The sequence below is a fragment of the Neospora caninum genome, chromosome X, assembly GCF_000208865.1.
Source record: "Neospora caninum Liverpool complete genome, chromosome X".
Lineage (NCBI taxonomy): Eukaryota > Apicomplexa > Conoidasida > Eucoccidiorida > Sarcocystidae > Neospora > Neospora caninum.
Genome location: NC_018396.1, coordinates 1,616,219 through 1,753,307, shown reverse-complemented (window position 1 = coordinate 1,753,307; position 137,089 = coordinate 1,616,219). Strand labels below are relative to the sequence as shown.

Below are 137,089 nucleotides of genomic sequence, written 5' to 3'. Positions count from 1 at the left end.
TTTCTAGCATATAGTACAAGGGAACCGGACTTGCGCATACCATCGTAAACATAAAAATAATTCTATGGTGACACCGCGTGCGCAAATAGGCACTGGCAGAGTTTTGTTTCGAATAGAACAGGAATGGTCATAATGGTTTCCTGCCAACATGAAAGAAGGCTTTTCTGTTTATTGGCGATGGGAAAAAAGATGAACGACGCCATGTTGTGGCTCAAGATTCGGTTTTGTCATACATGTGCGCATACTTTGCCTACTCGCATTTCACCTCGGCTGCTTGCTCTGAGTTCCTGTGTATTCTACCGTGAAGGGACGAGATAAGCTGCAGTGCACAGAGACTACAACAAATTTCCTAGGTTCGGCCCGTTTCTCGTGGAGCTCGTGTCCCGGCTGTCTTGCCTCAGTTCTCCGCTTCCGAAATGCTTCTGAACACATCGACCGGTAGGGTACCAACGGCTTCGGCCTGCCGTTGTTTCAGCGAATAGACCTTTTTTGCGGACGCGGCAAGGCACCTGTTGATCATTGAAGCGCTCCGTTTTCCCCCGTATGACTACGGCTTTTTTCCCGACACAACCCCCTTCTTTATCTGAAAGCTCTCTACTGCGTAGTTCATCTTCATGGTTCATCTCGAGAAAGGCGTCAGGTGTACAGAAAGAGCGCTGAGGTGCTGTCTGGCGTCGGATCGCATAACTGGGCACCTCCGGGGGATACGAGTTCGCTCTCTGGCGAAGGGGGTTGCTTGTTGGGGCAGAGTAGGACAAATACCCCCATGCATCTCGGTCTTGCGAATGCACACTCTTAAGCGTCTCCCTGCTCAACTTGACTGGCAGTGAAGCACGTTTCCGGCCACGGCGGGGGGCTGCCGAAAAAAGCGATGTCGCCGCGATCTCTCCTGACCCCGAGGCAGTCAAAGATGAAGGCGACTGCGGCAACACCGCCGACGCAGGCTCTTCGACGGAAACCGGTGGACTGTGATCGGTTGCCTGTTCAGTTCCCCGGAATTTCTTCTGGATCGCTACAACCGCTGCACTGACAGCCAGAACCGTAGTGAGCATCGTCTAGACTGGGAATCAAGAGCTACGTGGCGATCGCCGTCGCATTGAAGGTAGCAATGCGGCTACAACGGGAAAACGGTGAAGGACTGAAAATGAACGAGGAACAGCGACCGCCCTTCCAAGCGGAGGCGCCGCGGTCGTTCCCTGGCTTTCTAGCAAGAAAAGAACGGCTCATGCTACAGTGCATTCATTCCCCCCTCTTTTTGCGAGAAACGGAACAGCTTGTACTTTCGCCAGGAGTCACGCACGAACACCAACCTGCTGCATTCCCTCATCTCCACGTTCGGCCGAATGTGCGGAAAGAACCGAATGGACCGTCGCACGGCTGAGGAAAGTCAGACGCATGTGCACAGGAATACCGCCGTGACATGCACAATGGAGACAAAGGAGTAGAAGTTTGACAGGCTAACAAAAACAAAAGTATCCACTCATCTCAAGGCATAAGCTGCGATCTGAACATCAGAGCACCGTGCCATCCACAGAGTACTCTGCGCGTGGTGAGTTTTGCAGCAGATACGGCGCAAGGAAACATGGACACTTTCCTGAAAGTGCTCAAAACCACACAAAGAAGGCACGCGTCTTTGGTCACACAGACACAGCCTCTCGAAGCACAAGGACAAGACGGGGAAAGAACAAAAGCCGCCTAATTCGCACATCCTCGCCGCTCACGACGAGGGAGAGACGTGGGGACGCCGGCGACACACGGCTCAGGACTGCAAACAGCAACAAAAAGAGCGTCGGTAGTTCCCCAGAAAAGGTGACCTAGAAGGAGCCGTTTCGGAAAGCCACGACGCACGGGAAAAGAGACATTTTCCTTCTATCCGAGCCGTGGATTTCCCCGTCGCCGCGTCCGGTTCCTCACCATCTCGAGAATGGCCTAAACCCGCGTGCCAAAAAGCAAGGGGCTAGCGCGTGTGTAGGATATCTCCTAAAACCTCGCGTCTCGCGTGTCACATTCTTCCGACCAAAAGCGAGATGATTCTCACAAAAGTGACTGTGGATATCTTGCGTCAGCAGGCATCCGCTGGCGACCGCGAAACTGCAAATCGCGTGTCCTCTGTGTCAACGACGGAAGGCGCGACGGTCGATTTGCCGCGGCGAGGCCATTTCAGTTGGGCCGCCGTCCTGCGCTTGGTGTTCTTGCGCCGTGTCAGGGTGTGAACAGAGATGCACTGCAACACAACGAGAAAAGGGGACGAGACACGCCAGTCCGTTTCCGGTCGTGGGAAAAGTGTTGGCGGCAATTTGTTCCGTCTCTGAGAAAAGGAGCCGGCCTTTAGCAGACATGAGAGGTGGTTTACTGTCTCGTGGTGCATTTGTACCGCCTGGCAACGACTCGCTAGACTTGCTCGAGACATCGGCACACTTTCTGAGACGCATTTTTGGACAAGACGCAAGAGAGGAAAGCATCTTTTCCCCGACTGCAACTTGCTAAAGAACTGGACCCTTGACTCGCGTTTTCTCGCCGTTTCGCGTCTCGAGCGTTCGTTAGCCTGTCTCTACCCCTCCACGAGCGGGGGAGCGGGAGGGTGTATAGCGGGAAGAATCGCGCGAAATCGGTGGCAACGCGGGAAAAAGCCGCTGCACGGTGCAGAGAAAACCGTGCCGAACCAGCACTTGACTGCACAGGACAGAAAGGTGTATGTGACGGAGAACCACTCATCCCTTTTTCGGCCCTCCTCCTTGAACGAAGAACGTCAACGCCCCAAGGACGATTCAAAAACCGTTGGTAAGCACAAGTTTCTCGCACACATTGCGAGGCTGTTTGCCCAGTTGTTTGTGCTCTAAAACCGTGCACGTCTGCAGCCCTGCCTCCGTTTGAAATCAAATCGGATCTGGTTGGCCCCTAGCCCGCCACCCTCCCTGGTTCCCGGTCGAGTTCCCAGTCATCGCTTCAGACTCCTTCTCTGTGTTTCGCGATACACAGCTCTTCCCCGAAGATTCCCCGCCTTTCTGCCTGCTCTCGCGTGCGCGACTTGGGCCACTCGGCTCAATTTCGGCGCGCCTCTCTGAGACCTCTTGCGTGCTGCCTCCTTTACCGTGACTCTCGCGATTTCGCCGCACAACGCGCCTCACGCGGTGGGCAGAGCTGTGTACGCGGCTGCCTTGCTTCTTTATATCTATTTATGTAGTAACGCATATATATGTGCATATCTTCATATGCATGCACTGTGTACAGAGCACTGCACAGCCGTCGTTCCTCCGTGTAGCCCCCCCCCTCCTCGGGTTCTTCGTCTAAGTTGCCCTCATGCGGCAGCAACGTGCGGACCGCCCTCCCCTGCGTCTTCGCCTTCCTAGGCTCCGCTGATGGATTCTGCCGCCTCGCCGGCCGCGCGTTTGCAACCCCCAACAGGCGCCGCTGCGTTCGGCGCTCGAGTCAAGCAGGAAGACCGTCAGCGAACGCTCGCAGGTTCTCTCGGCGCCGTAAGGCATTCCAGGGATCGGCTGTGCGAGAGTCCCGGCGCTGCAGCGTCAGCTGAGGGCCGCATCCGAGCCGCGAGGAATTCCGCAGGTAACGAAACAGGAATTGGCGATGAAGGTGACGACAGCCAGCGAGGTGACGAGACAGCCGGAAAGGCGCGAAAGGGCTCGGTTGCCGACCTCCCGCGGGGCCAGGATGGTAAAGGAGAACGAACAGAATGGGCGGACGACGCGGGAGCCCTGAGCAGGTGCCAGGATGGGAAGGAAAGCAAAGAGACAGAATCCACCAAAGAGCAAGGTGGACGAGCGGACGAAGACGCGGAACGCGAGAGCGCGCCTCACGGGGACTGTCTGAAAGGCCGTTCACGTACAGGCTTCGACAGCCTCGGCTGTGTGCTCGGCTTTTCAGGATCATCCGGAGCCTCGGAGGCGCAGACGATGGACGAGGTTTCCTTGGAGGGCCGTGGAGCTGGACACGAAACGCGTGGTGTTGACCGAAGCAGTGCAACACAGACGGGCGACATCCACAGAGAGAGGAAGAAGCAAAGTTCAACCGTTCGGAGCCAGCTGACTGACGGGTTCCGCCCCGCCGGTATCTTTCCTGCGTCGCGGGAGCGGTTTGCGTCGTTCAGGACGAAACTCGCGCGAGGAGAGAGGGACGAAGGGAGAGTGGAAGTGCGAGGCAGAGAGAAGAGGAAAGAAGGCGGTGTAACAGGTCGGGAGGCAGGCGCGCCCCTCCCTGGAGCCGCGGATGAGGACGCGAAGGAGGCCGAGGGGAGACAGTCAAGCGCGGACGTCACGCGGGCAGCGACAAACCCGACGGCGGAACGGCTGGCGGCCGAGACTGAGCAGAGAGAGGCGGCAGATGAAGGAGAACTCGAGAAAGAGGAGCGAGGCACCGCGCGCAGTGAGGAGGCGACCAGATGCTGCAGCCGAAGCAGGAGCAACGGCAGAGAGAGCGCTTCTGGCGACGCGTGTGGCGGCGCGGAGGACGCGCGACAGGAAAGGAAACCCGAAAGGCCAGAAGAAAAGGGAAGGAGAGGGGAGACAAAGCGAGGGACGAACCGTGCCTCTCGTCTGCGTAGCTCGAGCTCTCCGTCGCCTCGGAACAGCGGAACTGTGGAGAGGCACGACGTAGGCAGGGCTGTTGACTCCCGCGGTGAGAACGGCGGACTGTGCGCGGGGCGAAGGCCGAGTTTAGGAGAGAACGCGAAAGCTGCGCCGCGATCGCAGCGTTCGAATCCTCGGCGCGCGTGCAGAGAAGGCCGAGGCCTGACGCCCTGTGGGGTCGAATGGACCCGCGAGCTCATCGCCGTCGCGAAGGAGCAGGCGGCTGTATGTCCACCCGAAACACCCCACTTTCGCTCGTGTCGCCAGCTCGCCGCGCTGAAGACAATGCCAACCGCCAGACGTCTTTCTCTTGTCGCTCTGTTCCTCTTTTTGCGCGCATAGGTAGATCTGGGCCGCATGCTACAAGCAAACGTGTGTGTCGTTTTCTTTCCTTCCGTGAACGCGTTTTTCTTCCTCGAATCCTCGTTTCTCGAACTCTCGTTTCTCGCCCCGCTCTTCCTTGCACTCAATCACGCCTTCTGCGCGCTCTTGCGTTTTCTTTTCCTCCCTGTCTTCTCCACTGCTCCCGTGCTCTGTCTTTTTCTCAGCGCCCCTCCGTTTCCCTCGAGCTGCAGTGTGCCGTCCGTCCCTCGCGTTTCCTTCGGGACTTCCTGGCCCTGCTCGTGTCGCTCTCCCGCTCCATGGGCTCCGCTCTCCCTGTATGCTTTCTCTCTGGTCAGCAAATCGCGTGGAGCACTGACGACTCGCCTTCGCTCCGCCGCCTCCTGACCGTGGTCCCCGAAGCTAAACCCGGCGTCGGCCGGGGTCTGTTCCTCCAGGGCGATTTGCCGGGCTGTCTCTGCAGCCTGTGGCTCGAGACACTGCGCGAGTACGCCGCCCGACGCCGGCGAAAGCGGAAGAAGGGCGCGGGGAGCGACGGAGAGGCCGAAGGCGGGCGGCGGAGACGGCCACGCGCTGTAGAAACAGCGGAACGGCTCGGCGCGGAAGCGGAGACGCGCCGGAGCGAAGGAGGCCGGGACGAGCGAGGGACAGAGGAGAGCGTGCGCAGGAAAGGACTTCAGGTTGAACGACGCAGACAAGGGGGAACAGGCGGGAGAGAAGGGCCGTTGGTAAGAAGTGGAGGAGGCGACAGAAGGCCGCCGACACATGGCGAGAGGCTGCAGCGCAGAAAGCGGAGGGGAACGAGGGGTAGAGAGCTCGGTGAGCGGCCGGAGGAAGAACGTGATGCGGCAGAGCAAGTCGAAGCAAGAGGAGAGAACAAGGCAACAGAAAGGCGGGATGACGCAGGGGACCGACACGAGAGCGAGGCGTGCCAGGCCGGCTGGAACGTCGATTTGAGAGGCCTCGTGGAGAACGAAGGAAGCGCGAAGCACGGACCTACGCCGCATCTCTCTGCGGCGACCGGTGGCATCCGCGCGGAGAAAGACGGTGAGCGAGGCGAGGCGGGAAAAGTGAAGAAGGGGGAAATCGAAGGCGACACATGTGGTTCCTCAGAGGCAGAGAGGCCGAAGCGGTCAACGGATCCTCCTGTGCAAGACAAGGACGGCGTGGGGGCCCACCGGGGACCGGAAAGGAGTGTAGCCAGGAGAGGAAAAGGATCCAAAGCAGAGATTTGGGAGAGGAAAGAGGCAGAACCGACTCGGAAAGAGACAAGATCGAAAGGCAGCGTCGTGCTACCCTGCGGATGCGGCGAAGATGGAGAGCGAGGCGGTTTCCGTCTCCTGTGTTTTCGGGGAGACGTCGTCCTCTCGGCTTACAACGACTGCCGGAAAAAAGCTTTTTCGGCTCTTGCGCCGCTGTGTGCGGCCGAGGCGGACTTCATCTACTCTCCAGAGGAGAACCCCGGTACGCGTGTGCAGAGATATAGTTCTCGTTCACACTTTTCTTTCTGCGTGCACGTGTGACCTACGGAAGAACCTCCGTTGAAGGATGTCTGTCTGTGTCGTCTGACTAGCATGTGAGCAGTAGTTTTCTTTCCTCGTTTTCCGGTTCCCACAATTCTGCCTTGAGGTGGGAACTCACTCCGGTTTCACAGCGCGTCTATCGTCCCGTCGTTTTGCGTCTCTTCCTAGCCGACGCGACCCTTTGGTAGAAACGGAGCAGCACGGTAGCGGCACACTTCCTAGTTGCGCCGAGCTCTGCTCCCCCTCAGCTCTGGTGTCTCGAGCCTGGTTCTGGCATCTCCTGACGCGTGGGCATTTATCTCTTCACAGACATCGTCCGTCTTGCAGCGTCTGTGGTTGCGATGCATCTGCGGTTTTTGAAATCAGCGGAAAGAAGCAAGCCGGGAGGCTGCTCCAGCAGAGAGGAGGCTCGGACACGCCGATTCAAGCTTGTGCGTGTGCACTCGTCTGTGCTTTTTCTCGCGTGAAACGCCTTTTTCGTCTATCCTGGCCGCGCCCTTTCGCGACGCGTGTAAACCTGAACGTTTAGGCAAATGTTCTTCAGCCGGGAGTGTGATACTGCCGCCTTTGAAGGCACATGTGTTTGCCCGTCCTGGCTGCTTTTTCTTCTTTCGTTCCTCTCAGGGATCGAGCCGGCGAGTCACCTGAGCCCGGCATTTACGCTAGCGTCTCTAGACATCCCCTTCAGTTTTCAGCTCCAGGCGAACAACTACTTGAATAGCGAACTCGTCGAGGAAGTCAAGGCCATTTTTGGAAACCATTACTGTGCTCGACACTGTCATGGGTTCTTCGATATCAACCAAGACAACATTCCTTGCATCGTGGTGAGCGCGACAGCGGACGTGGAACCGGTTCTTCTCGAGCTCTTGCTCGTCCTTACCCGGGAGGAAGGCCAGCTGGGAGGCAGCGCGGCCCACGCTCCTTTGGCCGGTCGCGTTCCCTTCTTCCTTCATCTTCTTTGCCCCGGGCTCTCCGCTACACAGTCAGAGATAGAAAGTTCTCTGCTGCGCGGATAGCGCAAGCAGCCAGAGGTGGTTTACCCTTTGTTTCCGTGTCGCACGTGTAACTGTTCCGGGCTCTTCGGGTCTCTAGAGAGAAGAAACCGGAGTTGCCAAACGCCGCTTGTTTCTCGTTCCTTTCACTGCTGTCTGTGTGTCGATTAGACCCGACCGGGAAGGAGGCTGTCGCGGGGCCCCTTTGGAGTTTTTTACGGATGGCGCGGCATGCGGAGCTTTCCGTGCGCACACGTCGGCTGTACCCACGTCTGTTCCCGCACCTGCAGCTGCTATGAAGAAGAGGCTCTGTGGCGGACCTGCTGGCGGAAACACCAGCGCTTGCCCGTGCCAGAGACACCGCAAGATGCGGAACGGCAGCAGCGAGGAGAGCGCGAAAGGGGGAGGAAATGCGAGAGAACCGAAGGGAAGAACAAGCGCTTGTGAGTGAACGCCTCCAGACGGAAGGAGAAATAATGTCGCTTTCCGTTTTCAGAGTACGCACAGGGCTTCAAGTATTTGTAGCGCTTCTCGGCACTTTTCAAGTCCTGACGTTGCTCGTGTACACGGCAGAAGCTGTTGCCGTGTTCCGATTCGCCTTTTTCCTCATCTATTTGGAAACGATCTTGTGTGATACAGTGTTCTCTGAGAGCCTCTCTGGGCATGCCTGCATGACGCACGGTGCTCACTTTTTTGTAAATGCCCCTTTGTCTACGGATGGCTTCTATTTCTCCGCAAACTTCCTCTTGGCCGCTGAGGCGATGTGGACACACCACATTATCTTGTCCCCACCTGTGGATTCGAGTGGCGACATTTGTTTATAGCCTTTTTCCTTGTCGACCGATTTGCGAGTCAACCGATTCAAACAGCCGAATACGTGTTTGCCCGAGAAGAAAGGCGTAGACTTCCGAGTGGTATGCGGCTTAGGGACAAAGTGTATATTTTCGTGCATGTGCATTCGAAAAATATCAGTTGTTTCCGCGCTTGTTCACAATATCGTTTCATTTGAACAGAAGACTGAACTGCAACCTCTTTGTGTTGGATGCAACAAATCAGTCATACCGCTCTTTTATGTCGCACCTCTCGACTCTGCGAGCCGTCAGGCAGTTTTTTCTCAAAAAGTTGTTTTCCTGGCACCTATCCGTGCACGACACACTGTGCTGCGACGGCTCCATCTCCTTCGTTCCGCCCCTCTTGTAGCGTGCCCTCTGGTGTAGCTTTTTGTCCCTATCCACATGCGCTGGAGGTTATCGCGGAAAATCCCAGAGGCTACGTTTGGTGTCACGGGATCCTATACGTGTTGAGTCCTTTTCCGTCCTCACCTCCTCTGGTCTACACATCCAGTGTGCCGTTCGTATTAACCGAAAAAGGCAAGGCCCTCTCGCTGTGGCTATTTGCTACAGAGATCCAAGGCACTTCACGGAAAGAGAGCGGATGGATCGGAGAGTGAGAGCGGTTAACCTTTCTTTTTCTTTACGTACTCGGGGCATGCAATACCAATCAGATAACAACTGAAGCTAGACTCCCTACGAGCTGGACTACTGTTTTAGATCTTGAATGTCTCTGTTTACCGGATCCAAGTTCCACTGTGCTTTTCAGACCATCATGTTTTTTAAGTGCATTAAGTATAGTGGTGTCCCCCCCAGCCCAAAACCATGACTTCGTAATTTCAATGGCGTGCGCTAGAACCATAACACAATCATATTTACACAGTTCAACCCCCGCCTACGCCTGGGAGTGAATTGTTCGGAGGATGTGTCCTTCCGGTAGGCTTATGTGGAGAAGTCTCTTGCGTAGCGGCACTGCGAGCCAAGCACAGGACGACCGCAGCTGTATGACAACGGGCGGCAGACCTGAAGGGAATGAATAGAAGAAACCCAATATTCATCCAATTTTTCCTTCGGAACGGGGAAAAAGAGGAAACAGTTAATATGCACGCCACAGACAAACACTGGAGACACAAGTATCCGCCTATTTGTGAGCGAAGCGCCAGAAGAAAGCCGAGACTGAAAGCGCTCGCTGCAAAATGATCATCGCTTCGACCGCTCCAAAAGCGCCTCATCGTCGGCGCTCAAAACAGAGTAGATCAGAGAAAAAACGAGGTTCCCCAAAGTTAAAAAATTGTGGCTTCTGTAATGCAGCATGCTGAGCTGTCTGGCGAAGAACGGCCGACGTTTGGTCGCCTGTCTGCTCTATATCAGAAAAATTGTCAGCCGGTTCCCTGCGGGTTAGTCCTTCTTCTTGCCGCAACGTAGCTTCGCGAGAAACGTTTTTCCCGATTTCTTGGAAACCGGACTGCCGCCTGGACTCTCAGGTGCAGGCATCTCGCTCTCAGCGCCCACGAGTCCTCTGTTAAAGCACAGTCAAAATCGCCACATTTCACCGTGCGGATACATCTGTTGGTGCGTTCCTGTGGCCAAGCAAACAGCGCTCAACATGTAGACCCGTTTCGGCCTCGCCGAACCCTTTCCGCGTCTCGGACGGCTTTTGTCAAGCGAACTCGACAACTTTCTTGTGCAGTTACGGGTTATGTTCTTGAAACAACTCCACTACCTGACGAGAGCTCTTTCTGGTACATTGACTTGAAAATGGGTCAGCAGTGTCGTCATTAGTTGCCCCGTCTCTACTTTATGTCAGTTTTCGGATCAACCGATTATTAGGACAGACTGCGTGTCAAGAAAAGTTCATAGCAAGAAATGCGCTTCTGTTCGTACGAAGACTTATGTTTTGCGCTGCTTTCGAGATATTTCACTCTGAGGAAGGAGCATGGAGCAGGTTATGCCCCATCTATGTCGTAGGGAGAATGTCGAGTGTCGCCGTCTATGCACAGCAACCGAACAGCAGGGACTTGTGCTGTGTCTCATGCGTCACTGTCTACTGACACTCCGGATACTAAAAAACACAATTTGAAGGGGGTGTGGAGTTAATTAGACGCAGCGCCTTGCGAGATCCGAGGGCATGAAAAAACGTGAACTTGTCACGTGGCCTTGAGCGCCAATTCGAAGCAGTGGAAGCAACGCCCCTTTGGACATGTGCCAGAAAAAACAAATTGTGTTCCTTTCCTTCATTTTCCGCTCTAGGGAGAAAGCATGTGGGTAAAAAGTGAGAGAGGAGTTGAAAACAAACATAACGCTCTCCGGAAAGTCTCTCTTCAAGAGATGACACGCTCTGGATGGTACGCTGCACACAGGAGAGTGTGATCTGCTCGCGGGTTCTCTGGAATCAACCCAAGGTGGCCTTCGCGCACCGGCGATTCCCTGCCTAAGACTTTCCAGGTGCAACGTGCCTGGAGAAGGCAATTTGTCTTGCCAGTCTTCCCATCTGGTACGCGTCAGGGAAAGAAATTGTGGGAGATTTACTCGTTCTTCTTCAAGCCAGAAGCAATAATCTCGAGGAAGTCCTTCTTCAGGGAGGCTCCACCAACAAGGAAACCGTCCAGATCGGGCTGAAGGATAAGCTCCGTGCTGTTTGCCGCGTTCACGCTTCCGCCGTACACAATACGCACTTTGTTGGCAACATCCTCGTTCACCTTAGCCTTCAAGAACGCGCGGATGTGCTGCACAGAACGGAGAATCACCACAGGGAAGAGGAGTGCTTGAGGATGCACAATGACGGAAGCCCTGTCAAATCCTGCCATATCGGGTCCATCCCACAGGTCAATACAAACAAGTCCAGAAGTCCTTTTCTTCAGAGTGTGCTCTTTCAAACAAACGACAGGGAATACGGGGAATAATAGACCCTTTAATAAGCTTGTCCACAGGAACAACACGGGTATGGCCGGTGTAAGCGTTACCTCTCGCTTATCGCCACACAAATGCTGCGATCGTAGGTAATACACTTCTGCGGTAAGCCTGCATGCTCCGAGTAAAAGCCAAAGATTTCCGTGGGAGAGAGAGTGGCTTACCTCATGAACTTCCTGAGCCTGGGCCGGAGTCGCCACTTTGCCGGTACCGATGGCCCACACAGGCTCGTAGGCAATGACGACGCGGTCCCAGTCGGAGATCTTTGGAAGGCATGCCTCGAGCTGAGCGTCGACGACATCGTTGGTCTTGTTTGCCTCCCGGTCTTTCAAATGCTCACCTACGCAGAGCTGCAGGAGTGTCACAGGGGAAAGACATCCAAATGGGACGAACAGCAGGGGAGGGACCGCAATGAACACCAACGGACGAAGCAATATGGACCAAGCCATGAATCGAGGACTCGCAAGGAGGACGCGAGCCACCTTGCCCGGAATCTTTCTGAAAGACTTCTTCGTACTCGCGGATCACTTGTGGACCACGTCTACAGTCACCTCCATCTCCACCCGCGCAGGCGAGCCGAGTCACCCACCGTAGTTCCAGTGGGCACCCTTCTGATCATTGCGCGACACTGAAAACGCTGCTTTGCCCAGCAAGCAGCAGGCGTGAGAACTCTAAATCGAAACGGTGCACTCGGCCTATTCGATGCTCCGTTTGTGTCAACGGTTGTTTACCGCGCCTTGCGCGGGTTCAACACCGTACGTGGAAACGCTTTGGGTCTACGGAGGAGCCGAGGCCAGCAGGTTCGACGACGCAGCACGCTGCAAAAAATGAGCACCACCGAGACTTACCACAACACTGAGGTCTTTCTCCTGGAGAATAATGTCCACCTTCTCCGCCACAACTTCGTCGGTTTCCCCATAGTATTGCCTTCGCTCGCTGTGACCCGCCAGGACCCAACGCAGGCCGAAGTCCTTGATCATTTCGACGCTGCAGGAACGAGAAAGCAGGAACCCGCAAACCGTGCGGCTACCGACGCCTCTATCGAGAGAAACGGAGATGACCCCCCGCAGCTGCCTCCGGAAAAGCACGAGTGAACTGTGAAATATGTTCCCTAGTCATGATTCTCCACTGCCGAAAGGGAGAGACTGCCGGCCCTTTTTCGTGTATGAAAACGGCCGCCGACGTGTAAGCGGAACGACGTGCAGCGGCACGCAGACTTAGCTAGGTAACACCAACGCTTCACTGTGCCCACGAATACATTTGTGCAGAGAGCCTCAACTTCAGCAAAAGTGAAACGCGAATACTTTCCGGCTGGCGTAGGTATTGACACACCTGATCTCCCCAGTGAAGGCTCCATTGTGTGTCTTGGAGCAGTTCTGCAGACCGACGTGGAACTTGCTAGGGAGTTTTTCCCGAGCCAACGAGGCATGCAGGGCCGGTGGGAAGATGACAACATCTGCACACGCACACACACGCACAGATATGAGGGAACTTACACGAAATGATGCAAAGCAGTTCAATTACAAGACGCTGCGAAGCAAGTATGCACACAAGGTGTGGCGGACAGATCACACGCAGTGCCGCCCGGGGAGATCTACTGCAGACAAATGTAACTCTTCTCTATTGAGCACAAGGGGCGCCACCTTGTGCAATCTCTCTACCGTCCCTTGATGAACAAGACATTCGCTGTGAGCTACGCGAGGTAAGGCTGAAACGAACAGCAACGCGGAGAAAATCGGGGAGAGGGGGAGGGGTTAACCGCGTGTGGGTCCAGACATCCTCGCGGAAGCTATGGGGATGTCAGTTGCGCTTTCATAGCTGACATGCCTGTACACTCCGTTCCGACAAGGTTCTGTGCCACAAATTCGTCCCATTGAGTCTGAAAAGGCATTCGTTTCGACAGGTTTACCGATAGATTTTGGGTCGAACCCTGTTTTCCCAAATTCGCCGCAAAGGTCCGTGATGGATCCAACAGTGCCATTGCACTTCCAGTTGCCGCCGACCCACGGAGTGCGCACCATTTTGAGAGTATCGAAAAAAACGCGAAAAGATTCGGGGCTTCGGGTGTCAAAAATCTGCAGAAAAAAAGGAATTTGAGGGATTTGAGAGAGCGAGGATGACAGGGATCCTGTCGCAAAGTTTCCACGGATGCGCTGTACGCCGTGCGTGCAACTAGTCAGACACCGTGCGGTGGGCATTCACCCAGAAGCAGAACAGCGTAGACGGGACGTGAAAAACAGCGCGCCTGGAACTGTGGCAGAGAGGCCAAAGATCAAGCAGACTTCTCTATAGATCGTCGAAATGCACACACCGCTTAACAGAGACATGTTTCACGGTGCTGCTTTTGGGGCAGAGTTCATATTTCCCGTTCATGGGGTGTGAACCCCTGGTCCGTCCTCTGACGCGCACACATTCTGCCGGAAATGCGTGGCCACAGAGGACCGCACACCCGGCAATCAACTGGCAGCACACGCGTGGGCCAGTCTCACTACTGCGTGCACACAGAACGGCAAGCACCGTTACCGTAAACGATCAAACTCTACTGAAAGCTACACTTAGCGACGCTGTATGCTCCCTCACTCTCTAATGGCAACAGCCCCACCCGCATGTAGGGCATAAGGAAACTTGCGTGCTCCTCAGGTTGAACAACACCATCAGGTGATGCGTGACTCTGGTGTGCGGAGTTCCAAGTACCCTAGAGTTGCGACTGAGGCTGTTGTTACCTCGGTTTTCCTCACCACACGACTGCAGTGGACCAGTTAACTCAGTTGGCCAAACGCCGCCAGCCGTGGGTGGGCTCCTGAGGATCTCAATTCACTGGTGAGGTGATTGGCTCACAGAGAATAAATGGGTTATTCCTTCCAACACCCGTATGATTGTCAAGTGTGTGCGGATACAATTGAACAAGGCCTCTCTGTCTCTCCCACGGCCAGTGCAGTGGAGAAACATAAACATTCCTGTTTCCTTGTGAGATATAGCATTTTTGCTGGCTCTTGGAAGTTCGCACGGTGTTCTATTTGCGCCCTTGTGACGGGAAGATTCGGTTCAACTATTAAAACGTGTGATACGGAACTGTACCACTCTAGGTTTTAAACAGTCAAAGTAGAGTTAGACGGAATCAATGAGCTTCTGTTCCAGGGTTTCCGTTTCCTCCGAAACGGGAACGAGCAGATGTATGGCTATCCTTGTCCTTAGGGCTGCGCTCTCCGTTGTTTATCCACGCGTTGGTTACATCCTAAGGATGCTACCATTTTATGAGATTACGAAAGCATCGATTGGGTGAGCATGCTAGATGAGTACTTGCGAATTCTGCGGAATGTGGATAGTGCGAAAACGATTGTTCATGGTGCGGGTCTTCGTGAACCTGACTACGGATTCCTGTCTGTCACAAACTTGACAGCGCGACAATGGTGAATTCAAAATTAATGTAGCAGTTTCCACTTAAGCAAACTAAAATCTGACGAGACAGCCGCTCACAGGAGGATCACTGGTCTCTGCACCGCACTACCACAGGTACCCTTTTTCTGCCGTGGCCTTTCGCTGGATAAACAAAGACTGATTGAACGCGTGGCCCTCTGCTAACGATGAAGGAACAGGCACACATCGTCTGTCCAGGAGTGAGTTCCAAATATGGACAGTGTCCACCGCACGTATCGTACGCACGACAGAGTCAAGTAAGCTGGAGAATCTTGCGGGTAATTTCCGGTGAGCCGACGACGGCTTCGGCCATTCAGGCTCAACAATCGTCTGGCAGCAGCCATAACAGCCCACACTCGAAGATCACAGCAGCTAACATGAGCTTTGAAAGAATATGGCAGCTGAATACCATATAGGAAGAATACAGCTTCTACAGCTCACGAGGGAAGACGATGCAACCACCCGCACTGCAAGAATGCAGCCGCTACAACCTATTTGTGTTCGTCCCGACAAGCAGAGCTGTTGACGCCGCTGGCAGTTTCGCTGCAAAGACAGAGGAAAAGCAGGTGATGAAGTGCTACTCGGAAAAATGCTGGACTTTTGGGTAAGAGGAACCAGGGACGTTTCTCGGAGATGACGACGGCGACAGCCTCTCTCCGACAGTCTCTCTGTCGGGCATTGCTGCCGCCGTCAGATCTCGAAGGGCTACGTAGTTTCAAGGGACTGAAGACCCAAGGTTGATAAGGTCATCATCTTTCAAACTAAGGCCGAGGAATTGTGGCAGTCAGCAATTTGTTGAACTGGTTTCTTTAAAAATAAACGGCTCGCGGCTCCCAACACTACCTACGTTGTCCGGAAGCGTTCACCCGCCCTCCATACTCGTGGCCACATACCGCCAAGTTCAGCAACTCACCTGTGTACGAAAAAGCCTATCCTACCAAAGTTCTTTTTTACGTGAGAACAGCAAAATACAGAAACTCTACCTGAGGCTCGACAGCAAGGGTGACAAGGATTGCTGCCACCCTTGCTGTGAGACTACCGCGTGTCGCCAGTGGCCGTGCCTCCGGGCTACCCGAAGAAAACACCGCGAAATTTGGCAAAAACAGTGAACTGGCCGCCTCACGAAGCAGGTGTGTTTTCAAAGCCGGAGACCAGCCCGGCAGTGCTAGTATAAGTTGGAGCACGCTAACGCGTCAGTTTGAAGACATGTGGTGTGCTCGCAAACCCATGCTAGTGGTGTGGGGCGTCGCAGCCTATGAATTCGCGACGAGCGGACCAGAGTTAAGTTCGGCACACGCTGCAGCTTGGCACTTGCACAGACCCACTAGCGGGTGACTGCACAGCCCGACAGGCCGAGAGCTACGCTGGCGCAGCATTGCGACATGTTGGAGCTCCCTTCCGGTGCAACGTTGACACCACAGGAAATATTGGACGGACATAATTTTATTTGTGTGTTTAATTGCCCGCTTTTTCCTGCATGGAATTACCTCCATCGCTTTTTATAGAGCTTCTCGAAGAGTCGACGAATGTGAGTGTGACAGGTGCGGAAACGCTGGTACGGCTAGTGCAGCGATTTGACCTCCTGCAGCTCGAGTACTCGTGAATCGGTTTCGCCTCTTCGACCTCGGTACCATTTTCAGTTGAGAAGTGACTGTTTTTCTTTTGTACTCAACCCTTTTCTCTCACTCCCTGTGGGCAATGGATCAGGGCGAGAAGCCTTGCAACGACCGGTCACCGGGATACCGCCCTGCCCCAGCAGGGACAACGCTGTTTCTTTTCCCCTTTTTAGGGGATGTGTGCAGTTGCTGCTCAAGTTGCTACGACTGCTGTGGAAAGTGCGGCTGCTGCCCGCAGTGCTGCACGTGTGGTCCCCCTTGCCCGGGATGCTACTACAACATGCCCTGTCTATGCTGCTGCTGCCGGCCTGTGCTTCCGGGGAAGCACATCGACGAGGACGAGCTAGTACCGGAGTCTACAGCTGCGGATGAAGTTCTCAAAGATATCGAAGAAGAACACTTTGGTGAAGAAGCTGGAGAGGAGGAGGAGGAAGGCGAAACGGCGCCACCTTCAGAGGCAACAGAGGTGACGGGGGCAGCAGACGTGTTGCCGGTCCGTACCAGGGTTGCGGCTAAGAAGAGGGCAAAGGCCCAGCCCAAGAAGCATGCAGCCAAAAGCCAGCCGAAAATGTTCACCGGGTCTGCTGCTGGGGCACCCCCACCACCTGCAGAGGCTTGTACTGGTCCTCTGCCTGAGCCTGAAGAGCCAGCAACTCCACTCGGTATGGGGGTCTACCTTGTGTATAGCACTGAAAATGGCGGCACCATGTACATGAAGTGGAGCAAGACACCGTTATCCGGTCCAGGTGTGTTGGCATATATCGAGCCGACGAAGGAGGTTGGCGCGTTCAAGTTCGAAAAGAAGGATGGTGTTGAACACATTGGCAGTGGCTTTGAGGTACGTCCTGTCTGGGTACTCTGTACTCTGCAACAGCGCTTGAGGCATACCGTCGAGACCGGTTTCCTCGGGCGGTTCAGGATCGGGCGGATGACTAGCATTGGGCTTTCTTTTCCGTAGGCGGCCGTTTTCCTGAAGCATGAATCTGTTGATGATGCAGAATCAAGACGGTGGAGCGGTTGTTGCTGCTCAGACGCTGGCGTGACCGAGCTTGATGCCAGAGCCTGTGCCCCTTTCGACTGTTTCCCTCCACAGCAAGACTTACAGAGCAGCTTCGTCGCCGATCGAAAAAAGTACTACGACGGGTGGGCTACGTTCTTGAAGCAGATGGACGCCGCGGATGGCACGCTTGTTCTTCTTCCGGCGGCGACGCTTCAGCCGCCTCCGAAAGTCAAAGTGGTTGTGCTTTCGCATAAAAAAGTGAGACACAAAACTATAAAGTGCCTGCTTGTTGTGCAAAGGGATCCTGGATCCCGCAGCAGGTATTTCCCGCGACGATGCACTGTTGTTACTGTGGTCAAATCACGTGTGCAGACATGAGACGAGCTTTTATCCACGAATATGTCGCAACAGCGTTCTTGAGGACCAGGAATCGGTTAGGCAAAGCACACGTCAAAGGTAGAGAGTGCTACGTAACTGTTGGTCAGTTGATGCGTTTTACTACAACGCGTGTGGAAAGCCACTAATCGAGTCTGTACAAGATAGCAAGGGTGAGCCCATCAATAACGCGTACTTCCTAGTTAGATTTTGTGTTTGGGGTGCTTTTTGCAGATGCGTGTCCTGGAAGCCGACACCCGTCTACCAAAGGAAGATGTGGAACTGATGGCCGTCGTTCCGGCCACCGTCGTGAAATTTGACGTTCCGACGATGGAAGTAGGAGAGTTTGCTGCGTTTGCGAATAACTATGGGTCCCTCATCAGCTTTGTCCCGGCCAAGAAATGAAGTGTTCATACGAAAGAGGCCAAATCTTATCAGGATGTTTCAGATCTATCTACGTCGTAAGCACCCTGCCACCCATGCAGTTTTCGTGCTGCTTCCCATCGGGTGCGATCTGTCCGGCCCCCACGAGGTTTCGAGTGGTAGCCCAGTTCTCGGGCCGTGAAGGGTTCGGTTCGTTTTTGCCAACGATGCCACGCAGCGGTCTGTATTTCCAGCAGCAGTTTTAGGAAAGGTTAGTTCTATATAAAAATGTTGTCTTCCTCGAACCGTCCGTGCTGTAGTAGACAAGGCGGGAACCCAAGTAGTGGTTGTATGGTACGCTGACAGGGTATCGAATGAGCATCACAAACGCCGGTTCACGCGTTTGTGTCATTTGTGCTGTTCCCACCGCGTTCAAGCAACTTCTACCGAAGGTGCCACTGGTTTCTCCTTGAGGGACCACTGCCGGTGGACAGCTCACATGGCTCCGTTCGTACTTCTCAGTAGGTATACGCTCTGCAGCTTCGCAGAGTCGCAGCAATCGTGGTGTCGTTGTATAGAACTCAACTAGATAACTAGGAACAAACTAACCAAGCGCCATATCACTGGTGTATTAGCCAATGAACCAGCCGGCAACGGGCCTGCGGCGCTCGAGTTAGCATGATGGGCGACTCGTGCTCAGTCTCACTCCATGTCGGCAGAGATAAGCAATTATCCGTTAGATCGCAGTGAAAGCAGTTGTGAGCAGAAAACAGGAACTACGGCATCGAGCAAGCATTTGAATGATTGTTGGCTAATTGGCGTCTCCAAGGTTAACAACGTTGCCACGGCTACCTGTGGGAGGGGATTTCGATATTCTCCCCGATATTTTTGTCGGGATTCCTGCTATCTGCATCTGCAGAGAAGCACTATGGACCTCTGAAATTGAGCAGGCCTCTTGTTCAATACTGCTCCAGGAAGTCTGATATCATCAGCTACAGGAAGCTGCACTATGGATGTTCAATTGTGCTAGCATGCGAAAAGGCGACACACCAAAGCTCTTTCAAACCTAAATGGCAAGTTATACAACCGCGTGAACAGTCGATCTGTGGGCTGCCCTCTGTTTTATTCCCATGGTTACTTAGGATGTAAACCAGGATTAGTGTGAGCATAGGGATGGATGTTGCGCTACACGGACATTCTATACTGTTGCACATTTCCGTTTAACATTGTCTGTTGGAGACCTGAGTGAAGTCCTGAACAGTCTCACAGCTCCTCTGGATCGATGCGTTGTACGGTAGAATGAGTTTCGTGCTATCGCAGCCACGACGGTCCCATCGAGAAAAAAAAATGTTGCCATGACTACGAGTTCGTACAGACAGAGCCGTCCACTGGTCACCGCTTTGAAGGTTCACACTTTTTTGCATGCGAACAACATAACAGCAGGACGGAAGGAAGAGCAAATATTGCTTACTGTCTGTTGGATAAGGGAGGCTGCTCGAGGCAAGCCAGTGTGGTGAGGACAATGAGGGTTTCTTGACAAATGTTGAGGCGCGCCATAAGGAAAACGACAATACAGACTTCAAGTCACAGTGCAGCACGCACGAAAATGCATTGTGTAAGACCAGGTACTGGCCTAATCATACGCCTGCCGTTGCTGGAACCCTTGCCTGCTTTACTGATTTGTATGGATTACCACAAGTGGAGGGGGACTACGCAACTTCGGTGTCTGCCAGACCCGTCGAACAATTTCATGGGAGCAGCAGAGACTGAGGAACCACCCTGAAAACATCAACCAGATTCTCTGCCGTACTTTCGCATTGCATAGCCGCAACAGTGATTTTTGACAAAGTGGCAAGACGACGAAAACATGGCACAGTCGACTTCATGTCCTGCAGCCATAACGCTGTTTACGCGCTACGGATCAATACGAACAGAGGAAAACATGCGCAGCGTAACAGAAGGAAGAAAGCGGTAAATGAGGTTTGTAAGTGCGACGCCACTACGTCAAACAACTCACACGAGGACTTTCTCAAGGAGTATGCCAACCCTAATCGTGATCTAGAGATGGCTGATAAAAGCCTGTTTGCTTCCCGTTTGGGTTTCTACGGCCACGAAAGATCTGTTGCTGCAGCACTATCCGGTACTCCGGACGACGGGAGAGTTGTACCACACTCAGTGGGGACCACATCTGCGGCAGCTGCAGATTCAGAAGCAGTATTATGATGATCGACACGGAACTCTTTGGTTTGTTGATGATCGACTCGATTCTTCTGGTGCATGCCTCGTAAGACATGCTTTACACTATCCAAGGCAGCAGTAGCCGAAAACGATGGAGGAGGAGCGGGGGTGCACTCAGCAGTGCGGGACTGAGGAGAGCAGACCTGACCGGCGAATGGACTAGGTGAGCATGTGGTGGTCTGGGGTGAAAATATATCGTCTCCTGGCCTCGATCCAAAATCAACAGAGCGTTTCTGCACGCTTGCCGCGGGAGCTGGGAGGGAAACCACCTGGCCAGTGCCTCCAGAACTGCGAACGCCACCGCAGAGCGACCCCAACCCAGGGGAGTTAGTCAAACCACAAGAGGTTTGGGCCTCTGGCGGCAACTGGCAACCTGCCTCGGCAAGTGCTCCCATCAAGCCGATCCGAACACGTTCGGCGAGATCGTGGTCGTCCACGCATGCTTTTTGTTCGGAACACAACGCGTCCTCGATTATCACTGCTGCTTGCTGTGCTGTCGCTGTTGTTAAGGACCGGGCGGTACCCGATGACAGTGGTTCCTCGTGCCCGAGATGGTCAGAATTCTTGACTACATGGAGTAAGGACGACCGAGAAGATTCGCCAATGATCGGCGATGTGCATGCGCTCCACATGGCTCCACCACCTCGCATACTGCTGAGCCTTGAGCCTTCAGCCTCATCAAATTGTTCTTCCGCTGCCGATGACGACCCGGTATGATCGCCGCAAGGATCAGAAAGTGCGAGCTTCTTTAGCTGGGCAATTAGCGCCTGTGTTGCCGAGGGGTAGGAGTCCTCGATAAAAGCCTGTCTACATGATGTACCAGAGCCAGACGATGAGGTGGCATCTCCGAAAAGATCGTCCGATATAGTTTGGCCGCCATACGCGCTAGAAGCCACGTTGGGAGGGGTCGAATCTATCATTGAAACAGCCGCTGTGGTGGGTTGTTCGTGAAGTTCAGTCTGACTTCCAGTGGGTTGGAGGCTGACAGCAAGCTTGACCGCCAGGTCCAAAATGATGATTATTTGATCAACCGAAAGCTGATTCACCTGGGGGCCGATGAGCTGTTGCGCTAGCGCCATAATAAGAGCTTGACGCAGAACGTCACTATCCAGAAGCTCGTGCAGTTCAGCACCCTGTGGCTGCTCAGCAATAGCGTCTTCCTTCACTTTGATGCGCCGATCCCTTTGTGTTCGAGCACTTTTCGATAGTGGAGAAGGGTGTCCCATGAGCGAATGACTACTGCTCATATCGTAGCTCTTAGGATTTCTTTTCAACTGATGCTTTGGAGTGAACGGCTGCCTCCTGTTAGGCATATCCTGAGCACGCAATTGCTGAGGTGTTACATCTGCTGAAGATGCAGAACGGACCCCATAGAAGTGGTGCTCGGCACTGTACAGTGCTGCTGCAGCTGCCGGGTGTTGGTGTAATGCTATGTCTTGAAGTTGCTTGGCGGAAAGAGGAGACACAGGTGAAGACAACCATCTCTGCATGCCAGATGAAAAGCTATTATCTCCATTGCCCCAAATTGACTGAATAAGGGGATTCGAATACGGATGTCGTATCTCGTCAACAGAGTGGGCGAAGGGGCAGTAGTGGCGGTCGCAGTTCGGAAACACACTACAGATCTTAGTCTTGTACATGAGAGGGTGATAGAGTTCCTCTTCCTTGGAGTGTGCATATGTACAGCTGCGGCCACGCGTACAGTGGCGGATGAGGCTCATTTTACTGTTCGATCGTCTGAACTCGATGCCGGGGCAAAGATGAGGACTGAACAACACAAGACACAACGACTCTCGACGCCCATGAAACCATACTTTCCGACCCTACTTCGAAGCCACTCCGCTAATCGGTGCTGAGGCCGCTTGTGGCAGAACCTTGCAGGCCAGAAGAGAAGACAGCTTACTCGTAAATGATCTCATATGGATTCCTGCGTTGCCAAGTGAGGCAGTGAGAATGCGGGCAAGCGTCTGGCTGAGCACAATGTGCCTTCTGATGATTCTCACATAGTTGCGTGCGGAAGGTCGCCAGCTCAACTTCGGACAGCGTGTAATGCCTCAAACCGGGGGGGGACGCAGGCGGTGGCGGAGGCGGGCGCTGCTTGGGAGCCTGAGCAGCGCCGGCTCTAGGAATTGCATTGAGAAGACTGTACTGGTACTGCATTTTGTCGAAATGGCTGTCCGAAATATGTGATGAAAAACGGCTCGGAAAGGCCTCTCCTAAATCGATCTGTTAGGCCGCTGAAGTAAGTAAGGAATGAGGAGCCTTTCAGCTACCAGAGTGACGTCAGGCGAGCAGAGAGGGCTGCGTGTATTTAAATAAGCTGTTCAGGCGTTCCGTCTGGAAACTCGTGTTAGCATTCGTTCGGCACCGGCGGCGAAGGATGTTGAATGATGCCCAGAAGAGTCATAATGCCGTCAGTTCTGCAATCACACAACCAGGCGTGCACACACAGGACTGTATTCTCTCTACACAGTCAGCTGCTGAATGCATATAGACTCCCCGTTGTACGGAGGTGCCTCATACCTTGGCGAGTCGGAATCATGAAACAGTATTGGTTTGACATCGGAAAGAGAAGCCTATTCTCCAGCTTTCTGCGCTCGAGAAAGTCTCCCAGATATGACTGTTCACCTGGTGAGGATAGCTGCGATCTCGAAAGACGAAGCACGACGTTCAGCGTGCCGCTGATCTAATGCACATCCGACGTTTTAGCCCGAAAACGGGAACATCCTTACAGGCTGACTCGAGGAGCCAGTGAATATCACCAGTTGTCTGAAGATTGATTTATTTGCAAGACGGAGGCAAAATAACGAAGACGTGAAACACTTTGGAAGCAAAAAGCAAGAAAAAAAGCATAGGGTGTCTTCTTGGAAAAATCTTTGTTTTGGAAAGCGATAGAAAGGGAATGCCAAGTGGACGATGAAACACCTGCTGCTGGGAAACGAGTGACAAGTTATTCTTCAAGTTTGAGTGATTTTCGACAAAACGAACAGCCAAATTTGTTTATAACCTCAAGTGATACAGAGCAGGCATTGGCCCGTCTCAAACGGGAGCTGTTCGAATAAGAGCCGACGTCCAAGATGAAGATTACTGAAGCAAGTCAGTATCCTATGCAACATGACCAACACAAATTGACCGGAAATTGACAGACCAAAGCCGTCGCTTAAGGATGGGGCAACAGAGCCATTGGTACCTTAAATGTAATTGGCCGATGCGACCGTATGTCACAGATACTGGAGTTTGGGACTCGCTTGACAAATGAACTATGAATATAAACGGCAGCGCGGTCCACTGACACGATCTAGATAAATCTTGCCTTCGGATGCTTTGAAATAATGATTATTAACTGTGCGAAGCCCAAGCGGGATACTCCAAAAGGAAACGCCTTGCCGGCGCACAGCCGAAGATGCGAGTCGGCCTCTGCCAGGGGAGGGGCCTGCTGGCAGTGTCGCAAATCGCAGTCTAGCGCAGCAGTGTTACAGTGTATGAATGCGTGCATGATACCTGATGGCAGCATTGACGACGCATATTCTTTTGAATATGGGGACTGCGAAGTCACTATCCGTGCTGTAGGCTGCGTTAACAACCACCATCAGTGCCACACGAGCAGAAATAGTCTTGTCGTTCCTCTAACTGCCATAACTGTAACTAGAGTGTGGAGGACTCTCAAACTTCCAATACTATTTCTAAAGGACGCTTGTGTCACTTTCTACAACATGCACTGCAGTCGTAAGGTACGCTCCGCCATCGTAGACTCCCTTGGCGAGAAGGATCGCCAAACGGGTCTGACAGCTGTCCCCCACACACCACAAATAGATCTCTCCCAGAAGGTCACGCCTACGGTCATGCCTTTTGAGAATCGTTGTGCTTTGAGCCGGAAGTGACCACTTTCGGCTCTAGTGACCTTTCTGTTTCTTGCAATGAAAAGCTTGAGCTCAAGAATTGTGCGCTTTTAGTTCGTCTTCCAGTCAAACTGGAGATCCAGTACTTTGTATTATCCTGTCTTCGTGGTCAATCCGCGACTCACCGGAGAATCGCAAGAAGTGAAATAAAGCACGATCACGATATTAGTTAGTCGATGCGAGGCGAAAGAGACTACCACGGAAGTGACACTATAGGATCTAAACGAAGGGTCAGGACAATATGCATACAGCTCTGAACAGATGGGAAACCATGCAGAGCGTAGCGGCGTAGCATGAGAGAAGCAAAGGTGCTTTGCGCTGACAGGTTTTCCCTCCGTTTCATTTTCCGCCACCCTCAAACACAGTTGCCCATCGTGTGGCCAGTTGTTGTAAGGAAATGGCTAGGGAGCAGCAAGGGACCATCACATCATCACGCACATCTTCTTCCGTCGACGACAACTCACTTTGCTGAGTCGTGCGTCTTGGAAGATACTGTAACAGGCTAGGAACCCTAATGGCTGCATCGATAACTTCGTGTGGTGCTGTCGTCTGCAACAGCATGTGGTTTTGTGCGTCCGTGGAAAAAAGAGACACACAGATTACTCTCCGCTGGACATAAAGGAGGCGCTCCACAGCGTCCCTCGACAGGCGTATTGACACCGTGGCATCTTTCCAAAATATAGGAGGTTGCAAGTGACGCGCAACTGTCTATAGTTTGCTTCTGCGTCTTCGGGATGCAAATGTCAATGTATGCTAGTAATTTGTAGCGACCAAAATGCGATCACTTTTGCAATGTTGTGTATTTGCGGCCCTCGCAGCCGGCGTTTGTTCTCAAGAAGCAACGGGAGATTTTCCGGAGCAGTTCCTCGAAGAAAACGGAGGAGTGCTAGCACCTGCAGCTTCTGAGCATTACAACATGTTCACCGCTGGGGTTCCCAAGACAGCTGTCACTGTCCATCCTGCCGCTGCTCCCGCGTCGACTCTCGTGCCCTCGAATGTTCCGCCTTCCGGTGTTATTATGGCTAACGGACCAGGCAACATTCAGTCTTACCAAGTCCCAGGCGTCGGTATGACCCTGGGAGCCGGAAAGAAAGTATGTCCTTTACTGGTGATTTGCGGTTCCTGTGTAGAATGCTCTCTGAGAAGATTCCTTTCATCTTTATCAACAACGTTGCGGCAGGCGCATCATCGGGTAGGAGAGTTTTTGTGCAACGTCGGCTCCCAAGGACATTCAAATCACGCTTCAGATGCTACGCTTCCGGCGTCTGAACAAGCGGAAAGTACGGTTTTACGTGCAAGCTAAGCTGAGAGTTGTCTCACTCCTGCCTGATAGTGAACAGGCTCTGCGTGAACACAATGGGACCCGGATTTATGTATTCACCAGCGTAAGCCCATCAAGTTGCTAGCTGTACATTATGCGCCCTAGCGCCTCCCCACGCTACAGGAGGCATCTATGCGAGCCTGCCGCGACAGCCGCTGCAATCGTCTAAGAGGTGCGATAGAATCTGGATTGGTGATTCGTCGTTGTGGGGGGCGGCCACATCTGGCTACTGCCACTCTCCTGCCAGATGCAGTTATGTGATATGCTTGTATGGACTTAAGACATAGCGGCCAGCATTCCATCTCAGTGAAAGTCATAGATCAACGGGCCACGAGGTGTATCAACATTTTACTCGTTCCCAAGTGACAAAACAAAGCGGCGAACATGGCTAACGCCTGCCACCCTTTTTGCCTGAAGGAAGCACGCGGAAAACTGGTATTCCCGCCTTTCGGGCGCTCAGCGGGTGTCCTCTTATCGTCACACTTGGAAATTCCCTCCGGAGCTTTTCAATCGCGTCGTGGCCTGTTTTTGTGAACCCGTCTATATCTACGGTTCTCAACGCGGGTGCCGCCCGCAAGAGAATTTCAATTGCTACAACGCTGGGCAACAGACAAGCTGCACACGCACACAGATGGAGGGGTCCCACACTCGTGAACGAGGAGCTTCCCAGATTCGAAATCACTTCTGATTTGTGGGGGTCGTACCTCTGAAATCCACTGCCTCGAGCTTGCTGCAGCTTTGGTTCTTTACTAGCGACAGAATAGCCTCGTCAGTCAGATTTTTGCTGCACGTGATAGCCAGGTACTGAAGGTGTTTGCAGCTGCGGCTGAGCTTGACGATCACGGCATTTCCGATCTGGGCATTCCCACTGCTGTCCATCTGTTGTGAAGACGCAGTCGATAAGATGCTTCGGACATGAGTTCCTCCAGAGGGATTGTTAGCAGCCTCTTCAGTCGAGCCAGACCTCGAAACGAAGCACACTATTTGGTATCCCGCCAAGGTTGAGTCTACCACATTCCCCAGGTCAACGCTTGCGCACTTACGTGCTTTAGGCGCGGCAGAGCCTCAACAGCGTTTGCCACACCATCGTCAGTTAATGTGGAACCGCATCTGGAGATATTCAGCAGCTCCACCTTTGAGTTGCTGAAGCATAGTGATGCTAAGCCCTGACGACCACACGCGCTGAAACAGACGCTCCAGGCGATATCACCTGTTCCTTCTGGTTGGCGCTCCACTCTCGGCCACTGTCTATGGGCTGTTACACGGTACCTGGTCGCCTATGTTGTTACAATCGGAGATATCTATCTCCCTGAGAGTCTCCAAAGAGCGGCCTAAGGTACAGAGTCCTGCGACCGGAGCGGGCATGCACAGCAGGTAATTCGTTGAGCATCCCTTTATCGAGCGCCCTAGTTGCATTTCCTTTTTTTTCCCATTGAACCTACCTTCGTTTGTCAGCTGTGAGCAACCGCTCAGATGCAGCACTTCTAGGCCTGATGAAAAAGTGATATTTGCCACCCTGAAGGCGGGAGACCGGAGCACAGCTGAGAGTACTATTCTGAACGACAAGTGAACGCGTATATATCTCTCCTATTCTCTTACATTGAATCAGTGACGGCTTTTTCACACCCTGAGAGGCGAAGCACCTTGAGTCCCTGAAGCATAGCCAGCACAGTCCAAAAGGGGCCCTACAGTGATACATGGCATTTGAGGCTGTACGGACTCAGGCTTGAAACGCCCTAACCTCGAGATATTGGAGGATCTTCAGGTTATGTAGAGTCTTGGTGTAGCTCAGGTCAAGCGTGGTGAGCCTGATTTCATAACAACGACCAAACAGAAGATGTGTGGTTATTTATATCCACTGCGAAGGCGAATTAGTCAACATCCTGTGAGGACAATTCGTTGATTTCCTGGCATACCTGGTGCAACCACGAATTGCGTTAGCAACGGCGTCATCGACACGGCACCCAGACAACTCTAGGACGGTTAGGTTCTGAGAGGATGAGATAATTTGCTTGATCACTTCGGGGCTCAGCCACCAGTGGTCACTGAGGGTCAGGGCCGTCAGACACTGCAGCCTTTGCTGAGGCACCTGGTCCTCGTCAATGAAAAAATATTCTCTGTTGTGCATTAATCGGAAATCTTGAAGCAGAGATGTTAAGCTTTGGTCATCGTATCCCCCATTCTGAAAATACTCGTCGGCTGCGTCAGACTCTCTTCTTGTTTCAGTGGTCGCACCATCTTGATCACCTTTCGCTCGCGGCTGAGAGACAGTAATAAAACAGATGGCGAGACGCTGGTACAAATGTGCGTCTTTTAAAGCCACACTTTTGCCGATATTAGCAAGTTTTCTAACCTTCAGCTCTGTTACTCTTGTAGGTGACCGCCTAGCCGCGCGAGTTTGCTTCGCTGGTTCTGACTCATTGGTGGGGGACACGGAGCGCCGATAGTTCTCTTGACCAGGGGAGCCCTTGCCTGACGTCTCCGGCGCCATTTCGGCAAGGTCGGCATGCAGTTCCTCGAGGTGATCTGTGCAGTTTGACATGAAGCCAATGATTCCATCTGTCTGAGTAAGGCCAATCGGCTGTATCCGGGCTGCTGCATTCCACGATTGTTGTACCCCGTCGCGCCTCGGCGGCGCCTGCTGAATGTTCCTCTGGCTCAACCTCGACGTACATCGCCGGTGGGACTCCCAAGCAGCTTCAGCTATCTGCGGTTCAGCCACTGATAGTGGTTGGTCGGCAGACGCCGTGGGTAAATAATTGACTTTGATCCAAATGTTTGTTGCTTTGTTCAAGCTTTTTCTCTCCATTATTCTCTAGTGCAATTGTAGCCTGGCGAATCCACTGCCGTTCACGCAAGTATCAGGACGTTGGCCGACGGTTGACAGTAGATTGGCGTGCGTTACCGCAAACGCGAATCCGGGGGCTACTAGCTGGTCGAGATTTCCTGCTGCAGGGCCCAAAAGGCCAAATCCGTAACGACATGGTCGTCAAATGGAACGCGCAGTTTTGTTCTTTCCTTACCGCCTCCGGGCTTCACGGTTGCTTCTACCGTGGCGGGATGGCCCGCTTGATGCAGCCCCAACCTCTGTTTCAGAGGTTGCCGCTCCGTCTGTGGAGGCAGATAAGCGAAACCTCAGCAGTGAGTGTCTAGGAGCTACAGGAAACTGAGAAACAAAGAATCAACAACCAAGTCGGCTTCTGCCAGTTCCGCTCCGTCATCGGCGTAATTCGGCCACCCCCGGCGCGCACACACACGCGAGGCACTTGTACAAGAAGTGAAAAACTATCTGGAACAAGGCCACCAGCCCTGAAGACTGGGTGGACTGTCGTGTTCTCGCTGTAGCCGACAGCTGTCTAGGTGGCTGCCCAAGAAGTGACTCACCGGCCTAAATTTTCACTTGCATAGTGATCGATACCAACCCGATCAGAAAGCCGACAGATACAGCTATGGTGGAGGGAGGGTGCAATTTGTTTCTCTTTGACTTGCTGAAAATACCTAGTTTGGCTGCTCTTTGCGTGAATCATGTGAATAGCAGTGGTAGCCATTTACTTGAGAGGTCGTAAGTAGCTTGCTGGACACGGTTTGTCATTAGCAAACTCCTGTACTATCCAGTGTGCTACTGCGCATACTACTACGGCCTTAATCAAGTGCTTGACGCTCCTGCCACCCTTCAACTGTGAACGAAAGCTGCAACAATCAAGGCACCAGCTTGACGATGCCTGACCTCCAACGACCGAGGCGTGCATGAAAATACGCCCGATCGATTGTTCGGGTGCTTGAAATGGACGAAGGCATACAACGGCAACTGCTTTTCGTTCTGTAATCCCCGTGTGTTGAACGCTTGCAAATGCACAAGATGTTTCTGAACTACATCAAAATGCTAGAGTGATACGTGTAAGTATTTTGAGTACAAAGGTCACTGCAGCTACAAACCTCTGAGTCTTTGATTGGCTGCTCTTCAGATTGTCAGACGAGGGGCGCGCATCTACGAACGATATTTCATCTTAGCAGTTGGGGTGACGGGCCGACCACCGCAGTCGCCCGCAAACGCATAGCTTTGCGGGTGGCACGCCATTCCTTGTAGGAGAGACATTTTTTGCCGAGGCTTGAACTAGTTCATGCATCGAAAAGAACAGCGAAGACCGTAGCTTCCCTCCTTGTGTAAAACATGCGTGACCTGCTGTCCCGGGGAAACAGGCCTCTCCCTGTTCCTGCCAACCATTTGAAAATACCTGGTAACAATCCCCTGGGAGAATTGGGATCAACCAAAGCAGGCTAGAGAGACCCGAGATGGCATTGAAGCATACTGACGTACTCAATAAAACCGATGTACTGCGTTTGATGGTGTGACCCAGTAGGCTCGGCATGGGTTCGCGGCTTTCAGTACAGGGACGTACAGCCTACCCCACGGCTGCGATGCTCTGCCAGGAGGACGGCACACTTTTCTCTGGAATGGTATACTCAGCATGCTTCGCTGTGTAGAAGATATGAGACACCTGCTAATACATAGACACCCTACCAAGATCATCTGTGGCATGAAATGCCCACCAGACACACGCAAAGAAAAGCCACTGCCGTTGCTAGTGGGACAACTATTAGGCATCTCGGTAAGGCATCGAAGTGGCGATAAAGAAGGGGCTTCATCCTCAGCGAGAACCAAGCTAGGTTGAGTGTCGAGAGAAGAAACTCCCTGTAATTTTCAGAGCCTTTCAGCCAACACTCAACAAGTATGTTGCGGGTTATGTGGTTGACAGCAGTGCCATAGCTTGCAGCTGAGGCCAGCCAGTCTTTTCGAGTCGCTTTCGCACGCAGTGTCCCGCGTTCTTGGACAGTTGGTGCCACGTCCTCGACGACTCACCCCCCCTCCACCTCCTGGAATCTCCGGGCGCTCGTACCAAGAGGACCACATATTGAGGCGGGTTTCTGTTTTCCGAGCACGCACTGTGGTGAGGAGAGAAATACACTCGCTTTCCACGTGTCTAGGCCGGAAGTGTCATCAGGGCGTATCTAAAACAGACTGTTCTGCTCAGTAACACTAGGCCTTGTCAAGAGGAGCTACGGGGGCAAAATCGTCTTTAATGTCCTCTCGGTATCAACGTTGCTGATGCAAGCATGCGACATGTCCTGTCTTGCCCGTTCTAAAACAAAAGCCTCCCGAAGCCTTGTTCATCTTGACAACGGCTGGCTAAGTTTCAGAGGCGTGCGCGTCAAAGAGTTGAGGCAGATCATCCCTGCTCGTAGTGCAGCGACTCAAAAGGAGAGAGAATCTGCTGCTGCGGTCCCGTTGCCACAGGCCGCCGATATATTCCCTTGGAACCTCCGACTTTCCGTTTGTCCTCGGCTTTTTGCGCTCAACCTTGTGTGGCTATATTTCCTGGTCAAAATGAGGTACTCGGCGAGGATATTTTCCGGCTAAAAAAAACAGAGAGGTGCGCAGATTAATTTTTCTTCCTCTCTACTACACAAACTCGTGCGGCAACGGGGCTCCTAGTAGCCCCGAAACCAGCAAGACACTCCAAGAAGTACAAGTGAAGGATATGATGCGTTTGCTTTGGCGCGTTGGAAGGAGGCCATGCATTTCAGAGGGCGTAAAAAAGGTATCCTGCGCGCGTCTGTAGCTGGGATTGAGCATCTTCTTTGCCTTAATTGGAAGGCACTGTACTGAACAGGCGTCACCTCGGCCCGCCCAAAGACTGATGGACGGACGCTGCATGTGCTCAGCGAGCGGCACAGCCACCTGTTGTAGCTTGTTGTGTCTCCATCGACTTAATTTATGGCTTATTATCCGTGTATCTTTTTTTCAAGTGCCTTTCTCTTCCCTAAGCGGATGACGGCAAACTACGCCAGCACAAGCGTCGTTTGTGTAGCTGACAACAGCCAAATTCGGTTCCTCCGGCAGCGCAAGAATGTGTCACGCTGTTCTGGTGTCTCGACAGGCCAGAAGTGACTTTCTCTTCGTTCGATTTTCAACTGTAGTCCTCAGTTTTTCCTTTGGAGAGAATGATGCGCTTTGGATCGGGAACTGGTTCTGACTTTCCCGGCATCCGTCACTCTGGCGGGGCAGAAAGGCAAAACTTTCGGGCGCAAGATGGCTTGTGAGGAGTCGCCTACACGCCGTGCATTGTTTCCTCAGCTCATTGTGTTGTGGCCTCTCTCTGGCTGTGGTTCTTTCTCGTATGGACACTCGTTTTCCGTTCTGAATTCTTTCTTTTCAAACTCTGGGCCGTCCGTTGTTCACGGGGTCACGTCGTTCCGCTACGATGCGGAGTGAAGATCTTGTCTGACACCGTCCGGCCGCCAACGTCAGCACAGTAGGCTTCAATCGGAAGAAAATGTCTCGCTGTGTAATTCAGTGAGGTCTTCTTTTCTCTCTGCTTCTTCCTCTTCGTCATTGGATGCGCCTCGTCCATCGATTCCTGCACGTGAACTGTCTCGTGGAATGGCGATGAACTCTCAGTCAGACACGCCCGAAGCCCCATTCAACCCCAAGGCGGCTCGGGGGGACGGCGGGCAATCGCCGGGGAGCTCGTCGCCGACTGCTGTGTGTTTGCCGTCTTCAGTTGCTTTCCCTTTAGGACCGCCCCCGTTTCTTTCGAAAGAGCCTCCTTTCTTGCGCGACGGCGCCGACAGCGGGTTTTGGGGCGTTCGTAACCGTCCTGCGTTTACCACGCACCCATCAACCTGCGGTCTGCCTCCCGTCTGTCGTCCTTCCTCGTTTCAGGTGCATTCAGGCGAAATTCGTCCTAGCGCTTTGCAAGGCTCTCATCCTCCTGCGTCTCTGCTTTCTAGCTCCACGTGTGCAACGGCCGCACATGCCCGTCACCAACCACCAGTCCGTCGGTCTTCAGTCCACTCTCCTGTTAACGCCACTGCTGCCAGCGACACGCGCTCTCACCGTTACGAGTCACCGGGAGGCCTTCCCCCACTCGCTCCAGCACCTCGTCAGGATTCGAGTCGGGCTGTTCGCCGAGCGTACGTGTACCCCTCGACGTGCACTCCCCGGTTGCCTCCAGACTACTTTCCCAAGGACCGTTCTTCGTCCTGCGTTACGCCGGAGCGTTCGGTTGAGTCCTACAGGGCTCTCCCGAGCCGCTCCCAGCCGGGCGCTCAACGCCCTGCTCGACAGACGCACCGCCCGCGGCCTCCCCTCCCTGCAGCTGTCGCCACGTCGTCGGGTTCTCAACTGTCTTTCAATCCGCCTTTCCCGGCGTCTCGAGACCCAACGGCGCTCTTACCACCTATCGACCGTGCTCCACACAATCCAGTTAACCATGAAGAAAATAGGCACAAAGAGGCGTTGCCCAGCGACGCCAACTGCCAGCCAGCCGGCCAGCGCGTGCCTCGGCTCCTCGGGCGCTCCGAAGCTGACAGCCGAGGATGTGCCGCGAGACCGTCGCTTCCGGTCACGCCGCGGGGCGCGCCTGTGTCGGCTGAAGGGAACGCGGATTCTCTTTGCGAGTCGTATCGGCGAGGTCCGTTTCTTCCACAGACGGCAGGCGAACAGCGGCTTCCACTTCCTCGACACTTGCGACAGGCTGCGCCGCCGAGCCGCTCGGCAGCAGCTGACTCTGGCGTACCGCCCCAGGAGCAGGACGAGAACCGAGAATCCCGGGGGGACGAAATGCCTAGACACGAACGAAGCGGCGAGGGACAGCGCGCTTCCGCACAAGAGGCCGCGTTTCTCCTCGCCCTCCAGGGCGGACGTTTGCATCCTCGCAGCCGCTCGGCAGCTTCGCTCGCAGCGTCAGACCCGTCTCCGTCTTCACCAGAGACGGAATCCTATGTTGGTCGAGTCGTCCCTGCGTTTGTGCCTGCTGCAGAAGACGGGTTTGTGTCCGACACGCAGCGGCGAGCCCCGGCGGAACGTCAACACAAGGACACGCCGCTTGAAGGCTACCTTTCCACTTCGTCTCGAGCGTCTCACTCGACGGCTCCATCTGATTCGCGCCTGTTTCTGCAAAGCTATGCCGAGGGGCTGACGTCGTCCCCGTGGTTCACGGCTGCGGCGACACCCAGCAGTGCGTGGAGCCCCGACGCGGCCACAGGCGGCGGCGTACTCCGTCGCGACGCCGCGTTGGGGGACCAGGGGGATCCAGCTGCAGAGGCACGAGCGATGTCCTCGCGTTTCTTTCTGCCTGCGTATTCACCATCGTCTTCTCTTTCCCCTGCGTGGGTGCTGCCTCCGATTCCGCCCCCAAGTTGGCTGCCGCGTTCCGGACCTGGCGACTCGCAGGCAGTATGCGCACCAAGTGAAGGTGCCGCCCGCGATCTCACGTCTTCTGCGTCGCACCGAAAAAGCGGCCTCTCGAGGCAGACGAGTCAGCTTTCCGCTTCCCACGAAGACCGCGGCTGTCTTGCAAGCACTACCGAATTCAGAAGGGAGGGTTACTCCGGTGGATCTGCTGCAAACATGCGCCGCAGTGGGGGTGGGCATGCGCGCCTAGATCGCGGCCAGGAAGTCAACGGAGGAGACGCGGCAGCCGGCGCCGCGCCGGAGAGCGGTGGAGCCGGTTTGACCTGTGGAACACTTCATGCGAGTCCGGTGGCCGATGGTTGTGTTCGCCTTCCCGCAGCCGTACCCGGGAGAGAAAGCAGGAGGGTAGATAGACAGCGGACAAAGGGAGACACAGACTTGGAGCGGACGGACAGCTTTGAAAGCATCGACAGCATTCGTTCGGCGCCAGACGGGGAAGGCCCGCGCGGGGCCGCGTCGTGCACTGGATGGTCGCGCACAGAAGAGCGCGGCCAGGCGGGCGGCCAGCGCAGAGCCACTGGAGGAAGCGTTGTGGTAAGCGACGAGCTCCCTCCTGATTCGAAACCTGTCTCGGATGCTGTCTCTCTTCCGGCGGACCGGCCTCCCCGCCCCGACCCTCACGAAGAGAAGGACATGAGCGAAGCACAGCGAGGCGCGCGCGCCGCGCTTGTGGGCAGAGAGGCCGCGGAAAGGTTCGAGCAAAGCGAAGCAGGCGAGGGGCGCGCGCTGGCCTCGGCGGGGCCGCACCCTGGTGGATGTGGCAGGTCTGAGCATCGGGAGGCCGCAGGCGTTTCCCAGAGCGAGTTGCCGGGGACGCGCCGTGAGGCGAGAAGTGACGCGCCTGGAGAGGAGAGCCAGGGCCTCGACCTTTCCTCTGACGTGCAGACGTCTCCTGGGCTTCTCCCGCTGCTGTCGCCGCGGTCTCTGATCGACCCGACGAGCGGTGCGGGAGCGGCGCCAGTGCCGCCCTTGAGCAGAGAGGGTGGCAGGATCCGTGCGTACGCGTCGTCGTCTTGGGCATCTGATGGAGACGTTCCGAGCTCTCCCCGCCCGCTGCAGGCGCTGCGGGAGGTAAGAAGTGAGAAGGCTCCAGCGCGCGAGACGCCTCGGCGGCAGGGACGAGGCGACCAGCTGGGGGCTTGCCTGCAGGGGCCGCACTGCGTTTCGTCCTCGTCTCGCCGTTCTTCTTTGTGTCAGTCTCCTCAAGTTTCGCATGCAGGTTCTGGAGCGAAGGGAAGAGAAGGCAGGCGTCGGGCGCCGTCGCTGGGTGGAGAGATGCAGGGCGGCAGCCCCGTGCGGGGAGAAGGGAAAGGGGCGAGGCGAGACTACGACGGGACGCCGGTGTGGGCGGGGCGTCCTCTGCATCTCTCAGCCGTGGAGTGGGGCAGTCCTACTGCAGGCGAGGGCTCGGTGAAGATTTGTGGTCAGTATCGCGCGGCGACTCCGCTGCAGAGATCAGGCGCGAAGGGCGAGGAAGTGGACAATCTGATTTATTGGTCGCCTGCTCAGCCGCTCCTTTCGAGAAACGCGGGGTGGTCCAGCGGGGGCCCGCCTCCCGGAGTGTTCAGTCCGTGTTACCCTGTCGCGTTTCTCCCGGTCTCGAGCAGCGCGGCTTCGTCCCCGCACCTTTCCTCGAGCTCGCCCTGGCGCGGCCTGGAGCCGAGCTCGCCCCCGCGGTCTCTGGCCTTTCTTTCGCCCCGGCACACTCATTCCACGCCGCCGACGCCCTCCTCGCTCGCTTCGCCCGCCGGCGCGTCGCTATTCCACAAGGCCTCGAGTGCGGACTTTCCCGCGCTCGCGTACGCTAGAGAGCTGCGGAGTTCGGGCGTGGGGCCGGCCTCGCCGTCTTTGGCGGGGGAGAAGGACACGGCGTCTCTGCCGCTCGCCGCTCCCGGGTCTCCGCACTCGCCGACGGCCTTCCCGGCGCGCATGCAAGTCGCCACGCTGGGCACGACCGACCTCGGCCGGAGTGTGGTGCGCCAGTGGGAAGCGGACCGGGGCAATCCGCTCCCTCAAGACGTGCATTCGCTGTGTCCTGCGCCGGCTGTCTCGGCGGCCGCTCCGAGCGAGGAGCCCGCGAGGAAGCAAGACCCGCAGGCGCTCCACCACGCTGCAGTTATTGCGTGCGTCAACCGCTTGGTGGAAGCGTTTCCCCCAGGCACGGAGCTGCACAACGGCTACGGGCCTCTCGAGATTCCTCCGCACTGGCTGGTCGCGCACGCGCCCACCTCCCGCGACATGCGGAGGTACGCCGCTGTGTGCGAGCGGGCAGGCGCGGCGCGTGCGTCTGAGGACGCGAGTGCCGGGTCCGTGCGCGTGGAGGAGAAGTTCGCGGAGTGGACGCGGCTCGGCGGGAACCTCGGCGACTTTGAGCGGATCTTCGACTTGAAGCTGCCGGCTGTCTCGTTTGCAGCACCCAGCGCGGTGTACGTGGTTGAGGAGCTCGTCGGGAAGGGCGCGCACGGCGCGGTTTTCAAGTGCACACGGTACCGCAAGGCGGCGCTGCAGCCCGAAGAGAAGGCGCGCTCGTTTCTCGGCGCGTTCGCGAAGAAGGCAGACGAGAAGGCGAGCGAGAAGGCAGGGGCGAAGGCGCCCGACGCAGAAGAGAAGGACGGGCCCGAAGAGGACGTCGAGGAAGACGAAGTCGCCCTCAAAATCATCGACCTAGATGGCGCGCTCCAGCTCCAAGGATCCACCGACAAGGAGGCTCGCGTGAACTACTTGAAGCAAGTGATGCGGGAAGTCGACGTCCTCAAAAAGTGCAACCACGAGGGAATCGTCAAAATGTACGAAGCCTTCCAGTGGCCGCCGTGCTACCTCGTCTTCTCCATGGAACTCCTGCCTGGCGGATCACTGCGCGATCTCTACGTCTCGGCAGGGCCTCTTCCCGAGCCTCTCATCGCGGCGCTCCTGCAGTAAGCAACGGCCGTCTCTCTCTCTCGCGCGCGCGCGTGGCCGGAGCGCAGTGTGGACAGCTGGCAACCCGCCTCGGTTTGCAGTTCGTTTCTTCGATGCGTTTTTCGCCTGTGTCTTCTCTGGAGCGATGTGGAGCTGTTTGCCCAGCTTGGAGCCGCTCGCGCGCGCGCGTTGTTGAGACTCCGCTGTTCCCAGTCCCCTGTTACGCGCTGCTCGATGGCGGCCCTGCGACCCGTGCTGTCTGTTTCCTTCAGGGACGTGCTGCGGGCCCTAGAGTATCTCCACAACGGCGAAGGCGAGGGGGAGAAAACCGAGGGACAGAAAACCGAGGGGGAGAAGACCGAGGGGAAAGACACGAGTGAGGAAGGTTCGAAGCAGGAAAAAACCGAGAATACCGGCGACGGCCTCTCTGCGACGTTGGGCGCCGCGAGCGCGTCGCAGGGTCACCCCCGGCGCATGCACCGCGACTTGAAGGCGTCGAACATCCTCATCTCGGCCGAGGGGCGCGCGAAGCTGATCGACTTCGGCGTTTGCGCAGATATCTCGAGTAAGAGAAGCGGAGAAAAAACGCGAGGCTCTCCCGTGACGTAAAACCCGAGGCGGGAGAGATGTCGAAAACGAGAGAACCTGCGGCCCGTCGCGCGGTCTTTGGGAAGCCCCCACACAGCACGCACGGAGAGGAGCGCTTTTTCGACGGCGTGTCCAAATTTCGTTTCCCCGGTGTGGTGTGTGTGTGTGGCCACGTGTGTGTAGGTTCGCCGTGCACAGAGTTTGTCGGCACGCCTCAGTGGATGGCGCCGGAGCTGGCCCGTCTGGGGCTCCAGGACGGCGTGGCGGGGCGTCGGAAGCGGCCGGTCGACGCCGCGGCGGACTCGCAGCTCGGGACGCATGCGTCGAGTTTGGGACACTCGCGGAAGTCGCAGAAGGCTTTGACCGCGCACGGCGCGGGCGACGGGTACGACTTTCGAGTGGACCTGTGGGCGTTGGGGATCACTGCGTTCGAGGCGGCGGTCGGAGCGTTGCCGTGGCCACGGCGCATGCGCCTGGAGGACCTGCTGCTGACCATTCTCGAGGGGTCGCCGCCGCGGATCAACTTGAACGAAGGGTACGAGAAGACGTTTTGCTTCTTCGTGGAGCGCTGCTTGCGCAAAAACAGCGTGGAGCGCGGAACGGCCACGGAACTGCTTCAACACCCCTTTTTCAAGAAGTTTTGCGGGTCCAGTCGGAGCCGGCCGGCGTCGCACCAGGAGCTGCGGGAGGCGATCGAGGTCGCGAACGGGAAGCGGAAAGCGAATGTTCTCTCGAACCTGCTCAAATTCATTCCCTTCTTCCGCAAACCGCAGCCTGCGAGTGTCCACAAAAAGGGCTCTCGCAGCCGCCTTCACCGCTTCAAGATCGGCCGGCAGGCGGTGCACGCGTCGCAGTCGATGGATCGGGGGAAACTCGAGGCGGAGTTGGGCGTGGGCTCCGCGACGACCGGCGGGACCGACGCGCCGAGACTCGATGTGTTCACGCATCGGCCAACGGCGGACCCGCCGCTTCCGTCGCGGGGAAACCAGGAGTCGCTGTTCTCTCAGGCGGCATGGCCCGGAGGCGCCTCGTTTCCTTCGCAAGCGTGGGCGGCCGCCAGCCCAGACCCGAGCTCGCCCCCCGGCTCGCCCCGGTCCCCACAGCGCGCCCGCCCCGGAGGACTGGACCTACGCGCAGAGGACGCAGCCGATCTCCGCGCTCCGCGCACTGAGGCCTTCGGGTTCTCGCCGTTCACAGGCGTGAGAGATCCAGATCTTTCCGGCCTCGGAGCCCATGTCGACAGAGAAACCGAGAGCGAGCGGGGAAGTCCTCCCTCGCGCTGCGGGCTCCCGAAGCTTGTTCCGGCCGAGCTCCCAGGGGGAAGCGTTCCGCCCGCTGCGGCTTCTTCTGGCTCGGATTCCTCGTCTGCCTCTCCTCGCGCGCAGGATGCCTTGGAGGCTGAGAAGACCCGTGAAGCTGGCGATTCGGCGCGCTCCGCGGGAGCGCCCAAATCAGGCCAGCTTGGTTCCCTCCCGGTCGGCGGGCACGCGTTGACCTCTGGACTCTCCCCGGCCGAGCCGGCGCATGCAGAACCTGCAGAAAATCAGAGTGAGGAAGAGGCCGCACCGGCTGGGGAAGGAGAACGAGGGGCGGCGGATCACGGAGCGGTTGCCGACAGGCGAGAAGACGGACGGGAGGAGAGACGGTCTGTTGGCCCACTCTCGGCGGCGTATCTCGAAGGGCGTCGCCCGCAGGTCTCCGACACGACGGCAAGCGCGCAGCCCGCCTTAGGAGGAGAAAGAGCCCGAACGCCTTCGACGCCGTCGTCTCCGCTCCTGGCAGATCACAGTTGCTACGGGACGCCGAAAAATGAAATCGATTTCCCCGCTGCCGATCCTTCGATGCTGGGGAGTGGACCGACGTCGGCCTCAGGCACTCTGGCGCCGCGGGGTGAAGGCGGGAGCCTTCACGCCGCGGCGTGCCAGGGCATCGCCGAAGGAAATCCCTCAGCCAGGCAGGAGCCGGCTAGCAGGGCGGGGGTGGAGGCGGTCGAGGGGACGGGAGAATCGGGAGAAAGCACCGGAGCGGAGAAGCCACAGGCTGGTCATGAAAAGGGCGAAGCGAAGGGTGCTCGGAGTGAAGACAGTGGAGCTGTGAGGGGCGAGAAACACAGCGAGGAGGATCCCACGCGAGCAAGGGGATTCCTCGCCTCGTTCCTCTCGAACGTCGGCCTCGGGATCTTCTCCGGTGACTCCGGCAGGCAACCTGAGATGAGCAGGCCGGAGGAAGAGCCCCCCGGCAAGGTGGAAACGACGTCTGGGTACGAGTCCCTGCGCTCTTCCTCGCAAGCTTCCTTGTTTGCTGTGAAGCGTGAAGACACCGATCTCGCTCCGGACGCCGAGGACAGCTGCCTCAGTGGTCCCACCGACCCGCGGGAGACAGAGCCGAGTCCGCCGTCTTGGGCTGTGTCTCAGCCTTCCGGTTCGGGTGGCGGCGAGCCTGGGGCGGAAACTGCGGGCCCCATCCCTCGTCCCTCGCCCCCGAGCCTCCCGGTAGCTGTCCCTTTCGGCGGCTCAGCCGCGGAAGTGCAGGTGATCGCGTGTGGGCCTTCAGAGGGCGGCGGCGCGCGCGTTGCGCTCCACCCTGTTCTCCTGATGCGCCGAACGGGCTCGGAAGGAGACAAGGCGAGTGTCTCTTCGTTCCCCGCCCCACAGCCGTGCCCCTCACGAGGCTCGCAGCCAGCGCGCTCTTCGCCGCCTCGCCCCTCGTCGCTGCTGCCGTCTCCTTCGCTGTCTTCCGCGACGGGAAGCGCCGCGGGGGTTCCAGTGTGTCCTGGGGGGACGGGGCCGCTTCTCAGACGGCGGTGTCGAAAAGGCAGAGAAAGGAGAGCCTCCTTGCTGGAGAGAGAAAGGGAGCGGGGGTCAGGCGGCGCGCAGAGGACCGAGTCAGACGCCGGCAACAAAGCGCGGCCCAAGACAAGTGCGCTTCCGCAGCCGGAACTGAAGTCCCCGTCGTCACCTTCTCACGCGAAGCAGGGCGGCGAAGCTGGGGGACTGCTGTCTCTCTTTCGGCGGGCGCCAAGTGGAGACGGAAGATCTTCCGAGGGGGACCGGGTCGAGACGGAAGACATGCAGGAAAAGGAACAGTCTCCGCCTGGCGCGGGCGAGGAACCCGCGACCAGTCCCGGAGAGGCGAGCGAGGCGGTGGGCCTGTCCCCGCGGCCTCCTGATTCTTCGGCCACGGCTTTTTTGGCTCAGTTCTTTGGCTCTCGGCGTAGAGCCGCTCGCGGGGCTGAACCTGCGCCAGGAGACGCGAGCGTCGAGGCGGACGCCGTCGTGACTGGGAGTTCTCTGCCGACGGAAGACGGCGAGCGCGTCGAGGAAAAGAGCGACGACGGGGTACAGTGGGCCGAGCTGTTGGAGCCTCACGGCGGAGACGAGCCGGTCCCAGAGGGGGAGGAGGACAGTTTTCTCCTTTCGTCTTTGGACGGGGCGCCGTCGAGACGCTTCTCAGGGGAAGGAACTGCGAACGAACGCCCGGCAGGGAGCCGACGCTCGGCGGAGGAAGACCGTCCGGACGGAGGGGTGGGACTCGAGGGCCACGGACGCCCCCTCGGGCGAGGAGTGGAGAGCGGCGAAGACGGGGGTTCGGCCGCGCCTCTCCCAGCTCGAGACGCCGGCGACGTCGAGGCGCAGGGGAGCAACCTGGGGGAGGCGGAAGTTGAACGCGAGCGTGGGAGACAGGAAGAGACCGCGGACACGTATGGCAAGGAGGGAACGCCTGCGCGTGACGCCGCGTCTCCTCTCGCGTGGCTGTGGCAGTTGGGTCGCTCCGTTTCTGGCGCTGCGGCCCCTCCAAGTCAGCACGCGTCTTCTGCTCCGACCTTTCCTGCGTCGTCTTCCCTTGCCGCCCCTGCTTCCGTTGCTTCTTGTTCCGTGGCGTCTTCTTTCGCTGCCTCTTCTTCCTTTTCTTCGTCTGCGGCCTCCGGCGAAGAAGCGCCGGAAGAGCCGCACTTCGGTGCGATGCTCGAGAGCCCGACGACCCCGGGCCACGTGCCGGTTGTCTCTGCGCCTGGCGCGCGAGAGACGTTCCAGGACTGTGCAGCGTATCCGGAGGGAACGCATGCAGAAAACGTGGGCCAGGAAGACTGTGTCTCTGTCTTGGAAGAGGACCTTCCCGCCGAGTCTCTTCTCCAACAAGAGGCTTCGCCTCGGTCAAGTGCGGACGGCGAGGACGCGCCTCGCCGTGCATCGACAGGAAGGCGCCAGAGAGATGAACAGAGTGAGACTGAACAAGATCACGAGACACGACTCACGCTCTCAGGCGAAGCCCCAGCTGATGGTGCAGAAGCGCCACGGTCGGCGGGCGAGACACAGAAAGTGTCAGCGGAGAAAAAAGATGTGCCGGAGTCTTCATCTCTCTCGTCGCCGAAGCGGTGGCCTTCATTCCTGTACAAATCCCTGGTCGACGGTTGGACGGGAGGCGCGAGATCTTCGCCTGTTCTCCAGAACGACGCCCCGGGCATCGGGCCCTCGCGGGCTGATTCCTCGGGTTCTTCGCCACCGCATGCAGCGGTGGAGAGGCAAGAGGACGGCGACGCCGACATTTCTTATGCGCCCGTTTTCTCCCGCAATGGCGACGTGTCGGCCTGGAGCGAAAGCGGACCCGCGGCCGCCTTCTCGCACTCGCCCGCGCCGTGCGGACCTGGGCGTGCCACGCGAGAAGAGAGCGAATCTTTCGGCGCAGCAGCGGTCGACAAGTCGCCTCTGTCGCATGCGGCTGGTGCAGCAGCCGCGGGTTCGTCTGTGAACTGCATGCGAGCGCCGGTGGACCACGCGCGTCTGCAGGAGCAGCGGAGGGATGTGCAGGTCTGGGACGCAGCGGCTGGCGGCTCGGGCCCGCAGGGACACTGCTCCGCGGAGACAGCGGCGAAACGCGGCGCGGCGGCGAATGTGAGGAAGTTCGAGCTCCCGCCTTTGCCTGGACACGTTCCCGTGCCGTCACTCGCACTCGAAGAGCACTGCGTCAGGCGAGGCGTGTTTGCCCAGGACAGGGCGACGGGGCGAGAGACAAGGGAGGAGGGAGACAAGGCGAAGGCGAGTCGTCTTCCTCCCGCGGCGCCTTCGTCTCGGCGAAACTCATCAGCCTCCCAGGGGCGAGGAGACGTGCTGGACGCAAAGGCGCCGAGGCCTTCGCACTCCCACCAGTGGGCGTCTGCCTATTCCTCCTCGCCGTTCTTTTGGACTCCTTCCGTCGGGCAAGGCGCTGGAGGCCGCGGCCCGCGCTGGGGGGGCCGTCCGGAAGGCGTTGCCGGCGTCGAGTGTGCTGGCGGGGGCGAAGCGACTTCCCACGGCGCGGGCGGCGTGGTTTTCTGCTCCGACCAGCCACCAGTTCTCTTCGCGCCCGTGGCGTTCTCTGGGCTCGCGTCGGCGCCCAATTCGGACCTTTCGACGCTGGCGCGTCAAGCAGGTTCGGCGACGAATGCGGGGTCTTCCGGAGAAGACGCGCGCGCTGGGCAGACTCTGGCGGGCCGGGAAGCTGCCTCGGCGCCGGCGTCGCCCGAGCGCAACAGTCTGTGTGCGAACGCAGACGAGGCCAGGAGCGAGGCGCCGAAGCGAGAGACGGCGGACGCGCAGCCCAGAAAACGCGACGAAGCAACGGGTCCAAGTCCCGCGGAAGGTGTGCATTGCCGCTTCCAGTTCGTGCCCGGTGGCCGAACGGACGGCTACGTTAGCTCGGCGGATCTCATGAGAATGATCCAGGAATCGTACAGCCGGCAACTGGACAGGCAGTCCCACGCACAGAGTCACGGTGGCTTCCAGGGGGCAGCGCCGTTGCAACAGGAACACGCGTGGAACCCGACACAGCGGCAGTGCAGCGTTGGCCAAGCGATCTCGACGGCGACGTTGGGCCGCCAAGGAAGTCAGGCGAGCCTGGCGACAGCGCAGCAAAGCGACGCGTGTGTCTCGACGTCGCCTTGCAGCTTTGCAGCCGTCGCGCCGGGTGCACGCCAGCCGTTGCCCGCCGGAGGGTCTTTCGGGCAGAAGGCGCTTTCGCCGGATTCCTCCGTACCGAGCAGCCGAGCAGGGAACGCTGAGACGAGCAGACGCCAAAGCGGCTCAGGGCTGCTCGACTACGCGAAGCAAGAGGAGTCCGTACACATTTCCGAAAATAGGGCTTCTTGCCCAGCCGCCCAACGGGGTGTTTCGTCGCCTGAAAGAGGACCGCCGGTCGTGAGAAGGCCTTCTCCGTGCACTCTGGTCGCGGGCAGAACTGCCTCGCCTGGAACGTTCCCCGGTGGGTTGGCCACCGCCGGACGAAGACACGAAGATCTTCCGGGTGTACATACACCTGGCGGACCCGGGTGTGGAGGCCGTTCAACTTTCGCTCCGCTCGGGGCACAGATCGGCGGGCTCTCAGACATATCGCCGCCTTCGCGGGGAACAGTTGAAAGCGGGCGTGGGGAGCCGCGCTGTTTTGTCCCAGGGTCAGATGCGGTTTCCGCTCCGGTGCCGTGGACAGGGGCATCGGGCGAGAGCGGGAAGGGTGCTCAAAGAGGTCAGAGTATAACGGCTGTTTCCGCGCGTATGGTACAGAGCGCAATGCCGCCTGTTGTTTCGCGGCCTCCGCCACTTGTGTATGTGAACTCCTCGGGAGTTCCAAGTTCTCCGTACCCCGTCCAGGCTGGTACGGTGCGCTGCCTCTTTCCCGCGACCGATAGCTCTGGCAAGCAGTATTACCAATCCGATCGAGCAGGGGGAGCGGCTTTCGTGTCGGCGTCCACTGGCCACGTTCGGCGGGCATCTGCAGCGGGCGAGACGCTCCGCGGCGGCAGCGGGGAGCACCCGAGAAGGGAGGACGGCACGCGCCATGTTGTGGCCTCAGACTGAGCGCACGCATCCGCGACTCCGCACCCTCCAGAGCGTCCCCTAAAGGAAGGACACCCATTCGGGATTATTGGTCAGCAAACACAAGGAGGCGATGTGCAGGAAGACGCCATTCCAACTGCGTGTAGGATACCACAGCGTATGCGTACAAACGCAGTGTGGAGGCCGAGGTTTCACCGCACGTTAAGGTTTACCTCCAACATTAACTACTGTCGAGACTTTTTACTCAGGGGATGCGAGGCCTTTTTGCGTGCCTGTTCACGTCCATATTCGGATCCAGGCTAGGGATTTTCCAACAGAAGTTCCTATTCGGTTGGAAGGGGGTTCCGGAGGCGCTTTAGCTGTTCAGGCTGTCCTGCGCCGGCTCTTCCCAGCGCGTTGGAGGAGCCTGTGCCGGAAAGCTCTAAACTGTAGACGAGTTTCCTGCGTCATAGAGGCTGCTTCAGAGCAGGCTGCCGCGGTGGCCAGGGTTCGTGGAGACCTTTGTTATTCGAACGAAAAGACGTCCTAATGTATACCTAGGGAACGCAAGATTTCCCCTGCAGTGCCTTTCTCCAAAGACGTAAAGGAAAACTCTCCAATATGCAAACGTCAACGGTATCTCGTAACTTTGCCCCTCTCTGGTCTGTGTCTGAACGGCATGTCGCGGACGTTCCGACGCGCGAACCAGGGTCGTCCCCACCCTGCAAATGTGATTTTTGCCGGCAAGGGAGTGTGTGGTACCCGATGCTGTCGTCCCGCCAGTTTCATTGTCCTCGACTGTCCTGTTCCCCTCTCCCTGAGGATGCGAAAGCAGATCGGAGAGGTGGTTTCGACGAAAAACGGCGTATTCCGCTTCTCCGTGTACCGTTCTCTCCTCCGTTCTGTTTCCGTGACTTCGAGACCACTTTGCCTCGGTCTTAGGCGAGGTGCGAGTCTCGAAGGAGCAAACGAATCGGCAAAGATGTGGCGGGGTCGGGAGGACAGCTGCGACTCGAGTGGTCCGAGTTTTTGTGGAGGGAGAGATGTGGATATGTCGGCTGTCTAGCCTACGGAGGCGTTGCCACGTTTCTCCAGAATTTTCCGGCAGCACAGGAAGGAAACGGACCTTCAAAGGTTTAACTGTACAGTTTCCGGATGTTCTGTCACCAGTCAACGCTACGTACACCGCTGTTTTCCGTTTGTCTTCTGTTTCAGTTTCCGGTTTTTCCCGTACCTTCTACACGTTTCGTATGTGAAATTGGCGTGCAAAGTTGCAGGTGGATCCTAACCCAAAGGTAGCCCTCGTGGGGAAGCACTGGAGTGTCTGAAGTAGCATTTTTCGGTGCGTTGATGCGCATCCTCGAGTTTGGATATTCCTCTGTTGTGTCCTACCCATATGCCCCCCCACGTGTTAACGGGCGTTTCTTGCTCGCGCGCGCCGAAACTCACGGCACCGCGTACTTGGGGAGGGGGAATCTCGATGGAACAGTTCCTTCGATGTATTATCAACCGCTCTGTTTCCCATCAACCTTTTTCCTTACTAGCTGAGAACATCTGGGAAGTCGCAAGACGGTTGTCCAAACAGGCGGCGGCACTCGGAACGCTAGGGATTCAACGCAGCCAAGACAAACCACGCGGGTTTTCCAGTCAGATACAGTAGGGCGATAGCGGAAGTATCTCGAGCGCCGGAGAGCACAAGCTCCAAAATGCCGGCTTGGGTGAAGCCTGTGCAGTTGAGTGAGGAGAGGCCCTCGCATCTTCTCGGCCTCTAGGGTTAGAAGCCGCTTCGCCTCGGAACTGTCGGCGTGGAAAAATGTGCTTTCCACTCCAGCGAAGCGAGTGGTCGCTCGGCTGCACGGGAACCCAACAGTTCGGAACGGCTTCGGTTTCTCAGGTTTCTTAGCATTAGGAGTGTTCATTATGTGGCTGTTTCCCATGGCTGTCAGACCAGTTTACGGCGGCACCCTAGCCCAGTCGCCGTTCAGAAAGCACAGACCGGTGAGGCCAACCCAGAAAAAGGGAGAAACCGTTTTCTGTAGCTCTCCTCAGCGGCGTGCTTTCGCAGGTAAGTGCGGCGAACAAAGGTTACGGCTCAGAGTATGTGTACGGCACGTCACGAGGTCGGGACAAGCAAAACGGTGCATGTTTTAATGTTCACCTAATCGAAAAGAGCGTCGGTCTACGCCCTCTACTGCTATCGATGCGCGACAGAGACGCACTGCTGCGGACGGAAAGCTCGTGTCGCGTTCCTCGGTGTGTCGCAAGCGAGAACCGCAGAAGCCGCGTTTGGAGACGTTGCATTCGGAGCAGGAAGAAACTGTTCGGTCAACGACACAAAGACTCCCCGAAACTGTGTCGTTTATGTACCCGTTTAGCTGCTATCTCGAAGCCGCACGTATGATCAAAGAGGACTTCACGCAAGGAACGGGAGAGCAGCCAGACGTTGGAGAAAGGCTGCTTGAGTCTGATCTCGTTTCCCGGACAGGTAGATCGGGAGTGTAACGAACGGAGCGAAGCGTCTCAGCCACAAGCCTGCGGAGCACAGGTGCCTTGTGTCTGTGTGGCGTTTTCGGGTATCTGAAAGGCTGTCTAGACTCTAGGTGCGGCCTCGACATACACTGCGAGATACGGAAATCGGAAGCGGGAGGAACCATGCAAGGAATGATTTGCGCTTGAATCTCGACCAGTCGCTTTCTCTCTGGGCTAAAGAGTTACCTGGTCTTCAAGCAACGATACGAGCCTCCCATTAAGGTGTTTGAAGTGTCATGCTCGCAATGCTGCTCCCACCTTGATCTGCGTCTGCTTCAAGTGAGAGGATAAGAAGAGCACCACAGTCCGAAACATGTTTGTCGACAGGAATCACTCGGTAGGTTTTCAGTAGCCGTTCTTCTCCGTCGACGAAGACACTTCTTCGGAGAAAATGGCCCTTTGTCTGTTTCGTGCTGCATTTGCGCCGCTGCGCCTTCCCATAACGGCGCTGATCCGTTCTCCCTTTCCCGCGGCTGCTGGTGTCGACGCGGCGGCTATCTTTTCCCAGGACTCAGCGGGGTCACATCCCGGCGCTTTCCCGCGAAAAAAAACTGGGGGATCGCGGGGTGATATCAGCAGCATAAACTCGCGGCAGTTGCGGCGCCTTGCCCAGCTTGTCGGGGTCGTGTTCGAACCTGAAGGAAAGAGGGGAAGACGGTGTTTTCACGAAACGGAGACCTCCTTTTGACGCCGCAAATTCGTGTCTGCTGTGAGACACGACATGCATGCAAGTGTGCAAACCTTGTCAGCCGCGTCGTTCATTGGCGACTGCATGCGCGCACATGCGATGGCCACCCCAGAAAGTCTGCCTGCTGAGTGTTTCTTCACGACCAGCAAGTGCCGTTTTGTTGTTTCGCGTCGCGCATTTCGCCTCGAGAAAAAGCCCATGGAGAGCGTACGCAGAGTGGAAAAGTCGGAGGCCGGTCCGGACCTCGTTTTCGTTTGAGGTCTCAGCTCGCAGGTGAATCGATCGCAAACACACGCCTGAATCTCAGGTATTTGAGGGCGCCTGCTCAGTCGTGTTCTCACCCCTCTTTTTGCATGCCCAGTCACCGTTCTCTCTCCTCTGTTGCTCCAGGCCGTGTGTTTCGTCTAAGGAATTCTCTCGATTCCCGCTTTTCCCCGGTCTCAGTCCGCCTCTCTCCAGAGACGAGCCGCGACAAATCCCAGCCGTGAGTCTTCAGAGGAAACTCCGCAACGCAAAATACGCGTCAAGAAGGATCGGCCGACAAAAGACGCTGCGTTCTGCCCAGCATGTGTACAGCGAGAGCTGTGGCGAATCTGCAACTTTTTTCTACGAATCCGACCCAGTGTGCTCGTCTTCCTCCGTCTGATTCCCCGTTTCCTGCCAAAACAAGACAGGAACGAGGAATGCCGACCTTTTCTTTCGAGTTGACCTCGACGTTCTTGCACACTCGGTTCCCACTCGGCCTGGCCCTTCAACTTCCGGTCCTTCCTCGACCGGGACGTCTCCACTGACAGTGTTTTTCGAGTTACAAATGTTGGGTTTCAAAAATACGCCGCACCCTCGTTTTTCCCCTTTTTTGTTTGAAACTACTGCCGATCGCTGTTTTTTAACCGAACTGTTTGTCAGCACACTCCTGTGAACGCCGCGTCACGCGCTAGGTCTTCCTGGCGGTCTCAACACCGCTTAGCTCGCACCGCGAAAAAGCGAACTCCCGGCTGTCTTTCTCGGTTTTTTTCGTGGAGGAAGACGGGTCTTGTTCGCGCCGCGTGTGTGTGGCGTCGCTCTGAACGCTTGCGGGACAGTTCTTCTCTGCTGTTCCTCCCGCCCCCAGGCCCGAGTGGGTGGGGCTGCGCGTGTCGCGTTTGGTTGGCCGTCGGCGTTGGAGGCAGAGAAGCGCAGACCGGCCGAAGCTGCGAGGGAAGAGAACGCCTGCACGGCTGCGCGTGAAGGACTGTCGCGCCGGCGGAAGACTTCCCCTGGACCACGGAGCCGGGATAACTCAGGCTCGCCAGGTCGCGGGGAAACAGCGCACGCGCTGGAGCGAGGGCGAGGGCTTCTTTTCGGCGGTCGTTTTGTGTGCGGTCGTGGACACCCGTGCCCAGATGTTTGGGGAGGCGGCACGGCTTCTCGGTGCGCCGTAGCTCGGAGAAACAGGCTCAGTCCTCCGGCATCCGCACTCACGATGAGTCTCCCTCCTGCTGTCCGGGGCACTGGCGCCGAGACTCGGCAGGACGGCGCAGGCAAGAAGCGAGAAGACCTCGAGGCCGAGCTCGGGGGCGTGGCGCTGCCGGCGTCCCCGCGCTCCGCGTCCTGTGTCGCCTCCGTCCCTGTCCCCCCGCATTTGGCTGTCTGGGAAGAGAACGAGGCGATGCGCCTCCTGCGCTTCGAGGCCGAGTGCGAGTTTGTCCAGGCTCTCGCGAATCCTCAGTATCTGCGGTATTTGCAGAAAGAGCGGTACTTCCAAGATCCCCGCTTCGTCGCCTACCTCCACTACCTCGACTACTGGCGGCGGCCACCGTACGTCGTCCACCTCCTCTTTCCCATCTGTCTCGGAATCCTCGACTTGCTCCAGAAAGAAGAAATCCGCGAGCGCCTCGAGAAAGAAGACGTCGTCGCGGTTCTTGACCAGACTCTCCGACTTCACTGGCTCTACTTTGCCTGCGACAAAAACAAAGTGTAGAGGACGTCTCCGGCCTCGTTCGCCACTTGCCGTTTTCTTCCGTCTCCTGCGTCCTTCTCAGAGAGTCTTCCTCTTCCTTGCCTTTCGTGTCTTGTGCGCTGCCTCTTGATTCTCGCCTCGTTCGCCAACCTCGCGATCCCTCCTCGCAGTGTGTTCTGGAGAAAAGACGTCTAACCGACAGGAGGCGTCGCTGAGTCTCGAGAACGAAGCTCTGTCAGCCACTCGCCTTTCTCCAAAGGGCGTTCTCTTCTCTGCGGTCTTATACGTTCTCTTCTCTGCGGCCTTATACGTTCTCTTCTCTGCGGTATGCTGGTCCGCTCGCGGTGCGGCCGCATGTGGGCGCAACGCCCTGAAGGCGTGGGCTTCTCTCGCGCTTCGGGTTCCCTGCTTCCCTCGTGTTTGATTTCGTTCTCTTTTTCCGCCCCAGCACTTGCACAGGTCCCCACCTCCGCTCCGCGAGGCGCGCGCGGCCACCCACAGCAGAGACTGCTGTGGGTGGCCGCGCTCCCTGCCTCGCTTTCGCCGTCTGCTCCCAGGTCGATTCCGCTCTCTGGCGCCTTTTTCTGGGATCCGCCGGGCGCGTTTTCCGGTTCCGCCGCAGCCTCGCAGCGCCGCCTCTGTTCCGCGCATGCGGCGGGGCAACAAACGCCTGCAGGCGATCGGCGAGAAACGAAGAAGCGAGACGGCGAAGCGCGGCGCAGAGAACCCCGCGCAGGAGGGACACAGCCCGCGTCTGGTGGAGCCGCATGGGGCATGCTGGCGGAGCCGCTCGGCAGGGGCGACCTGCGACTCCGGGAACCGGATGAAGCCCAAGGGCACGCGCCGCCGACGCCTGAGAAGAAAAACGAAGAGCCGGGGAACTTGAAAGATCTTGGAGAGCGCGGACACGTCAAGCGACTGTGCTTCGATCTCGAGAGACCGTACACCCAGCGTGCAAAGCTCCGCGTGAGGGCTCAGATGCGAGAGGCGCTCGGCGTCGGGCCCGAGTCCACTGACCAGTCTTTGTCGTCTTTGTCGTCTTCCTCTTCGCGTCCGGAGGAAGGCGAGGAAGGGCGCACGCAGCTCAGCCAGAGAGAAGCGGAACGTGAACTGTGGCGGCGTCTCCAGGCCTATCTCGCCCGGCTGCCACGGAGTCGGACTGCAAGCTCCACCCCTCGGCCGTCTGGCCTTCCTTCTACCTCATCCGTCTCACGTGGAGATCTCTCTGCTGCGTCTTCGTTCTCGCCTCCGCCTCCGCAGCTTGGTCTTCCGCAGTTCCTGCGCCTTGTGGCATTTCTTTCCAGGCAGAAGCCGCTGCTGGCGCGGGCTTCCGCGGCCTTCCTGGTCGAGTCTGTCGAGGCCCATCCGCTTCTCCATCTCTTTGCGTGGTCTTTGCACCGCGAGAAGCGGCGACTGCCTCCACCCGACCTGGCTGCGTGCGTCGACTTTCTCCTCTCGCTCTCTGAGAGGACACAAGGGGAGGCCGGGGCGCAGCGCGTCTCGGCTTCCCCTTCCGCCCCACCCGCGAGCAGACGAACCTGGCCCTTGCTCCAGTCCGTGGCCGACCTCTTGCTGTCGCCCGCTGTCTGCGCCTCGCTGCTGCACTCCCAGGTCGAAGCCACGCTCGCCTTGCTGATGCGCGTCTGCCGACACCCGGCGCGCCTCCTTGGCAGCCCGCCCCATACCGCCCAGAATCTATGGGAGCAGATTTGTCTCTTTCTGTTGTCGAGTCGAGGGCCGGGTGTCGCGGAGGCGGAGCTCCTCTGTCTGCTGCGCTGTCTGAGCCTCTTGGCAGAGGCTTCTGTGCCCAGCCACGAGGCCTTGGCGCAGCGCAGTCCGTCGGAGAGTCCTTGCCTCGCGGGGCGACTGACGGAAGGCGTGACGGCGAGTGTGGACCTGGACACTGCTCTCTTGTCGCGCGCTCTGGAGCGGCACCTTTTGCCTGACTGGCTGTACTCGGCGAGCCCGCATGCACTCACTGTTCTCCTTCTGCTTCTCACGCGTCTCGGGTGTCTCGAGAGCCACGTCTTCTTGGAAATCGCGGAAGCGCTCCTTCTCGCCGTCCCGTTCATCAGCGACGCGTCCCTCTTGCCTCTGCTCCACACGCTGCTCGTCTGTCGCCAGCACTTTGACCTCAGACTGGCGCAGCGGCCGCAGCCTCGACTGGAGGCTTTGAGAATAGCCGACTTGCAGACGGGCGGCGCCCTCGACCCTGAAGACGAGAGAGATCGCCGCGCGCGATGGAGCGAAGCGGGGGAAGACCTCCCCGCCGAGGCTGCGCGACACCCGCTGTACGAGCCTCGCGCCAAGCGCTTGCTCCAGGCTCTCCGCTATCGCGTGCAGTGCCGCTTCGGGCAGGTCCCCTTCTCGGTGTCCGTCGCGGAGCTGGGCGCGCTGTTCTCCGTCTATAAGCCGAACGAGCAGTTGAAACGGGATTTCCTGGGCCGCTGCGCGGCGAGTCCCGACCTGCTGATGCACCTATCGCCCGAGCTGTTCCTGACAGCCGCGCGGGTCCTCGCCCGGCTCGGCGTCAGCCACGGCTCCCAGGCGCGGTTCGCCCTCGCGCACGCGCTCCCGCGGCAACTCCCGCGCTTGCAGCCCCACGAATTTCTCGAGCTCACGCGCGAAGGCGCTGGCGGGGGCGTGGGGACTCTCGAGAGTGTCCGAGCCGCCGTGTCTGCAGAGAAAAAGGCGCGCCTGGCGATCCTGCAGGTCTACAGATGCCTTGCGTTCGACGCGTGCCGTGCCGTGCTCCTCGTCGAGGGTGCCGGACAAAGTGACGGCGCCCTGACGGAAGGAACAAACGAAGGCCGGAAACAGCAGCTTCTGCTTGGCGGGAGCGGGAAGGACTCACCGCCCGATCCTTCTTCCGCGGCTTCTCTACAGTCTTCTCTGTCGCTTGCGGGTGCGCGCCTGCCGTCGCCGACGAGCCTCCTGTCTCTGATTCGTGGGTGGATGGCCTTGGGCCTCTCGCGGAAGGCGGAGTCGCCTGTGCCTCTCGTCCTGTGTCTCCTGGCACTTGAGGGGACGGAAAAACGAGTTGTCTTGTCCAGGAAAACAGCGGAAAGTCTGGACAGCTCGCCGGCGCCTGCGCACCGCGCGGCCGAGCGCAGCGAACCTGGCGAGCCTGCAGTGTGGGTCGGTGGATGTACACCTGGCGGCCACCTCTCTGCTGGCGCCGCCACGGCTTCGCTGTTTTCTTCATCGGATTTCCTGGTTCCTCCGGCTTCCCCTCTGTCTTCTGTCGAGGCTTCTTCCTGCGTGGAGTCGCAGCTGGAGGCCAACCGCCCGCTCGCCCCGCAGCTTGCGCCGTTGCCGACTGTCCTCGTGTTCCCCAGAAAGATCTCTTCTTCTCTCTTTCACCACTTGTCGATGCCCCAGCTTCTTCTCCTCGTCTGCGCCTCCCGGCGCTCGGGCTTGCTTCTCTCCCCGTCGCTCGCCGCGGCGATCCTCCACCGCCTCCGGAGGAGCGGCGGTCTCATCTCTGCAGACGGAGCAGCCGAGATTGCCTTCACGCTCGCGCTGCAGCAGCTCCTGCGCAGCCCGTCCGGAGAACGGATGTCCCCCCGAGCGCGCGAAGGCGCCTTGATTGAAAGCCGAACTAGTGGAGACAGGGGAGGGGAAGCAGGGCGAGAGAGTAAAGGCGGCATCGGCACCACGGCAGGACATCTTTCCGTTGCTGAGAGCGGGACGTGGGGGGTTGGAGAAAATGAGGATTTTGAGAGAGAAGAGAGACCGAGCGTGTATCGAGCGCTCTTTAACAGCGTCTGCACCACTCTGTGGGAGGAGCGCGTGGCGCAGCCGACGACGGACGAACTCGTCAAGATCTTTTGGGCCATCGTCGCAGGAGAGAGATGGACATGGGTGAAACGGCTCGGCGCGCCAATCGTTGAATTCTGGTAAGAAGTGACTCCGACTCCCCCAAAACTCATATATATATATATATATATATAGGGATATCCGTGTATATCCGTGTATATATACATAGGTATATTCCAGAGCAGTTCGTTTCGCATGTTGTGCCTTCTTTTTCTTGCGCATGTGATGCGTGGGAGTATTTCTGGTGGCTTTCTTTTCTCTTTCTTGTGTTTTTAGTGCTTCGCACTTTGCGGATCTGCAAGAGCGGCCCGGCTCGCAACGCCTCTTCTTTCAAGCTCTGTCTCACATCCGCACAAAGCTTCCGGACCTCGCCCGCGACTTCTTTCTGCTACTTCATCGGACGCCCGCTCTGCCGTCTCGATTCCCTTCTGCCGCGGCCTCTCCTGTCTCCTGGCCTCCCTCAGCTCCTCTTTCCTCTCTTTCCTCTCTTTCCTCTCCTCTCCCTCTGACGTCTCGCTCCATGTCTCCTGGATCTTCCTCAGAACAGCCCGCCGCAGCTGTCGGCGCTTTTCAGTCGAGAAACGCGCGAGACGCAGACGAGGTGTCTGTTTTGGGAAAGGCAAATGCGCCCGAAAAAATCTGGTGGCTTTCCAGAACCGCTGAAGCTGGCGACGCGTGCGCCGAGTTCGACCTGGCAGGCGTGCAGCTCCATACAGAGGAAGGAATCGTGAAAACCACCTTAAGGGGATCTGTGCTTTCCGAGCTTCAGCTGAGTAAGACCACAAAGCGCTGAGAACACATGCAAGCATGCAAGCATGCAATCATACTTATATATATATATATATATATATGTATATGTTTGAGTAAGCATCGACCTGTGTATACATGAGTGCCTGTAGACAGGAAGGTGTATGTGTCGATGGGCAGATGCGTCTCTTTGTCTTTTGCTGGCGTTAGCGCGTTTTCTTCACAGATAAGGCCAAAGTTGACAGGTTAGTAGATGGGTCCGTATGTTTGCGTTTGGGTGCGTGTAGCGATCGCGGATGTGCGATTGTCTCTGCCTGCGCGAAGGCGTCACATCGTGTTGTGAAGTCTCTGCTGGTCTTCCTCTCCTCGTCTTTCCTTCGTTTTCCTTCTTCTTTCGAAACTCGGCGTTAGCCTCGCTCGCGTTTGCTTTCATCTCCGTTGGCGGCCCGCGGTTCTCGGCGTCTCCTCTCGGTCTCCTGCCTCGCGCAATCGTGAGTCGAGTCGGCGCGCTTCTTCTCACTTTCTATCTCCTCTCTGTGTTTCTCAACGATTCTGGCTTCCTCTGCAGCCTGGCGCGCAGGACAGAAACGGACTGTAAGTCGCGGGGAGCTAGTTGTACAAGGCGGGAAGAAGCGCCGATGTCTCCGGTGTCTCTGAGATCAAGGGTGGCGTCTCTGTTTAGACCCCCTTGCCAGCGGGGACAAAGATGCTCGTCCCCGCATGCGAATCCGAACTTCGCGCGAGGGCTGTGCCCCGTGTTGGTTTGAAGGTTCCTGTTTTCGGGTTTTCTCGTCTGTCCGTGCACCAGCGGCGGGTCTGGAGGCCGCGTCGATGCACTGAGCCTGAGAAACTAGTCGTTTTGATCTAGAAAATAGCAAAAGTCTCGCCCAAGCACAGCCCTGTGCTGTGTGTGGATATCCCCGGGAGTTTCCCGCACGCGACGAACACAAGCCTCGATTTCGAAAACGGTTCGGCCCTCGAAACTCGCAAGCGCTTTTCCCGGTGTGTGTGGATCTGTGTTTGTGCGCAAAGACTCTCTCGACAGTGGAGGACGACTTGGGTTCCGTTCTCCGACGTCTCGCTGCAGCCCCGTTCTTCCAGTGAGTTTCGGAACACGAGAGCGTGGACAGAAGCGTAGTCAAAGACAAAATGGAGTCTTGGAGACACGCGACAAGAAAAGTTCTCGGGGAAGATAAAATGCAGTGGCGAACGCGCCGGGGTCTGTGGCGCGTACGCTGCTCTGCGTGCAGCGGAATTCCCCAGTCTCGCCTCTTTCTCGCGGGTCTCTCTTTCTTCTGTGTAGCGGGTCAGACAAGAACAGTAGATAGAACTCGCATCTAGGCTTTTTCGCGGGGCGGAGAGAAGGTTTAACCTCCCTTTGCATTTTCGAGGTTGATCCGAGCGTTCTTTTTTCAACTCTGTCCTTCTCTCGCCGTCCCTTTCGCACTGACTGCCTTACCACTTCGAAGTTCGCCGGGGAGAGGGAGCCGGTGTCCTTTTTACGTGGCCCGTGCGTCTGTCCCTCGTATGTCGTTTTTTGCGGTGTCTTTCTTGTGACCTGCCTCGTCCGCCTCGCCCAACGCGCAGTGCTTTCTCTGTCTTTTGCGTTATTTCACCTCGTCCCGCGTGGCTTCCCCAGTTCGATCTCGATTTCTCTCCGTTTCGCGGCCCCTCGCTGTCTCCTGTCGCGTAGACAAACTCTGGACATTACTCCGCATTTCCAACGGTCGTCTTCGGCGCGGCCAGTTCTTCGCCGTTCGCGAGAGTCGCTGGTCCTGCCTGCGACTCCCTTCTCGTCGCTCGCGCTCGTTGCGGCTTTGCCCTCGGGCGGCTTCCTGCCAAACAGTCCCGAGGACGAAGAGTACTCGCTGACGTGGGCGAACCCGGTGTGGAAAATCGGCGTTCTTCTTCTCCCCGCGGCCGGCGCTGGGGGCGCCTCCGCGGCCACATGCCGCTCCCCGCTTCGCGTGCTGCTTGAGGAGAAGCAGCGCATGTGCGGGGCTCAGAAGGAAACGCGGAAAGGCGGAACCACGAGGGGGAAGATGAAGGAGCAACCGTTTCGAGACGCGGAACGGCTAAACGTTGAAGGCGAGAACGCGGTTCTCGACGGCCTCATCAAGCGAGAGAGGGGCGCGCTCCCAGGCGCAGGCGACAAACAAACTGACGGACTAAGGCTCACAGCGAAGGCTGCCATGCACATCAAATTTCTACAAGACGTCCGCGATTGGCGCGTGATTGTTCTTCAGCAGGAGAAGGTGAGCACACCATTTGCGCAGGCGAGCACAAAGCACGAGGCGACGCGGCCCAACCCCGAACGAATCAGGAAGTTCAGGCCGCGAAGAAGCCAGAAAGAGAATCGGAGGTCTCTTTTTTTTCCTGCTGCTTTCGCGGTGGCGTTGCGCGGTCCGTGGTTTCCAGGGGTCTTCTTGCTTCCAGCGCGTTGTCGTCTTTTCGCTTTTCCGCCGCGGGGAACGTCGCGCCCCGCGCTGCAAGCCGTTTTGCTGGGTTCTCTCGACCGTCTGATTTCGTGTCTCTCTCGCCGCTGAGCGCGCGCGTTCTTGAGCTCGTTCGCCCCTTTCTGACCAACCCGCGACACGTCTGTTCCCATTTCCCGCGGCTTCTTTGTTTCCTGCTGGCTTCGTTTCCGTGTCTGCGTCGAGCTCCGCGGCACTGCGGTCGGCCTCCAGTGCCTCCGCTGCGTCGCGCGCGGGGTCTTGCGGCTTCACTCTGCCTTCCTTTCGCTTTTTTCACCCTGGCAGGTGAAGGAGCGGCTGAAGCGCGAGAATGGCGAGAGGCTCGAGCGTCGCCTCGCGCAGTGTCGAGGCCTCTTCCCGCTGTCTCCTCCCCTCTCTTCCTTCCTTCGCGCCTACGCGTCCGCCTCTTCTCTCACTTCCGCATCTTCCTCGGCGTCTGATGTGTCGGTTTCGTCTTTGGGAACGCGCTCTTTGCCTCGCTCGCGACGCCCCGCAAAACTCGACGCCGCGGAGATTGGTTCGCCTCCTCCTTTCGCTTCGTCCTCACCCCTGTCGGACGCCGTCTTGCCTTCCGCGCACGCCGCAGGGGGCTCAGAAGCAGAGACCGAGAGTGTCGTGAGGCGGCGCGAACTCGACGACGGAGACGGCGGGCTTTGCCTCGCCGACTCTGGAGCGGAACATGGAGACGCAGCGCCTCCGATGGAGGCTCACAGGGGGATCATAAGAGGAAGAAAACGCGCACAGCTGTTCTGGTCCTGTGAGAGGAACGGAGAAACTGGGCGAGGGCCGCGAGAACGTGAGCAGCGAGCCGAAGAAGAAAGACTGAAGCAGGTCAGCCACTACCGAGCGATTCGCGAGGCTGCCTTCCTGCAGCTACAGCGAGAACTTCACTTTCTCTTCTCCCTCGAGGATTAGTCGCACTCAAGAAAGAGCGGCCCAATCGCAGTGGCCAGGGCGGAAAGACCAGAGAGATCCGGGGGACGGAGCATCAGAGATCGAGAGGGGTTTTTGAACGACGGGGGCAAACTGCGCACTCACCGTTTTTCTCTGTTTTCGGTCACAGCGGCCAACGGCGGCGCGCCAAGGCTCCGCGACCCGGACTTCTTCGGGCCATCTGTTTTCTCTCTTGTTGCGAAGCTACGAGGGCGCCGCGCTTTGTGCACGCGAGCGTTTGCGAGTCGAGAAAATCGTCTGTTGATGCCTCGCGGCTCTGCTGGTCTCTGCCTATCTTGTCTTCTCTGCGCAACGTTCAAACCTACTTCCGCATGGCGTTCACGCTTAAACCCCCGCAACTCGCCGGTGAATCTTCGGCGCAGTCAGCGACAGATTGCATGCGCTCTGGAAGCGCCGATAACCCTTACGGACGGACCAGCTTTGCTTCGAGAGGCTAGACTGAATTTCTCACTGCGGCAGAGAAGCGAAGCCTACTCTTACGGCGCTTCCAGGCCACGAACGCGGCCGTGAGCTCGACCTCAACAGTGGATGTCCCGTTGCACTGTCTGGATCACATGGCTTCTGGTACTGTGAGGCCTTACGGACGGCGAAAAAGGGAAGTGTGTTTTAAAGGAAAGGGTGTTTAGCCGGAAGTTGTTTTTTGCGTGGGGCGAGAGACTTGGCGAGGGAAAGAGGAGACGCATAGGAAGTGTTTGTACAGTCGGAGATTTAGAAGGTCGACTTGGACAGCTATCCCTAATCCACCGGTAAGCATAGGTAAATACGAACATACGAGCAGTAAAACGGATGCCGGGTGAATACAGTTCTTGCGTCAGCTACGTTCTTCTCAATATGGAAAATGCGGCCTTCCTGGAGTGACCGACGTTTCCGAAATCCCGCGACGCGCACATGCTTTCGTCCTTGACTGGTTCCTCTCAGGCAGGCGCGGTGGGTCTGCGGTGCCTGCCGGAGGTTCCCACCCAGCTCCGCTGAGCAAGCGAAACGCGAGGGACGCGTGTGTCTTAGCTGGGGGCGAAAACAGTTTGGATTTTAATCAGCAGTCCAGAAGCGGAATCTTCCGCGTGAAAGGGGGCGGTCCTCTGCATAGGGAAGAAACCCACTCGAAGGTCGTCGCAATTTTCCTTGGAGCCCCAACGCGAAGGCGCCGGCGACAAACCTAGAACGCGGCCCACGAATCATCTGCCAAGAAAGAAAAAGTAAGAAAACCAGTGGAGCGGGGCGATTCTCAGGGGAAAACAGGTGCCGTTCGGCGCTCCTCGGGCCACGCCAATCAGAGGTCTTCATCTCTCTCCCTGCGCAGCCGGTTTCCCGATCCACACTTCTCATTGTCTCCAGAGGAACGCATGCGCTGGTGTTCTTCCCGGGCCCTACACGTTGTAAACGCCTGTCGCCAGGGGCAACAACTCGAGGCCGAGGGCGGCTGATGGCTCTCGCGGGGGGGGGATGAATCGTCGTGAACGCGTCTTTTTGGCTGCGGTGCGCGTTTGCAGCTTCTCTCGCTCTTTCCGTGCACCTTTGTTCTTTCGAAGGGAAGCCTCAATCCACTTGGTGCACTTTGACCTCCTGCCGCGTCTTCTTCATCAGCCCCGCCAACACGCCTCCGGGGCCGAATTCGAAGCCTTCCTGCATGCCCCGGTCGACGAGCAGCTCTAGGCTCTTGTCCATCAACACTGGGTTTGTGAGCTGAGACGCAGAGACAGGCAAAGGCGCGGAAGCGTGAAAGAGCGGATCGCCAGCCACGCGCAGAGTCGACAAAAAGTGGAGAGACATCCTGTTGTAGAAGGCTCCGCGAATCGCTTGCACAGCGCACCTTTTTGCATGCACGCACACTGTTAGACAATGCGTTTTCTACATCTTCCCTGACTACAGGCTACCCAAAAAAGAAAATAGCCACGCACACGCAGAGGCCATCCTTTCGTCTCTCCGAAACAGATGCGCGCCACGGTCACACACGAAAAGGAAGCAAGAACGAGCGCCGAGGACATTCGAAGGCGCAGAATGCAAACCAGCCGGCGAGTCCGAACGGCACAGAGTTTGCGTGGTCTCCTGGGAACTTGCCCGAATCCGGCGGTTCCGTGGACGAACCAACCGCGTTGCGTCGAGGCTGTGCGCACCAAACGCTGACGGCCGCAGACAGAACGACGGCCAAAAGAGAAAAGAAAAAAACGAGGGCAGAAAAGAAAGAAAACCGGGGGGAAAAGAGAAGACACGCGGCGACCCCGAGACACCTGGAGAATGAGCGCCTCCCTAGGCAAGTGGGGTGTCTCCGTCTCGCTCTCGGCCTGTGCAGTCCACGGTTTGACTGGTCACCCCGCACGCGAACGTTTTTTTCTCGCCTTGCCGTGACCACTCTCTCTCGGGTAAACACTGGAAAACGCGCGAGGCAGCGCAACGGCTTCTCGCGGAGCCTGTTTCTCTCGGACCTCTCCTCTCTCGGCGTGTGTCGACGGTCCTGCGCGAGGCCTCACCTGTCTCATGAGCTGTTGTTTGATCACCCGCGGGTCTGCATGCGTGCGCGCGTCCACGTTCATGACGACGGGGATCTTGGGCGTTTTGATTTCCGCGTTTTCAAGCGCCTGGCGCAACCCCTCCGCAGCTTCCTGCATCAAGCAGCTGTGGAAGGCGCCGCTGACTCTGAGCCGCACCACGCGTTTCGCTCGTGGGAAGCCGCGGGCCGCCTCCGCCGGATCGGCCTTCTGCGTCGCCAGCTCCTCCAGCGCGTCAATCCCCGCGCGAGTTCCCGAGAAAACGATGTTTCCCGGACACAGGTAGTTGGCGATTTCGCAGACCTCCCCGGTTCGGGCCGAGTCGCCGCTCCGGCCGCGCAGCGTCGCTTGCACGGCGTCGCGAAGGCGAGCGGATTGCTCCCGAGTCAGCCCGAGAACAGCCGCCATGCCGCCGGTGCCTTCGCCCGCCTTCTGCATCAGCAGGCCTCGCTGACGCGTCAGGTGCACTGCTTCCGGGAACGAAAGCGCTCCTGCGAAGCACAGACTGCTGTACTCCCCGAGGGACAGACCCAGGGTGGCCGAGGGCGACGGCGCTGGCGACGCAGATGCCTGGGCCAAGCAGACGCAGCGCAAAGGGACGAGAGAGTGGGGAAGAGCACATGGAGGCCGAAGGCCGAAGCGGTCGAGAAGCGAATTGGGGAACGAACGAAAGGAGGGGAGAAAGCAGCAGAGCGCGTGGAGACACAGGGAACCACGGAAAAGAGAGCCGGACTGCAGGCGGAAGGCAGGGGAACAGAAAGCGAAGAGAACGAAAGACGAGAGCGAGAAAGGGGGGGAAGGCGATAACAGAGGGAGAGAGCGTGAGGCAGAAGACGCGAAGCAGCGACCGTGGCAAAAACTCAGGACGGAACACGAAAGAAACCTGGAGCAGAGAGAACAGCAGGAAACGAGGGTCAGACGACGAGTCGAAGAAACGCACGAAGCCACAATGCTGCAAGTCGTGGGACGCGCGGCGAGCCCCGATCTGGACGGCCGAACAGCGCCCAGATCCCGCTGCTGTGCTCGCGCCCTCCCCTCTCTCGGACTTCTCTTTCCTCATCTCAACCTCGAGAGAGAGAACACTGAACCCCGAGACAGAGAACACTGAACCCCGAGATAGAGAACACTGAACCTCGAGAGAGAGAACATTGAACTTCGAGAGAGAACACTGGACCTCGAGAGAGAGAACACTGAACCTCGAGACAGAGAACATTGAACCTCGAGACAGAGAACACTGAACCTCGAGACTGAGAACACTGAACCTCGAGACAGAGAACACTGAACCTCGAGACAGAGAACACTGAACCTCGAGACAGAGAACACTGAACTTCGAGAGAGAGAACACTGAACCTCGAGAGAGAGGACACTAGCGAAGACGCTGGCCATCCCACGCACCGCCACACGCATCTACGGGTTGCAGCACTCGGCAAATGGGGTGTGAGCTGTGTAGCGACAGACGGTGGCGCAGGAAAGACATAAATGCATGCCCGTCTCTCGGGTATTGACTGAGTTCTTCCTTGGGCCCTGAGAATGGCGAGGGAAGCGGCCGGTGTCATTTCCATATCGCTTGGCCTCTCCCTTTGTGTGCGTTCGGCCGTTGTCCCTCCCTGAAGCCGTTTGCTGTCTCGCGAACCGGCCTGCGCACCTCTTGTTCTTCTTTCCAGCGTGCGACGGCCGCCATACTCGCTGTCAGCAGCGCAGGCTGCGCCCACTCTGTCTGGTGCAAGTCTGCCTCGGGGCCTTCTTCGCAGAGCTTCAGCAAGTCTCGGCCAACGACTTCCGACGCTTCTTTGAAGAGAGCCTTGGCCGCCGCCGACTGGCGGGCCGACGTCACGCCCATGCCTGATGGAAGCGCAGACAGCAGGCAGGAGGCACCGAGCGGCAAGGACTGGAAGGGGGAGTGTACGCAAGAGAACCGCCACGAAGGCGTAGAAAACGCGCAGACAGCAACAGAGATACCAAGCTGGGCATACACATGGGTAGAGACATACGCATCGTCGTAGATATGTGTGGTGTACGACGACGAAAGCGCTGCAGCATGAAGCGTGTGGGGGTGGATGGTTTTCGTCGACGGCTCCACATTCCTAAGGTGCATTCAGAGGCCGTTTTGGGTGTCGCCTGCCTTCCCCCCCCCCGTTTAGGTCCTCGCACTGCGTCTCCGGGGGGTACGCACCGACGGTCTGGGCGCCTTGGCCAGGGAACAGGGCGACCGTTTCTGCTCGGAAACCTTCAAAGGCGTCATCCCCAGCTTCCTGCGGGTGCGTGGCCGGAGCGACGCTCCGAAGAGCTGACGGGGACGAGGAACGGGGAGCGTGGTGGAGGGGGTTGTCTGACTGCGGCGGGAAATGTCGGGAAATGCTTCTGCCAGCGGGGCGGGCATTCCCGGCCGAGTCAGTCCCGTGCGGGGTCGAAGAAAAGGGGGGAAAAGACGAAGGCGGCGATGAAACAAAGGCAGCGAAAGAGCGTGAGGCGTGGGGAGACCGATGCGACGCGCGCAAGGAACGGAGTGAGGAGGCGGGGCGAAAACTTGGGTCGGTTTCTGGGGAAGGGACGAGGGAGGGAGAAGAGGCAAAGAGGGAAGAGGCGCCGTCGGCAGGAAAAGAGGGGTTCTGTGTGGGAATTTGGGATGCAGATTGGACAGAAGGAAGCAGAACTGCCCCAGAGACGGGCAAGAGCGAAAAACACAGAAAGAGAGTTGAGGGAAGACGGAGGAAAGAACGCAGCAGTGGAGCTGACGCCGTCATTTTGACAGCTCTGTGCATATGCATCAAACGCGCTGCTCGCAGGAACCTCCCCGCCGACCTTGGCGGAGCCAAGTGGAGCTGGAGACAGTCCCACGCTACGGACACAGCGGCTTTGTGGATGGACGATGCCCTCAGTGAAGACAGGAGACGTAGCACACAAACGGCTGTAGAAACGCGAGCAACGTGCGCCGAAAGACGCACGCAGATGAAGGGAAAGACAGCGGAGGCGACAGCAGAACTCGACGAATCTGGGGTGGGAACAGCAAGACAAGCGGCCGACGACTGGACAGGAAGTCGAAGTCGACTGGAGCCCTGGCGGCAGTACGCACGGATACAAGAGTACGCCCAGGAAGCTGTTGACCAGAGGCAGAAGGGACACGCCAAGAGCCGTTTCCCAAGTCGCAGTGAAGAGGAGTGGGCGAAAAGGTCGATGCCTGACCTTGCCGCGGCGTCAGCCACACGGACGCGCACTGTGGGCTGCGTAGACTTTGAGGTCCCGCCAGTTTGGCTCCTCGCGCGACAAGACAAGAATCACCACATTTCTTTGAGCGGAGAGAGCGACCACGGGCCTTGCATTTCGAGATAGCGGACAAAAGACCAAAGAAGCAGTGGTGGACGGTTAGCGGCCCTCTGCCGAATGGGGGAACTTGTGGAATGCTGCAAGCGGCGGTGTGTACGTACAGCGCACGACAACTAAGCCTTGCCGGACCATGATACGTTGGCAAGTTAACGATTGACCTTTGCGTCTTTCACTCAAGTCAGAGCCCGTGTTTTCGGAGCCCCGCCCTGGTAGACAGCACGACAAAATGGAAGGGCGGTGTGTAGTGTCTTCTCCGGGTTAAAGCAAACCCCTGAGTCCTCCGTCCGGCTCCTCGAAACGACGCCAGAAAATTCAACCTAGTGAATTAAAAGAACGCACACACACGCCTGCTTGTAACGGGTCCGCGTGGCAAGCTGCGTTGCTGTATAGTGTGCGACAAGGCACGCGGCAGGTATTGCCGAGAGCGAGACAGAGACACAGTGAAGTGCCTGCGCGCGTTGATTCTGTCTCCGCGGAGGGCAAAGGCAACCATGCGTTCGCTGCGTCGACCTGTTGAAGATGGAGACTACGAAAATGCATGTAAGGTGAAAGTTTCCATTGCTCACGGAGATGCAGAGAGAAAAGCGAAACCGCAGTTTCTTGAGTGTGTGAACGTGAGTGCTACCCACTCGCCCCGTCTCTGTGTCCCATCGTCCTGCCCCAGAGCGCCCTGCCTGGAGAGGAAACACAACGTGGGGTCTCGCGAAAGGACACCACCGTGGACTGCATGCACGCATCTTGCCGCTTTTTGCGTCAGACTTTTCCACAGGTCCAGCACGAATAGCGCTCTCGTGGCCGTTGCCAGAAGAAAAGCGAAATCGTTTTTTCCAGTTTGTCTCTGTCGCTGCCCCGCTTCCTGTACAGAAGTCGCCTTCTGTACTCCAGGCACTCGTCTTTCGTGGCTGTTGCCTTCGAGGCAATGGGCCTGTACACGCCGTTAATTCTCTTCACCAACGCGTTTTCCGAGTTTTTTCCGTCGATTCACGGATGTACGTATCAGGAACCAGAGTCGGCACGCGTTAAAGTACAGTGTTCTTCGTGCTTGAAGAGAACACTCTAAAGCGCGGGGCAACCTGGCGCTGTCTAATGTTTGTGGGTGGTAACTGCTTCTGCTCCGTCAGAACAACGCCCTATCCTTGAGGAGAGTTTCCTGTGACTTTCTCGTGGGTGTTTTTCCTCATCAACTTTGTCTCTGGAAAATGTTTGCACGGGCCTTCTCCCGCTTTGCGAGCCTCGCCGCTCCCCAGGGAGTGCGCAACGCTCTCGGCCTGCCCTCCCGTCATTTTTCTACGGGAACCGGAAACGCAAATCCCTTCAAAAACCAGCTTCTCCTCACACTTAGCTCTCCCTCGGAGGCCATCTATGTTCGAACCCCCGTCCGATCCGTCACTGTCCCCGGTAGGCGGAGCGCGTCAGTCACACTACTGTTTCCGACTGTCCTGAAGCTGCAGTTAGTTTTTCATCTGTTTTCCCCTTTGTAAAAAGTACCGAATAACACATGCTCGTCGCGCACTGTCGATACTATTATCCTTCCGGGGCTGTGACACTGGGAAGGCACCGGGTGATAAAAACTGCTGATTCATCTTGTAGTGCCGGCAGAGCCGTACCAGTTGAATCCTGTCGCCGCGAAACGGCGTTCTCCCGTCCACGCATGCATTAGGTGTCTCGCCGTTCCCAGCAGCCAGTGTCTTAAGACTCCGTGGTGCAACTGATGTCGAGCACTGTGCAGTTTAGTAGTTCGGCCGCCCTGGTGATCGCCGGTTCCCGGTGTAACTACCAACTGCGGCGAAACGGACGTAGTGTAAGAATAGGTTCTTGTTGCGTCGTCCGCCGTTTTTAAATCGATCCGCCTTCGACGCCCTCGCGTTTTGCAGCGAACCTCAAACCCCGGTGGGACCCTTCAGTAACCCCGCAAACGCTTTCCTAAAGGAAACTCAACCGCAAAGCGCGTTTCGTGGATGCGTCATGCACGTTGACCCGGCCTAGTGTGTGTCCCGCACCTGTCCATCGTTCAGGCAGCGAGGGCGCTATGACCATGACAAACGGGCATTCACAGACGGTTGCACGACTGAAGGCCGGCGAAATCATTGTCAGGAAAGGCGAAAGCGGGGATGACGTCGAGCGATTTTTCCTCAGTGATGGCTTCGTCCTTTTCAAAAGGCAAGTTCGCAGGGGTTTCAACCGTATCTCGTACTCAGTGTTTAACGGAGCGAACCTGGGAAGGTAAACGGCCAGCGCGGCAATTTAGCATGCGCCGTCCTGAGGCTTCTTCTTGAGGATATGTGACAGGGAGGTGTGAAGACGACTCTGTATTCACGGATTTTCTTGGATAAAATTCATGTGTTGTGCGTTGCGCACGACCTCAGAGTTTCCAGGGGGGGTGTCTGTTTTTCTTGTAAGCCTCTGGTGCGTAAAGCGTGCGCTGTGCTTTGTACGGACTCTGGCGCGTCTGCCTTTATATCGGGTTTCTCTCGCTCCATCTCACGGCTGGGCCCCGTTTCTTTTTTCAGCCGGACGGGGTGTACACGCGCTCTCTTTTGCTGTGCAACTTTCGGTTTTCGATGTGCAGTCCCGAAGACGACAGCGGATGCTGCACGGCGGAGGTTCTGGGTGTCGAGATCGTTCCTGTCAACATGCTAGACAAAGAGAGCGCGGCAACGGCCTTGCAAGAGCTCCTCCAACAGGGCGCTGGCGCGACAGACGAATGGACCAAGGCGCGAACGCTCCTCGGGTAAGGCGTGTCAGTTCATAGGATTTTTTCCAGCTGTATAGTCTACATGAGTCTTGTATTTTCTTCACTCGAGTGTCAGAGTGCGGACTTTTAACTCTAAAAAGATGTCTGACGTCACACGCGCGAGAGTGGGGGTGCGACGTTCTGAAGCGAGTTAACGACGCCCTCGTGGCGAGCAGCCGGATTTCAGCAGGGGAAGATGACAGAACTGCGGTGGAAAACGGAAACGGGAGTTCTAGAGGGGAAGATGGGATGGCCGGGGTTCCACTGCCTTATGTTCACATTAGTCCAGCAAAGGTTTCCGCAGAAGAGGGCGCCTCCAACGCGATTGGATTCCGCACGCCACACTGGGTGCAGAGGCCGAAGCGGAGAGTTTTACAGGGTTCGAGCAAAGCAGAGAGTTCTTTTGCTTTTCGCGGGAGTAGAGAGAATTCACAACTCCACATGACGGGTGGACCCGTGTTTCTGCTGCCTTGTTTTCAGGCAAGAGCTTCTGTCCTCCGTCATTCGAGCAGCTCCGTAAACGTTCAAGACGTTAGAGGTCGTTTTGGGGTCGTTCAAACATCAGTCCCTCTAGAAGGAAATGTCTCCTTTGTCTAGACTCTGCCCGATCATCCGTTCTCAACTTTATTTGTCCCCTTGGAATCAAACTGACTGCGTAACGGGTCTCCCGGCAAAAACTGAGGGTTTCCTTTTCAGTATGTACAACACGCGAAACTGCTGCAGCTGCCTGGGTACGACGACTTGGGTGATATTGAGCGGCAAAGCCTTCACCATGGCAGCCGAGACGCTGCCGGTCGTCTCACGTTGTGTTCGGACCCTTCAGCACTGATTTCTGCGCCCGCTTACTTCCCGATAGTCCAGCGGACTGCACGCACAAACTACTTTAGGGTGTACGGTTACCTTCCCGTAGTGCGACGGAATCACAAAAAATAGGTGCTCTGGTGGCGGCCATAGCTGAGCCCATTCTCGTTTTCTCGACACGGCAGTCTTCAGCAAGGTGGAAAATCAGTACCTGGGAAAAGTGCAACGGTCCACGGGAGGCTTTTGCTGAATGTAGTGTTTCGCAAGGTCGCTCCCTCAGTGTCTCAAAAAGGCTGCTGCCTCAGCAACTAGTCGCGGTTGTCCAATCTGCACAGCAGCAACTGGGAAAATAGTGCTGCGCCGTGACTCTTGGGGCATTCCAAAGGTGTGTAACGAGCAGCAATGTTAATAGGGTAGGCGAAAAGGTATTTGCCTTTCCAAAGATCCTTTCGCGTGTTTCCCAGAGGGGACTTGCAGCAGTTTTCAGCAAGTCATCTGAGCTCATAGCTTTTGCGCCTGGTGGGGAAGGAAATTTTATTCAGCGCAACAGGCTGAGTTCTCCCTCTCAGGAACGGACTGCGTTTCCCATTGAAAACAAAGGACGCGGAAAAGACGCAAAATGATATGAGGCGCAGGAGTTGCGAATTCAACATCGTCGGGGCACTAGTGATTGGTACACTTCATCCATAGGAAACAACGTTTACACGATATCCAGTGCACAGTGAACGAAGATGTCAGTTTCTCAGTCTTTGAACAGGCATGAGCAATCTGAAGACAGGGAGGGCGGTCGGACAGTCAGCTAGGCGCACTTAGTTTGCGAAATTCTCTGCCGCGTCGTCCATGAATTTCGCAAGAGCAAAGTCCTTCTCTGTCAACCCAGCTGCGTCGTGAGTTGATAGCTCCACATCGACGGTGTTATAGACGTTATTCCAGTTAGGATGGTGATCCATTTTGTCTGCGTACAGGGCGACTCGAGACATAAATCCCCATGCCTGCAAACAAAAAAACGGTAGGATCTCGCTCAATTCCAATGGTTGAAAAACCAAAAGTCTTCAAGACACGTGTCTGGGGTTACAGTCTGCATTCATCGGACATCAGGTTTTCCCCCCTCCTCTCCACTGGGAAAACATGACTGCCACAGGTCTCCCAGGACCCAACTGTAGCAGCAAATTTACTCCTGTATATGGTGGACGGCGTAGTTGGCAGAATTCTGTGTGAGAGGTCTCCCTTCTCTCAGCGTGAAAACTGCAGCATCTCACCTCGTTGAAATCTTTAAAATGAAATTTTCTCTTGATTGACAGGTGGCCGTCGGTCAATTGCCATTGCGGCACTGTCTTGTGCAATTGAAGGAGGCGAGTCGAATTCGCCGCCAAGCGAGCAAGTGGTGCCATGGGCGGGTTGCGCCTACGTCAAAAAACAGTGGCCCTTCTCCTTGGTCTACCTCCAGGGCAACAGGAATATCTTTTGCCAAGCCACGGCAAGATTTTTTTCCGCACGGGAGAAACGCACACATTCACAAAACTGGTCGATGGCGCCACAGCAAGTGAGAGTCTGCCCCACGCAGCCGTGCACACAGATGCCACCGCAGCTTTTGGACGCCGTTTTCAAAATGAGAAAATAAAAAAGCCCCATTCAAGGTATCAGAGCACCACGCAAGACGCTCGTTTTTTTCTCCCCTATCGGGAGGTTTACGACAGCGTAGTCCCTGCTGCACAGTCTCCGTTCGCTGTTACCGGCAACGGCACGCGCCTGGGGAGGAACGCCTTACAGAACGCGACGTACATGAAGAACTAGTCTTCCAGATGAAAATATCACCCCTCTCCGCATGCCAGGCGTCTGCGTCCTGTCTTTAGGGGCAAACAGAGTCTGTCGCTGAACAGGGTGCCGGATGTAGACGGGAGGGCTGTGTACTGCTTGCTGTTCAGTGCGGTATCTTCAGGCAGACTGTACAGCGGCCGAGTAGGCCGAGTACTCCCTCCAGCAAGTCTGAGTTAATTTTTCAGTCCAGCTTAATGCAGAACGACGAATCTGCTTCTACGTTCTGTTCCATGCCAGATTTAGTATGCCTTCCGAAGCCCGTCCGTGGAAGGTTTTCACCTGGTAGTGGCAAACCAACATGGGCAACTGGGGGTGAGGCAAAAAGCCGGGAATTATGGAACCACTGTATCGTCCTTTCGCTGCAGTCTTCCCCCCATGTGACGGGTTAAGAGGCGACCATGTGGTGACCGGGTGTGCAAGGCTGTGTTCCCTGCATTAGAAAATGAAAAAGTATTGTTAGTGTGGGTTGGCAACAGCTCCTGATCAACCAGTTCTTTCAAAAGTGGACCCCCTAGAGGTGAGTTTCTATGTTTTGATTCGCAGCCAAGCAGACTCTCAGAAGCAGGGCCTCTCCGATAGCAGGCTTGACGCCACGGGGGTGCCACCGTCGACCCTCGCTGTCACCAGAGATGCGTCGGTTTTGTTGTGTGCGCCAGCATCGGCGTCCCATCCCAACTAGCAAAACGTTTCTGGAAGTTGCAGTGACTCAAAAAAGCAACGATCGGCTGCTAGATGGTGATTCTGGGCGAGTTTAAAGAAGACACGTGAGGCTCAAAAACCTCCCTGTGCAACTTGTCGTCAGGAAGGCTTCTGACATTTGGTCCAGCTACACTGTGACTCCTCGTTTGACCATGATACTCTCCTGCCGAGTCAGACACTTTTACATAGATATCTTCTTTAGCTCGTAGGCGGCTGGGAATGGACATTTTGTGTATTCAACACGAGTTGGCACTCTGTATAATGAGGGTGACTGTTGTTTAGTTTGTCGTTATATTCTACAACTTGCTACTATAGGGGATTATTCACGCTCTTCGGGTTTGACGGTTGCGGAGGCGCCGTCCGTTTCGAGAGACGCACAGAGGCGACGGCGTCGTCCGTATCTGCTCCGACAGCAGCGACACCAGAACCCGAGAGGCAGCCCGCACACCGGAACTCTTGCAGAATGAAGAAGGCGGCCGCAAGCAACGCAGCCTGTTATGTCTTTCCTGGGCGAATATGGATGGTCCAGCTGATCGAGAAGTGGCATACTGTGTAACGCCCACTTGGGGTTTAAAGTTTTTGAGTCCCGGCTGGCGGTACGGACTTTCCCCATGACCAATCACATATAACGTTTCTTGCATTTGCAGCCAGAGATACCATTATAAGAACTGCATTTATCCCGCAGGTGTGTGTTGAGGATCCGTGTTCATGTTTTCGGGACGCAGCCGGGGGCACCCACAGGGGTCGTCCACAGCAGTCCAGCTGCTGCACAGCGTCGCCGGTATCTTCGTATTAGCCGCTCACCTCCTGGTCAGGTGTGTGCCGGTTATTGGGACGGATCATTCTGACACTCCAATGGACTGCACTTTTTTAGACACACAGAAGTCTCACATACGCTGTTCTGTTTGCTCCGCAACTCCAAATAAATGCCGCTTTCCCGCTGTCGTAAATCCAAAGTGCTTTCCACAATCACTATCCCGTTTCGCACCCACAGTTCTCGGCCACCACCGTCGAGACCCGTCAGCACTCACCTCCTTTTTTCGAGGATGTCCCAGATCCGTACAACTCCCTATAGCAGAGAGATGCTTTATTCGAAGAGTAGAAAGGGACACACCAAGAGAAAACGCACCGCTAACTTGGCACTGCTTCACTACACGCAGGTATCGGGTCGGCGTCGGGTCCACGGTTTCTTCCGAAGGCTCTGCATGCCTTTTCTCGTTTCGGTGGCTAACAGAGGCCAGCGTGACAAGCGAGTGGCGAGCTCGAGACTGTACAGGGGCGTTGATCGCGCTCCTCATATGAGAGGTGGCGTGTCTCTCGGGGACCGGTCGTGTTCAAAGATTAACCGTTCAAACAGAGCTCAAGGGAGAAGCCGGCAGAACTGTGAGGGGTCTCTTTTGACGGATATAAAAGTCGTGGTGATAAAAGCAGTATTTCGCGCCGAAACGTGGCGGTGTGACAGCGATTGCCACTACGGGGTGGCTGGTTGGCAGTGAACTACTATGATATCGACGAGAGGTACGGGCCATGGGAGGGAGTCCGAAATGATTTTATCTGCGACGAGTAACATTTTCCGGTGGTGAGGCGCGTGGTTTCCCTTTATAATCATTTTCACTGTGGGCTGTGACGCTGCTTCCCCGTCAATTCTCCGTCCACGCGACAGATCTTCAACCGGACCACTCGAGCGTCCTTTCTCCTGCGGTAGCGATCCCAGGCCGCTAGGTCGAAAATTTGAACCGTTTAGTAAAATGATCCCAAACGTAGCTGCGTTACAGCTACAACTCCAGTTTTTCTTGTTCCTCTGGGCAAGGTAGTTCTTCCAATTCCAGTCCTTCCGCTCAGTGTTGCCTCGTCTCCAAGCACGCGCGGCGCTGTATGCACCCCCGACCATAGGTCAGCTGTAAATAATAAACAATCTTCTATATCTCTTCTAGTAGCAGTGCGGCGTTTGCCACCCCTTCTTTCTTCTGAGAGCCACCATGGTGAACATGAGCCTGCAAAAGGAGGGCCGCCAGCGGTCGCTCCGAGACCAGCGACGTTCTACGGAGGAAGCAGCGGAGGACTTCAATACTGAAGGCTCGGACAGTAAGTTTTGTGGCCGGTCAACTCACAGCAAAACCAAGCCAATGCAGTAGACAGAAGCTTCCTCGGTGGGGCTGTATCGGTTCGAATGCCCGTCAGACGTGTTTCGGTTTGTTTGCACGCCAATCGGTTGTGCCACGCCTGTTTTGGGTTCGGTAAAATGACTGTTCCCCTACGTTTGGTACGCCACCTGCAGTGAGCGTCACACTCCTCTCCTATCCCGTATAGTGTTTTGATGCAGTTGTGGTCTACGAGGCCTTTGCTTCTGTGGCGCAAAGGTTTTGAGTGGCCTATGTCCTGCGCGCGTCACGCGGTTTCAGGAAGCGCTGCATGAATGTCAAGGGTCGCTGAGTTGTCCTCGCTACCCCAGTATGCTATCCATGTGTATATGTATGGGTGTGGTAGTTTTAGAGGATGCCCGTATGGTTTGTACCTACTTGAGTCCTGATTAAGTTAAGGAGTGTTTTCTTTACAGTTTGTACCGTTGCATTCAGGAGCACACCGTTATATTCAATGATCTTATGTGTTCACATTGGTATAACTCAAGTCGAATAGGCAGAGACATAGTACATAGGATACTGAATATGACTCCAGCGCTGCGTACTTAGGATCAGACCCAAAGAGTTCACTAATGGTACTAGGATATAGGAGATCGCGTTTGTTCTTGGAAAAACGAATTCCGAACTCCCAATATAAATTGGTACAAAGAAGTTACCATATCCTCCGTACAAAGCCGGCCTTAAGAACGTAAATATCATAGTTAGACCCTAATTACCGAGGAAGACACGTTCAGGCGGTACTCCACATTGTCTCGTGGTGCTTGTCGTTCTTCGTTGTTCATGTCAGGTGGAACTGAGAAATTTTCAAGGAAAGGACTGACAGCGAGGCGCATGAAGCAGCTTCCCTGGTCTTACCTCCTTTCCTATGCTGCGCCAATGATTGGGGCGGGTGGAATGAACTTCACTCTGACGACTTTCGCAGCCTACTTCTATACGGATGTCATGGGAGTCAGTGCTGGTAAGCTTTGGAACAGTGTGTGGGACTCGAGGTTTTCTTTCGTGCAGTGTTAGCCCGCATGGTCCCGCGGAGTGGTCATGTGGCGGATTGGTAGCGTTCTTCCGTATCGAGCAGAAGCGGATCCCTACGGGGATGCACTACTGAATCTAAGGGGGGTTCAGTTCGTCCTGCGGGCCGAGGGTGTAGGTGGACGCCACTGTGGCACATCGTTCATTTGCACAGAAGATACGTGAACTAAGTTTTTTTATGTCAATATTTGTTCCACCTGTCTTCCCTGTGTCTGGTGTAGGTACTGTCGGGAAAATTCAGATGTGCCTCATGCTCATGTACGCGGCGTCGGAGCCACTTTTCGGCTGGGCCAGCGACATAACGGGGGGCTGGGTCCAAATGAAGCTCGGTCGACGGAAGCCTTATTTGGCGGTTTCTGCTTTACTTCATGCAAGTAAGGAACTGATGCATTTCAACCTGCAGCGCGGGAAAGCCAAGTGGCTTAGTGGTTGCTCGGGGTATGAAACAGGCAGCCTCCTGGTGTTGAATTTGTCGCCGCAGCCTGCTAGCTGGTCTCGAGGTCACGTGATGTGTTTTGAATGCTGATGTCTGTCCTCTGCAGTAACTTTCATGTGTTTAATGGGACCACCTGCAACTTTAACGCCCGGAAATGGCCTCGTGGAATGGGCTTTTTGCTTCGCCGTTCTTCTTGGAGTCTCTTGGGGATGCAATGAAGTAACTTACCAGGCTTTAGGCGCTCAACTGACTTTCGACTACGACGAACGCACGAAACTGCAGGTACGTTCGGATTGTTCGAAGTTGTTTTCTGGAGAGCCCGGCGTCAACAGAGCTCACCTCAGTTCTATTCGGAAGTGTGTGCTGATTTCGATCTTGTGCAGACGTCCTTCTGCTGTGCTGTTTGTTTTGTTTTTGACCCCTTTCATACGGGTGGCCAGCGCCGATATATTCTGCGACGCGAGCTTGCGTTCTGTGTGGTGTAATGTTTTGCAGGCCATTGCTGTTTCGGTTGTTACAGTCGGATCGACGTCTTGTGGGCTTCTTCACGGAATTCTCGGGACTACGCTTGGTTCCTCATTTGAAGCAGTCCGTTTCCGTTTCACCGTCCTGGCATGCGTGTATGGCGGCCTCTTTGTCGTTGGAACCTTGATCATGCTCGTCGTGATCAGAGAGGAAAACGTCCAGATGGACTACAGCGGTGTTATCGAGTCGCAGACGTTAGGCGAATGGATCATGATGGGTGTCGACTCCGCGAAGCAAATGTTCCTGAATCTGTAAGCCCCGTGATCAGTACACAACAGGGAAAGTCGTTCAGTCGGCTGATAACACGCAAGACAACAGGAAACCATCATCCCGTATGTACGTGTCAGTTGGTGGGCGCTGAGGAAGGTCGCCGAGGCACATCGTTTTTTGGAATAACTACAGGCTTGCCTTTTTTCTGCCGGAATACCGCAATTTGCCTCCGCGATGAAATGATGTGTCGTTTCTCACTGGTCTTTCCTGTCCCTTGTATTTGTTCAGGCCGTTCTTCTTGCTCATCGTGTGCTATTCGTGCACAATCATGGCCGGCGCAGTGACACCGATGATGCTCCCGTATTTCTGCAAGCACGTGACTCAGTCAGCTTTCGCGACAGATTGGGCACCCCTCCTGTTCACAGCAAGCGCTGTCGCAGGCATGCCCGTTTGGGTTTTCTTGGGAAGTTCCTACGTCGGAATGGAGAAAAAGTGGAGATTTCTGCTTGCGGGAGTAAGTTCACATGCTCGTACTCTTAGTCACAAGCCGAGTTTGTTGAGTACTTGAAAAGGACCGCACTGCGGAAGTCTGTTTCCTCGTCTGCGTAAACGAGTTCTCACATGAATGACCGTAACCGAATTTTCGATTTCTTGAGGGTCTTCAGGGTTAGAAACTTTTTTGTCAATGTGTGGTCGACACTTTGTTGTGTTTGATTGTGGTTTTGGCAGTTCTGGCTAGCCCTCTTCTTGGGTCTCTCCGCGCTCTTCGTGAAGCCAGGAGATAATGACTTGTTCATCACGTTGTCCGTCCTCGGAGGGTTGGCGATGGGAGGCTACTTCGCCACGCCGGAAGCCATGAAACCCGATGTTGTGGACTACGACGAATTCAAAACGGGTGCAAGGTAAGCTCGCCTTTCAGACAATGATAACAATTCTGTGATCTGAAAAGCGTTAAGTTCATGAACGATTGGATTATGTGGGAATGCTTGTTTGTCTCAGGCACGAGGCCAGGTTCGCCGGTGTGTTCATGTTCTTCGCAAACCTCATGGCGGGTGTCGCTCTCGAAGTAATGCTTCTGTTGCTCGAGCATTTCGGATACGATGGGACAAAGAAAATGGGTGAAGCGGAGCCGGAGGCAGTGATCATGACGATCAGAGTTGGCTACGGAGCTGCACTGGCATTGATGCTTGTCTTCATCACCCCAGCAATGGTTCTATATCCGATCACCAGAAAGAGTCACGAGGTAAGTACACCCTCTGAGATGGTTGGAAACACAGAAGGTGGCGAGGTTGAACTGCAGTTTTGATGATAGTTGGAATACTAAGCACCAAAGTGTGGTGGGTCCTGTGTTTATGTTTGCAGAATATCTTGACTGCGATTCAACGGCGTATGGATGGCGAATTTGTCGCTGATCCGTTGTATGGAGGTGCACCGCTTCCTCCATATGATAATGTACCTATCAATAGACGCATGGAATCCGCCGACGCGGGTGATCAGCAAAGCATGAGCCGGGGTTCCTCTTTTCTGCAGCAAGTGGGAATGGAAGTTGGTTCACTGGCCAGCTCACACGGTGACCGTAGTGGGATCAGATATGTTCCATGAATGTTGTACGTTTTCAAAGCGGTCGGGGATCGTGGGTCAGCCAGGCGCGACCACTTCCCGTCTCGTTTTGTCTTTGTCAGAACTAAACTGAAGCTGTCTTAAAGTCATATGACTGGCTCCCATGCTAGCCTATGCAGGAGACTACAATTGAAACGCGTAGGTTCTATTATCTTCTCATGATAGTGTTATCCGTGATACGGCTCTTCGTCAGTTGCGTACTGACGAGCCAATACCGTGCTGTTAGATGAGATCGTGCCAGGAGACACGAAAGGTTCATATCGAGTTTTAAAGAGATTTGAGTTCGGTGGGGACGAGATTTGAGAGGATAGTGTCTCTGACGCGACGTGAGAGATCAGATAACTCATCCACACCTGTTGCGGCACACAGTTAGTACCATGGAAATTTTGCAGTCGCTGATTTCTGCCGTACCTGTCGGTTCTTCGAACTGCACATCGTGCACGAGCACGGACATCGCCTCTTTCGCCCGAGTCACGATGGAGCCTGTCACGGACTTCTCCTCTTCAGAAAGCTCCCAGGTGGTATCTAGATATTCCAGTTTGTTGATTAACCGAAGAAGGCATGCTCTAGCCGTAGAATTCGGGCGGGCAGTACGTAGTTCACGAAGCAGGTGTTTAACAACCTGCGAGCGAGCATAAGCGCGTCTCAGGTTGGCAGTAGTCGGAATCTAGTTTCCTCACTTCAATGTCTAGAAGCAACCTAGGATCAAACCAGCAAGGCAACGCTTCAAGCAGCTGAGAAGAGCACTTGAAGATATGAGGGACAGTGCTCGAAAAGGTGGCTTACGATGCAGCAAAAAAGGACGCGTGGTGCATGTGCCATGGTGCAACATGCATGAGAATTGCTTGCGGCGGCTTTTGCGAACGAATGCGGGAGTACGGCAACGTCGAACAGGATAGCCAACGAGAATACAGAGTGAAGAAAGCATGTCCGGGCGAGTATGTCGCAAGCATTACTCAAAAAAACCGCATCGAGCAAGGTAATCAAGAGGTCCACAGTTTCGGTGTCGTGAAGGTCCTGAGGTGGCACCAGCATGATCGTTCGTCTTCATTTAGCTGGAATGTCTCTGCTTCCCTCTAAGGAGGATTCCTTACCTGAAATACGCCATCGACTACGCTCATTATTAAGTTAAGGATGTCGTCCGGTTGTGCGGCCGGTTTTGCCTGGGTGCGGTAGCTCCAATAAAGAATCAGACGAAGTCAAAAAAAGCTTTGCTTTACTTCTGTTACGAAGTAGGACGATAGCGCCGACGCGGCAGCAGCTCGGATATGATTCTCGTTGTGATTGACCATGGTTGCCCAGAATACTGAATTGAGTGAGGGTATGTTCTCGTCCTTGTCCGAAGTAGTAGGGTCGAGCATAAAACGTCGTAAGGGCTGCGGGGTTTCGGTGAAGGACCACGTCCTGATGCCCTTCTAAGAAGCGAACATGCCAATGCCAACCAAGCAATCTTGAAAACAGTTAGAACTCACATCTGAGCTCCCGACAGGAAGCAGTAGGAAGCTCATGCAGAACAGTGCTAGCGCGACTGTTTCTGCTTCAAATGGGCTTGCTGGTGGACAAATGATTATTTGTAGTAGACGGTGTAGTGAAGTCGCCGTGCGCAAGATGTTCAAGCCTACACCAGCTGTCAGGTACCACAAGAGGGCAGTGCGATTTATTGGTCGTGCACTTACAGTTTCTGTGACCTTCTTTGCGACAGTAGCAGATAAGATTCACCGTCCACCGTGTTAAAGTTCGTAGCATCTTCGGACAGTCCTGGTCAACCTGATGTTTGGCGTTACAACGTTATCGATTTAACAGTATTCGAAGGTTGCACACCGACGCAGGGAGGATGGCCTCGCAGGCCAGCTTGGCGATCCTCATTGTACGGTATGCCAACTCGATCGTGTCCGCTTCGTCGAAAGCAGAACAGCATCTTATAATTATCGTCAGGTACTGAGAGCCAGTGGATATTCCCCATGAAGCGGCTCCAATAAGACTGTAACTTACGTCAAGAGCGAAAGTAAAAGATGACATTGGGGTCACTGTGTTTGCAGCGCGCTGGCTCTTGTCGAATAATGAGTCGAGCAGACGCAGAATGAGAGAACTTCGGACTCCTGGTGGATCTGCTTCTGGGCTCTTCGAGAGGTGACACAGCAGCCATGCTGCAGCCCCAGTCGCAATAGCAGATTCGCGTGATACCAGGACAGTGACCAGCGCCTATACCACATGACGGATCATAGTTGGTACAACAGTCTGACAATGGTTGAGTAGTTTGCACTGCTGTACTTTGTTCTTCGAAATGATGAGTGAGAGAGTGCTTGAGCATTTGGTCTGGTGAGCTTGAAGGTCATGAAGAAGAAGGCGCTCAGCAAAGCTCGCTATGTGGTGGAAGTCTTCCTCGCCGGCAAATTGGCTTCCTTCGGAACCAAGCACGAGCGTAATAACCTAAAGATTGAGGACTTTACGGGTGCAGCCGTTTTCGACAGCTCAAGTGATCGCTCACCTTTTCAAAGTGGCAACGCCTCACGTCGTCGTGCCAAAAACACCATTCGTCGTACGTAAAGAGTTCTGTTGACGCCAGCAGTTGGCGTCGAAGGATTGTAAAACAGCTGGACGGATCAGACACCAGGCGAGCTGCTGCGCAAAATAGGAAGCGTGGGTGGATGTTCCTGTTCTGAAAAGGACCTGGTGGGGACGAGAGTGCGACAGAGGAGGAAATATCACACACTTGGCCTTCAGGACACGACAGCAGTCGTAGCAGCGTCTCTTCCCAAGGCAATCTGGGGAAACGATGCAAAAATGTCTAACAATCCTGCTGTACGGGTCAACAAGGAACCTACATCTCAAGCGGTTGGGGCGGACTGCATGGGCAAGGAAATAGACAGGTTCCATTCATGCAGCAGGAGATGTCACTCACGATGCAACGTCATCGGTAGCCGGGGTTGTATGTCTGCCCCCACAAACAGTCAGCATGGTCAATGCTCTGTTCGATGAGGTAGCAAAACCTTGAACATAGTGGACGAAAATCAGGGCAGCAGCGCAGCAACAGGCGAGGTCTGAAAACTGTCATCGGGGCAGATTGCCGTGCGTCAGTCGGTACCACTAAGCATCCTTACGGGAGGGACCAAGCACTTCTGGCCTGATTTAACAAGACAGAGAATAAGGGAATGCACTCCGTCGTGAACCTCGAGCTTGGATAGAAGAGGCGCGGAATCTCCTTGCTCGCTGACAATGGGGTCGATGATAAAGCAGAGCACGCATGTCAGCTGTTCCAGATAGGATGTGTCATTTTCAGCCTGGCTGCTTCCGTTGCCAGAGGCGGTGATGCAACTGGACGTGGGCATCGTTCTTTGCAGATCTCGCATGCCGGCAAATGCTTGTTTCGAATGACGCTTACGGAATAAGGTTACACAAGACTGAATAAGGGGCACCATGTGAAAAGAACAGCAACAGCCTTCGCACAGGCTCCCTACCAAGTGTTTTTCTGAGATTATCTTTTTCTTTACGCAGAAGGTCCAATTCCTGTTTACACCTTCCTCGACCGCGCTCGATAGCCGCCTCGAACACGGCACCTCTCGACAGAATTTCAGCAGTACACCGTATGAGGCTCGGCCACGGTGTTTCTGCATAAACGCCCCCTGCAGACTGAGATCGCAGTTTGAGCGTTTGAAACAATTTATCGTGGTTCACCTCTTACCGAGAACATGGCGGCCACACGAGCTACAACAGCGAGCTCTAGGCAAATCCAGTGTTGCTCTTCGCTACCATCCGCACTTCCGTTGGTCCTAGCAGCTGCGCTACGACTTTCCAGAGCAACAGCACTTGTCAATATCGAACAAAGCAGTGCGAGCAACTCTTTCGCCCTCGAATATACCTCCAGGCGGGCACACAAGTCGCGTTCAACGAGCTCTGTTAGCCTGTAGACAGTTCTGAATCTGGAACAAGATGCCATTAGTGCCAGTCTCTCAAAAGTTGCAGAACTCCCTTACATTCTTGCCCAAAGGCGATCCAGATGATCTTCCCTTTCCCCGTCAGCCTCTGCGGGCTTATCTGTGTCGACGTCTGCAAAAGGATACAGTTTTCTTGGCGCCTTTCTCCACTTGTGGACGAACTTACTAGCGAGGAGGCGAGCGCAAATATTTACGAGGATGGTAAGGGAGTTCAAGATGTTACGTTGTCCCTCTGATGCATCCATCTGCTTCGTCCTCAGCAGCTGATAAACTGCTTGAGGCGAGTCGGAGAACGTATCAATCTTCCCATCTGCTCCTTGACTGCCAAAGCCGATGTACTGATCAAGAACGGAGACTATTCTAGAGACTTCGGCGATTCCGGCACCAGAGTGCTGCGTTTGAGTGTGTGTGTGTGTGTGTCTCGTAGCAGTGAAAAACTCCAGTTGAACAGCCTTACCTCAATACTAGGCAACAAGCTACACAGCGCTAGAAGAAGCTCCTCACTATCGTTCTGTCCGACCAGCATTTCCAGAAGCATTCCGAATGCTACATGAGGGTGAGTAGGGTGGTTGTTGACTTGATCATAACAACACATCTCACCGAATCTTGAATGACGCTCGATGAAAAGAGAATCAGTGAAGAAATGCTTCTTTAAGCAAGATAGTGCCGCTGGCCGGACTTCTGGAACTCCATTTCTCACTGTTTCCAGAAGCCATTCGACTACGCTTGCTTCCTCCTGGAAAATTCTTGTTGCTGTGGCTGGTCGCCCTTTCAGTATTCGGCTTATTAGTACAACCGCGCAAGTCTGCACTTCAGGTGGTACGGTCCTAGCAACAAGGATGGCCTGGAATGCCTCCGCTGTTTTCTGTAAGGCATGCTCGTTGTGTAAAAGAGCTGGAAACAGCGAGTCGTCCTCGGAAATAACAGTCAGGAACCCGAGCGCATGTAAGCTGAAAGAGGAATCCGGCGCAGCTTTCATAAAAGAAGAACATATCATGCCTATGCTGCGCTGCACGCTTTCTCTGACATCAAGTCCCCCGTGGGCATGTATAAGCCTTGTCAAAAGGAACACGATGGAACCACTGCTGTCAAGGTCGTCGTCGACCAATGCTTCCAAGATGTCAACAGCTGTCCCAATGAGACGAGGATGCTGCATACAGGTTGTATCGAGGAAGCGGTGGGCGGGGGAAGATGACGATAGCTGCCGTTACCTGATAGAGCGTTGTAATGAAGAAGGGAACGGCATCTACAAGGGCCCTTAGAAGCAGCAGCACAAAACTGAGACAACGACGGTCGCCGTTCTCCAAGACACTAAAGACATCTTGCAGTACAGTCTCTGCAAGAGGAGTCCTCATCTCCACTTCTACATTCGCGAAGTCGTTGTGGACGATGGTAACAATAAGTCTGGATCCGGTGTATACCCGTGGTGACAGCGAAGCAAAATTGCACGTCCTTACTGAATTGCAGTATCTGCAGTAGTAAATGAGTGCTCGTCTGCTCGAGCCGAACCTAGTTCCACGAGGAGGTTTATCTGGAATCAGCCGAGAGAGAATTTACTCTGGAACTCGCTCAACTCCGAAACAGGTAGCGTACGGTCACTGCAACTATCTTAGTCGAGCAACATAAAGCAGTGTGCGACATGGCTCCTTCGGCTGGCGGACGACGTCTGCTCAGAAATCGTTGAAGATCTTGCATTGCAGCGCACTTGCTGAAGGTAGGAACCTGCGAGCCGATGAACTCAGTTACGCAGTTGCAGCACATTGTTCTGCTGAGGTGGTCCGAGAACAGAATCGGCTGATGCTTGCCATGATTTTTGCTGCGAAGAAGCAATGTTGGGGTTAGAACCGAAAGGAAGTCTTTTCCCTCCATTTTTACTTGCGAACCGTAATGCCCCACTAGTAACAAAATTATTGTCGATAACGGCCACTCTTATCGTGGAGAGGATGCCCCGCCTTTCTTGTCCAATCTGAGCAACTCATGCATCTGACTTTCTGCGGTGTCTGTACAGCACACTGATCCTGTCCTTCAATTTCCTTCCAGGCGTACGCTGCTACCCACCTCTCAGGAAAAAGATACGGCACGTGACAACCTAAGATGTTTTATTCTGTTATACCAAGATGACACTGCTCTATTATGGGAAAATTTCAGCTACTGCACCGTAGCGGAACAACGGTTTTATACCAGACACCTGCGTGTTAATTCGTACGTATCCGCCACTGCCGAGATCATTTGCTCAGTGCACTGCCACTGTTTGACCGATCAGATACCTCATGGAAGATCATGTGGTTGAGGATAGTGTCGTATTCTTTGTTGTACAGCAGGACCCGGAGAGGAGAAATCAGGTGACCTTGCTCTCCCGTAGAGCCGACAGACTGGCGGTACCACCCGGAAGAGAGCGTCGTGTTGTAGTCACTCCACAGGTTCAGTCGAGTGACCACCGTGATAATACTTGCCTCCGCTCGTGACTGACTCCAATGCAGACTCCCACGCTAATAACCTCATGTACAAGCACCTGTGTCGTTTTTCCGTTGCCACTGCAATGCCAGCACAGCGTGCTCCAGAGGCCTACTTTCGAGTTAACTCACTAGTGATGGACAGCTCTGCACACTTAAGCCAGTTATCGGCAGGAGCAAGCTACACATTCTAAATTCGCGTAAAAGAACTGAATACTTGAACTGCCAGCGCAGCGACGGATGGAGCCCAGGTGGGACGATATGCGGCGCCCACACTTTCTATCCAGAATGGTGGCAACAGACAAGTGGACGCGCTGACAGTAACACAGTGGCCAGAAACTAGCTAAAGATAGTGCCCGACAAAAATTTGTTTGCATTGACCCTGAGTCACATGTGGGTAACCAACATGTAGAATTCCCACGCTGCCACCAGCCCCATTTTCAGGCAAAATATTGCCAACTCCTTTGAACTCTGTATTTAAGGAAGACCAGGGCATTTGAACAAGCTGCACCGTATCTACGTCTGGTACGGTGGAACACGAGACAGTGTATTTCAGTAAGACAGTACAGAGAAGAATATACAAACGAGGTCTAGAGACGCAGGATTCACCAGTAGCATTGAGTAAACCCACGTTTCACATCCATCTCGCAATCTGCGGCTACGCAGCCTTGCGGACAACACAGTGTAGAATCACTATATGTATTCACATCGATCCGGAAATATCCACTGGACAAAAACTTGTCTGAAAGTACCTGCCTACAGACAGGAGTACAACAGTGGCTACGACATTAAAGCCAGCGACAGTACGTGGTCCAGCATTACCACGATGTGAAAGGGTCCATGGTGCCCGTGACAGGGGGTGCTTGTTCAGTTGACTCTGGGTACGCCTCAAAGTTAGAAGTGTCATCCATTCCCTGTAGCGCACAATACAAAAACACATTCCAGAAACACGCTGAGCGAAAAGAAAAGTCCCGGCCCAAACAGTGAAGATGCACAATATGCACAAGCTTACGCCACCTGCAGAGAGGTGCACAGGCTGTTCGTTTCCCGGGAACGCTTACCTTGACAGGAGGTTTGTAAGGCGGAGGCAGGGTCTTCTTTAAGCATGCGTTCCAATCAAAACCGGCGAACCATCTGTGATCCTTGACGTCCGCCACCCCATTCTTCAAATTACCATAACGCTGAGCAAGATCAGGAGTTAGCAAGCGTTTCACGAGAACTTTAGCGTTCCTGAAGAAAAACGAAAATCCAAATGTGACAATTCCCGACGCATTAAAACATTGTCACCGCCCACTGGTCATCAACGAAGTGTATCCGCACAAACAAACAGCGGCTCGTAGTGCCTGTCCGGATACAAAACTTACTTATCGAAGAACTTCGGGAAAGCTATCCGGCCTCCCAAAATTTTCTGGTAAACTCCCATTGGCTCATCGTCAAAAAAGGGGGGATAGCCGAGAATCATCTCGTAGATCAGGATTCCCAACGTCCACCAATCAACTGGCTTTCCGTGCCCTGCGAATACACGACACCAAAACGACTACTGTTTCCATAGTGTCGAGCACCCTATTACACTGCAGCTCCTCCTTTTGGCAAGTTGATGCTAACGGAGGTTCTACTTACCTTTGTTTAACAGCACCTCTGGAGCAATATATTCTGGAGTTCCGCAAAGGGTGTATGTGCGGTACTCGATGACTTTTGCGAAACCGAAATCTGTTAGCTTCAAGTACCCTTCCGCATCGACTAACAAGTTTTCCGGCTTGAGATCTCTGAATTCACAGATAAACAAAAAAAAAGCCCGTTGATACGCCGAACTCGCAACGGACGCCCCTATACAGAAAACCTTGGCACCACACTTACCTGTAGATGATGTTTCGGTCGTGCAAGTACTCAAAAATCAGGGTGACTTGCGCAGCATAGAACCGCGCCGCATCGTTCTCGAAACGTCTCGTCTTTCTCAGAAGAGTGAAAAATTCACCACCAATAACGTATTCCATGACGATGTAAAGATACCGATCGTCCTTGAAGGTTCCCAGCATGTTGACCTGCGGTGCATACCATCCACACAAGTCATGGAATGGAATGGCCCACTGCGTCGTGACAACGCGCAAGTCTCGCCTTTCCTACGGTTCAGCAGCGCGGCCGCCCTTCTGACGTTTGACTCGTACCGTGAAGCGATGGTTGATCATCTGAAGGATTCGTTTCTCTGAGAGAATATGATCGACCTGTTTCTGACGGATAACCGCCGCCTTCTTCAGCCTCTTGATTGCAACTGGAGGTGCATTTGGGTCGTCCCTCCGTTTCGCCATGAACACACGCCCAAAAGAACCTGAGAACACGAAAACACATATAAGGTGTTCTCTTATTCCCCCTACTCTCGTGGGAACAGTTTCCCCATTCTCTCTTCCGTCTACAGCTCTCCTAACTCAATCAACAATTTCTTTTTACCTGTGCCGAGGGTAGGACCAAAATTGAAGTTCGACATGACGCACTTGTTCGGCGGCAAACGCCCCCGCTGGGAATGGTCACCTGCGCCATCCTTGTTTGATGGAATTAAGCGGCGAAAAAGATCCATTTCAACCAGAATAAGAGGATCGACAGAGCCCGATCAAGGGAGTTACAGAGAAGAAGCTGACTTCAAAACAGGGGAAGTCACTAAATTGGCCAGCGCCCGGGAAGCGTCTGCTTGGGGAGGTGTCTCGATACCGCTATCTTCTGCTCCTCGCTTGGAAATAGCAATCAAACACAGTGTGGCGGAAACGACGAGTGAATTAATCACAGCTCCCTATGTTCTTCTCCCTGACTTCCTCTTGGCTCTCTCGACGCCTTCTGATAACAGAATTCACGGCCCTGTCAGGGGGCTTTCGGGACAAGCTGCCGGTCCTCCAGGGGTGAAAAAGCGGAAAACGGCTGCAGAGAATCCCAGACAGACAGAAGCAGCCGCAGAGAGAGACAGGTCTCACGCCAGAGCAAATGAAGAAGAGTTAGCGACACCCGGCAATCGCCTGCCTGTATGAGTTGTTTCCTGCTCTCGACCACACCGGTTAGGGCACAACATTGAAACGTGAAACTACTGTGGACACTCTGCAGTTGCCTTGCGGTTGATGGACGATCTGACACAAACAGATAAGTCGGACCGCAAAAAAAAAATCAAACGCTCTGGAATCCTGGACAACGACGACCTAGGGAAGGCTGCCAGAAACGAGTTACTACCGAGAGAACGGCCTATGACGGACTTTTGGTCGTTTCCAGGCAGCATACAAACGCGCACGGATTATCACTAACAAAGCACCACAACCCGCTAAAACCTCCAAGAGCTCTAACAGACAGGAGAAGCAAATGACTCTCCCACGATAACTATGAGCCCGGAGGAGGGGTGTTGCAACCAGAGTGTGGATTTCCCTGTTGGCACATCTGCTTACATGCGCCCGCGCATTAAGCAGTTTTGTTGCCTGTTGCGCCGCTCGAAGAATGATGGGAGAACCACGCGAACAATTTGCTCGTTCGCCAAGAGAAAAGCGGTTCACGAGTCTTTCATCGAGAAAAACCATCAGAAGAGGTCAACACTCGAAAAAGGCGAACGAATACAACCCCTTTACCCGTGGTTCTCGCATTTCTTCCTCTCCTGCTTGTGGAACGGCAAACGGTGTTGGCTGGCAGGCCGGCTGCGGAGCCGAGCTGCTGTTACACCGCTGTCAGCACCGCAACCCCTACGCGCACATCACCTGCTTTCACGTCGGCGGAAGCTGCCCCTCCTTGTTACGTGTGACCCACTCAGTACTTTGTGACTCTCCAAGTTTCACCGTACCCGTGCAGCGCGGCGTCATCGAATTTTATGGATTATTAGAGTCGTTGCCGTGGTTTCTGCAACGCTACGGCGCAACAGCTGCAGTAAGCAGTTTTTAGGGAAGAGGCTGTGACGCGCGAGAGCCTCGGCGTCTACGCCGACGCCGGGGCGCCAAGGTAGAGCGTTCTGTGCCAGAGTAAGTTCCGGCATAGCTCGTCGCAAAAACTCTACTTCTCAGCGAGTGTCTAGCACAGCGCATGTCCGATATTCAACTCCATACACTCTGTATTTTCGAAAGTATTGTGACTGTCCCGTCAGAACATTTAGGAAACACTCGATCGCTTCCGTGTTCCATGCGAGAGCTGGAACCACCAACAGTATTGCTGTAGTGATCCTCTTTCGTACAGGATGAATGCCACCACCCATCAAAGGAGGCTTTTGGTTGTGCGGTCTATTTCTTTCAAGCCTGCGATCGGTTGCCGTGGGAGTACAGTACGGATGGCGACCCAATAGCCACGGTTACACCGTGAATGTGCTTCTTCCCTGAGTCCGTACTGGGCTGGACGGGGCTGAGGTGACTCATACCCGTTGAAATTGTTAAACAATGGTTTCAAGACATGACAAACCCCAGCACACTACCATATCGCTGTAAGGCCGTACCTTGCTGGGGACAATCCCCCGCGGTTCACCGGGATGTGTGAGACTGCATCTGCGTGGGGGAATTTCATCATTACTCTTTACGACTTGAAGACAGTAGTTCGACACGTAACGGGAACCTCGAAAGAAAACGAAACTCCTGAACAAGTGATCAGTTCTCCGGGAGAACTGAAGTTATATACAACCTGAGGGAGAAAGCAACGAACTATTTTTTTAAGAAGCCAATGCACGCACATGTCACGGTTGTGAGGTCTTGCGAACTACGCCAGGATGTGTACCAGTTAGGTTTGGGGGGGACGAGCATGCCTGTTACTACACGATATGCTTATCACTATCTTTTCCGTTATGCTGAGTACTAGTCTCAGGGAAAATGGCTGTAGGAGTGCTGCTGCAGCGGGGTTTTCGATGCAGCCACCAGCCGGTATCGCGTGGCTCGCCGAACTGACCTCACCTGGTGAGACTCAGAATAGACGCCAAAGACCCGTTACACAACAGCAATCCAATGCATAAAAAGATGGCCGAAAAAATGATTCTGTGTGGCGCTCAACTGCTCTCATTAACCAAGAAAAGAATGTTGCATGTACGAGGCGCACACGTGAGCCTCTCGATTGCGGTACAGCGGCACGCAAGTAAGTAAATCCAGAATTCATTTGCTTGTTGACTCTTCAATGCCTGTTTCGCACCCTACGAAGCGTGCACCGATTCTCGATTATGTATGAGCGGCCAAACGTAGACCACGGCCGTTAACACCATCTGAATAAACAGCAATCGTAACTTTAGGATGCGCGGGATGGTGAACTGACACAACACTCGAAGATGCGTAAGCGGTATCCCGGGGACATCCTGCCGACAAAAAATGCTTCAAAACCGAGTCAGAATGAAGCAGATGTCATGTTTTGACCATCACCTTCACTCTTGCATCGCTCTGCGTCTCCGCTGGCGAACACCATCTAGTCCCATTCGCTGACACTGGTCCAGTGCGTAGAATAATTTTATTTCCACAAGGGTCATGTAAACACTCGAAAATTCAACCAGAGGAAGAACAGCGGTTGATAAAAAAACACAGTAGAGAATTTATAATCCACGGAACATACTGGGACAAGAAGCCCGCACCTACTGTTGCAATCGACTGAATATGGCACAGAAATCCGCAAATCGTAGATGCTCTGCCCGATCTAAATTTTCCAAAGCCAAAAGTTTTTCAACATCCGATGGAGATAGCTGTTCGCCCAGACATGAAAGTACCTGACTAACGTCCTTCACTGAGCAAACACCCCGGCCCTCCGGATCGAAAACATCAAAGCAAACTTTGAGTTCATTAATCTCATCTCTACTCAGACCTATATCGAAAGGAATGCCGTACATATTCATCATTTGTTCGCTTATCGGTTTCTTCCGAGCCTTCGCTTCTTCCATTCTCTTTTGTTTAGCAATTCGAAGAAATGTGTCAAGTGTCACTGGCCGGTTGCCCAACTCGTTCTCCACTGTCAAAATGGACGCGTACGACCATATCTGCCCCAACATGCGAAGCATAGTCCCCAGTTGGGATACCTTAACCTTGCCGTCTCCATCCTCGTCCATCAATGTGAAACAGAACTTGCAAAGATACTGAAACTCTGCCATCGTGGCCGGATCCCTGAACCTCGCTTGACAGAGCCCTGCACGAGTCCTTGTTTTTCCCTTTCTGCAACCCCCTTCTCTTCTCTATAGGCAAAGAGGCGTAGGTGGAAGATTTAGGCGGCAGCAACCAAATATATTTTTTAGCCCGGACGGATATCTCCGTTTAACTTGCCACTGGAACCAGGCAGTACTGCGGAATTGTGGCTGACGAACGGAGGCGGCGACGACTGTAGCCCCAGCAATACAGGTTCTCGTACCCAACCGCTCCCCCATTCGGTAAGGAGCTCACATCTGTCGAATTGCCAGTCTGAAAAACGCCACAGCCCTCTTCTTTTTCGCCTCCGCTGGCGCAAGCTCCAGAATACTCTCCGGTGGTGAACCCGTGCCGGCCGACCAAGCGATACCAAAACGATACGTCTACCCTTGGCTCACACTGAGGATCCCCAGATTTTTTTTGCTGGACGAAACACACCTCACAGGAAAACTTCTACGAAGTACCGTGGAATACGAAGAGGACGTTCAACACAGATGCAAGGCAAATCTGCAACAGGAAGTCGCTTCTGCTCTCAATCGGACGGCCCCGCCACCGAGTGGAAATAAGATGCACATACCAGAGACTTATTGCGGCAATCACCACAGATCGTACCCAGAAAACTGCGAGTTTGATAAAACCCTTCCAACATGGAGCACATGCACGTTTACGACGAGACAATTCTCCCAAGCTATACGGTTGAGGCACATGACAGTGTCAACCCTCACATGGGGCTCGTCTTGCTAGAAGAAATATTGCGCTACAGCCCCTGCGCATGACGCAAACACGGTGGGCTAAAAATTCCAAACACGGAACCATTTCTCCTAGTGGAAATTCCAGTCTTCACTGCAGATGGTAACCGAAGACCCGTGAGGAAAGTTGCGTCGCAGTGCTAGCGGTGAAGGCAAATCACTTGCGAAGAACTGTAGCTTGGCGCAGTTAGCCAGTCGATGCTGGAGGCTTAGCCGACGATTTTGGCTACGCTGGCTTCTCTGCAAATGCTGTGGCATGCGGCGGAGGCTTTGCACGGAGATCCCTGCCAGTCGATACCGACAAAATTCGCGGGTTTTCTGTTCCTGCCTACATGTAGAGGAGGCCTTTGTCAACGACCAGTGTCGCATGAATTTTACATCTGTTCAACGGGACGCCCGGCGCTGGCGGTGCGTTTGCGCATCTACCTGACTTTGTGCTGTCTTCATTGTGTTCCGGAAGGACGCTTCGTCACACTTGCCCATCTTCGCTCGAGGGAAAGCCTCTTTTCCCAGTATTTATGCGTGCGCCTTAAACACCTGACGCCTTACGAATGTTTTTTGCCTTTGGGGTGAGCGGTGAGGAAACTGCTTGTCCGCGCCATTCGTTCCTCGTCCTGCGTAGCCAGTGGAGACGAACGGGGCAAAAACAGCGCGCATGCAGGACACTCCAATTGGGTGTCTTTTCCTCAAATCGGCTGACGTCCAGTTTTTTTGGGCTTGTGCTCACAACGATTGTGAGTTGTTTTTTCACCAGGTAAAAAGGAGCAACTTGTTGCTGGAGCTGTTCCTGCATTGCTGCGTGCGCCACCGTTTGCGTCCTGAGACCCCTGTCGGTTTGTGGCTTTGTGTGTGTGTCTCTCTCTCTGCTGGATTTCGACTGGACACTGTCTTCCGTCTCCTTCGAATCCTCTGACAGGAACCTTCTACAAACCCACTGCCTGGTGCGTTACCTTCTGCGGCCTCTGCGGAATAGGCATTCAGCACCACGACCAGGCGTATTTGCACCGAGGCGCTGTTTCCGGTTAAGCGCAGAGAGACGTGGCTAACCCAAATGGCTGAGCGCGACGGCCTGCGAACTTCTTTGAACACGCACCCGTAGGGCAGAAGCGTTTTCGATCACTCTGCGTGGACACGCCGCAACACCCCATCGCGTTCACGGCGGACTCGAATGGAAGGGCGAGACACTCGGGTTGTCGCTCCGCGGCGAAAAGTCACCGGTTGTGTGTGGACGACACTCTGTTGCGTGTTGTAAATTTTACCCTTCGAACGGAGAGCTGCTAGATCCTGACCGCCGCGCTTATGTTTTTCGGGGGAGTTGTGTTTGTAGCCGCCCACTCCGGTGTCGCCAGGCCGCGAAGGCTACCTCCGTGGCCATGCGCGCGCGTTGCTCGTGCGTCCAACTCGTGTTTGTTGAGTGGCTTCGATGATCGCGCCTTGACTTCACCATGGAGAGGAAGGGCCTTTTTCGTCAAGACCATCCGCTGGGGACTCGGCCGGATGCGTGCAAAACAAAGCCGAAACTCCGGAGCGCGAGAGACCTCCTGCAAGCATTCGGAGGCGTGCTTCGCCAAACAACCTCCGCGAAAGGGGGAAGGGGCCGCGAAGAGTCAGGGTTGCTTGCCGCTCAAGAGCCGCCGGCTACGTTTCCTTCAGAGACGCGTCGGCCCGCGTCGCCTCCGACGCGTGCACGGTGTGTCGCGCAGCGCGAGGAGGCCTCCACTCGCGACTCCGGTCCGAAGCCGCTTCAGTGCAGCATTTGCTTGGAGCCGATGCTCGCTACTGACAGCTGCATCGACCTAGGGTGTTTTTCGCAAGGAACCGATGACGTTTCCGCTGGTCCGTCCACCCGAACAAAGCCACGTCGGGTCTCGCAGGAGGGCCCCCCCGCCGCGAGCGCGGGCGTGCCCCATCGCCTGCACACAGTCTGCCTTCGCCAGTACGTAACCTTTTCGCTCCAGAACTACCAAGTGTCCAGTTCCCCCGCCCGCGACGATGCAGACCCCGGCGCAGCCATTCTTCGATGTCCGCTGCCCGACTGCCGAAGAGCCGTTCCGCAGAGCGTCATTCGCCGCCTACTCCTCTCTCCGGCGGAGGACGCGGCCGCGGCCTGCGCTGAGGATCTGTTCCTGGGAGAGCGCCAACACGCGGAAGGTGCCTCCGAGTCGGTGCCTCTGTCGACCTCAACCCTGGCGTCGGCCGTCGCAGCGAGGAACCGGAGGGAGACGCGAAAGGACGATGGGAGCACGACGGCCTCCTGGTTTTCGACGCCTTCCTCGTCCGATCTGGGACTCGAGGGCAACGCACCCCCGCCTGCCAGCTCTCTGGCTGTCGCGGCGGCCGCAGTGATTCGGCGGTCCCGCCGCGACGCCTCCGACTGCGAATCTGTGCAAAAGGAAAACCAGCCGCAGCGATGCGCGGCCGCACCCGCCCAGCCTACCCACAGGTCTGGGACTGAAACTAACAAAGAGGGACAGGAACTGTACGGCGTCTACTTGCAAAGAGAGTTCGAAGCGTACGCCGACACAGCCGGAGACGTCGTGCGATGCATGGACCCGGGTAAGTGAGCGCCTCGCGCGGGCTGGACGAGTCTCAGGTCGCGTATTTCGGTGATCCAGGACTTGCGCGAGCAGCCGTCGATCCACACAGGCGTCTCTTTGCGTCGCCACCGCGTTTCGTTTGCGATTGCCGTGTCTCTCTAGACTGCGGGTACGCCTTCTGGTGGCCTGTCGATGCGGAGTGGCCAAGCGACGAAGCCGAACGCCGAGGCGGAGAACCGTGCCCCAAGTGCAAGCGAAGGTGAGACTCCGACGCCTTCACACACACCACTTGTCGGGGGTGGCGTCTACTCTCCCGCGTGTCGCCGGTGTCCCCGGCGTACTCCCATGACCTGAGCTCTGTCCCCAATTCCGCCCTTCGCAGGTGCTTGATTTGCGGCGCTGCCGCACACGAAGAGGCGAGCTGCGAGCAAGCGTGGGCGATGCAGAACCCCGCGACCTGTGCGCCGCGTTTGGGGGCGAGCGCGAAGAAAGGAGGCGGCGCGGGAGCGGGCCGAGTCCCGAGGAAGAAGCTGTGCTTTTGGAGAGAGTTGCGCCGAGTCGATTCCGCCTTCGAAGAGTACAAAAAGGTGCGTTGCGAGGGGCAAAGGATCTTGCGCAGGCGCGCAGACGCAGCCGCCTCAGGGTTCTCCAGCAGGCGCGCTCCGTACACCCACGTTGGGCAACCCGTGTGCTTTGGTCTCTCGCAGGCGGAGAATCTACGGGACTGCATGCAGTGCGGCGCGACCGTTCACTTGGAGACAGGGTGTCACCGCATGCGCTGTCGGTGCGGCTACAAATTTTGTTACGTGTAAGTGGAGAACGAAAACGCTCTGCAAGCGGCTGTGGCGCGACTCGAGGCGGCACACTTTTTGGTTCGTTGGAGCCTTTCGGCGACTCACGCGTTTCTGTTTCTGTCCCGTCTGTGTTGCCTGCAGCTGCGGCACTCCGAATGCGACCTGCGGCTGCGTGGAAGTCCAAGGCCACGGCTTCCTCTCTCTCGAGGAAGTTCGTCAGTCCACGCAGCCCCGCAGGCGAGCGGGGAGCGCGGAGGCCGAAGGCTCTGGAGCGTCGCGCGACCGGAACCCTGCCCAGTGGCCTGCGACTGCGCATACGCCTGCGCCGACTGCAGCCAGTCGGCGCGGGAAGCGAGAGCACGTGAGTCTCTTCGAGGAACCGCAGACAGGGGCGAGACTCGGCAGACCGGCCCCGCCAGGCCCGCGGACCCCGGCTGCTGCTCGCCACCGACGAGCGTCGGAGACAGAGAAGTTGGGGGGACGGAGGCGCGCCGAGAGTCGAGGAAGCAGCCGGTCTGCTCGGGTGGCGAAAACGAACCAGAAAGAGGAGTCTGGCGAGAACGAAGGGAAGGCGGGTAGGCGACGGCGGGCGCCGTCCGCAGCGCCCGACAAGGAACTCCCGGCCCGCGCGACCAAACATGCTCGAGGCGCCGAAGCTGCGCCCAAACGCGTGTAAAGTGGAGTCAGTGAAGAGGTGGAGATCGCAAGGTGAAGGGCTCTCGGAGAAAACGAGAGCCGTCCACCTCTCTCGGAGTCTGAGGCGGGAGTTTGTACAGTAGAGAGAGCCACGCGTTCTCGGCCTTTCTCGTCTCGCCCTCGCCTGGTCGCGAACAGTCCTGCGAGGGGAGAGGAGAGTTCATTTTGCGTTCCTGGGTGCTTCGCTGGCCACCGAAAGAAAGTTCAAGTTCTGTTGTATGCAGGGAGAGGTGCGGCAGTCTGCACGTGTAGTATCTCTTTGAAAGGAGGGAGGCGGACCGTTTTGGTCCTGAAAATGTGTGTTTTTCGGTTTCGGCCCTCCACAGTGCACGGCGTCCTCGCTGTTCCCAGTGCGCGGGAGGGAAACAAGGAGAAGCATGCGTGAAAACTTCCCGCAGGAAAAAAAGGCACGGACAAGGTGTGTAGGTTTTTATCGCGACCTGGAACTACTTTTGAACTGGCGTCTGGGGTTGTTTGAGAGAAAATGTGCGCCGTCTCGAGTACCGTGTCTACCGTTACGCTCCACACGCAATCATCGGCGCGCGACCACGTTCTCGTTTTCGTCGAGTCTCCTGCGGGACTCTCGGGGGAAACGAGAGAAGCGGGTCCCGAAAGTCTCGACAGAAGGGAAAACAAGCCTAGGTGTGTGTGCGCTGCTCAGCCTATTCGCACTTTTCGCCTCGCGAGAGAGAGAGAGACTCTCGGGTGGTTTCTAACTGCGCGGACACGCCTGCTCGAGTGTCTTCTCAGCAGGAGCCCGCGCGGAGAGGTTCCGCGGCGGAACTCGCGAACTCGACATTTTCAAAAGGCGGCGCAGTCTTACAGGACAGAACGCGCAGTGGGTCGGAAAACGGTCTCTCGATAAATATGCAAACAAACGTGTGCGTTCGAACGACGAACACAACACTACGTTTATGTAGATGAGTATGCTTGTGATGTGGCCATAGGTCGCAGACGCTAGTTCACAAATTCCGACTGATTTCGTTTTATACGTCGCTCCTGGAAACCACGCCGAACGAAAAGATCTTGGAGGTAGCCCTTTGGCGTTTGAACCCGTGCCGTTTCGTTACAGGGACGTTTGCTGCGTGGTTGGTAGACGTGTCCCAGCTGGAGAAGGGCGTTTGCCCCCGAGAACTTGTCACAGACGGTGCACAGGCTTCACTAGGCAGGAGTGTTTTTCGCGACGATTCCAGGCCTCTGGGGCTTCCGTCGCTGCTCGCCACTTTTAGAGAGAAACCAAATTTCGGAATTTGCGTCGCACGTCGAAGCACACGCCCGACGCGGAAGCCGCTCCTGTCCGCATCCCGTGCTGACTCGTTTCCGCGTTGCTGCAAAGGCAGAATCACTTTTCATTCCTTTGCTTCTCGGAGGGCTGTGGCCCACCGAGACTCCAGACGCATGCACTTTTTCACTTTCCACGCCGCCTCGCATCTGCCCGCAACACACTCCTGCGCGCTTCCGACCACGCCGACCAACTCATTTGCCAAGCCGTGTGGCGTTCTTCGACTCGGTCTCTCCGTGCCTCCATGTGGGTTTCCGGAGGGACCGGAATGTCGCACATGACACAACGATTTTAGAGAGTGAGGGAACCGGTGCATAACAGGCGTTTTGCGACTTCCCCGTTGGGCACGCGCCCCACCGACGTGGTTTCTGGCCACTCGACAGGACGAGCGTCTCGACTCGAGACCCGTCCCAGACACACGCGTCTGTCGAATCTGCCTGTCCCCGCTGTTTCAAATGCAGAAAAGCTTCCGGCCCAACAGCTGTCTGCGGGAAATGCCGGTCCGCAGTCCCCGAGAGCGCCGCCTCGACACCCCGCACAAAACGAACACTGGTCGGAAAAGGAGACAGGAGCGAAGACAAATGCACGACTTCATTCACGGACTGCTTTAACAAGACACTCCAGAGGACTCTGGAGGACACGTCCCTCGCGGCGTTCGCTATTTTGAACGCCACCGCGAGCGAGCTCGCAGGCTCTCGTAAACCGCCAGAGGTCTCCCGCGGAAGAATCCCGATCTTTTGGGACGTTCGAAAGCACTGAAAAGACAACCACGGGCGGTCAAGCAGAGCTGGCGAGCCCGCGTCTTCGCACCATTGACAAGTGAGACTCCTCAACGCACTGTCGGCGACCTGCGAGGAAAGAGAGGGATTTGCAGACCTTGGACGCAGGCGCGGGCGAGCGCCGCGCAAGAGGGATGCCGCCGGAGAACCGCGCGAAAAGACTCTGCGATTCCTTGAGAGAAAACTACGCCCAGGCGCTGCAGTCCCGCACGAGAAAAAGCGAGCGGCCGAAAGGAGAGACCGCAGATCCGTGCGTCTGAGAGAGATACAGGCGCCTGGACCTCCAACCGTTTCGACGCCCACAGATCGCCCCAAAACCGAGCGCCACGAATGAACGGGGCAGCCTGCGCGTTCGCGTGGGCGTCTCTCTCCGGGGGGGGGGGGGAGGCAGAGGGTTTTCTCGTGGACAAAAAGAGAAGGAAAAAGGCCGCGGGCTGAGCGCAAAGAGAGCGCGGAAAGGGACGGGGACCGGAATGCAGGGAGAGAGACTGCTCCGGCGCTCCGCATCTGAGCCAACCCGACAAAGGACGCACGCAGATGCTCTTTCTTTTTCATTACGCGCGCACGTGAAGACAAAAATCAGCTCAGCTCCATGTGGACATGCAGACTGTCCTCCGTTTCGGTACAGAGAGATGAGCGAACGCGCTTTCCGTCGAGAAGAGTTTCAAGTGCACGGCGCGTTTCGTGGGCTTCTCCGCTATGCAGCAGCACATTCGCGGGGAGAGCATATAGGCCAGCGGAAACGCATGGATGGGAGGATTTCTCTCCATCTTCTTGCGGTTGCCTTGTAGCTCCGTTCTTGCCTCTCTGCTTCCGCCGCTGCGCCTCCGCAAAGAAGAGACAGCTAACGCAGCGGAGACCGCGGGGCTTGACAACAGACGTCGAAGTTTTGCAGAATAATAATCACCGACGCGAAAGCACCCACCTGAAAAGAAACAACCAGAACCTTCACAAGAAAATATGAAACTCGAAACTCCGCGAAACACCAGGGGAAGTAAGGCCGCACATTTGTTCTAGACACACAAGTCTATCTATCTATCTATCTATCTATCTATCTATCTATCTATCTATCTATATCTATCTATCTATCTATCTATCTATCTATCTATCTATCTATCTATCTATCTATCTATCTATCTATCTATATATGTATGCACGCACATATGTATTTTCATATATACAGATATATATGTATATATATATATATATATACATACATACCCGTATCGTCAATCTCATTTTGTGAATATCGTGCAAAACGGATGGCCAGAAAGAAACTGCTTCAACGTGAAGAGAGAGATGGACGGCGAGAGCAGACACGAGACGCCCAGCCTGTGTATGTCCATCGGAGACAGTACCCATCGTTTGCCGTAGACTCGGCCAACATATGTATAGCTATGCACACACACTTATCTCGCAGTTGTGCCCGCGCATCAGTCGCGCAACCCCCACATATCCGCGGATATATATATATATATATCCCCGTAGTATACATGTATACCTGTATATAGGCCGATCTCGTGCGTACTGGATAGAGACGTTGCCTGCCCTGTATGTCGCTTTTCTCTGTGTCTATACACATGAAAGTTCGCTTCCGGTTTTGTCGCCTTACGAAAGTGACGGTGAGAAGAAAGGCCATCAGAATCATCCTCGTCACGGGACGGTAGTAGAGTTTCCCGATGCCGGCGTAGAAGATGACTGACGGAAGAGCACTGCGGGGAAGAGCGAGGCAAAACAGGCATTCACCGGAGCGGCTTAGAAAAGGGCGAAGACGCAGAAGGCGCCCCACAGAGCGCTGCAGGGCGCCTCTGAAGAGACGGAAAGAAAACCGAGACACGCACTCTGTCTCTCTCGCGGCCGACGAAAGGAAAAGACAAACCGCTTCATTCGCACCTCTACAGGGCTAGGTGAATCTCTGTATCTACATGGCTAAGTCTGTGCATTCCCTTTTTTCTTCGCTCCTTTGCCATCTCTGCCGTGTGCGCCTTGAGCTTCGAAGACCCGTCGGTGAGGAGGGGTATGCTTCTTCGGCTTCGGCAGAAAAATTCACCTCATGAGGAGAGTCGAGAAGAAGCCGCCTAGCAGGCCGACGACGTCCGCCGCTTTGTCCATCGCGAGCGCCAGCATCAGGACGGGGAGGAGACACAGACAGACGCAACTTTTTCTGTTTTTCAAGGCCTTCTGCGTCAGCCGTGCGAGGCCACAGCACCGCCGGTTCGCTCCGCCGGTCCCCCTCGCGTCTGTCTCTGGTGCATCTTGCGCTCCGCCGCCAGTGGATTCCTCGGATACTGGGTAGGGCGCGCTCGCCGCTTCGCTCCCGCGGCGGCGTTCCCCCGCGTTCTCGTCTCCGGAAGCTCGCGAGCCCCAAGGGACGGCAGACCCCTCGCTTCGGTCCGCAAGCGTCTCGCCGCCGGACGGTGCGCGGCCGTCCTCGTCCAAACCGCTTCGCTCGCCGTCTCCGTCTCGTGTTTGCCTTCCACGCCGCTCGCCTTCCTGCGCTAGGGTCTCCTCGCTCTCTCGGTCGCAGCCCCTGTCTCTGCCTGCCTCGCGGCTGGGGCCGTCTTCCGTCGCGTCAGGCTCGGAGACGGTGACCCTGAGAACCCGGTCTTTGCGGTCGGCATGCAGGAGGAGCGGCGCCACCATGCTCGCGCGCTTTGCGTCGAAACCGAGAGCCTCTGTCTCCCCGAAGGTCGGCGCGGGGAGCGACGGCGCCGGCTTTTTCAGCAAGTTGAAAATCGAGTCCACGGTGGGGATGATCGTCAAGGGCACGCCGAGGATCATCGAAAACGAGAGCAGCAGCGTGCAGACGTGCATCAGCTGGTCGTCTGAACTGTAGTTCAACATGAAGTTCTGCCGCGTTCCTCCCCGAAACGACAGGTAGCCAATGACCGCCGTCGGGGTGTACAGACACCACTCGAGCGCGGCAGCCCGCAGCGACACCTGCGAAAAAAAGCAAAACCCCGCGGAAGAACCCGAGCAACCACGAGATGAACGCGCGAACAACTTGCCACCACGTCCAAGGGGATGCACAGACGCCCTCCGCGCCCTCAGAAATCGATGCACGCAGACATGCTCTCACGCACACACACACACACACACAAATGCAAACCTCTACAAATACGCATGGATGAGTACAAATATCTATAAACATTTAAACAAATATATATATATATATATATATATATGTGCGTAAGGGTGTATATCTGTGTGAAAACGACGAGGCGCCGAGGATACCTCTTTCACAGATCTATCCGTAGTTCACGACCTTCAGCTGGAGTGCGCGTGAAGGAGCGACTCCGCCTCTTCACGGATGCCGTGCAGAGCAGCCGGAACACACGCACACGTTATCCTCCTGCGCGCCCCTCCCGTGCGAATTGACATAAAACAGAAAACCGTGGAAATATACATCCGCTTGCCTCAACACAAACCATGGCAAAACGTCACACACACATATGCATGCAGTGCGTCGAGGGATAGGGTGTGCTTTGCGAAGGGGGAGCTGCTTCTTGTGTCTAGCCGCTCGCGCAGACTTTTTGGGCGCCTCTAAGAAATCAAGCATGCGGCTCTCCGGGTGCTCAGAGAGAAAAAACACGTCACCTCACCTTGTAGACACGCGGATCTGTAGGGTTTTGCAGCTCTCGGCCGATCGGACACACGTTGATGTGCTGGACATACACCCGAACCAAGCAACGGAAAAAAACAGTTTCTGACGCATCAGACTTGGCATTCCCGTGCGTGATCCACTCACGAAACTCGAGTGCTCCTTACGCCACTGCATCCGCAGAACTGTACAGCCTCCACGCGGCACACCGCTCTCACCTCGCACACGCACAGCTCACCGATGCACGGATACACACGTAAAAATAAATATATATATATATATATATATACGTATAATTAGATGCAGATATGCACGCTGCGTCAGGTATATACACGCATGCGCGTACTCATCTGTTATTTTTTCTCATACAAAGGACGGACAGGCGAGTTTTGGTGCAACTGAGTATATTTAAATAAGTGGTACATATAAAAAGGAATACAGAGATATATGGATATGCAGATAAGCATGTGAACCGGTTGTTGCACGCATGCATGCGTGAACGTTTTTCGTTTCAGAGGCTGATATGACAAGGTAGCACTCCACGTGAGCTCCCGGATTCTCGAACGCCACGTTGATAAGATAGATCACACAACGTTTCTGGGATTTTTTTAAGGTCACACTAACGCCGAGAAGGCGTTAGTGTGTTTCAGAGAAAAGGGATGTTTGGCCAAGAAATAGGATCCGGTTAGTTCTTGGGAAACGGACTTCGAACCCTCAATACAGATGGGGAAGAAGAAGTTACCATCCTCCGTAACATGAAGAATACCCCACACTTGTAGTTTCGGCAGTCCACTGGGACGCGCGTCTTCGAACCGCAAGGCGAGTAGAGAGACGCGCATGCAAGGCGACGCCGCACCGGAAGTAGCAACGCGAAGGCATGAAAAGAAACAACGAGAGAAGGAAAAAGGATCCTTACCTGCATGAAGGCGAAGAGGAAGACGTTGAAAGATTTGAAGAAATTCCAGTTGAGATTGACCATAACGACCGGCGCAGTCTGATTCCTTATCAAGTGAACCGAGCGGTAGACGACGCACGAGAGAGAAAACAGGAGGGTGCAAACGGGAAAGAAAGCGAAGTGCCTCAGAGCCGACAATCTGGGCTGTACAGACAGCGGCACAATCACCACCTGCAAACGGCACAGAGACAGCAGGAACAGTGGAGACGAGTTAGGACTCAGCACCTCTTGGAAAAAGGAGAAAACTCGAAAGCGAGACAGTCGACAGCGAAGGAGAAGAGAGCGCGAGAGAAACCGAGGAAATCACCGATGACAGAGGGCCTCATGGGAGGCGGGAGACGCGCTCGAAAGATTAGGGCAGAGAAGATGCAGAAAACGGACGACAGCGGAGAGGTGCCTCCGCCGCTGTGAAGAAAACACCAAAGTGGGTACGCCTTCTCTGCGCATTCATCTTCTTCCTTGTCTTTCTCTCCGTTTTTCTACGTCCCTGGACACACTCTTCCCTCGCCGGTTGCTCGGCTTGTCGCCCTCTCGACTCCCTTCATCTCCCGTCTGTTCGCACTTTCCTTTCCCTTTCCACTCCCCTCTTCTTCTCTTTCCCCTCTGTCTTGTGCTTGTCTTTCATCATCTTCTTTTACTTCCCTTGCTCCTTTCGTTCTCTCTCTCTTTTTACTTCTCGTTGGTCTGTTTCTTCTTTCTCTCCCTGTTCTACTACCACTATTTCTCGTTCTCCCTGTCCTTCTCTCCCCACTTTTTTTCTTCCTTTTCTTCTTTCTCTCCCTGTTCTACTACTACTACTACTATTTCTCGTTCTCCCTGTCCTTCTCTCCCCCCTCTTTCTCTTCCTGTCCCCACCATGCTGGCACAGAGGAGGAGGGCGCGGTGGTCGGAGGCCCGCTGGAGGATGTGAAGGCTCTCCAGGGACGTGGGGAGGAAGTCACCGAGGAAGACGAGGAAGGAAAGACAAACGCCGAGTCCGTTCAGAACGATGATCGCGTCCACGACATTCCGCGGCAACTTGGGCGCAGCTCGGTGCGCCAAGTCCGCGTACGTCGAGGTGCCGAAGAGCTTGGACGACGCCATCAGAATGTAAGTCGTGAAAAAGGAGACAAAGGTGTGCGTACACAGCAAACACAAACCGACCGCCAAGCCGCACTCCTGCATTGCGTACGGTGTTGCCAAGACACCTGAAAAAAGAAGAAGATGTGGAACCAAGAGAAAGAGACACACGGTGAGCGAGACACAGAATAGATAGACAACACGCGTGAGATAGACAAGACGCGTGAGATAGAGAAGACGCGTGAGATAGAGAAGACGCGTGAGATAGAGAAGACGCGTGAGATAGAGAAGACGCGTGAGATAGACAAGACGCGTGAGATAGACAAGACGCGTGAGATAGAGAAGCGGAAGGAGGAGAACGTCTCGTGTGAATGCGTGTTCAAAGGGAGAGAAGATGGAACAGCAACAGGCCGGGCATTCGGCGAGGAGAGATGTAAGTTGTGTGCCGCGAGAGGAAGCGCGCATCTCTTTGCGTGTCACAAGAGAGCGTGGCCGCGGGGGCGTCTCTCGCGCGCAGTTCCAGAGGTGCGTCTTGCGGTTTCTTTTTACCTGCTCCCAAGCAGGAAGACGCGAGCGTGAAGATCGAGGCTCTCACAGACCCTCTGGCGATGGGGGAGAACGCGCGCCGTTGCCACGACACGAAGGCGGGTGCGGCCTCGCTCGCGGGTGCGGCCTCGCTCGCGGGAGCTCTCGGGTTCGGAAGGAAAGGTTCTCGCCTGCCTTCCATCTGCGGCGACAAAACGTGCAGTTTTTCTGAAGACGAAGGCACTGACGAGCCTGCCTGGACAGACTCACACGGAGGACCAGAGGAGGAAGTCGAAGACGAGTGAAAAGACGGTGACGAATCAGGGAGCGCCTCTCCCTTTCGGGAGGCGTCAGTGTCGCCCCTCGGCATCCTGAAAGGGAAACCTGAATGAGGAGCGAAGAACTGGACGCAGTCGAGGCAGCGAACGAAGCGAAGAGTGCCGCGGTGTGCCTGAGGACGAAGAGGGAAGGAGGAAATGATGAAGGACAGAGAATCACAGGAAGAGGGAAGGAGGAAATGATGAAGGACAGAGAATCACAGGAAGAGAGAGGAAGATCTCGTTTTCCTTTCCCTTTCCCTGTGGTTTGTCGTTCGTGTGCTTCGTTCGGAAAAACGGACGAAGCAAGCTGGCCAGGGCCACGCGGAGAGGGAGACGCACACACGCGGAACTTTTGTGGCAGGCGTGTTTCCGCGACTCGCGACGAGAGGGGCGGATTTTCGCTCTTCTCTTTCACGAAGGACGAGCAGAGTTCAAGGGGAGAAAGGGGAAATCGACGAAAAGAACGTCACCACGCTGAGAAAAACCCGTGACCGCGTCCAGGTTTCGCACTTTTGTCTTTGCGCCGCGTTTCTTCCCCCTTCCGCCAGATTTTCTACACAAACCTAAGGCCGGTCTTCAGCTAGTCGTCCGAGACGCAAAAAAAAAGAAGAGAGGCGAGCGCGGAAACGTGTGCACACGAGAGACGCAAGACCCGCAAATGGCGTTTTGAAAGCGAGATCTGGGCTTCGCACAGTCACCGCTCGACGCGCGAGAACGCGCCGTCAGAGAGGAAGGCGCGCGCGTTCTCTGGGGCGGAGGCTGGGGAGAGGAGAGGCGAAGGGAGGAAACCGCGAGAGAACAACCCGAGCATCCACTTGTCTTCACCAGGATCCCTTTCGGGAAAGAAAGAGATTTGTGCCAAGAGGGACACACGCGGCCTTCTTCTCCCAATCCTCTCTGCGCTGACTCAGAGCCCGCGCAAAACGGGTTGGCGTGAATTTCTTGAAACTCTCAGCTGCGCATGTCGAGAGAAGACATCCCGCGCGCGCGCCGCTTCTCCCCGTTTTCCCCTGGTTGGAAGACGTTTTCTTCCTCGGGAAAACAGCCGACAAAGAAGCAAAAGTGTTTTCGCTTCCTCCGCGACTCGGCGGGCCCTCGAAAATCCTCCGAGCTCCGCGTCGCCGTCCCCCGTTCTTCTCTCGCTCTCTTCTCTCTCTCTTCTCTCTCTCTTTTCGCTCTCTCTTCTCGCTCTCTTCCGTTTTGTCGTCGTCCTGGTTTCCTTTACCTCTCGTTTCCTTCTCGTTTGCTTCTCGTTTCCATTTCTTCTCTCTTTTCTCCGTTCCTTCCTTTGTGCTTCCGTCGTTTTCTCTCTCTGCTCGCCCGCTCGTCCCATCGTTCTTTTCGCCGCACTGTCTTGCCGCTGCGTCGGTCGTCCGCGTTTGCCTCGGAGATCGCTCGCGCGCGTTTTCAGGCGGGAGAGGCTGCCTGTGTCGGCGCGAAGGACGCGTTTTTTCTGCGCGAGAAATGCCTCACTAAGGTCCTGCTAGGAAGGCCAAGCTCGCGCTGTTTCCTGGCGGCTTCTGGGCCTGATGCCGCCTCGGTTTCGCGCCACTCCAACCTGCTTCTCGAAATCCTCTTCTCTGTAAACCGCGAGGAAAGATGGAAGACCTAATTTTTCACATGTTCTTCGTTGTTCCCCTCACGAGATGGGTCACCAGTCCAGGTACGCGCAGCGTCGCAAATTCACGCGCCCTTCAGCTTCTTCTCCCTCTCCTCCTTCTCCCTCTCCTCCTTCTCCCTCTCCTCCGTCTCCCTCTCCTTCTTCTCCCTCTCCTTCTTCTCCCTCTCCTTCTTCTCCCTCTCCTTGTCCTTTTTACCTGGTTGTTCTGCATTTTTCTCTTCGAGTGCACTGTCTTTTGTCGATCAGTCGGTCTCTGGGGCTTTCGCGCTTCGCATCGAGTTCGTGTCTTCCTTTGACTGTACTTCGCTGTGGTCTTTCTCCACACATTTCCTTCTCTCTTCTCGCTATCTCTCGCCCCGTGGACATCTCAGCCTGGTGCAAGGGACGGCTGCGCGTACAGCTGTATCTGAGCCGTGGCCATCTCCGTGCTCCCAGATCTGCCTTTTGCCCCGCATGTGCGAGAATACATAGAACTATAGATGTACCTGGAAAAATATCTCTATTTGTGCGCGTGCATACGCGCGTCAGATACCTTTATTGGAATGTGCTGTCTGCGTTGATTTCTCGGTAGACGTTTATCTTCGTCTTTTGTTTTGCCTTGGAGGAGCCTTGATTTCACTTGCGTGCGTCGCGCTTCTTCTTTTGCGTTCCTCTTCAGAACGGTCGTGGAACAAACGATCAAACAGAAATGGTAAGCTGAATCCAGGTTCCATAGTTCCTGTCACCCATGTAGCGCGTTTCCCACTCTTCCGCTTGTTCTTCCGCGCATGCTCTGTTTGGTATTCTTCCTCTTGTTCGTCCTTGTGTCGTTCTTCGTATTTTCCTCGTCTTTGTCTGGTCTTTGGTTTGGGCGTCACTTGTCTCTTCCGGGTGAAGCGAAACGGTCTGTACCTCTTGCGGGGTCCGTGTCGGGGTGTTTTTCTTTCTAAACGTACACGCTTTTTTCTCGAATTTCCTCTCGATCAACCGCTTTTCAGGCATTTTCTTGGCGGTGCTAGCCCTCTTCTGCATCGGCGTCGTCCAGGTGGGAGTCTCCCTTCTTTAAGCTGAAGAAGGAAGAGAAGACACGGATGAACAGGACGAAAAACTCGAAACAGAGCAGCCGAGACAAACTATATCTTCATAGTTCCACAGTTTACATACCGACAACCATGTATATACCTCCCCATCCATATTTATACATGTAGAACACCGTTTGTCTACAGATTTGCATCTATATCTATGCATGTCAGAACTGGGTGAATACACCTATCGCTGCAACCGTTTCCTGGTGCCTGCCTATCCATTCAGCGATTTGTCCCCGTCTCTCCGTCTCCGAATGTGTAATCAAATCTCGCATATACTTCTCTGCGGGTGGTCAACGGCTGCCTGGCGAATGCAGAGCCGGGCTGTCGATGCACACGCATGCGTTTTGCGGCTGTCACTTCACACGTCTAGATCAGTATACATAAATACATGAGTACATACACATTTATAGGTATTTATATGTGTATGTGTGTGCATATGCATGTACGCACTTCTAAATATCTATTTGTGTACTTATTTTTATGTGACGGAACTATACAGGCGGCGGAGGCCCATCTCGCATATCGTGTTTTCTAGGTCGCACCTCAGCGTCGTCGGCGAGAGGCGCGAACTGAAGATTTCTGCGGGGATTGTTTCTCTCCCTCTTCTCCCTGTAGATTTCTCATCCTAACGTCTTTCTTTTCTTTTCTGTGCGTTGCGGCTTTTTCAGTCCAGCAGAGAGGGCGAGAATTACTTTGAAACGTTGGGCGTCGCACCCAACGCGTCTCCCAAGGTCGTCGCCGGTGCCTATCGCAAACTGTCTCTCCAGTATCACCCGGTCAGTTCATGTCGTCTCTCTGCCTTTGCTGTTCACACTCTTTTCCCTCTTCCTCTCTTCTGTCTTTTCTTTCTGTCTCCTTTTTTCTGCCGTCTGTCTTCGTGCCCCACTGTCTCCTTTTTTCTGCCGTCTGTCTTCGTCCCCCACTGTCTCCTTTTCGCGCGCCAGTTCTTTTCCGGTGCAGTCTCGAGCCGTGTGCTGTCTTCTCGAACGTTTACGCGGGGCGACGGGAATCCTGTTTTCTTCTCAGGACAAAAACCCGCATCCAGACGCGAAGGAAATCTTTGAAAAAATCCGACAGGTAAGGGACCTTCGCGGCTGTTCGCCTCTTTCGCCCCGCTTATTCGTTCGCTTTTCTGCGTCTTCTTGCGCTTCCCTCGCCACTCGCCTCGCGGCCCACGCAAGCGCTGCTGGCTCGAGCGCCCCTGGTTCACCCGCGCGGATTTCCTAGCCGAGAGAAGTTACGAAAAAGGATATCGCTGCGGGGCTGGCCGACGCAGTTTGTCTACTGTCTCTGTCTCTTGCAGGCGCAAGAAGTGCTGGGGAACGAGAAGCGGCGGAACTCGTACTGCCGATTTGGAGACTACAGCAAAGACGGAGACGTCGACGAAGAACAGTTCTACGACATTCTCTTCGTCGCGGTTCTCCAGCTGTTGGTGCCGTTCCTCTTCGCCTACTTGTACACTTACGGAGACGACGCTGCCCAATCGAGAAAAGTAAGTGCCGCGCACACCTTCCGAGGGAAAAAATCCTCGGGTTTCCAACGGCTTTCCTCTCTCTTTGCTCTTCGCTCGTTGTTCTTTGCTCTTCGCTCGTTGTTCTTTGCTCTTCGCTCGTTGTTCTTTGCTCTTCGCTCGTTGTTCTTTGCTCGTTGTTCTTTGCTCTTCGCTCGTTGTTCTTTGCTCTTCGCTCGTTGTGTTTTGCTCTTCGCTCGTTGTGTTTTGCTCTTCGCTCGTTGTTCTTTGCTCTTCGCTCGTTGTGTTTTGCTCTTCGCTCGTTGTGTTTTGCTCTTCGCTCGTTGTGTTTTGCTCTTCGCTCGTTGTTCTTTGCTCTTCGCTCGTTGTCCTTTCCTCCTCTTCTCTCTCTGCCTCTCTTTGCCGTTTCTCCGTCTCCCCCTTGAGGTGGTCCGCGCTCGTGCTCCCCGGCCGCTCTCTCCTCGATCCGCCCTCTTTGGCCGCTAGTCGCCTTTTTTCCGGCTCTCGTTCTCTCTGTCGCAGATCTTTGGTTGTTACGTCTCGATGAATTTCGCGCTTGAACTTCTGCTGCGCTTCGACGCGACGTCTCTGGAGATCCTCTCCTTCGTCCCCGTCGTCGGCGACCTGCTTCCCTTTGAAAAAGTTCGCATTCTCCACGCGTGGATGCCGGTCGTCCTCAACGGGCTCCTCTTGCTCGGCTCCGAGCTGGCTGACGTCGAAGACGATCTTCTCGACGAGACGACTCGCCGCGTCCTCGATTCGAACCTCGACGCCCTCGCCGGGTAAGCCAGGTTCCAGGCTGTCTCTCCCAACTTTTTCCTCCCGGCCTGATGAGTCTCGCAACGACTCGCGCGGGGACAACGCGAGGTCGTGTGGCCCTCTGCATTTCCTTCTTTTGCACAACAGTGTCGCGCACACTGCCGTTCTGAGGGGGGAGAATCCAAGAGAAGAGCGGGACACCGTTTCGCGTGGTAAAGCGTTGACGAACTAGAGGGGTGAGGAGCGTTTCGTTTTGAAACCTTAAAACGCGTTTGTGCCTGGCAGTTCGCCTCTGTGTTTGGGAATCGCGTTCGTTTCTCGACGGCGAGAATCGAGTTGTCCTCGAGGGCCACAGAGAGACGCGAACCGCTCTGGGATCGGTTCTTGATCGAAAGCAGTTTGTTTCGCCTCTGCCGTCACCCTTGCGCCGTTGTGTCCCTCTCTGCGTGCAATTTTCCCTTTCCCAGCATGGAGAAATTCCTGCATGCAGCCGAGATGCACATCCTGAAGTGCGGAAAGCTCGAGATCGAGACAAAGTGGGTAAAGACGGAGTCAGCCGCAAAAGCCCCCGTCAGCCAAGAAGACGCTCGACTCCTGTCGACTCTCGCCTCTGCGACCGCGTTGGGCTCTGCTGTCTCTTCGGGCGCGGCCGCGCAGGCCGAGGGCAATCAGGGCAAAGAGAAGGCGAGAAGCGCGGACGAAATTCGTAGTCGCCTCAGCGCTCTCGGATACACCGAGGTGCGCCAGTACGTGAAGCCTTGGAGGTTGAACCCGGCCGTCATATCCGAGGACTCGCCCGACTTGTGGGGCGAAGTGATGAAGCAGGAAGTGAAAAACTGGGTAAGCAATACGGAAAAGAGATGAGAAAGTAAGGGAGACAAAAAGATGAGAGACGGGAGATAGAGCGAAGAGGAGCGGGATAGGAAGCTCGGAGCACAAGGAGCAAGAGCGGGGGGGGGGGGGGGGGGGGGAGTGCGGAAGGACAGGAAACGCGGAGTTGGAACCGAATTTTATGTTCGATACTGGGTGTATTCGATGCACGACACATTTCGATGGATTGACGATTCCTGCTTTTCAGTTTTGGATTTTGGATGAACGGGAATGCGCGTGACGCCTGGAACAGGCGATTTGCCTTCCGTCTTGCTCGAGCTGAGGAGGCCTCTCTCGATGCGATTCGGGGGCGAAAGCGGAACGGGAAACAGTGTTTCGGTGTCTCGCGTGGGAATACCTGTTTTGCGACCGAGTGCAAGCAAAAGAACAAGGGAGGGCCGGAAAGACGATGTTCTCCGCACGCGCCCGGTGAGTGTTCTCAGCCGGAAGATTTGACCATGGAGGATCTCGCGACTCGCGAAGGGTGCACGGAGCGTGGCTGGGACCGTCACAACGAGGCGATCGCGAAGCTCCTCGATGAGACGGTGAGAGAAGAAACAGCTGTCGCCGTAGACGGCGAAACCTGACGTTTTCCTCTGTTAAAGGGGAAAACCGCGATCGCGTGTTCAGAAAACACATGCAAGCGCGACAGTGCTTTCTTCGGGTTCGCGACTCTCTTCTCTCTGTGTTCTGTGCCTTTCGCTCTCTTCTCTTCTCTCTCGTCCCGGTTCTATCTCTTCTCTCTCTTTCCTCTTTTCTCTCGTCTTTCTGGATTTTTTGCCGCTCAAGCGCGGTGAAAAGAAACGTTCTTCGCTGTTCCATTTGTTCCCGCTTTTTCGCCTCTCTCGTTTGCGACCGTGCAGGACGAAGAAGAGGAGACGAAACGCGGTATCTCCTTGGGGACGATAATCTTCTTCGGCTCTCTCTTTCTCCGCTGGTACACAGGCGTGAGCTCGTAGCCCGCCCACAGAACGACTTCGCGCCGCTGCAGACGAACGATACGGTTCCGTGTCTTTTCTGCACATTGCTGCATGCGTGTGCATATCCGTATATCTACATATCAACGTATATATATATATATATATATCTGTCTCTCTCTCTCTCTCTCTATATATATATATATATATATATATATCGCCGCCAGCCTACGTATATCTATATATATATATATATGTATTTAAGCAGATGCGTTCATTTCTTAGATGTGTGTGCAGTTTATTCGACACACACACGTGAGGGTAGATGAACAAACGTCTGTTTGAGTGAAGTGTAAATTCAGTGTTTGCACCTGGATCTATCCGTGGATGCAGGTAGGTGAAACTCTTCGGCATATGCGTACTTTTTTGTTTCCGGGACTTCTATGTGCCTTCCTCGCGTTTGCCTTCTCAACTTTCGCCGATTTTTTACTGTCTCAAGGGATTTCCCGGCGGATTTCTTTTCGACTGCTTCATTGCCGTGGAAAGACACTCGAATCTCGCTTCGAATTCTTGTACCCAAATTGCCGAAACAACCCATGTCGGCACGGAAGGACGGCTCTCGAGCCCTTGCTCTAGTTTTCTCCCTCTCTTCATGCACATAAATCACGACGCATATCTCTATCCAAACCAGTATTCACGTATATACATCTCTCCACCTCAATTCATATATATATATATATATATTATATAAATGTATATGCGGGTGTACGGCAGCTAGCCGTCTGCGGGGGGGGGGGGGGGGGGGCGGTATGAAAAGAAACAGAGGAGGCTCTTGTTCTTTCAAAGCAAATAGAATTGCATTTCTCCCGGCTGGTCCCCCTACACTCGCGTATGGCCATCCATAAGACATATTAGCATTCCTACATAAACAAAAAGGGAAGAGGGAGAGATACGATCATTTTGAGAGGGACATCGAATTTACCGGGGAAAAGCAGCAGAGAGGGAGATAGACATACGACTCTCTCTCTCTATATATATATATATATACAGGGACGGAGCGAAACATGTGCAATGCTGTGCAGATATATATATTTAACTTTTTATTGAGTATACTTCTTTAGCATGCCTGTTTATCAGCACTTTTATGCAATTAAACGGGATAACTGTTTTCTTAAGGAGCTGTGCACCGAGCGAGCGGTCGCTCGACTGAAAGGAAAAGAGAGCGCAAGAAACTTTTCGCCGCCCCAGAATCGCCCACAAAAGTTAACGCACTCTCTCCTACCCATCCTTTGTTTTCTTTGTCTGCCAACAGGCACACGTGCAAAAACAGTCGAATTCTCTGAAGGGATACCACCCTATCTTGCAGGCGCATGTTGTGAAGCACGGACGGGCAAAAGTACATACATACTTCTACACTTAGATGCGGAGAACGATAAGTCGATACCTACATGCGTCTAGTCACTGCCCACACGATTGTGGATTTCTCGTACACATACATAGAAATATATATTTGCGTACACGTATGTTTGTGTCATATATATATATATATATATCTGTATATTGTGCATGTCTAAATACCCTATATAGAGAGATCTGTAAATGATGCGTGTCTGCATTTCAGGATCCACGTGTGCCAATACACAACTGAGTTCCAGTAGTCCAACTCGCAGTGTAGACTCCCTCGGGAAAGGAAGTTTCGAAAGCGAGGAATCTCCGGTGTCACGTGTGCGAAGACAGGGAGTTCTCTGTAGCTCTGGAAGGTTGGCACATCCGTTGCTTCTCTTCGTCTCCTCGATGAAGACGCCAGCTTTTCGTCCCTGTTACGAGAGGAAAAAGGAAAGCAGAAAGAGATGGGAAGGAAGAGAACAAACTGTGACATATCCGAGCGTCACCGCTCTGCCACGCCGCGCATCGCAAAGTCGGCTTGTGTGCACAGCTGCGATCTTTCTCCCGTCTCCCAGGAGCTCTGTCAGCTAGCCAGTGGGACGTGGCAACACCCCCTTCTTTTTTCTTCCTTTCTTCCTTTTCCTTTCTTCTTTCGCTTTTTTGCTCCGTTGGCCACCTGATTCTTTCTTCTTCCGTGAGACGCAGGCGACTGCGAGGCCCACTTCGCCAGGAGGGACAGCGCAAAAGAGAGTGTTTCGGCCGTACCGAGTCACCGAACGCGCGTGGCACAGAACACTTCAACGGCGACAAAAAGGAGCAACGGGAGAGCGAAAACCGAGAGAAGAGCCTCAAATGTTTCTAAAGAAAGAAGACCCGTTCTCTTTCGCGACTTCACCGCTAAACAGCTTCTCTCCGGTGCGCTCTTCGGTCTCCACAGTGCGTCCTTTTCCTCTCTTCTCGTGTCTACGATTCCGAGCGCGCCTCGTTGCCGGCTGATTGTTGAGTGTGAGAAGAAGGGAATGCCTCCAAAAAAGGATTACCGATTCTTTTCCCCCTTGGGCTGTCCCTCCAGTCGAGTCAGTGGTCGTTTCGCTGGCTCTTTTTCCCGTCCATCTTTGTACATCCTCGACTGACAGGCGCTCTCGATCTTCACAACTTCACAGTGAAAATGCAAGACCTCGACGCTTGCCCTCTCCTCTCTTTCTCCTCGATCCTCCGTCTCTCTCTCCTGTTCCTCTCCTTCTCTCCTCTCGCTTCTTCCTCGTCTTCGCGCTTTCCCGGCAAACCTTTTAGGATTGCGTGGATATCCGATCTTCACCTTGATCCTCTGTACTCCCCTGACGCACACATCAAAGACTGCTGCCGTCTCTCTCCTTCCTCTCCTGCCTCTCCTTCTTCTCCTCCCCCTCCTGTCTCTCCTTCTTCTCCTCCCCCTCCTGTCTCTCCTTCTTCTCCTCCCCCTCCTGTCTCTCCTTCTTCTCCTCCCCCTCCTTCCTCTCCTTCTTCTCCTTCTTCTTCTCCCCCTCCTTCCTCTCCTTCTTCTCCTTCTTCTTCTCCCCCTCCTTCTCCTTCCTCTCTGGCTGCCTTTGTCTCTGCACGAGCGTCTAGGGAGAGAAGTGGGGAGTCTCCAAAGTTGGGGAAAGATCGCGCGAGTCTTTTGCGGGGGAACGCCCAGCGCGCAGATGCTGGAGAGGCTTCGCGAGCTTTTCCCGAGCAGAGGGAAAAGATGCGCGGCGAACAGAGCGGGTGGAGTGGGGAGGAGACGAACCCGAATATAGGGCGGGCAGGCTGTGATTCCTCGCCGCTCCTCTTTCAGTTGCTGCTTGACAGCGTCGAGGAAGAAATTCGTGGCCACAGGCAGAGGGCGAAGAAGCGAGAGAAAAAACAGCCGGAGATGGAAGCGACTGGAGCACGCGAAAGAGAATTATCCGAAGTCGAGGAAGGGTACAGAAAACGCGCAGACCACGAAGGACGATCAGAAAGAGGTGAAGAAACCGTCCGAGATATCCCCATAGAGGCGCTCCTTATCAGTGGAGACTTCGCTGCGCACTACGACGACTCAGAACCCGAAAAACGGTCAGCCTTCCCACAGGATTTGCTCCCCCACAAATTCCGTTTCTCCTTTCCATTCTTCGACCTCCTTTTACCTGCGCTCCCTCTCTCGTCTTTGCCGCTTTTCTCCTTCCCCTACACTTATGGACACACACATACATATATACACAAATACATGCTTATATCATAATAGACTTGGCAATTGTACATCCATCTCTACAACGATATATATATATATAGATATAGATAGATAGATATTGCCAGTGTGCATATGTAGAGTGGATGTCCACTTTGTGGTCTTCTCGGGGTTCCCCTTTTGGTTTTTTCGTCTTCTGTCGCCTCAAGGCCAGTTGCGTTCGAGTCCTTCTTGCGCGGCATCTCCCCGCCTCTCTTTTCACTTCCTGCGCATTAGCACAGTCTTCCGTTTCTGTTCGTTTTGTCTCGGGAGGCGCGCGCGCCTCTCGACAGCGCCATCTCGCTGTGTCGTTGATTCTTCGCTTTCGTGCTCTCCTCAGCATGGCGGCTCTAAAGCTCTCGACAGAGGTTCTCTTCTCCCGCTTTGCTTCTTCCGCCTCGACCACTGGCCAATCCTACTTTGTTTCTCCGTCTTCTTCTTCCTCTCTCTCTCCTTCTCCCTCTTCTCCTTCTTCTTCCTCTCCTCCTTCTTCTCCTTCTTCTTCCTCTCCTCCTTCTTCTCCTTCTTCTTCCTCTCCTTCTCCTTGGGCTTTTGTGCCTTCGCGGGGATCGTCGACGCTTGTTGTCTCTGGAGAAGAACTGTCGGAGAAAGGCGCTGAGAGGGTCAGTGCACACGCGAGAGAGCGACATGTGAAGACGAGCGAGGACAACGAAGACAGGAAAACGCGACTCGGAGCTCGGCGAAGAAAAGGCCTGCACGGCGACGCGGAAGAGGCAGGCGCGGCACCTTCGCCAACGCCTCAGATGATTTTTGTCGTGGGAAACAACGATCTTCCACGCGACTATCACGTTCCAGAAACACTCAACAAATGGAGCGTCGCTCTCTACAAACTCTGGCGGCCCATCTTACCGCCTGATCCCGAAACCAAAGAGGTGAACCCCAACGCACCAAATTGAAATATATATATATATATATATATATATATATATATATATGGGCATGCGTATGGAGGTGGAGGAATAGAGTTGGAGTCTACGCGGAAGCACGGGGCTGCATATATATATATATATATATATGCTTGTATACATATATGTATATATGTGTAAAAACATGTGTATTTCTTCCGCGCCTAGAGGTGCGTTCCTTGAGGCGTTGGTGGATGCGTGGTTCGCCTTTTTCTTGCGCATTTCCGCCCCTTTTCAGACTTTTGAGCGCGGGCTCTTCTACAGGACGCACCTGACGGCCCGCCCGTCCGTTCGCGTGCTGTGTCTGAACACGGTTTTCTACTCTCGCTTTGCGTGGGAGAAGGCGACGGAGGCTCTGATTCGCTCCGGCCAGACTCACGAGAAGCTCGACGAAACAGACCTGCTCGAGGGCTCGGACCCCGGTGAGGCAGAACCGAGAGACTGCATGCAGGCCTGAAGCACGACGCCTTCTGCGCACTCCGTTTTCTCTCTCCCCATGTTGATCGCTGGTGTCTGTGGCCGATAGGGCAAGCAAATCTGCCTAGACGCGCCGAGAGGAGTCGCCCTTTCACCGGTTCGCGACTGGCTCTCGCCTGCTCGAGTCTTCTGAAGAAGGAGACAAAGCGGGAACAGAAAGACAGACACCCGCGTTCTTTGCGAAACGATCTTCATGCGGAAAGTTCTGCGCGGAGGTCTTTGCCTCGCCCTCCCTCGACAGATGGCCCGACACATCGAGATCACACCTCCCCGAGCCTGCACACACATGCAGACACATAAAGATGCATGGGTGAAAAGGGAATTTCTTTGACCATCATGTTAAGTGCATCGAGTACAGTGGAGTCCAGAGTATATTCGAAAAATCCGCATTTGTACACAAGCTGTACGAATATCATGATATTCACGTCGGGTCTCTCCCTGGCGCGTGCTTGTCTGCAGCGGGGCAATTCGCGTGGATGCAGAAAGAGCTGGAGGACGCGCGCGACAACCAGGAACAGGTAGGCGTTTTCCCATAACTCGTTGTTTGCCGTTCGTTTTTCGCCTGGCCCTTTGTTGTCTCTCGTAGAGGCCGCATGCGCACGTCAAGACCCGAAAAAAGCTGCGCACCCGCCCGAGACAGCTCGGGCGCGGAGTGCAGTGCCGTCGCGTTCCTTTTTTGGTTGTGTGCATCTTTTCGCGTTGCCGTCGGTCCGTTGTTTCGCTTTTCCTTCCCGCTTTCAGGTGCTTCTGGTTGGGCACGTGCCGCCGGGCGTCTCCGTCCACTTTTGGACGCTGTTGGAGCATGTACAGCAGTGGAGAGATGAGTATCTCGAGAGGTACGCGAAGACGCAAAAGGGAAAGCGTGCGAGACGGAGGGAGAGACGAAAACGCGCAAACGATGATACTCAAGTCGAAAAAGTCGCGAGACGCAAAGGAAACAAAGCATAACGTCGAGGGAGAAGAGGAAAGAAAGCGTCATTCGTCACCTGTCTCCCTTCTATTCTTCCCCTTGTGTCCCATCTGTGTGCCTGCGCTCCAACTCGTCTAGACACTCTATACGCACATGGAAATATACAAATGTATACATATGCAGAGAGTCCTTGTGCTTTCGTTCTTGATTTCGTGTTTGTCGTATCTTCGTTTCCTCTAGCCTGGTACGCAGGGCATGTGCCGTGTTTTTCTGTGCTCTCTCGCCAGGTACCGAACACTTGTGCTGCGCTACTCGGATGTGATTCTTGCTCATCTCTACGGGCACGTGCATGCCGACACGGTTCGCGTCATCGCTCCTGCGCACCCCTCTATTTCCGCTTCTTCCGCATCTCTTTCTTCCCTCGATTCTTCTCTTCGTTCTGCGTCTTCTTCTGCTGCAAACGACCCAGCCGAGCACCTCTGCGAGCGAGCGCTGGGCGTAACTGAGCAGCTCCAGCCGCTCTTGACGGCGCCGGCGGTTTCGCCGGTGCACGGGAACAACCCCGCGTGGAGAATTCTCCTTTTTCGCGACGCGGGTCTCAAAGACAAAACGAAGGCTCTCAGTCCGCCTACCTTTTCTCTCGTAGACTACACCCAGCTGTACCTTCCGCTCTACGGCTTCATTCCCGCGCCTGTCTCGCGCACCTCGCCGTCCAGGCTGCCTGCGCTCGCTCCCCTTCCGCTCCGTGCGTCTCCCGCGCTCTCTGCTGAGTCTTCCGCGAGACAGGCCGAGGATGGCCGGTCTCTTGCGCTCTCCTTCCAAGAGGAATACACCTTCTCGTCCACCTATGGCCTGCCGTGCATCTCTGGACCCGCGCTGGCCCGTCTGATTCGCCTTTTCGCAGTCTCGCCCTTTTTGTTTGGTCTCTACAGCTGGCATGCAGAATCGGGGGGGAAGGAAGTGACCAATCGCCTCCGCGTGTGCGAAGGCGTGGTGAACACGCGTCTCGAGTACCTGCGCTGCTTACACGGAGGCGCGCGCCTGTGAACTCCTCCTTCAAACGGAAAAGAGAGAACACACACGGAAGGCGGACAGTTTTCGCTTCCACTTGAAGGTACAAATTGATACATAATAACTTCTACATATATATATATATATATATACGTATGTCTGTAGTTGTATATCTGTTGCGCGTGTGTATGTACAGCGCGCATGCATATGTAGATTCATGCAGACTGCGAATCACGGCGAAACTCTCGCGACCGCTTTCTAGACGCACACCAGGATGACGGGTGCGAGTGGCGATTCGTACACCTTTTGAGTGAATGCCAGCGGCGGATGAAGGCGGTGCATGTGCAAGAGTGAAAAGCGAGCGCGAATGTCTTTGTTTTCCGGATCCAAGCGCTTACGCGCGTCTCAGAATTTTTTCCACACGCAGCGGGCACCCACGGCTGGCGACCTTTGCGTCGTTGGTGCGTCGCACGGTTCTCGTTGCGAGTTTCGAACCAAAACAAAGAGACTCTGTGCGAGGAAAAGCGCCGTTCAAACTCGACGCCAAGACGAAGGAGAAAGGGACCAGGGAGGGACAGGGGGGCGGGCGAAGGGGGAGATGGAGAGAGAAAGACAAGGTGGAGCGCGAGTGAACGGCGTCCCGCGTGCAGCGGGTCAGCAGTGCGTTTTCCGTCGTGACGGGTGGTTGGTTCGTGGGTCTGTAGTCAGTAGCCATGCAAGCGCATCCACTGGAAAGAAGTTGAACGTTATGCACATCTGTCGTACTCTGTGTATTTGCGAGGATACTCTGCTGTGGCGATATCGGCCAGAAAGTCGCGAACTTTGGTAGATTCCCAGAAGACTCTTTTGGCTGACAAATCACGTTTTGCAGGCACAGATAATACCAGTTGGAGAAATTGCGCTGTCCAATCCGTGAGCGCGCGCGCCTCTGACTTTTTAGGGACCGTCGCATCTCCATTCAAACACAAGCACCTTTAGCCACCTAGTTTCTCTTTATCCTTCTCCCCCGTTTCAGAGGCAGAGCCTCGGTATCTCCACTATCTCCTTTGTCTCCATCTCTCCTGACTCCACCGATCTATCGACTAGTTGCGTCTAACTCTGCACGCGTCTAGCTCCCTGATACTGAGAGCATTCAGTTAGGAAGGCGAGCTCACCGTCACATGAAACTCATCAGCTGGAGTAATAACAGGATCAACTCTTCCTGGAGCGACTCGACAGCCACTGAGGATAGCGGCATGCAGTCTTCAGCTTTCCGCTTCTTCTGGTGCTTTGTGAGAAAAGCTGGTCCGCGTTTTCAGCGATTTTAAATGGTAGATAGGGCACAAACTGTCTCCAGACGTTCTTAATCCAGCTCACGTATTACACATCTGACGGTGAAGCAAGTGGAAAAACCCGCTGCGTAGGGCCTTTCGAAAAAGTCGTCTGCGACGGCTGCCTGCAGAGAGACGCCCAGGCGGCTCGTTGGTCTCGCTTCGACAAAGCGCCCTGCCTTAACTGCGCGTTCACCAGGTGTAATCTTACGGCTGCGGATTCCTATTCTCGCTCGCCTCGCACGTGACGAGTAGCTGGATGAGGCTCTGTTCTGGATAGATGCAAGGACGGCACTCGACTCTGTTCAAGGCAGCTGCGCGGACTTCCTGCGGCAGAGCCCGCAGAAACGTGGCCGCTCGAAAAAAAGGCGAAAAAGAGAAAAGATTGAACGTGTCAAGGAGTTAAAACCGAATTGCACATGTCTCTCGAGCTTTGTGCGCTTCAGACACTTGCAGGCCAGAGGGTCACACGCGTGAGCAGCCCACACAAGACCGGGGGCAGAGGGAGAACAAAGCGAAGACCAGAAGAAAAGCGGAAACAAAGGTGGACCTTCCCCCCAAAGCCTGGAGTGCGTGCTTGAACCCGAGCTTGCTTTGCGGTTGAAACATCTGTCAGGCTCCTCGCGACGCACGAAGGCGCGGCTTCAAAAACGGCGCAAGAGAAAATACGCGACCAATGCCTGCATGCAGTGTTTGCAAGCCTGTATTTTTTTCCCGGCTGCCACTCGAGAGACGAAACTGCCTCTCTTTCCTTCTCGCGGTCCGCTCCCCGCTACAGAGCCTTGTTCTCTTCGTCTCTCCCTTGGCGCGAGGCCGCGAAAGAACGGCCCCAGAGCGAGGACGCCCGCGTCTCCCCCCCCGGGCCATCGACCCCCCCTTCTCTGTCTGCCTTCCCGCCACAGAAACCCCGCAGACGCTGGCTTCCCCGCCTCTCCCTCGCGCTTTGCGCGGCACTCGAGAGAGGCAACTGAGCGGCAACCGCGTGGCGAGAAGCGGCGCGAAGAAACGGCAAGCAGGGCCCTAGAGGCGGGCTGGAGATCTCGACTTTTTTCACGTAGCAGACGCGCCAGAGGCTCCGCATGCTCCGGGGCTGTCCTTCGTCCCAGCTGCAAAGACAAAAAGACAAGAAGAGCGGAGAAGAATCGATAGAGACAAAAGCGAAGAGTGGAGAGAAAAGGGAAAGGCTACCCAGACGAGCGACACACACACACGTCCGCGCACTGGCTAGTGTCCCAGACGTTCACGCCGCCCACGACGCAGGTGCATGCGTTCTCGGGAAGAAAACGCGAATTTCGAAGAGACAGTCGGCACGCATTCGGGGTGAGGGATCCGTTTGAGGAAAAGGGGTGCGTCGAGAGCCGTCGCCCCGTTCAGAATCCCAAGAAGAAAGAAGCGAAAAGACGTCTGAAAAAAGGGCGGCGTTTGAGGACAGCCTTCTTCACCGCGCCCCCGTGAGCTCAGCTGCTTCTTACTTTCGCCACATGCACGCGGTTCGCCCGCTTCCCGCATGCGGAGTCGCTTCAGCTGGCCGTCGCCCTCGTCGCCGCCGGCCGTCGAAGCCTCCTTCGCTCGCTTCTCTCGTCCCTCGCAAACTGCCGCATCTCCACACAAGGAATCCGAAGAAGAGGACAAGGACGGCGACGAAGAAGCAGGAACGGGGCTGATGGGAGTAGCAGTTGGCTTTTGTTTGAGAACGTAGGCAGGCAACTGGGAGCGACGAACATGTTTCACGCGCAGTTGAATTTGACCTTCGAGCTGCGCTCGCTCCTGCAAAAACAAAATTGAAAAACGCGATAAACGTCAAACACCCCGGCGAGGAAGACCCGCGGGAGAAAGACAGCGGCCAGGGAATGTGGCGTCTTTGACACGCGAAGAGAAAAGACAGTCAAACTGGATGCACGAAAAGCCCACAAAAAAGCAGAGCAACACCATTCAAAACACCTGACAATGTACACGGCAACCATACCTCTCTCTTCTATTCATCCATACACGTTCACGCCCAAAATACAATGACATACACATAGGTACATGCAAATGAGTAACACACCAACAACACATCTCGCACTACACGAACGCACAGCCTTTCTACATATATCTATCTATCTGTCTATCTGTCTATCTATCTATCTGTCTATCTATCTATCTATATCTATCTATATGTATGGGCATGTATAGGCAAGTATGAAGTAGATGAGTATTTCACGTGTTCGACACAGCTAAAAGTTCAATAGTGTGCCTGTGCACACATGCAAGTTTGTGGTTTTGTGACGAGGGGATTTGCTCAGAGGCGTCTCGCTGTGGGACTTACAGGCCATTGGTTGATGAGGTCGACGAACTCCTGCGGAGGGAAACCACAGAAAGACATGCGAAAAAGAAGTGAAGGAAGCACCGTCGACACTCCCACGCACGAATTAGATTCGAAGTTGAGAAGCCCCCAGCACGAAAAGAACACAGAAAAAAACGGAATCAAACGTGCCAGAAACAACAAACATGCGTCTGTACACCGATGCCTCGATGCAGGCTCATACCGATGTTAACATACACGTATACAAACATATATATATATATATATATATATGCATGTATGTATGCATGCATGTATAAGTCTGTATCTCGTGATACAGACACGTGGACGACGATGCAAATCTAATTCACTGTGCATCCATATATGCCTGAATAGGGACGACAGAGAATCCGACAGAGAACCAAGACAGGGAATTTTTGCGAAAGGGAACGTACCCCAGCTGCCGGGCGCAGATCGATGACGCAAGGCTGCTGAGCAAAGTTGAGCGCGACCAGCATCGAGGATGCATATTCCCATCCAGGTTCCTAAAAGACACATGCACATGTAACAAATAAATACCTCCAGTCACACAAATAGGCATCTCCCCGTCCACGAAAATACAGATATGCTTGTATATGCATAGACATAATACATATATATATATATATATATATGTATATAGCCGAGTCTATAATACACACGCATGTATATATCTCTATGCATGTCGAGATTCACATATATGTATACCTATGAGTATCTGCGCACCGTCATACCCGTAGGTGTGCATGGCTGCGTCTATATCCGCGAGAGTGTTCGTTTTTGCGGTATGTTCTGTTGAGATGAAGCGCGCTGGAGACGTGTGTTTTCGGGTACCTGAAACGAGAAGGTGCACGGGATCGGTCGCACGGTCATGGCCGCTTCCGACTTGGGCGTGTGCCCGCCCGCTGCGAACGGCGGGCACGCGGCGAGCCTCTCCAGCTGTCGAACGAGGAAGCGCACTTTCGATTCGACCCAGCCGAGCCACTTGCGGTGGACCTGAAACGCGAAACGCAGGCGCGAAGCGAGGCGGGCAGACACGCGCGTCACCCGCTCTCGAGCAGCTGAGAAACCGCGCGACGACCGCCACAAGGCCGGTCCGCGCGCAGCGCCAGAGATCTAGAGAGAGAAGGCGAGCGAGATCGGGAGAGAGATGCACAGAGAGCGCGAAAACGAGAGAGAGCGAGAAAAGAGAGATAGTGAGGACGCTAGAAGAGGGAGGAACAGAGAGAGAAAAGAGAGAGACAAGAAAGGCTCGTACCGTTTCATTTTGCGCAAATATTTGCAGTTCGAGAAAGTGTTTGAAGGAGGTGAAGTCGAGAGGCTTCAACACGAGATGCAGCGCCTCGGTCCAGGAGATTTCTTTTTTCTTATCCCAGACGTCGAAAATGCGCTTCGCATTCGCAAACTCGTCAGTGATCACGCGCTTGGTCGACAAGCTGACGTTGTGCGTGCTGTTCATCGACGGGAACGCAGGAGTAATGATTGGAAGCAGGTGGTGTCGGTCCTAAGCGGAAAACACGAAAACAACTCGCACGACGAAAGTAAAAATGGTCCACAGACATGCGTATGTGTACATGCTCAAGAGGAATATGTCTCCCGCTCTACCTCTACGTCTCCTATGCCTGCTCGTGTACAGAGGCACACATACATATATATACATATATATATGTATATGTGTTTGTTGAGGCACGTATGCATGTTTGTCGGTGTATCTGTTGAGATGTGTCTTTCTCGCTGTGTGGCGGTCGTGGTCCGTGCGTATGCATCTCTCTCTGTACCTGGACGTTGACTTTCGGGTTCCAGATTTTGAAGTTTGAGAGGCCTTCGACGGTGTGTTCTTTGATTTTGCAGAGGAGCACGGGACTGTTTTTCCATTTCCAGATGCTGTAGACTGTGAAGAATCGGTGGATGAGTTGACTCGGGGCGAAGTTCGGATAAAGCTGGCAACACCGCGCGACGAGGATCGCCCAACTGATCCCGCCCAAGTACCCGAGAACGTTGCTGTAGATCCCGCGCACCTTTGCCCAGTGTTTGACGAAGCGGAGGGTAACTTTGAATGTCTCCTTGTTGGGGACGAGTTTGAGGACGAGGTCTGCGACGCGCGATCCGTTCACGCTGCGCGCAGTCTTCTCGTCGACGTGGCGCAGAACAAAGTCGTTCTCGAGCGAGTTCCAGGAGCTCGGAATCACCGGCAGGGGGAGGCGCGCAAAGAGTAAGTCGATCTCCACTCCGTCAAAGTTGAACTTGAGCACGGGCGTGTACGCGTCCGGGACGGGCGTTAGTTTGCTCACGCGGGCATCTTGCTGGAGCTTGGCGTGGAGGATTTTGAAGAACGCCTCGCGGGTTACGTGGCGGGGCGTCACGCAGAGCGTGTCGATGTCACTGCCGGGCGTCGTGACTCCGAGTCTGTAGCTTCCAAAGGTGAAGATCTTTCCGCCGGCTTGGCGCGCTTCCTGTTCGTCCAGGCCTTGCTCCATGCCGACCTCGACAACCCACTCGACGACGATCCGATTCAACTCGTTCAACACGCGCTCGCGCAGGAGATTGCCCGCCGCGGTCTCGTACAGATTCAGCGCGCGCAAGACGCTGATCAATTCGTTGCTCCGGTGGATGTCCGCGTCCTGCGGCAACTTCATGTTCACTGGATTTGTCACTCCAAACAAATACGGGGTCGTCTGCGTGATGATTGGCCCGTCGCCCATCGCCCGTGACCACAACAACCCTCGAGACCCATCCTGGACGCCGTGGGAGGAAGGCGAGGCAGAAGAAGAGGAAGGAGAGGACGAAGAGGAAGAAGGGAGCGACAAGGAAGAGGAAGAAGGGGAGGCCGAGGAGAGCGACGAGGAAGAGGGCGAGGAGGAAGAGGACGGCGAGTGGCTGTGCGTCTCGGTTTCGGGCGTCGTCTGAAGAGAAGGAGAGGAGCGTCGCGAGGCGGCAGAGAGGGGAGGCGGGAGCGAGGCGGGAGCCGAGTTCGGGGGGAGAGAGGAAACCGTCTTCTCCAGCATTATGGGGAACTGGGTCAGGAGGCGTGTGCGGAGCGGTGAGCCGCGAGACGAGACAACGCAAGAGACTAAAAACACGCAAACGGCGGCGCCCCAGTCGACGCGGAGGGAAAAACGAAAGAAAACGAACTCAGGAAAAAGAGAAGAAACCCGACTCAAGAGAGACAAGCGGCAAAGCCAGCCTCGCCCCTCCACATCGGGAGAGTTTAGGCGCAAAGGCAGCAGTCAACAAAGAAGGGAGACAAGAGAGAAAAGAGAGAGAAGAGAGAGAAGAGAGAGAAGAGAGAAAAGAGAGAGAAGGGAGAAAAGAGAGAGAAGGGAGAAAAGAGAGAGAAGGGAGAAAAGAGAGAGAAGGGAGGAAGGGAGAGGAGAGAAGGCGAGGGAAGAGAACAAGAGATAAAAGAGCGTGAGGCTCTGGCTCTTTGAAGGAGGGGCGTCTGACGAGTGTCTCTCTTTCCAGAAGACTCGGAGAAAAGACAGAGGGTAAAGACATCTCAGAGGCCGGAGATCCCCTGAGCTGAGAAAAGGAGCGACCCGTGAGGGACTCGGCGTGGCAGGCTGCGAGGCTTGGACTGTCAATGCTGCGCGCATCGAGGCCCCGTGCAAGAAGAGACGCAGCTCGGCAGCAAAATGCACGCAGAGGAAACACACAGAAAGTGTCTCTAACTTGAAAGGAAAAGAAAAAGACGCATCCCCGGCGGGCCGAGAGAGCACACGAGGAAAGAAAGACAGGGACAAGAGCGAGAGAGACAGAGGAAGCAAGAGAAAGCAAGAGAAGGAGGGGGAGCGACGTATGTCTATGGGAGACAAAGCGAGAGTGGGGTCGCGGGTTCGGTAGAGAGGGGTCTTTTTGTGGCGCGAAAGAAGGAAAGTTGATTTCTCAAAAAGACGTCGAATTTGCAACTCAGCGATCCAGCGGCCACGCGAAAACGCGCTCTCTCAACGGCGAGTCCAGGGGAGACAGGAAAGAAGAGAGGAAGATAAGACAAGAGGAGAGAAAAAGAGAGGAGAGAAAAAGAGGGGAGAGAAAAAGAGAGGAGAGAAAAAGAGGGGAGAGAAAAAGAGAGGAGAGCTTGGAAGTCGAGACGAGCAAGACCGGGGGCGGTTTCTCCAACTCGGCTAAGGCATCCGACGCTCGGCCGTCGCTGCACTGACTGGTCCTGAACATCCTCACGGAGGTGGAAAAGGAAATTCCCCAGTTGGTTTTGAATTTGCTACATCATTACGGGAAGAGTTTTTAAAGGGACTAAAACGAAAAACATCGCAGCCGTGTTCTCTCTCCTCGCGGCTCACGCTGCCGAAAAATCCCGGAGAGTCTCGGATGCGTCGAGACTTGTCGCAAATCCGGTTTCCAAAAGACGCGTTCTCGAATCCCGAGCTCTCTGTGCAGAAGAGCTTTAAAAGGCGAGAGCAAACAAGAATGTCGACAGAAAAAACAGGAGGTTGTCCCAAAGGCCACAATTGAGCACGACCCTCGTTTGCATGCACGACCGACTTTGGGCCTCTCGCGCACGCCGTGTCTTTCCGGAGAGTCGAAGAGAAGGCCGCGAAACTCAAAGTGCGAAAAACAAATCAAAAAACACGCGGAAAGAAAGGTGAAAGCGACGCACCCAGACACCCCCGGCGCTTCACACCTTCCTGTTTCCCTCGTGCACACTCTCCGATCTGCGTCGATACACAAATCGCGAGACGTCTGTACATGCGTATGTTACAAATATTTATACGTTCTTATGGATATGCATTTGTACGTGTATCTGCAAATGCATGCATCGATTTGCACAGTGCCTTCCACTCCGTGACTGGTGTTCATCTCTTAAACTCGCCCAGAGTTCCTGTTTACATCCCTATACACTTTCTTATGTGTGGAGAGATGCACATGCATAGGGGACACAGGAGCTGAGAAGCCTGTGTGGAAGACCGAGGAATGTGAAACCGCGAATTCCGTCTCCGTGAAAAGTGCTCGACGCGACCGCGAAGGCCTAGACCTCCCGTTTTCCCTCTCCTCACCTACAGGCAACGTGGTAGGCAGATCGACATGAAAACCTAAACACTGCCACAGGCCATATATATATATATATATATATATATAGGTAGATATCATTGTGTAGGTATAAATATACAGAGAGGGGGAGCGTTGAGCGTATTCTCAAAGGACTCGGGAGCGTGTGCTTCCGGGTGAATCCCTGCATGATGCCAATCGGAAGAACATGCACATCTCGTCATTCTTTACCAACCCATTTCTCCCTCTCTCTTTGTGTGAACTTTTAGTAACCGATGAATATTTAGAACCACCTATACGCAGAGATTGGTTTCTGTGGATCAATGCATCTCTTGCTCTCTTATTGAAGAGCCATGTGGGCTTTGCCTGCGTCTCGCGCTGCCAGTCTCGGAAACGGTCTCGATTTTCTCGGTCCCCGTCTTCTCCGTGACTCGCCTGAGGAAAAAAGGCCCAGAAGGCTTCTTTCGGCGACACTCTGGTTTGTCGCCTCGCGTAGGTCCTGCGCATAAAGAGACACAGCACCTGTCTCCGCACCTCGGCGCCGGAGACTCGTGGGGCTGTCGACTTTTTTCCTTCTCGTTTCCCAACAGAAACCGGCCGCGTTCTTCGCACCTTCCTCTGCCTTGTGCGGAGATGTGTCCCGGTTCTCTTGGGCTCTCGCTTTCTGCCTTGTGGAGGCCTGGGGAAGATCCGCCGTGGGTTCCTTCCTCCTCCCTGTTTTCTCCTTCGCAGTCGCCGCGAAGCAAGCGCTGCGCTCCCCTCGCGACGCTCTCTGCGCCTCTTCTTCGCGGCTGTGCTCGCCGCCACAGCAAACTCGAAGCGAGGAAACTATTTTCAAAGATCTCACTCCCTCCTGAATTTCCAAAGAGGTTCCTGTTGTCTCTTTCCCTGTCTTTGTATTCTCCTTTGCCGTCTTCATGTCTAGCATCTTCTTCGTCTTCTTTCTCTTCTTTTGTCTGTCCTGTCTCTTCGGCGTCTTCTTCGTTCTCTTCTTCGGGTGTTTGTTCTTTCTTTTCGACTCGACGAGGAGAGCGTTTGCCTCAAGGTCTTTCGCGTCCTCGCGCCTTTTCGACGTCGGAGAAACCGGGTGTTTCCTCTGCTTCGTCTACGTCCGTGGGAAACGAAGAAAACTGGCTTGCCGCCTTCCTGTCTTCCGCAGAAGATCTCTCGCGCTCTGCCCGCGAGAAAAAGAAATCCTCTCACACGTCTCCTCCCTCTTCTTCCCCCTCTCCCCTCTCCTCTTCTCTCTCTTCTTCTCGTCAGACTTTGCTTCCTTTGTTTCGTCGTGTGTCTCGTTTGCCAGTGGAGGCGTCTCTGGCGAGGAATTTGCGGCAGTTGGGCATCACGCATTTGACGCAGGTTCAGGACGCGTGTTTCCTTCCGATTCTCCTCGGCAAAGACGTCGTGGCTGCGGCGAAACCCGGGACTGGGAAGACGCTCGCGTATCTCCTTCCGCTCCTCCAGCGGAGTTTGAACAGTTCGTTCGAGTCCACAGACGGCGCCGGCGAGGCGCCTGCGGAGTGCGTGGATGCCCGCGGCCCAACGATCTTGATACTCGTGCCGACACGCGAGCTCTGTCGCCAAGTCGCCTCGACAGTCTCGGCTCTCGCCCCGGCCCTCTCCGTCGCCGTCCTGGACGCCTCGTGGGCCTCTCTGCATGCGCAGCAACTTCTGCTCGATTCTTTCGCGCGGGGCGGAGGCAAGCAGCTGGACGTCGTGGTCGGCGCGCCGGAGAGATGCGAGAAACTGTTCCAGTCTGGGCACCTCCGCCTCGGCCACTTGAGGGCGTGCGTAATCGACGAGGCCGATGCGCTCATGCGTCGCGGTTACGCCGACAAAATCGAGAGTCTCTTTTACCTCCAGACGCGCCGGGAGGATGCCGAGACGCAACGAGCAAATGGGAACGAGGGTGAGAAACAGACAGGCTGCGAGTCGGCGAAGAAAAGGGACTACCCGCGTCATCGGGTGCAAACGCTCATCTTCACGGCGGCGATGCCCCGAGACCTTCAACACATTGTGGAAGGTCACTTCCGACACGCAGCCATCTTTAACCTCCTCAAGAAGACGACTCTTCGCGCACCAAGTACGCTATACACACACACAGGGTGGTACACCGGGTGTCGAGCAGACGGAGAGAGGCATCCAAATGCTTGTGCTCGTGGAGAGAGACCTCTAGGATCGGCAACATCTCTTGTTGGGTGCGACTCGCGGAGGCAGAGACAGACGCTTGTAGAACCAAATCTGTCGCCACGTCTCGCCCGTTGAGGCGCCACGAGCTTGGCGAAGCGGAGGGCCATCGCGGGGTAGAATTGTGTTGGACGGAGAGCTGGAGGGCAAACAGGTTTTTCAGGCGACACCTGCGAGAGCGCGGGCTTCGTCGTGATTTTTGGATAGGTCCACACGCCTGTCTGGATAGTGTCACGACAGAGAAGTAACTCCGAAACCACGGTCAGAACGCGAAAACGGGGCGGCCGTCGATCTGTCTGTATGTGTGTGTCGTGTTGCTATCGAATCCCCGCGCGATAAGAGACGCCCACTTTTCTGGGAGTTTTCTGTTGGCATTGCACCTTTGCGATATCTCTGCGCGGCTCTGTGTCTCGTTTCAGACGAGCTGGCGACCTCCGCTTCGCCGCTGTTTTCGCCCGCCACGAGCGCCGCCAGCGCCGCGCCCGACCCTTCTTCTGCGGTTGCTTCCACGTCGTCCACGACGCTCTGTAGCGACACGGTGCGTCACCTCAAATGCAAAATCTCCCGATCTGGAGGCTCTGAATCTGAAACCCGGTTGCGCACGCTGCTCTACTTGCTTGCCAGAGCGCTGCCTTCCGCAACGCACCGGAACCTCGCTGCAACCGCGAGAGACTCGCGACGCGAAGGTCGCAAAAAAGGAGAAGAAGAACGAGAAAAGACAGATCAAACGACGTTCCAGTTGGGCGGTGCACACCTCCAAAGTCTCGAAACAGAGACACACAAATGCATCGTCTTCGTCGAGACGCAGCAAGAGGTACGGCAACACACGCGCAGGGGATGCCTCGCGATATACGCCGAGACCACAAACGGCAGTCTCTCGTACCCGTATATACACAAACATATATATATATATATATAGATAGATAGATAGATAGATAGATAGATAGATAGATGTTGACGGCTGCATATATGTGTTCCTGCGCGTTTAGATTCGTATGCGTGCACACGTATGTGTATATATATGCATATATATATATATATATATATATATTGGCGCTGATGTGTGTATGTGTGGATATGTTTCATGTGTGGCTGGTCGGTAGCATGTGTATGTCTTTTCTCAAGCTGCACTGAAGTGTTTCGTCTCTCTCTCTGCGACTGTATAGAGCTGTGAATGTGCACACGTGTGTTACCCATCGGTATGTATTTGTATTTCTGGCCACGGTAAGGCGAGCAGAGTTGCAGCGTCTGGAACGTTTCAGCTGTTAGAGGGCGAAGGGGTTCTTTTTTCAGACGCGCCAACGTCGTGCGGTTCTCAGCAATCGGCGCCGAAGCCTTTCCGCGCCCGGACGCAGCCAGGCGCCGTCGTTTTCGAGGCCGTCTTGTCCAGCCGAAAGTCGCCTTGCCTTCCGCTGCGTTACCACAGGTCGAGCAACTTGCGCAGCATCCGTTTCTGCAGTCCTGGCGAGTGGCGCCTCTGCACGCAGGCCTCGAACACGAACAGAGGGACAACAACTTAAGTCGCTTTCGAAGTGGAGAGGCAAGCTTCTAAGATGTACAGCGAAAACAACCCACAAATGCGCACTGCATCTAGGCATGAACATAACCCTTTCGTCATTCATATATATATATATATATATATATATATGTATATATATATATATATATATGTTTGTGTGTAAGCGGACACACCGGCTTTCCCGTACATATAGATATGTATATATGTATATGTATATATGCATATATATATATATATGCAAATCTATCTAGTTTTTTTGTGTTTCTACCTTGGTGCCTGTGTAGATTTCGCATATATATTTTGTATAGATGTGGCTGCGTCCGGTACCGTATTTCTTTTCAGGAGGAACGTGGTGCACATTCTTAAGCTCACAGGAGAAATGTTCATCTGTTTGTGAGGGAACATCTATGCCATACGCACCGAAGTTTCAGACAAACCTGTGCATCCTTCGTTCTCGTCTTCCTACAGCGGCATGCAACTCAAAACACTCGTGCGACTTGCTCAGCAAGATCTGCCTTCCATCATGTACATATCTCTATCCGTATCTCTATCCATATATATATCTTCATATGTAGATATATATCCATATATATGTCCATATATATATATATAAGTAGGTTGGGAAGGAGGGCTCTGTGCAGTGAGAATGCGTGGCGGGTGCACAGAGAGGACATTTTTCCTTGTGTGCGTTTTTGTGCACCGCGTGTTTTGTCTGTGCTTTCAGGTGTCCGTTTTGGTGGCCACTGACGTCGCGGCAAGAGGCCTCGATGTGCCGGGGGTGACGCTCGTCGTTCACCTCCGCCCCCCCAGGAATCCAGGCTCGTACATCCACCGGTGAGCTTTCAGGCCCAGTCGAGTGAGAAGCCGTCGAGAAAACCCGAAACAAGGCACGAGAGAAGACACGACAATAGAGAGCGGAGACGACGCGAGAGAAGACGACATGTGTTTGCTTTTCCAGGTCCGGACGCGCCGGCCGAGGCGGGCATCCTGGCGACAGCGTCGTTCTGTACAGTCCGAGCGAGCGGGATCGGGTGACAAAAATCGTTCAGGAGACACAGACGCGTTTCATCAATCTCCCACCTCCCACCGAGGCTCAGCAGCAGGAAACGGCGATTGCGCGAATTCTCTGTAGGTGTCGACAGGGTACTCCTCGCAACACATTCTGCCGAAACCGAGGCGCTGACGACGCAGTCGAATTCGGACCGCATGCATCAGACCATGCACACAAGACTCCCGGACACTTGCGGTGGCGTAGACGCTCCCAGATATATATATATATATATATATGTATATATATATATATATGTATATATATATATGTATATATATATATATATATATATATATGCAGACGCGTACGTATGTGCGGATGTCCGTGCACTTACTCGCGCATGCATAGACAGTTGCATGCATAGTGTCCTCATATATATAAATATATATATATATATATAAATGTTGTTTTAGGCATGGACGCCGATGTGCTCATGCATATTTAAAGCCATACATATCTCTGTTTAGACGTTGGCATGTGGAGGTGGATGTGTGGAGTCCCGTTGGCACGTACTCACGTTTTGGTTGACTCAGTTCCTCCACGAAAAAGAGCTGGACTCCTTCCACAAGAGGCGTCTCGTGTTTCTCTTCACATGTATATGTACAGGTCCGTGCATAGCAACATATACAAACACGTATAAACATATATAAACATATACAGCGTATGCAGACACAAATAAACATATATTTATATATATATATATATTTATAGTTATTTATATATTAAACATATACAGCACATACAAAGCATATAAACATACACAAACATCTACAAACGTATACAAACATATATAAGCATATACACAAACTTATATTTATATATATATATATATGTGTATCTGTATGGATATTGGTGTGTGGATTTGCTTGCGCAGCTCCAGAGTGGCCTTTTTTCGTGCGTTCACTCACTCTGTGTTGTCTTTGCGTCTCGGTGTGTGTGTGTGTGTGACAGATGAACTCTTGGAGGTGAAGGAGGAGCATTTCCGGCCGTTGTTGCCTCGAGCGGAAGCCCTTATTGAGGCGCACGGCCCCTCAGTCTTCGCCGCTGCGCTCGCCTTTTTACAGGGCAAGCACCGCGCGCCTCGTCTGACGACAGAACCGCTTGGGACGGAAGAAGACGTTTGTCGCTCTCTGCTGACAGGACGCAAAGGCTTCGCCTCTGTCCTCGTCTACGATCCGGCGCACCAGGTTCGCCAAAAAACGCGAAACCGAAAGTCTCTTGCGCGGTTTCGGCTAAGCGAGGAGAGGGAGAGGGAATGTGCACTCGCGGAAGAAAGCCAAGATGCTGGGCGCGACGTCGCCACGAGACGCTGACGTCACAAACCGAAAAAAGGAGATTAACATTCTAACACAGACAATCCTGGCGTGATACGCATACCTACATACATGCAATTGCATATACATATATGCATGCGTGGGTTTTCTCTGGTGCCACATTTTGCACACGCTCCTGCATATGCAGGTATAGAGGGTGGCAGAAGGCCAAACATGCACATATTTATAAGGATCGCGTCGACGTATCTCTCATACTCGTATACATATTTACATATATGTATATATAAGTAAGATATGTATACTGGTAGAGATTTATGTGTCGTTTCCATGTGTGTAATTGTTTAGGAACGTGATGAGTACAGATATCTGGAAGTCGACCAATGTAGAACGTGATCTTACACATCCTGTCCAGTTCTTCGCGTAAAGTTCAGAATATTTTTTCGCGTTGCCGTTTTCGTGCAGGCCCTCGATAGCACGGCGGCGGCGGCCCGCTATCTCCGAGCGCGCCTCCCTGAATCTGCCAGATACGATGTGAGAAAGACGTTCTCGTGTTCCTTTTTTCGTTCGCGTTTTTCATTGTCTCGTTGCTCTCCACATTTTCCCACTGTTTCCATCTGGTTTGTTGTGCAAATCGACTCTGCCTAACCCCGAGCGAACGTTGTCCGCTTTCTCTGCCACGCTTTCGCCCTTACTGGTTGTCCTCAAAGAAGCAGTCCTCTAGTCGGCCGAAACCGAACTCGCTACCTGCGTGTCCCGCCGCATACATTATTTCCTATATATATATATATATATATATATATATGCACTTGTAGTTCTCTCTCTCCACGTATATATATGCATGTGGATTTCTCTCTTTCCACATCAGTGTGTCTGTACATCTATATATGTATAACAAGTACATATCTAATATATGAATATGTGTATTTGAGTTTGTGTGGCGGAGCGTGGTTGGTCGAGAGCCTGCAGCGGAAAGGCGTGCGTTATTGAGAGAACGGTAATTTCGAGCCTTCTTCCTGGCCACGTCCAGCGCACCTAAACTCGCGTTTTTGTTTTGTTGTCCTTCCTGCAGGCCGTGGGACTGGTATGCAAAAGCGTCAACGGGTACGTAGGCGACGTGGCGGTTGTGTACGCGAATCAGTTGGTTGACGACGGCGATGTCTTTTCGGAAAGAAAAGAAACAGGTTCTTGGAGCGGTCCCCCGGTCTATCCACTTGAGCAGCTCCCCAAGTTGGTCCTCTCGGAGGAAGCGAAGCGCCTGGGAAGGCGCAGAAGGCGCGTCCAGCTGCCTTGGGCGAAAATGAAGTAAGCCGAGGAACTGCACACCACTGGGCTAGCCGCGCCCTTGTCTCCATAGCGACATGTCGACATCTCGAGACTGGAGAAAGTGCACAGGAATCAAAATCGCCAAGCCAAAGGTGTGACGATGGACCAGTACACAAAGCAATCGCGTCTGAAACACACAGAGACAGCATATATATATATATATATATGTACATATATTTTATGGTTGTGTGAAGGTACATGCGGGTGCCTAGATTCCGATGTCTACATTTGTGGTCAGGGAGAAAGATTCAGTGATGCAGGAGATGTACGGAAGCATGCGTGCAGTCACTTGACGTGGTGTTTGTAATTCTCGGTGGTTTTTCAGGCAACAGGGGTCCGGTTCGTCGGCAATTGTTCTCGGCAGACGACGGAAAGGAGAAGTCCTCAGGACAGTTGCAGATATCAAGCAACACCAAAGAGGCATCGCCAAACTCTGATGAGCGAAATCAGCGGCTTCAATATCGAAGCGCCAGCAACTGTATTCACATATAAATATATATATATATATATATATATATATGTATAGGCATGTATAAATATATATATATATATATATGTATAGGCATGTATAAATATATATATATATATATATATATCCTGGGGCTTCTCAGTACTGATGCAGGCTCCCAACAACCTCAGCGGCGACTGGCTAAGGCGCTGGAGGAGCTGTTTCGTGCGAGATCGATTGTACGTACGTTTGGATACACATAAGAATACATGCAGGAATATATCTGTGCGCAGACGTTTATCGGTAGATATGTAGGTATGTAGGTGTGTGCCCCTTGATACGTGTTTTTTGGCCCAGTAAAATGGCGACAAGTGGCGAAGGTAGAGGCGTGGGGAAGGAGATTGCGTTATGTGAACTTGTCACTCTAAACGTGTATGTACATGTGCATGCACATAGATACACAAATACCTGTCGTAAATACATACAGGCATCGTTATGCACTTATTCATATATATATATATATATATATATACAGATAAAAATGAATGTGTAAGTATATGTTTATAGGTTATTGGCTGTTTCCTTCCGGCCAAGCAGGCACGCGCCGCTTGTCGCTTGTCGTCCTGGCGCGTGTGTTTTCTGTCGAATGCTTTTTGTCCGTTTTCTTGCGGAATCAACCTCCGCGTTCCAATTTCGGTTTGGCACGGCGGTTTTGTGGCGGGAAAGGAGACCTGGCAGCTTCCGGCCCGTGATGGCTGGCCACGCCGAAGAAGGGATCGACGCCTCAGGGAAAGGCATGAACGTCTCGAGAAAGAGAGAAAACAATGCGCGAGAGAAAGATAAGTAGCGAGAGAAAGCGAGAGAGAGAAAACAGTGAGCGAGAGAGAGAAAACAGTGAGCGAGAGAAAGATAAGCAGCAAGAGAGAGATGAACAATGGGAGAGAGCCCGAGGTTGATGGACACACTCGGTGCTTTCCCCGTCATTTTTTAGCACGCGAAACCGCGGCCAAATTCAAATTTCTTGCATCCGCTCCGAGTCACGTTTTTTGAGACTTTAGACACCCAAAAAAGATGCCATTTTAAGACCGTTTTCGTCCGTCTGCAGGGGCGGCTAGTGAACACGGACCAGACCGGAGCTCTGGAAAGCGTCTCCCTCGTTTGAACAGGAAGCCTTCTCGTTCGTTCAGCCACTGTCGGACTGTCGAAGGTCTCGCAACCTCTCCTTTTGCGCAGTTGTCACAGAGATGCGTTTAAATAACGGCCCGTTTGATCGCAAAGCACAGCTCCTTGTCGCCAGCAGGCGTTTTGTTGTCCGGTCACAGCTTGCCACGTTGGCGCGAAACTTTTAAAAAGTATCTTTCAGTCTCTCGCCTGGCTGTGAATGTTTCTCCTTTCGGCACACCGACCCCCCACACGAGGGTGTACCGCTATTCACCGGACACCGGCGGAAGGGGGTGTCTCTTTCTGCCTTTTCTGTCGAGTTTCTCTCGCCTTTTCTCTCACGCCCGCAGGGGCAGTTTCTCCGAATACTTCGGAAAACGCGCGAGACCCGAGGCGTTGAGGAGGACGAGAAAACAGCTCAACGCCATAGCCGTCGCCGCCGCCAGAGGGTGCACGTAGACGTGAGGATAGAAAACACCCGCCGCAAGAGGCAGAGCCAGGACGTTGAATCCCAACGCCCAAGTGAAATTCCTGCATCAAAACACCCGCGCGCGCGACGACCCACGGCGCATTCTCCAAATGCAAAGTCCACATGCAAGAGCGAAACTATCAATAAATATACAGATGCTTAGACATATGTGCATGCATGTGGATCTATGGGCACCGCGTGAAAGGGCAGCACCCTCGCACCTTCGAGCCCAAGAACGCGTATACATATTCGTAGATACACAGAGAGAAATTTGCCGTAGTACACAAACGTACAAGTGCATCCACAGTGTTTTCGCCAGGAATACATACATATATACATATGTGCACCCTAAACCCTATTTATATATATATATATATATCTTTAAGCCCTAAACATATAAATAAATATGGTTGTGTGTGTGTGTTTCTTACCAGTAGATTGTTTTTCGTGTTTGTTTGGCGAGTCTCAAAAAGTTGACGAATTGCGTGAGGGTCCCTGCTAGGAGAACGGCGTCAGCAGTCACGAGGGAGACAGGCGCTGACATCCCGACGGCGACTCCAACGTCAGCTGCGGCTAGTGCAGGAGCATCGTTCACTCCGTCGCCGACCATACAGCAGATTTTCCCACGTTTTTCTGGATTTCTCTGTCCCTTTCCAAGCGGCTGCTGCCTCAAGAGTCGCTCTCTGGTTTCTGCTCGGAAGCACGGACACCTTGTTCGCACCCTGTTCTCTTTTTTGGGTTCTTTGCCTTGCTGTCTGCCGCCGCTTTCGCCTTCTGGCCTCCAGAGTTCCTGAACCTTTCCTATTTCTTCTGTCGCTCCTCGCTCTCCCTCTGCTCCCCCTTCCTCCTCTGTCTCTGTGTCTTCTTCCTCTGTTTCTCTCTGTGGCTGACGCCTTTTTTCCGTTTCCCCTTCGCAGTCGGAAGACGCGCACGTGGACGACGCAGGAGGGCCGTTCGCAAGTTGGTCGCCTGCTTCCTTCACGGGATGATAAAAGCCGAGTCGAGGGACGCTCCAGCGCGAGAGACGTATCCAGTGGAAAAACGAAAGCCACGTACGCCACGAACGGGCATTCGCATCTGCTCCCTTTTCTGCTGTCTCGCCTGGAGGCCTTTGTCTCTTCAAGACCCACTCTGTTCTCGAAAAGTCGTGGTGCAGGTGGACTGCCCTCTCTCTGTCTCCCTTTCCTTGTCTTCCGTGTGTGTCTCGCGTCATTCTCTCGTCTCTCCTCTCGTCTCTCCCTTCGTCGCGCGTCTCTCCTTTTCTCCTTTTGCTTCTTCCGTGACTCCGTTTGTGGCGATTTCCCGCAGTCTGCAGCGAACGAACAAAGGCTGCTTTCTGGGGAGGAAGCGCCTCGGCCAGGACGCAGCTTGGGGAAATTCCGAGAGCTGTCGCCACTCGCTGGGCGGTCCGCCTGTTGTCGCCAGTACATACGAAGAGCTTCAACCTCAGCGCATCCTTCAAGTAAGCGACTGCTGCTTCGGCGTCTGGAGACAGCTCGTCGGCAAATGCAACGGCTCCCAAAAAGACTGATTTATACGACGCATGCGCCTCGCCCACGCCTTCTCCCGTGCGGGGTTTGACCTCCACGAGGGTGTGCACAACAACCACGGTCCCCGTCTCTGCTTGATGGTGGGCAATCCACTCCTGAACAAACACACAAAACTCAGGTTCTACAGGTTCTATCCCTACCGAGAAAACTCTGGAAAATACCTCCAGACTGCACAGAACCGTACGCATATATATATATATATATATGCACGTAGGTACGTGAGTAAGTGTATTAGCATGCGTCGGCATGTCGGTACCAAGTGTGTCTAGTCTAGATACGCATATATGATATATATCTATTCACGTATGAACATTTATATACATCTATGTACATATAGTTTGCATGGATGTATAGATGAACATTTAAAGAGGTAGAGATCGCCGGACCGAGATCGCCCTACAGCCAGAAGACTCTATACGCATGCGAATATTTCTCGGGAGAGAGCGAGAGCGCGAACCGCAGAGAGGAGTTAATGTGAAGTTATAGAAATTTGGGTGTGCATGCATGCAGGCAGAGCCAAGCTAATGGAGGTGGCTAAAGAATTAGGCGGGCGCAGAGAGAGAGGGGCGCTAAATACTACACCATTGAAACGAGAGCTACATTTGTCCCTAGAAGGAAGGGATGGATGATTTCAACGGCTAACGAGAACAATCACTCAAGCTGTCTCCACAGCAAAGCTTCCAGATTTTACCCATATACAGCCACTCTCATCTACGTACATATGCACCAGCCCACGTACTTGCATATACTTGCACATTCTCACATATACATATATATATATATATATATATATGTATACAAATCGACACGTTTGCTGATATTGACCACGGAGTTTTGAGGAAGTGGATGTGCAAGAGTGTGTGTAGTAGTCTAACGAGTTTCTTCGAAAAGGGGTTCTCGTTTCTCACGCTGAGGAGCTGTTTCTCTGCATCCGTTGCTTCGCTTTGGACGGTTGTGGCGATTCCACTAACTGTACGTCCATCGCTGTCCTTCTCCGTGTCCTCAACGCGGCAGGCGCTTGCACGTAGGTCGCCTTTCTGCGCCTCTCTGCCGCCTTCAACGAAGGCCTGCCGCAAATCGGGGGCCGCAGAGCGAGCGTTTTGCTGTCTGTTTCCCGATCCTTCGGGTGCGTCCAGCGAGGCAGGAGCGAGGCAGGCGAGGCCTGGCCTGCCGACGACGAGGTGGAGCGTCGCCGGGAGGCTGCGTTTGCTCCGAGAGCGAAGCGTCGCAGTGAGGCCTTTTCCGGGGTGCGTTTCGCGAGAAAGAGGAGGAAGGATGTCAGGGAAGTGTGCACAGGGCGCCTCCAGCAGAGACTTGCGCAGTGCCCTGCTCTCTTTTGAAGGCGGCGTCTGGCGAGTCACAAGCGATACTCCGCGTTTTTCAAGTCGACGGTCCCCGTCATTTCGCGAAGAAGGAACAGTGGGCAGGGTTTTCTCCGGAGCCTCGCCGCCGTCGTCCGGCCTCTGTGCTTTTTTGACACAGGAAGAAAAACGCCGTTCGCTTTGCTCTTTTTGAAGAGCCTCGTAGAAGTCTGTGATCGCGTGGGCTACCGAGTGGTCGGCCCCTGCTTCGGCGCTCGTGACCGCCCACCAAAATGCGCATTCAGTCTCCAACATGAGCCTCGGTTGTAAAGGTGAGACAGCGCAGGCGATGGACTCCAAGCGCTTTTCAAGGCACTTAAACTCTGCCCCGTTTTTCAACTGTCTTTCCTTCTCGGACGCGCCGTCTTCCCTGCCACTCCGTCGTTCGTTGTGCAGAGAAGGCTGTGCAGCTGCGCGAACGCACCAAGTGCCACGAAAGGCAAGGGGAGACGGAGTCAAAGAACAAGGCGAAAGAGACGAAGGAGAAGCGAGAACAGACGAGCGCGGAGCTGAGTGTTCATGTTGAATGCAAGGGAGGGATAGTCTAGGTGGAGAAAGAGAAAAGAGTTCTGGTGGGCACTTTTCAACGAGAGAAAGAGGAATGCCTTCTGAGGTACAATGCGGGGTTTCCCGGCACATGTCGTTCTCAGCTTTGTTCTGAGAGGCGTAGAAAGGAAGCAGATACTCTTCAATGTTTCGAAGCGAAAGTACAGCAGCGGCCACCTGGACAGCGCACAACAAAAGTCCGATTCGGCGGGTCAAATATCCGAGTCGCGACTCTCTGCGCCTGAACCGTTCTCCATCGATCTCCAACTCTGCAACCTCTGGAAAAGGACTCATGAATATTTATATGTGCAAAGGGAATGCCTACACGGATTTGCGCACTGCCCCTGCGTGTATGTACACATTCGCCCCTGTCAAAACAGGTACAAATGTTTACACTAGTGTTCGTCTGCGTTCAGGTCTCTGATTCCTTACACGTGAGTTCATATGTAAGCACCAACATTCACATGTATATAAATATACATATATACATATATATGTATTCGTATATCTCGACTGTGTGTGAATACCTATGGAGAGATCTGCATGCGTTTAGGGAAGCGCGACGGGTTTCGCTTTGTAGGCGTTTGTGTCCTACTTTCATTTTGCCTGTGGTCAGCGTTCCAGTTTTATCGAACACGATGGTTTGAGCTTTCCCGGCTGCTTCGAATGCCGCGCCGTTTTGGATGAGGATACCCCACGCGGCTGCTCGGCCTGCAGCTGCCGCCAGGGCCACGGGGACTGCAAGGCCCATTGCGCAAGGGCAGGCAATGCTGCATACGGCGATCACAAATCGAAGGACGAAGAGCGATTTCACGAAGAAGATCCACAGTTTCCAGTGGATCGTTTCTTCGAAACCCAACTTGGAGAACCGCACTCTAGCGCCTTCCGGGGTTCTCGCTTCCGGGGGACTGGTCCCGTGGTCTCTGCTCTTCTCAACAAGCGAGGCATCAAGGAGACCGATGGGCATTTCGCCCCTCGTGAGACTCGGATCGTCTGCAAAGGAGGTGTGAAACGCAGCAGGTTCTTTGCGAGTCTCTCCTGGTGGGCGCGCATGCATTTCAGGGAACAAAATTCCGACGGTAGGGAGGTCGCTAGCCACGTTCCTTGCACCATCAGGGGACTGGCGCCTGAGAGGGGAAACCCCCAGAGGCTCTCCACTCTCGTGGTCCGTTTGCCTGCTGGTGGTACGCAGAAGGGAACACGCCATTCCGGAATTGCTCGGACTCCTCGCTCC

General features: G+C 54.8%; 19 protein-coding genes across 19 annotated transcripts in view; 10 read left to right on the top strand and 9 right to left on the bottom strand.

The window, feature by feature from the left end:
- Window positions 1–3,359: 3,359 nt before the first annotated feature.
- NCLIV_046910 (conserved hypothetical protein) lies at window positions 3,360–7,464 on the top strand (the record flags this gene model as incomplete). The annotated part of the gene is made up of 3 exons (XM_003884241.1): window positions 3,360–4,808; window positions 5,132–6,389; window positions 7,073–7,464. 3 exons carry the CDS (start codon window positions 3,360–3,362, stop codon window positions 7,462–7,464), a joined length of 3,099 nt encoding a protein of 1,032 aa, XP_003884290.1.
- A 3,331-nt stretch (window positions 7,465–10,795) lies between these two features.
- On the bottom strand, window positions 10,796–13,201 carry NCLIV_046900 (hypothetical protein; the record flags this gene model as incomplete). The annotated part of the gene is made up of 5 exons (XM_003884240.1): window positions 10,796–10,996; window positions 11,345–11,530; window positions 12,029–12,167; window positions 12,513–12,636; window positions 13,090–13,201. 5 exons carry the CDS (start codon window positions 13,199–13,201, stop codon window positions 10,796–10,798), a joined length of 762 nt encoding a protein of 253 aa, XP_003884289.1.
- A 3,094-nt stretch (window positions 13,202–16,295) lies between these two features.
- Window positions 16,296–17,993, top strand: NCLIV_046890 (conserved hypothetical protein; the record flags this gene model as incomplete). Its single annotated transcript, XM_003884239.1, has 3 exons — window positions 16,296–17,051; window positions 17,307–17,471; window positions 17,823–17,993. 3 exons carry the CDS (start codon window positions 16,296–16,298, stop codon window positions 17,991–17,993), a joined length of 1,092 nt encoding a protein of 363 aa, XP_003884288.1.
- A 1,630-nt stretch (window positions 17,994–19,623) lies between these two features.
- On the bottom strand, window positions 19,624–22,349 carry NCLIV_046880 (conserved hypothetical protein; the record flags this gene model as incomplete). Its single annotated transcript, XM_003884238.1, has 3 exons — window positions 19,624–19,717; window positions 20,124–21,956; window positions 22,093–22,349. 3 exons carry the CDS (start codon window positions 22,347–22,349, stop codon window positions 19,624–19,626), a joined length of 2,184 nt encoding a protein of 727 aa, XP_003884287.1.
- A 9,151-nt stretch (window positions 22,350–31,500) lies between these two features.
- NCLIV_046870 (putative STE kinase) lies at window positions 31,501–43,982 on the top strand (the record flags this gene model as incomplete). Its single annotated transcript, XM_003884237.1, has 4 exons — window positions 31,501–31,556; window positions 32,292–36,581; window positions 36,837–37,129; window positions 37,336–43,982. 4 exons carry the CDS (start codon window positions 31,501–31,503, stop codon window positions 43,980–43,982), a joined length of 11,286 nt encoding a protein of 3,761 aa, XP_003884286.1.
- A 4,637-nt stretch (window positions 43,983–48,619) lies between these two features.
- Window positions 48,620–49,117, top strand: NCLIV_046860 (hypothetical protein; the record flags this gene model as incomplete). Its single annotated transcript, XM_003884236.1, has 1 exon — window positions 48,620–49,117. One exon carries the CDS (start codon window positions 48,620–48,622, stop codon window positions 49,115–49,117), a length of 498 nt encoding a protein of 165 aa, XP_003884285.1.
- Window positions 49,118–49,450: 333 nt separating this feature from the next.
- Window positions 49,451–57,051, top strand: NCLIV_046850 (conserved hypothetical protein; the record flags this gene model as incomplete). Its single annotated transcript, XM_003884235.1, has 6 exons — window positions 49,451–52,995; window positions 53,192–53,688; window positions 54,231–54,256; window positions 54,695–54,762; window positions 55,356–55,917; window positions 56,422–57,051. 6 exons carry the CDS (start codon window positions 49,451–49,453, stop codon window positions 57,049–57,051), a joined length of 5,328 nt encoding a protein of 1,775 aa, XP_003884284.1.
- Window positions 57,052–58,626: 1,575 nt separating this feature from the next.
- On the bottom strand, window positions 58,627–61,416 carry NCLIV_046840 (Acyl-carrier-protein S-malonyltransferase, related; the record flags this gene model as incomplete). The annotated part of the gene is made up of 3 exons (XM_003884234.1): window positions 58,627–58,773; window positions 59,559–60,146; window positions 61,222–61,416. The coding sequence occupies 3 exons, from the start codon at window positions 61,414–61,416 to the stop codon at window positions 58,627–58,629; spliced, it is 930 nt and encodes a 309-aa protein (XP_003884283.1).
- Window positions 61,417–64,099: 2,683 nt separating this feature from the next.
- On the top strand, window positions 64,100–66,154 carry NCLIV_046830 (putative ATP synthase; the record flags this gene model as incomplete). The annotated part of the gene is made up of 4 exons (XM_003884233.1): window positions 64,100–64,298; window positions 64,916–65,123; window positions 65,470–65,631; window positions 66,115–66,154. 4 exons carry the CDS (start codon window positions 64,100–64,102, stop codon window positions 66,152–66,154), a joined length of 609 nt encoding a protein of 202 aa, XP_003884282.1.
- Window positions 66,155–67,244: 1,090 nt separating this feature from the next.
- NCLIV_046820 (putative pterin-4a-carbinolamine dehydratase) lies at window positions 67,245–67,826 on the bottom strand (the record flags this gene model as incomplete). Its single annotated transcript, XM_003884232.1, has 2 exons — window positions 67,245–67,427; window positions 67,695–67,826. 2 exons carry the CDS (start codon window positions 67,824–67,826, stop codon window positions 67,245–67,247), a joined length of 315 nt encoding a protein of 104 aa, XP_003884281.1.
- Window positions 67,827–70,931: 3,105 nt separating this feature from the next.
- On the top strand, window positions 70,932–74,892 carry NCLIV_046810 (putative transmembrane domain-containing protein; the record flags this gene model as incomplete). Its single annotated transcript, XM_003884231.1, has 9 exons — window positions 70,932–71,037; window positions 71,881–72,051; window positions 72,341–72,493; window positions 72,662–72,837; window positions 73,051–73,331; window positions 73,579–73,804; window positions 74,020–74,192; window positions 74,290–74,533; window positions 74,653–74,892. The coding sequence occupies 9 exons, from the start codon at window positions 70,932–70,934 to the stop codon at window positions 74,890–74,892; spliced, it is 1,770 nt and encodes a 589-aa protein (XP_003884280.1).
- A 7,224-nt stretch (window positions 74,893–82,116) lies between these two features.
- On the bottom strand, window positions 82,117–83,870 carry NCLIV_046800 (putative AGC kinase; the record flags this gene model as incomplete). Its single annotated transcript, XM_003884230.1, has 7 exons — window positions 82,117–82,212; window positions 82,360–82,528; window positions 82,663–82,810; window positions 82,919–83,064; window positions 83,156–83,340; window positions 83,464–83,624; window positions 83,744–83,870. 7 exons carry the CDS (start codon window positions 83,868–83,870, stop codon window positions 82,117–82,119), a joined length of 1,032 nt encoding a protein of 343 aa, XP_003884279.1.
- A 2,982-nt stretch (window positions 83,871–86,852) lies between these two features.
- On the bottom strand, window positions 86,853–87,362 carry NCLIV_046790 (Calmodulin, related; the record flags this gene model as incomplete). The annotated part of the gene is made up of 1 exon (XM_003884229.1): window positions 86,853–87,362. The coding sequence occupies one exon, from the start codon at window positions 87,360–87,362 to the stop codon at window positions 86,853–86,855; it is 510 nt and encodes a 169-aa protein (XP_003884278.1).
- A 2,225-nt stretch (window positions 87,363–89,587) lies between these two features.
- On the top strand, window positions 89,588–92,149 carry NCLIV_046780 (conserved hypothetical protein; the record flags this gene model as incomplete). Its single annotated transcript, XM_003884228.1, has 5 exons — window positions 89,588–90,698; window positions 90,842–90,938; window positions 91,062–91,266; window positions 91,387–91,487; window positions 91,615–92,149. The coding sequence occupies 5 exons, from the start codon at window positions 89,588–89,590 to the stop codon at window positions 92,147–92,149; spliced, it is 2,049 nt and encodes a 682-aa protein (XP_003884277.1).
- Window positions 92,150–95,074: 2,925 nt separating this feature from the next.
- Window positions 95,075–100,572, bottom strand: NCLIV_046770 (putative transmembrane amino acid transporter; the record flags this gene model as incomplete). Its single annotated transcript, XM_003884227.1, has 7 exons — window positions 95,075–95,155; window positions 95,843–95,942; window positions 96,281–97,170; window positions 97,833–97,895; window positions 98,748–98,957; window positions 99,642–99,973; window positions 100,395–100,572. The coding sequence occupies 7 exons, from the start codon at window positions 100,570–100,572 to the stop codon at window positions 95,075–95,077; spliced, it is 1,854 nt and encodes a 617-aa protein (XP_003884276.1).
- Window positions 100,573–102,999: 2,427 nt separating this feature from the next.
- On the top strand, window positions 103,000–114,368 carry NCLIV_046760 (DnaJ domain-containing protein, related; the record flags this gene model as incomplete). Its single annotated transcript, XM_003884226.1, has 14 exons — window positions 103,000–103,002; window positions 104,047–104,154; window positions 104,405–104,455; window positions 104,682–104,870; window positions 105,372–105,631; window positions 106,076–106,448; window positions 106,922–107,023; window positions 107,342–107,425; window positions 109,854–110,857; window positions 111,349–111,901; window positions 112,173–112,356; window positions 112,871–112,929; window positions 113,153–113,247; window positions 113,609–114,368. 14 exons carry the CDS (start codon window positions 103,000–103,002, stop codon window positions 114,366–114,368), a joined length of 3,825 nt encoding a protein of 1,274 aa, XP_003884275.1.
- Window positions 114,369–116,692: 2,324 nt separating this feature from the next.
- On the bottom strand, window positions 116,693–120,970 carry NCLIV_046750 (hypothetical protein; the record flags this gene model as incomplete). Its single annotated transcript, XM_003884225.1, has 7 exons — window positions 116,693–116,748; window positions 117,115–117,409; window positions 117,951–117,980; window positions 118,382–118,471; window positions 118,800–118,961; window positions 119,224–119,469; window positions 119,744–120,970. 7 exons carry the CDS (start codon window positions 120,968–120,970, stop codon window positions 116,693–116,695), a joined length of 2,106 nt encoding a protein of 701 aa, XP_003884274.1.
- A 2,349-nt stretch (window positions 120,971–123,319) lies between these two features.
- Window positions 123,320–130,757, top strand: NCLIV_046740 (putative RNA helicase; the record flags this gene model as incomplete). Its single annotated transcript, XM_003884224.1, has 9 exons — window positions 123,320–123,458; window positions 124,270–125,049; window positions 125,573–125,967; window positions 127,397–127,506; window positions 127,631–127,800; window positions 128,675–128,910; window positions 129,460–129,528; window positions 130,067–130,299; window positions 130,646–130,757. The coding sequence occupies 9 exons, from the start codon at window positions 123,320–123,322 to the stop codon at window positions 130,755–130,757; spliced, it is 2,244 nt and encodes a 747-aa protein (XP_003884273.1).
- A 1,510-nt stretch (window positions 130,758–132,267) lies between these two features.
- The window catches only part of NCLIV_046730 (putative copper-transporting ATPase 1), a gene marked incomplete at both ends in the record, with an annotated part of 10,947 nt that continues 6,125 nt past the window's right edge, over window positions 132,268–137,089 (bottom strand). Inside the window, 4 exons of the mRNA XM_003884223.1 lie at window positions 132,268–132,460; window positions 133,451–134,043; window positions 134,857–136,032; window positions 136,451–137,089. The exon at window positions 136,451–137,089 is cut by the window's right edge and continues 399 nt beyond it. Coding sequence (XP_003884272.1) covers window positions 132,268–132,460; window positions 133,451–134,043; window positions 134,857–136,032; window positions 136,451–137,089 — 2,601 coding nt within the window. The remainder of the gene's footprint in view (window positions 132,461–133,450; window positions 134,044–134,856; window positions 136,033–136,450) is intronic.